The sequence below is a fragment of the Argiope bruennichi genome, chromosome 2 (assembly GCF_947563725.1).
Source record: "Argiope bruennichi chromosome 2, qqArgBrue1.1, whole genome shotgun sequence".
In the NCBI taxonomy this organism is placed as follows: domain Eukaryota; kingdom Metazoa; phylum Arthropoda; class Arachnida; order Araneae; family Araneidae; genus Argiope; species Argiope bruennichi.
Genome location: NC_079152.1, coordinates 9,017,750 through 9,140,773, shown reverse-complemented (window position 1 = coordinate 9,140,773; position 123,024 = coordinate 9,017,750). Strand labels below are relative to the sequence as shown.

The window sequence follows — 123,024 nt, the reverse complement described above, 5'->3', positions numbered from 1 at the left end:
CACTGGAATATTTGAATTTGGCTGATGGTATTGTTTTATAGTCTTCAAGTTTTATTTATGTGAGAAAAGGCACAGAAGACTTGGGAATGTTGCTAAAAAGTGAATTTAAAAATAAAAAAACAAAAGCAAAGTGATAAAATAAATGGTAAAAGTAATGATTCATTTGTAAATTTTAAAAAATTGAAGTGATTGGCTTTTTTTTTATGGAGGAGTTATAATAGATAATGTAACAGACACTTGAGAAAAGAAAAGAAGAAGAAAAAGGGGAGAAAAAAAAAAACCCAACTAAAAATAGAAGGATCTATCACTTTGCATAGATTTACTGTGCATCAATTTTGAATATTGCATGGATTCTGCAAAGTTTAAATTATGAGCATGAAACTCAAATTACATGCATTTAATGCAATAGTATTAGCAGCCCTTCTTTATAGTAACAAAATTTAAAAACATCTAAGTCTCATGAACAGAAATTAAATGCCTTCCAAACTACACTTCTCTAAAAGATTCTTAAAATATATTGATCAAATAAAGTTTCAAAAATTGAATTGTACTGTAAAACTTTTGACAAATCTATTTCAGCCAAAATTTAAAAAAAAAAAAATGTAAATTGGACATGGAATGCTGTTTAATGATGATAATGAATTATGTTTACATGAATTCTGGATGAAAAGAGGAAAATTAAGGACCACATGTTGCCCAAATGGTTACCGATGAAATAAATAGGATGGCAGAGTTAGAGATGTATTCATATATATATATATACATAATTTCTTGTAAATTATTTAACATTTTTGGGAAAAATACTTAACATTTATTATAAACTTTATATATGTGTATTTTATTCTATTCGGAAGATTTTTGTTGAGTGGAAACCTTGTTAGTTTATAACTTTATAAATGTACACAATTTTTTTTTTAAAATAAAATTTAGTCTTGATGTTTATTTTTGTATGTTTGTGCATATGTTTTAAAACTATTTTTAACGCATATTTTTTGTACTTATATATATGCAAAATACAATGTGTTATCTTTCCCTGGCCATTATTTTTAAAATTAACGATTGTAGACGTAGACTTCCAGTAGTAAAATCTTTAGAATAGTACTTTAGAATATGTGTAAACTTTTACTAAATATAATCATAGGGGATAATAATAAAAGTTACATTTCATAATTTTCATTGAATTGATTTTTTTTATTGCCAAAAATGCTATAATATGTGTGATTAAGTCATTTGAAAGGTTTGGAAATTGAAAGTATGTGCTGCAATTTGTGTCTGCTTTACAAATGGTTGCCAAAATAAAGACCAGAACCAAATAAGATACTGTATATTGTATATGTTTCTATAATAATCTTTTCAATAATATATCAGTAATTATATTTCAGCACTATAGCAAATATTATTTAATAATTATTTCACTGGGCTTATATCTTCAAATACATGCTCTTTCCAAATGTACATCACAATGTATTATTATTTTCAACAATTCCGTTTTATTAAGTGTAAAACATCTTTGTCAGTAAAAACTTGTTTTTGATTTTTCACATCAAGTTAAAAAATAAATAATAATAAAACAATTTAATAATAAATAATAATTTTCCGGATGTTTAAAAAGCATTTGTATTTATTTTTACAATGAAAATAATGAACATTGACTAAAATAAACATTTTCTCACCAGAATTTTCATCTCTTTCGAAATAAGAATGGTAAGAATTGATTTTCTACTATATATATTCATAGAATGGATATTATAGTAGAAAATAAATATATTAGTTTTTATATTTTATTAGTTTTATATTTATATTATATTAGTTTTTCTATTAATGACTAATTTCAATATATCTTTACTTAAATTTTTGTTTATTTTTTTCAAATTTGATTTTCAAGCTCTTTAATATTAATCTTTGCTTTATTTAACTAGGCAAAAGAAAAAAATTGTTAATCAATACCAATAATAAATAATGCATAGAAATGTATAATTGATGGAAAACGTATTTATTTGCTGTCTTTCTATTCACAGATACCACCTGTATAACTTGTGGCAAATGGTTTACTTCAAAAATCACTTTGACGAAGCACAGGACATGGTATCATAAATCAGAATTTCCACCATTTAAATTCAATTGCAAAAAATGTGCATATGCTACTAATGTTAAATCGAGTCTTGAAACTCATAAAGAAGTTCACTTTGAAGATCGGCCTTATAAATGCAAAGATTGTGGGTGTGGATTTAAAGTTCTTAATACTTTGAATCATCATGCTGTAATTCACACGGGTGAAAAGTTTCTATATCATAAGTAGGAGTTTTTTCTCTTTTAAGAATTATTAATTACTTATTTGTAACTTGGATTTTTCCTTTTCTGTAAACACATAATATAGTAATTATTCTTTCAAATTAATTGTACATTTTTTTCCATGCATGCTGTAAGTAGTGAATTTCATTCTTTTATTGTAAATACAACTTTATTTATTTTATAAAATTACTAATTTTTCTTGATGTAATGCAGAATGAAAAATAGAAATAAAAAAAAAACTGCAATTTATAATAAATGATTGGAATGTTGTATTTAATATTCTTTTGTGTTCACTATGTATAATTCCTTTTTGGATAGTAAAAGCTGAACTCAGTAGCAATTCTGCTATTATATTCTTAATTTAGTTATTTTATTGCTGATAGATTCTTTATAATTTAAGGGAAAATTACTCTAATGTTGTAGTATTATAATATTTAGAATTAAAAAATTGTAAAAAAACTTTTTCAGATTAATAACATTCTTACAGTGACAGTCTTAAATTGAAACATAGGTTGAAAAGTTTATTAAAGCTTAACTTTGCCGTTTTGTTTGTCAGTACTTTGTTTTAGTTTTTTGCTATGGTTGCCTGTGACCCTTTAAAATATATTTTAGGACTGATTTTTTTATACATTATTTATATATTACGTGTTATACATACGATTAGTAAAACAAACAGAAAAAGCGCTATATGCAAATCTATAACTTTAAAAAGGATAGTTTTAGATTTAGTTTTCTCTATTAAGATCCCGATTATGTTTATTTGGGCTCACTATTTTTTATTAGAATTACCTTTTGTAAGAAAGTTTCGACTGACATTAACTAAAAGTGAACTTGATCCTTAATTTTGATTTCTCAAATTGTATAGCCATATAACTACAATATAATTTTGTAGCCAGAAACTGCAATTTTAAGATTTACGTTAGACACTTCTTATCTATGTAACATTTAATCTCATAAATTTAAATCTATTTTAACTAGTACATGCTATTATACAAAAAAAAGTTAATTATATTTTGGTGATCATTAGTATTTTAGAAAACTAAAACATTACAATAAACTATTTTATTTTTTCCTCAAAATTACTTAAAGTTTAATTATCTTGACCTTTATTTGCTCTAAGCTATACTTTTTAATTTTGAAAATTATCACCTTTAATAATAACAGAGTAAACTATATTTGTAAATGAATTTTTGTTATTTTTTTAATGTTTAATTTTATGAAATCATATTTGGAGATACAGTTTTCTCTGGAATTAATTCCAGAATGAATATTTTTTGAAATTGTGTGGAAATCTTATATAATTTGCTTGAATTAAAAAATATCTGATATTTATAATAATATTTAAATATCTAATTTTGTAAATGAATATTTCCATGTGTAGAGAAAGATTATATTCAAAATTAATTCTTAACCCTGCAATGCTTTATGCAACTATATAGGCATTTTTCTTAAAATTGTTTATTGATTTTTGTATATTATTAAGTATTATTTTTTATTTATCATTCAATAATTCTTATTTCACTTTCTTTTTGTATGCTTTCTACAAAATTCTGTGAGTTCAAAAATTTTAAAAGTCTTATTTCATTATATTGAAATTTGCATTTTATTTTGGGGGGAATTAACTTCTTAATGAAAGAAACAATATTTTTTTATTTATATATATTTTTAATAATTTAAGTTATTTGCAAAATATATTTTCTTCTGATATTTCAAATTCTATTAATTAATGAAAATCTAACATTATATGGCGTTTAATATAATATGAATATTATTTTCTGAAAAATGATTTTTTAGTAATTTTTTTATGTTTAATTTTTTTCCTATTTTAGGAAATGCATGTAAAACCTGTAACAAATGGTTTTCTTCATCTTCCCTTTTGTCTAAACACAAGTTGTGGCATCACAAATCAGAATGTCCTCGTTACAGATACAACTGTCAAATGTGTCCATATGCTTCAAATGTGAGCTCAAATTTACAAGCTCATGAACAAGTTCATTCACCTGATCGTCCCTACAAATGTAATTACTGTGGAAATCGATTTAAGGCTTTGAATAGCTTAAATCATCATTTACTGATTCACACGGGCGAAAATCCTCAGTCTATTTTTTATTATACTTGCAAATGAATATTATGGACATTTTTATGCATGTATGTATCTTCACTACATATTAATTAGCATATTTTATTCATCAAATAAGCAATAAAAAAATAATCTTCTAGAATGAGGTGTAGGTGTCTAAATAATAAATTTTTTATTTTAAGTGTCTTTTTTTTTTTTCATAATTTTTTTATGCATTAGTGTTTTTAATGTCTTTATTGGTCTATGTTCTTCATAATATAGTCTTTCAAATTTTTTCTAAGGAATAAATTTAATGTTTATATGATTGAAAATGTTGATTTTTTATTTTGATATGCTTTTGAGTGCTATTTCAAATTTATAATTGATTGCATGATGATCTTTTAATTTATGTAAATGCTCTTCTATATTATAGTTTCTGAATTTATAACTACTGTTTGTTATTTATGATGCCATTTGTCTAAAATATAATTTTCTCAATTATTTTTCATATTTGATTCTCACAAATAATAAAATTATAGTAAAAGAGGAAAATAAATCTTGGCATTTGCCTCAGGAAATTATGTAGATATTCTCCTCTTCGTTTATACACTTTCAAAAGCTTTCTTAGCTATTAATATTGAAAAAGGTATAATAATTAGTGAAGTTTTTGTTTTTATATTTTCATATTTTATTTGTACTATTTGAGGAGCTTTACACCGTTCTCTTTGTTTTGCTGTGAGAATCTTTAATATTCTATCAACTCATATGAAATCTTACTGTAATTTGTAAAAGAAAATGATTAGGCTTTATCTAATCCAATAACATGCTTGTTGAATTGAAGCTATTTGTTAAAAAAGTTAAGGAAAGAAAAGAAGCATTAATCTCTAGTTTTGTATGTTCTTCATAATATATTTCATTCTTTGTGTAATGAATAAAAGAATTATTCAATAAAACTTTTTCTGATTTAATAAAAAGAATCGGCATATTGCAATAAGAATGTAAAATGTCAAGCAGTAAGAGCATTACTTTAAAAATGTGCTTACAATTAAAAATATATATCCTTACTTACTTTTGAAATCAAGCATGAGCTGCAATCGCTACAGTGTTCCAAATTTTTATTATAAGCTTGCTCCATATTGTGACATTTTCAAAATGCAGAAATGAGCCAAATCTTCATATTTTGATCATTAATAATTAAAAAGAAAAGCTAGATAAAAATATTAGTAGCAATTATGACAACCATTTTTGAATGTCACTTGAAGAATGAAATATATTCTTGTAAAATATACTTAAAATATTTTTAAATATTAATTAAAAATAGAAAATGAATTATATGGCAAAACATTGATATTATTAAAAAGTTAATTTTTTGCAATTTCAGATGATTCAAAAATCATTTTTGTGCTATAATATTTTGTCGTTATAATTTTAAATGTATATTTTGATGAGACTTCATTTTTTTTTTTTCTAAACTACAGCTACAATAAATTATTACTATTATGTTTCACTTATATTTATTATGTTTTGAAGCTTCTAAGTACACTTTGCATTAAATAGTATTTTTTATGTTGTCTACTTCTTTTTAGATTTTGTTCACAATTTTTAAGATTTTGTTTTATTTATATTTTTAATCACATTTCATTGTTCCATATGGAAAAGATATTCATCATCATTAATTGCCTCAGAAATTTTTCCCCCACACTTTCAGATGGCTTATAATTTAAGTAGACAACATTATTAATAAACCGAAATTTTTTTGTTCTATTAGTAACTTCATTTTCATTTTTCTTTTATTATGCATAATTGGTTTCATGAAATTTTAATAATCTAGAAAATTTGTTATAAAAAGTGAAAAAGACAATAAAACAGGATAAATCACTTAGCTTCATATATACAAATCATTATCCTGTATAAAGTTGCAATGTATCAAAATTGCAAACATTTTATTTTTCTCTTTCTGTGTTCAATAAGCAATAAAAAAATAAATTTTCAAGCTGTAAAAAAAGCTTAACTATAAAAAATACTGATGAGAAAATTTTATTTGAAGCTTACAATTCTTAAAGGAATCAAATATTAAAACTTTTTTTTTCACTTGTTTAATTTTCTACGTATGCAATTTTTGCTTTGTTCTCATCTGTAACTTTATCTAAATATTAATATTTATAGACTTATTCTGTAAAACGTAAGTTCCATTGCATTTTTAAAAACATTAGTGAAAGTTAGAGAAAGATTACTCAAAATTGGTATATAAATAATTTCAAAATGATTAATTTTTGGAAACATTTTAAGTCTTATTTTAAGTTTAATTTTTAAAATATATTTTTATTAACACAAAATAAGAATTTATGCATTTTTTAATTGGTAGTTTACAAATTGTTTTAATTAGCAATTTTATATGTTATTTTTTTAGTTGACAGTCATATAAAATCCAAAATCATTTATGCCTGAAAAATGAGAGGAAAGTTCCAACTGATTTGATTTGATCAAAGTTTAAAACTACCAAGATTTATCACATGCAGTCTTTTTCACTTTCCCATTAACAAATAGAAAGTATTGTAGTTATCAAAAAATTTGAACTCGAGATTTTTACAAATCTCTCCTTTTCAAACTTCTGTGTTTGGAAAACACATTTAAATAAGTAAATCTATATATTTGTAATGAATACAGTAACTCTTAAACGTTTTCACCTAGATAATAAAATCTGAAGTGTAGTTTTTACATCCAGATTTGTAGATTTTTATCAAATTTTGAACAAATTCATTTGCAGAAAATTTGTCGTTTTTTTTATTACTACAAAATTTTAAGAGTTAAATGAATAAAATTTCGTTTAGATCTAAAGTGTGATTCAAAATGTAGATCAAATTTTGAATCAAATTCATCAACGAGTTGACCATCTGTCGGTCTGTGTATTTGCATGCATTTAAACTTGATAATTCAAAAATGCATTGACTGAAATAAGTGAAATTTCGCATGTGATCTTGTTAGTTTTGATTCAACTTTTTATTTCAATCGGTTGACAAAAAGATGTCAGAATTGCGTATTAGATTCTATTCACTATATTATGTTATATACAACTCTCACATGTTATACTCTGAAAATAAACATCGGAGCACTCATGGCAGGGTCGAAAACCCACAATTTTTCTAAGGGGGATGTTGGAATAAAACTTTTACTACAAAATATATGAGAAGTTTCGGAGAGACCACACCGGTAATGTGATTGACCGAGAGTAATCGAAAATTTACTATATTTGATTTTTAATCAGAAGAAATGATTTTTAGAATTGAATAATACTTTCTTGCCGTTTCATTGAAAAAAATTAATCTTAGAAAACAGAAATAAAAATGCCATATGAATGGAAAAGTTCGATTATCTAGTCTGAAACGTTGCAATATAATAGTGTTTTGGATTTAATTCGTTTATCTTTATTTTATATTTAAAATTTTAATTGTAAAGCAGTTATAATATGGACGCAAAAAGTGTATGTAATACCATGGTTACGAGAATGAATATTATGTTAAATTTAGAAGGAAAAAACTGTTCTGAAATAATGTAATTTCATTTTTTTTTTTTTTTTTTCAATTTAAGATGCGGCTAAAATATGTTTTGAAATTATTGAAAATAAATGTAAAAACTTGGATTAATTTAATTTCTGAAAAACTCTTTTTGTGTGAGCAGCTGTCACCAAAAAGTAAGAACGTGAAATTTGGTAACTCTTGCTCCATCGTTCTGTCCTTTTTAAGTAACTTTTAATCATGCTTGTCGCCATTTGCAGATACTATGCCAATCAATAAACACTAACATGTTGAATCAGTGGGAGTATTCACTTCTCGAATTTCTAATATACTTGCTTAATTTAATTTCTTTTCATAAAATTAATCATCCCTTGTACGTATACAGAAGTAGAGGTCAGAAAGGAGTAGCAAACCTTCCAAAGATATGGCAATCCCGCAATAGAAAGCACATTCTCCACACTTTACTTCCCCATGCTTGACTCGATGTTTTATGTTTCGTTATATAATGAAGTTATTCGGAATATAACTCTGGACAGCAACTTGTCGCCCGATTCAACTAAAATTTGACCGCGAATTATAATTTTATTTTCAGAATCATATGTAAAATTTCATTTATCTAAGTCACTAAGTTTTTAATGGATCTTACATGCATACACAGTATAGGCTGTCAATCCGTTGATGAATTTGGTTCACAATTTGATATATCTCTACACTTTAGATGTTAAAAACTTTGTACCAAATTTTATTCATGTAGCTCTTTATGGTTAGTGGTAACCGTATTCACTTGCATTCAAACTTTATGTGAATGAATTTCATTCAAATTTGGTATAAGTACAGATACCAAATTTCGCACCTCTAATTCAATGCCTTTTCGAGATCATATTCAAAGAGAGATGCAATACAAAAAATGTGTTTTTTGAACTTCGAGAGATTTGGAACTTGAAAATTCATCTGCGTTTGAATTTTATTACAATTACAATACTTTCTCTGTATGTTCTGTGTATATAACTGATTATATAAAGATATTTTTATTTTTTTAAGTTTCAGTTTTTTCTCTTAATATTAGAGGACGAGCTGATGGTCCCAAAACTTTTTCAAATATTCTCTAATAAAGATGCTACCCTCCTGCCAAAGCATAAAAATTGGGGATCTAGATCAAGATAATGACCCCCCCCCTTTACAATGCTCAGATTTTTATTTTCAGAATCCTGCATATGAGAGTTTCTTGGTTCGTAGTTATAATGAAGAAAGACACCAGCTTACGAAGATAATACTTCCTAATTATTTTACTATATTTGTTCTGTAAATGGGTGCTTTTTTCAGATGTTGTTGGATAAATAATAGAAATTTTAATTTATTACTAAGATTATTCCATTCAGTTTTATTATATATAAATAATATTTACCCTAAGAAACCTGTTCAGGATTTTTTACATCAAATCCTGAAATAAATAATAATAAAATGAATTTTCAGATGTTTAAATAACATTTGTATACATTTTTCAGTGACGATTTTAAATATTTGGCTAGGATAAATATTTTTTCTGTCAAACTTTTCAATCCTTTCAAAAACAGATGGATAAGATTTCGTTTATATTATCTATGCATATTCATATTATGAATATTATTGTATTAGTTTTCCAGTTATATTAATGACTATTTATCTTTACTTCATTTCTTTTGTTTATTTATTGTTTTCATATTTGTTTTTCAAATTTTTTAATATTAATTTTTCTTTCACTTATTTACTTTACTTTAGAAAACTAGCGGGAGTGGTCTTCCTAAAATTTTCTCGCATATTCTCTAATAAAGTTCTTATTCCAGAGAACGCTTCGCAGGACATTGGCGTGCAATAATTTGAAATACTAACTTTTTGCGTGAATTTAGCATTTTTACTGAATTTATTGTGCTATCCTTGGCGAGTTATATGGCGATTATACCCATGCATGCGATTATTAGCATTCGAAAATCGAATTTGTGTTGTAGACAAATTTTTTCCTACCGATTGGAACAAAACTTTTACACATAATTACACTTGTAGCTATTTAATCACATATGAAACTTCATATATTTAAATCATTGCGTTTTTAATTTGTCGCTTTTTCATGTTTCTGAAAGTACAGACTGAGAGACGTCCAACTCTTTGTTATTTTTGGCTCAAAATTTGTTAGATGTCTACACTATCGATGTTAAATCTATGTGCAAAATGTTGTCTTTCTAACTTTTTTCATTTTGTAGTTACCCTGTTAACTTTTATTCTGACACCCGGACAGACAGCCTTTCTCTGGACGGATTTTGCACAAAATTCGATAGACATCTGCAAATTTGGTGTAAACATCGTATACCAAATTTCAACCACCTAGCTCAAATTGTTTTTGAGTTATCTTTGTCACAGACAGACGGATGGACATTTTCCAGAAAAGCGTTTTTTCGAACTCAGAGATGACTAAAAATTGGAGAGTCGTCAAAATCTCTAATTTGAAATTTTTGACATTTATTATACCTCCGTTATTCTACATATACAAAAAAAGTAAAAACTGAGGATGTAACCAGCGATATATATACCTAGGGCCTATTCTCTAAACCAGCCCCAAGATGGCCCTGTAGTGAAAGCTTATATCACGTCCAGGTCACCAATGTGGCGAATGGGTATAAGCGAAGATAGAACCTGGGATGTTGTGGTTCGCAGCCCAGTAACATGACCACAATACAAAAGCAATTGCTCGTGCAGCGTAGCTGTTAACTGGCTTATAAGCTTTCACTACAGCACTTGAAACTATGTGATATTTTATTCTTCAATGTTAAGCATGTGTGTATAATTTGATGTTTTGTGTGTCTTGTGATGTGGAATCTAGAAGAATTCTCAACGAAATATGATTCTCAAAAGCCAGTGTTTTCATCTACACAACACCATGAGCCTCTCTTCACTACAAGGATTAATTCCAATGCTAAAGGAATGCATGGCGATGTATTAATTATTGGAAAACATATATTTATATGCTATCTTTCTGTTCACAGATATCATCTGTAAAACCTGTGGAAAATGGTTTACTTCTAAACCCACTTTGCTGAAGCACAGGATGTGGCATCATAAATCGGAGTTTCCACCCTTCAGACACAACTGCAACAGATGTCCTTATTCTTCTAACGTAAAGACCAGCCTTGTGAATCATGAGGTGGTTCACTTCGAAGATCGTCCTTTTAAATGCAAATTCTGTGGCTGTGGATTTAAAGCTCTTAACAGTTTGAATCATCATGTTATAATTCATACTGGAGAAAAAATCTTATACAGACAATAATAGAGGAAAATTGCTTTTTCCCCCTTTTAAAATATCTTTTATAAATTATTTATTAATTAATTATTTGTAACAGTGGTTTTCCCCTCTTTTCTCTGAATATATAAGTTTATTATTGTATATAAAATTAATGATTTTTTGGTGGGGATTTCTATACATGTTGTAAGTAGTATATTCTCTTATTGTAATTATAATTGTATCAAATTTATTACGTTATTTACTTTATATTAAATGATTGGACATGCTGTGTTTAATATGTAAATTCTTTTTTAAATGTGTTCAGTTTTAATTGTTAAAAAAAATCTAGCTCTTTATTGAGCTTGATAGCTCAATAAAAATAATAAGAGTTGAACTGAGTTCAGCAACTGTGTTATTATATTCTTAACTTAGCTTATTTTTATGAGTCGATAGATTTTTCATAAATTATGAAAGAATTACTTTCATTTCATGGCAATTTAAAATTAAGAAATCATATGGAAATTTCTCATGTTATTAGTATTTTTTTTTCAATGACAGTTTTTAAACTGATTCACAGACAAATGATTTATTAAAACTCACCTTCTTCTTCTTCTTTTTTTTTTTTTTTTTTTTTTGGCGATATTTTGTTTAATTTTTTGTAGTAGTTTCAAAAGTATGTTTTAAACAGAATTTGTTTATTTATTATTGAAATATTTCATTGTAACTTTTAGAAATCGTATAATCTTTGTTTTGATAACTTTATGTAGGCAGCGAATGGCAACATTTTAAAAAAGAGCATTCTTAGAATAATAATGTTTTAAAAAGGAAAGTAGAACGGGTGATTTGTAAAATGATCATTAGTCCAAGACTTCTTCACAGGTTCAATCTCTCAAACCACCCTTTTGCATTAAATGTAACGAAGACAACGAACAGCCTTTCCCACATCTTGCTAAAATGTTCAAAATGTACAGTCTACAGAGAAACGCTCTGGAAAAAACTCGACATCGAACAGCTGAACATTTCTTTTGCCTTTCTTTTATTTCAAGCGCACGCAAGCAAATATCATATAAGCATCTTTATTCAAGCCCTTAGTATTTTGATATCCATTAACTGTTAACTTTTTCCCTCCTATGAGATAACAGCCTTTATCGCTATATCTTTCACTGTCTATATTCAAGTTTAAAAAAAAAAAAAAAAAAGGAAAGTGTTTATTTTTTAAGAAGTTATTCTTAAGAAAAGAAACAGAAGAAAGTATTGTTTTGTGATGTTGCAACCGCTCTATCTCAAATGGACGGAAACATTGCGACCGGACGAAAAAATAACCTCATGCGCCGGACTCAAATTATGATGGCTAAGAATGATTCTTTATAAAAGAGGATGGAAAAACACATTTTATACGACTCAAGTCTTTCGCTACGCCAATACGAAAAGTGTAGTTTAATTTAGTGGGACTATTTTGGGACGGACCTCGTTATTTTGAACCGCGGTCGGATGACGAGGACGACACCTGAGCTGGCACGCCAATGCCGAAAGCATTATGTAAGATATTCGGACGTCATAAAAATTATATTGATAGTAGAGAGTTGATAATAAAACACTGTTTTTATACGTGAAACTTCAGTTGAATACATTTTACTCAGATCAAGATAATATATATTTCTTAGACTGTTTTTTCTTTTCTTTAAAATAATTATAGTTTTTAGATAATTTAAAAGTATTATTTCATTAAGTTATAATAATCTTGCTCTATATTTCTTTGTCCTTTCCGTTTTTAAGACTTTCTCGCAATCTAATATCGTAATTATAATTCAATAAGTGATTAAAACCTATAGATATTGAAATACTCTTAGTGATGTCCCACTACCTATCAGCAAATATTGTTCTGCAGATTCTTTCGTTTGCCAATCAATATGGACATACCAAAGATGCAGTACACTCCTGAGTATCCGGCCTAATATGGTGGAAGGGCAGGTCGGATAACAAAAAAGCCGGAGTTTTCTACGAATTAATTTCTTTGCCCACCAATACCAGAAGAAAAGTTTTTATATCAAAACTCACTGTTATAATACGTATTTTTTTACTAAGCCCTAAATTTGTCTCAAGCCACGTAGAATGCGGCCGTGCGAATCATAGATGCAGTTGCCGGTAACAAGTCAAATTAAAATAAAAGGCTCTACACTGCTAATTTATATATGTTTACATACTGCATTGCACGCTTCAAGAATTTATTAGAGTAAAAGTAAGTTAAAGTATATAAACTGCTCACATTTTAACATAAATTCTGTAATGCCTAACTTAAATGCAGGAAACATAAACAATGTTACCAATTCAACGCCTTGCCTTCCTCAATTATGATAAAAGAAAACTAGGCCGGATAGTACGGAAGTCGGATAATCGCGAACCGGATACTTGGGGGTGTATTGTATTTACATAATTATTGCATATGATATCATACTGACCATAGCATTTGGTGAATAATCGATGGATATCATGTGCAAATTTTTCAACAATAAATTTCATCTTCATATTGGTTTTAAAATTTTGCAGAAAAAATTCTCAATATCCAAACCTTTAAAAAAGCTGTCATTGAGTGCATTATGTAAGATAAGATTTGGCCATTGTCTAAATTTCATCCTTCTAGTTCAATCCGTTTTTGAATTTCGTTTAACGAGCACAATTCGTTCCCAATTTTTACTCGTAATGCAAAACGCTCATAAAGAGAAATAATTTTTCTTTTTCTTATTAACCCATGTAAAATAAAGCAATGCGTTGAATTCCGAAAACAAATTCTCAAACAAATTTATAATATTGTAATTTATTGTTAGTAATTCATCCTTCTTATTTAACAAGAAAATTATCTAAAAACATTTGTTTTGGGGAACTCTTCAACATTTAGTGAAATTGAGACACAATATTATCGTTAAGTGAATTTGTGAAACGTATAATTACTGATTTATCTAGGTGACACTTTTCAGCATACAATTCAATAATTTCCTATGTTTTTAGCATATCCCTTAATTTATGGAAGGTTTTTTTCTCTGTTGAATCTATTATTTCCACCTCTCTTGACCAAATCTCCTCCCCAGCCTTTTGCTGTGACATAATGCAATTACATAAATTTTTAGATAATTCTGGCTATGTTCTCACACCAATTCATCGATGTTCCTGGTATCCGTCTCCAGCCCATAATCTTGGCCAAAGACTCAATCTCATCTTTTGAAGTTCCACAAGCACTTGCTCAAACTCCTTAGAGTCACATTTGACAAAGTTATCCGACCAAAATTTCCATGTATATATAAGGATTCTTTTCAAACTATAATGATTAATACAAGCAATCCAGCATATGACGTCATGATATTTCTTCGCCGCTCATTCTACGAAACATCGCTTGCTAAGGGAGTCACTTTTCTATATTTTGTTTTACTCGTTAAGCGAATCACTCATTATGAGATGTGTTCGTTAAGCGAGGTTTGATGAATCGTGTTCATTGGTAGATTTATTGCCAAAAATGAGTTTTTTAAGATCTGGAGAAATTTAAAACTAGAAAATTCATCAAGACTCGAAGTCGAGTTTAGATATATATTTATTAAGAAAATGAAGCTGGTGACCGTGGTCTTCTCGAAATTTTCTCTCATATTCCCTAATAAAATTATCTTTCTACCAATGCGTAAAATTTGTAGACCATGAGTAAGGTCGTGAACGCCACGAGTGCTCAGATTTTTATTTTTAGAGTCCCACACATGAGTCTAATGATTAATAATATAGAGAAAAAAAACTGAGTACGCATTTTGGGTGTATTTTTATCGATCGATTGAAACTAAAATTTGATACAAAATTACGATTTTAGTAACAAGATCTTATGCAAAATTTCAGTTACCTAATTTAATGCATTTAATAGTTGTTACTATCAGGTCAAAAATTATACACGTACGATTTTTTGCATTCACTCAAATGAACTGAAAGTTCTACAAATAAATGAGACACACTAAAATCGTAAAAAAAATAATACAAGGAAAATCGTCTAGCTACCATGAGCACTACCAGCATTTATTTTTCTTGGTTTTCAGTTAGATTTCAAAAAACATTGCTATTCTTAGAAAACAAAAGTTTTACAGCTGAGTTAAGTTGTAAACTCTGCTCAGTTTACAGATAGTTATCGTTTTACATGTATACAGAGCGAGAGAGAAAGTCAATCAATCGGTAAATTTGATTCAAATTTTGAAACGGTTCTATTTTTTCGATACTAAAACTATGAATCGAAATTTTATTCATTTTTTCCTTTAATGGCCATTATGTTCTATTGCAGTCGGATAGATTGACTTTCGTTTAAATTCGATTGCTATCTGCAAATTTGATATAAAGACCACATACCAAATTTCACTGTCTAGTTTAAATCATTTTTAGCAATCGTATTCACATCCGATTTCTTTTCTTTTCTTTCTTTCTTTCTTTTTTTTTTTTTTTTTTTTTTTTTTTTTTTTGATTTCATAAGATCTGAAACAGAAAGTTTTTCCAAAATTGATCGGCTTTCCTGACGATTACAATAAATTCTCTTTGTTAGCGGGAGAATAAAAAAGAAAAAATATTTCCTGCTTTTGATTCTGTTGATTTGATTTTGACTTCAGTTTTCCTTTTAGCATTAGAAGAGAAGCCGACGACAGAACCGTGCAATTAAATAAATAAAGCCACGCGTCGCAACCCGTGCAGTAGCTCAAAGATCAGTTGAAAGCACTTATTAATTTATCTATTGATATGAAACAGATATATTTGATATTGTATATTTATTTCGTATCACAATGTTTTAGCATTTGTATTGAAGGTGAAAAGATCTCATTCTCAAAGCTAACTGATATACATTGGTTAGTTAATTTATCATAAGTAAGCGCTTCTCTTTTGAAATTTCATAGATATTTTTATTAATTATTATTTGATTGGTAAATTATCGATAATGTTTTTAAAAATTTTATAAATATAATATAGTGATTAAATTCGTTATCAGGTGTTGTATTTCACTCGTTAAATTAATACTAGCTATTATGGTTCGGAAAAATAATGGATACTTCGTATTTTCATATATGATTGTGAAAAAAGTCGCTTTGCCACTGAGGTTAATTTCCAAAACTGAGTCAGTTATGAAATTTTGAATACTTTTAATTTAAGAGATGCGCGATTTTAGAACACATTATTGACTCAGAGATCATGAGCCAGTCATCGCCCGAACTTTCCCTAAAGCTGATTACTCAAATATTATAAAATAACTGATTATCCTAAAATTGTGTTATTTGAAATCTTCATAACTCGATCAGATTTGGTCACAAAAGTTAGAAACACTGTTTTTTTTTTTTTAATTTAAATTTTGGAGCGTCAAGAATATTTATCTTAATATGATTCCTTAGGACCAAAAATCTATTTTAAATTCATGTTTTTTTAGAAGTACATTTATTGACTGAAACAAATTAAATTTTATTTTTGCTATTCAAATCCTTTTAAAAGTAAAATTTAAGATTGAATTTTATGATAACTCAAAGAAATTTTTATTAAATAATCCTTTGAGATTTTCATTAATTATAAAAAAATACATTCTGTAATACACCTAAGATTTCAATATTGAACGTTACTATTTTTTGTATTTATATTTTTAAAAAAAGGTTTGATTTCATCAAAAGTGTTTTTGCATTAGGAGAGTTCAATTGCTTCCGCTTCAAATTAAAGTTCAAATTTTAGGGGAGCTGCTGAAATAAGAAAAATGCATAGTAAAACTAATGAAATGGAGTAATGCTTCTAAAAAAAAAAGTGGTTAGTAATAATTAAAAGCTAGAAAAGTTCATACTTTTGAAATAAATAATCAATACACTATTACTACACTTAATTATATCTTTATTATCTATTGTATCTGATGCCAGTTTAAAATTAATTTCTGGGTAAATGAATATGCTGTAGAAATTTCATAAGTTAAACTACATATTTCTATGTAATTTAATAAATATTTCTTATTTTACTGAAAGCATAAAGAAAACAGTTATTGCAAAATACCTAAATATCAATTTACAAGTAATAGTGTAAAAATTACAATTTCTGTATCAATGAAATGCAATTTTCTTTTTATTACTTGATTTTATTTTATGATATTTTTTTTTTTTTTTTTTTTTTCAAATTTGTTTAGATACAAGGTACACCCCTATTCTGAGCTCTTTATACAGCGAACTCCTCAGGGTAAAATATGTTGAAAACAACTTGTTTTACTATGGATCATAATTGTCTATTAAGACGCTTCTCACATGCAGAGTGCTACTGTCTTTCAATTCTTCCAAGGCTACCAGACGTCCTCAACTAGAATTTTTAAGTATCCCTAAAGTCAAAAATGTGGTGATTAAGATGTGTAGAACGAGATGGTTAGGTTGCCGGAAACGCACGACTCATTATTCTATCATTAGTGCCAATGTGTGAAAGCGCTCCATCTTGCATAAAAGTGATTGAATCAAGGCATTGGCGCTGTTGCATTTGGGGCACAAGAAGCAGAAGCACCGACAGATGGCGCTATACAACAGAAAATATGCCGAAATTTTTTTAAAAAATGCCCATTTCTAACACATTTTATTCGAACGTATGAAACATTCAATCACAAGGGATTAAGATGTGTAGAACGAGATGTTTAGGTTGCTGGAAACGCACAACTAATTACTCTATCATTAGTAAAATGTTGCCAAAGAAACTGTGCGACGGAGTGTGTGAAGGCACTCCATCCTGCACAAAAGTAATTGAATCAAAGCATGAAGCTGTTGCATTTGAGGTACAACAAAATTTTCGAACATATTTTGGTACCTGCTGGTTCTTTGCGTAAATTCTCAAGTCGATGAAAGTCTCGAAGTGCAGCTGCAGCATTTCCTTTGTTTTCATAAAACAACTTCGCAAGCGAAGAGCGAAGCTATTGTTGATAAGAATGACATTTTCCTAGTTTTATCCCGTTTTATGCTTAGAATAGTAGCAGCAAAACAAGAGCTTATGCACATTTTTGGGCTTACAGTACGAAATTGCAGTTACAATGACAATTGAGGTTTCTTCACTTTATTTATTTTTTTATTCATATCTGCAATAGAAATTAGAAGTGAAAAATTTCCTTACGCATTTTTTTGTGTTTATTTGTGTCTTTTCAGCATATTTTCTGTTGTGCAGCGTCCTCTATACATGTTTCTGGAACTTTTTTTCGTGCAACCCGTTTCCCCGTTTCTTGAATAGTATGTTTAGCAGCCTTTACACTGAGTAGTTCGCTGTATTGAGAGCTCAGAATGGTGGTGTTTTAATTTTGACCTCCTTGTATATTATACTGAATTATTTTTCAACTTTTAGTAATATAGTTTAATATAGAGTGTCCATAATTAAATTTTCTATAGAACAATATGGATATAATGAAATTTTCTATAGGATATCATGAAGAAAAGAAAATTGGTTTATTTGAAATAAAGGTTCAAAATTTCACCGACGGAGGGCGAATTTAATACATTACACATTCACGATTGTTTCTTTTTTAATTTAGATTTCACCACCTTTTTATTCTAGCACAATCTTATATTTTAAACGAGTAGCTCTTGTATATATATTTATTTTATATATCTCGGAAACATTTCTAACAATTCGTTTTAAATTTTATATTTGGATAAGGTTTTGCTTTTAAAGTTTATCTATACAGGTGTTTTTTCTAAAAAAACGTGATTTTACATACGCATTTAAAAAAAATTATAACTAATTATTACAGTCCACGAAATGGCGCCACCAGTCCAGACCTAAACAAGCCGAGCACACATCCGAGCTTCAGTAAAAATCTTATAATTTTGAAAGAGCAATTTTTGTAAATAGATAAATTTATTTCGTGTGTCTCGGAAACAGCACCACTAACATTTTTTATAACTAACTATTAAAGTCTTTTTCTATCTGTTTTATATAATAAAAGCAAAGCTCTTATCAGCCACATCTATAAGGGGATAGTCCTACTCCAAGGACGGGTGCCCGAAAAGCTTATTATCGAGATCGAGTTCTCATTATGACAATGTCATATAGCGCCATCTCGGGTTTGATTTCATCATGGTTAAACCGAGTGTAAGTTAAAAAAAGTAAGTAACGGCAGATGAACTGTAAAATACACGCTGTAATACAGCACATTGTTTTGAATGGCAAGTTAAACAACGTAAATTTTTTTTATTTAACTTACCAAGTTCATTGTAGATAGGATTGAAAAATGTTCAGTATGTGATTCGTGTCTACATATTTTCTTGAAGAAAACGTTATTTTTCAGAAAAAATAAATAAATAATAATAATGCCGAACTAAGTTTTGTTTCCCTGGTACTAAGCTGTTAAATAACACAATAAAAATGAATTGTAAACTTCAATTTTTAAAGAAAAAAGTGGCCGGCGGCCTGGCATATGAGTAGCGCATCTTCCCCGTGATCTGGCGTCCCGGGTTCTAATCCCGGTTCGGGCATGGTTGTTCTTCATCTGTGTTCTATCTGTGAGGTGTGTGAATGTCCCCCCCCCCTGTTAAAAGGGGTTGTGCAAGCGAATGTGTGTGTGTCATCTTCATATGAGCTAGACGTCAGACTTCTGCCGTCGGGTGCTCAAGGGTCCTTACCAGGGCCGCCGCTTGGGGGTGGCAAAATTGTTCACCGCACAAGGGCGCCTGGACCAGAGGGGCGCTAAAATTTATAGTACTTATAGTTTTTTAATTTAATGTTACTTAAATAAAAGGTGTTAGTTATACGCTTGCAATTTTGCATGTTTGATATTTTCTAAGCAAAAAATGAGATTCTATTTTAATTTTAATTTAATTTTACTTTTGTTTTCGTTTCTGCGAGTTGTTTTCGTTTGTGTAAAACAAAATTTGATTGCCGATACGAACAATTACACGTTCCGTGTGGAATTCGCGCTATTACACGGAGCGTGTTAAAAAATCTAAGAATTTGTAACATGTAACAACAGGAATTGGGAAAGTTTTGTATTGGCATATATTTATTCTTTATGTGGCCAACCAATAAAGGAAGCTGTTGCGGCTCAACGTCGTTGTTTAGTTTGCTTTTTTTGGGAGGGAATGTTAGTGGAGGCGCCACCGTCCGTGTGTGCCTTTGAATTAACAGGGAATACACTTATTTTTAATCATATACGCAGTCGCTACTCACAAAATGCATACATTCTGTGAATTGCTTTGCAAGCAAAGTATTGTGATTTCAATTCGTTTTTTGTTTATAATTGCTCGAAAAAATAGAATTATTATTTAGAGGTAAGTGAACAATCTAGATATATTATTAGTATTATTTCCATAGCAGTAAAGCTTGATAATCAAACATTTTCCGAGAGATAATTCTGGCAGAAAGTTTTCAGAATCGTTCTATTATAGAACATTACCGAATGGAGAAAAAGTATTTAGAAATTATTTAGTATATTCAAATTCCCGAAAAGCAGTTTTTTGCTTCCCATGTAAACTATTCAGTGAGAAGCATTCACAGCTTATTAAGGATTGATGTAATGATTGGGCACATTTAACCCACATTTTGAAAACACATGAAAGCAGTGCATCTCACCTTAAACATAGTTCAAAATGCAGTGAACTCAAAATGTCTTTGCGTAATTTATGTGCTATTGATGCAGCTCAACAAAGACTTTATGATGCAGAAAAGGTTTACTGGCAATCGGTTATTCAACGGCTTATTTATTTAATTCAATATTTAACCCGACAATACCTTGCATTTAGAGGTTCTTCGAAAGAGTTGTATCATAGTGATAATGGAAATTTTTTTGAAATTGGTTGAAACTATAGCAAAATTTGATCCAATAATCGCCGAATATCTCACAAAATTCAAACATCTCAAAACAAGAACATTGCTCATTACTTAGGGGTTCAAATTCAGAATGAAATTATAAGCATTATTTCAGAAGGAATTAAAAAACATTTATTACAAATGATTAAATCGTCAAAATATTACTCACTAATTCTGGATACTACACCTGATGTCAGTCATACCGAACAGTTGACTGTTGTAATTCGATTTGTTTATAGGAACGAGGAAACCAATAAAGCACAAATTGAAGAGCATTTTTTAGGATTCCAATCTGTCGACGACACTACTGGACAGGGTCTGTTTGAACTCATAAATGGACATTTAAAATCTTTAGAACTAAATTTATCAGATTTAAGAGGCCAATCTTACGATAATGGTGCTAATAAGAGAGGAAAGCATAAAGGATTGCAACAAAAAATTATTGAAAATAATTCGGGAGCACTCTAGAGAATGGGCAAAGCAGGGGATATAAATTTAGTTGTAAATGATGCAACTAAAATTTCCTTCGAAACAATTAATTTCTTCGGAGTAGTGCAGGAACTTTACAACTACTTTTCTTCATCCGTTAAACGTTGGTCTATTTTGCAACAGTATGTTGAAAATCTAACTTTACAGCCACTCTCCAACACCAGATGGGAAAGTAGAATTCAAGCTTTAAGACCGTTGAAAAACGATTTTAAGGGAATTTTGAGAGCGTTAATAAATATTCAAAAAGATCAAACAAGAAACATGGAATCAAGGTCTCAAACAAAAAATTTGATTCAGAAGACTTCCTCGTTTAAATTCTTTTCTTCCATTAACATCTGGCACGACATTTTAAATTTAGTAAATAAAATAATGCAAAATTCTAAATGTGATTTACAAATCGTGACTGCCTAATTTACAAAATCTTATATCAGAACTAAATAATCGTAGATCAGATGAAGCGTATGAATATGCAATTGCCAATGCAAGTATGGTTGCTGATGATTTGGGGGCGGATACTGATTTTCCTCAAAGTCAAAACAGGCTTAAAAAGAAACTATTTCAAGATGAACAAACCGACGGACCAATCGGCAATCCAAGACAAAAATTTAAGGTTGAATTTTACAATATAATATTAGACACTGCTATTTCTTCAATTATTGAAAGATTCGGTCAATTAGAAGAACATTACAATTACTACAAGGTAAATACACTATATACCTAATTTAAAAAACTGGAGTGACAATGAAATTTTAAAACATTGTAAAGAATTAAAACAAAAATTAACGGATACAAAAATGTTAATGAAAAGGACATTAATGGATTAAATTTGTTCGAAGAAATAAAATCTTTGCGATGTTTTACCAAACAGGATATGTCACCTATTGATGACATATCCTGTTTGTCATCAATAGGTAAGATTGTTTTCATAAATTATATTTATGAAAACAATCTTACCGATACATTTCCAAATATTGCAATAGCTTTACGGATTTCTTTAACCCTATCAGTTTCGGTGGCTACTGGAAAATAAAGTTTTTGAAAACTTAAAATTATAAAAAACTACATGTGATCTACCATGGCGCAGGAGAGATGATCGGACATGTCAATTATATCCAAGAGAGCGAAATTTTTGATAAATTAAATATAAAGGAATTGATACGAGCGTTTGTAGGTAGGAGAGCTAAAGCTAGGAGAATCAATATTTGAATATATTTTCTAATTTTTATATTTTACTTAAAAAAAAGTTTTATTGTTTTGTTTTTAAAATTTATCTATACTTATAATAAAGCTCAATGTGTGTGTGTGTGTGTGTGTGTGTGTTGGCGCTCTACAGGCCAGACCGTTTGACATACAGCTATCAAATTTGGTACATATATACCTTAGAGGTCGGGAATGTGCACCTGGGGTCCCTTTTTTTGAAATTTTAATTAGAATTTTAATTATTAATTAAAAACTAACTTTCCCGCCAAAAAAATCTTTCATTTTCCCCACCGCCAACTTTTCCGCCAAAAAAATCTTCCATTTTCGCCATCGCCAAATGAGTAAGGCTTCCGGGGTTTTTTTCTCCCAACAGTAATGAGGCTAGGGTTAGTATTTTTCGGCGGATTATTTCAAACGATTCTGTTTATTTTCTTAATGTTTGATGCATTTAAAATTAAACATTGTTAATTAATCGATCCTTCAGATTCATTCTGAAGAACTTTTGAATAAAAATAAAACAGAATAAAGGAAATTAAAAATTTCTAATCCGCATAGCGTTACCCCAACTGGCGTAGAAAAAAAATCACGTATTTGCGTTACGTAACTGGCGTTGAAAATTCACGCATGCGCTTTGTGTTCTGAATTTCGCATTGTGTTGACGAATTATTATCAACCGATGCGGACTGGATTTAAATTTTTTTTAGGTTCGTTGCATGTTTTTGTAATTAAAATGTATTTATGTTAGTTATATATTTTTTGTATATGCTTATAGTTTTAAGTGCATCGTTTTTTAAGTAGTTTTTTTAAAACCTGTTTTACACCGTCTATTTTAAACGATTCGTTTCATTTTCTTAGTGTTTGATGCATTTAAAAGTAAACCTTGTTAATGAATCGATCTGCTCATGATGAATCTAAGAAAATTTTGTTGACAAATTCTTGAGATAATACGTAAATTGAAAAGGATATTCTTTAGTGCCCATAAAGTTTAAACGCTGAGTGACTCTATTTTCATTAATCAGATTATAAAAAAATTCTTTGTTTCAGTAAAAAATATTATTATATTAATTGCAGATTAATTCTTTCCACTTTAATTTAAAACATAAATTCTACGGGTGTTAACAGAAAATTAGAGAGATACATATTACGTTATGACTGAAGGCCTTTATAATATTATGAGTGAATTATATGACTATCAAAATTTGAAGTTTTAAAATATTTTGATGAAGAAGCTATTAAAGTAGGAATTGCATAAAATATTTAAATATAAAATTTTAACGAGCATTAAGATTGGCGAACCGGTTGGTCGACAAATTCTTGAGATATTACATAAATTAAGAAAGATATTTTTTAGTTCCCATAAGGTTTAAATGCTCAGTGACTCTGTTTTCGTTAATCATGTTATTAAAAAAATTAACATTTATTGACGAACACGAAAACACTGATATTCACCGTTACTCTGATTAGATATTATAAAATCTGAATAGATAAACATAAACGTGTAAACAGCTGTGCGCCGGTTTCTATGGCAACACAGCTGGAAAAGGAAAAGAAGTTTCCGAAGAAAATTCACGCATGCGCATTGTTCTGATTGTTGTCATGACAACCACTTGCAACAGACGATTTAAATTATTTTTAGGTGAGTTACATGCTTTTGTAAGTAAATTGTATTTATGTTAGTTATATATTTTTTGTATATGCTTATAGTTTTAAGTACATCGTTTTTAAGTAGTTTTTTTTAAACCTGTTTTCAATGATTTAAATTATTTTTAGGTTAGTTGCATGCTTTTGTAATTAAATTGTATTTATGTTAGTTATATATTTTTTTGTATATGCTTATAGTTTTAATTACATCGTTTTTTAAGTAGTTTTTTTAAACCTGTTTTAGACCGATTATTTTAAACGATTCATTTTATTTTCTTAGTGTTTGATGCATTTAAAAGTAAACATTGTTCATTAATCGATCTGTTCATGATGAATCTGCGAAAATTTTGTTGACAAATTCTTGAGATATTACATAAATTAAGAAAGATATTCTTTAGTGCCCATAAAGTTTAAACGCTCAGTGACTCTATTATCAGTAATCATATTATTAAAAAAAATGCTTTGTTTCAGTAAAAAATATTATTATATTAATTGCAGATGAATCATTTACACTTTAATTTAAAGCATAAATTCTACGAGGGGTAACAGAAAATTAGAGAGATACATATCACGTTATGACTGAAGGCCTTTATAATATTATGAGTGAATTATATGACTATCAAAATTTGAAGTTTTAAAATATTTTGCTGAAGAATCTATTAAAGTTGGAATTGCATAAAATATTTAATTATTAAAATTTTAACGAACATTAAGATTGGCGAACCGGCTGGTCGCCAAAGGCGGCTAGTGAAATAATAAAAAACAATAAGACAAACGTGTTTCAATATTATAATTTTAAAGCTTTTCAGTTCGAAAGTCAAATTTTGAATACTATAAAAGAGTATTCCACATATAATATGCAGTACTTTATAAGAGTGCAACAGAACCCCATAAAGGGGCCCCAAATTTCAATTTGAACAAAGGTGCCCAATACCCACGCGGCGGTCCTGGTCCTTACCCTCAAAAGCTTTCCGTAGTAACGCAGACACAACATCATCATCATCAAAAAAAAGTGAAAAACTGTCTTAGTTATACCTTCGAACAACAACTGCTATCCACTACATTCGAGCTTCCTTTTCTTAACTGAAATTTACCAAAATTGATCACTTTGACTGCTAATACGAGAAAGACATTCAAACGGTAAAATGTATTTCGATGCAGGTATAGCTTCCTCTATGTTTCTTCTTCATCTTATTTTTAATTTTTGTACGTTTTAATTTTTTGTAAGTTGACAACATAGATTATTGTTTTGATAAAAATAAACGAGTTGTGTTCTTTTTTCTAAATAAGTTATCGTGTCATCTGATTTTGTTCATTTAAAGTGTTAAAAAGTTTATTACGGGTAACAAAATATCCACTTCACAGCCACTTGAGTTCCCTTGCGAAATTTATCTTCGGATGGGGGAGCAACTACAAAGCACAAGGTTTCTTAATGAGGTTTCGTTCGGTAATTGCGCTCGATCGAAAACTTGTTTAATAATGAATTTTCGAACAAAACATTTAAAAGAATGAAGAAGATATAAAAATGCGAATTTTTGTCCACATCGCACAGTAGCTGTAATAAAATCTAGAGACTTTCGATGTGTTTTTATTTTCAGTGTGCTAATTAGAATGTCTTTAAGTCTATCCGATTGAGCTTTGCTAGGTAAATTGTTTTATCAAGATGATAATTTCGCAGTAGTTGCTTTACAGGAATGTCAGATTTTGAAGGGATTGCTGTTAAAACTCGATAAATTGTATCGAATATCGATGCATTTAATCGATATCGGTAGAGGATTGTTAAATATCTTCGATTAATGAATGATAGCCAAATTTAAAGAAACAGGTTCATTTAATACTCGTTCTGGAAGAGGAAGAAAAACCAATTTCCGTAAAAGTAATCGAGAAGGTTATGCTGTCCAGTTAATCTAGCTTCTAACTTTCGCGATGCTATAATTTTGAACTATCTTATTCTTATGTAAACTGAACATAATATCTTATTCCTCATGTAAATTGTACATATATTGAACAGAATCATTTTTACTTAATTGACAAATGTATTAAAAAATCACGAGATTAATTATTTGACTGAAAAATAAAAACAATTTGGATTTTAGTTTAATAATATAATTTATTGTTGAAAATTATGTAAAGAATATTTTTTTAAATTGCCACAGTTCAGGAAATATTTATGCAACTATTAAATTGGTACAATTAAAAAGCCTTTTTTTAATTTTAAAATTGTATGAAAGTCAATTTTTTGTGATAATGTAATAATGCACTAATCAATAATTATTGCTGAAAAATGTTAAAATCCTGTCTTAATTTTTAATTAATTAAAATTTGAAAACAAATTGGAACGATACTCACATTTTCACCTTCCTAAACATATTTGTACCATATATGGTATCACTAGGTCTAATGGTTTACTCTGTAGTGTGGCAACACGCATTCATACATTATTACATTCATTTATTAATGGGGATTATTTAAAATGCTGTCTACATAGCAATTGACTAAAAGTGAAAACTGCGCTGTGAAAAAAAAAAAAAAAGATTTTATTTAATGTCTCAATAACTCAGCAATGTAAATTTAAGCACAGAAAATGTTTCTAGAAAAGGTATTATAACTTAGATAAGAAAACTTTTATCAATCTTTTGAAGTACTGTTATAAATCTTATCATATTTAATCAGAAAATTTGCTCCTGCCTTTACTTTTCAGTTCCAAAATGTTATCTGAAAACTTTATATCTTCTTTCATCCCATTACCAACTTAATATAAAAATATTCCTCTCAGCAAGCTGGAAGGCAAAGGTAAATTTTTTTTTATCTAAGTTAATATTTTCATATTCCTTTCAGTTATTAGGCAAATTAAATAATGCATATCGAAGCAATCATAGATAATGGATTTGTTGATGTCCCATGCTTCAAAATAAATATTAACATGCAAAATAAATATTTAACATGAACCATATTGCCATATTTAAATAAACAAATAATTATATTCAAAAGAAATAAAGCAGGCGCAACTTCTGAAATTTTCTATAGCTGGTCATTTTTGCATAAGTTTAATAATAAATATTTCTGTTCCTCATTTATTAGTTTTCTTTAAGGCATTAAATTTTAGTCTACATGTTTCTAAGACATCTTCAAATTAATTAAAGAATTTTATTTGTTTATTTAAATATGGCAATATAGATCATGTTAAAAGTAGTCTCACCTATGGGTTGAAAATCATTTTCCAACAGTGGTTTTTGTCTTAGGAACCATGATCGGTAAAGACCTTAAGAAATTTCCCCAAAGTTGTGTTATGAGATTCATTGCAATAGGTGGTTTTCCTATTAGAAAAGTTTTATTTTGTATCTAAAATTATGGAATATATTGCCACATGAGCAGGATTGTAGTTATTAAATATAAAGTCTACGATAGTTATAGAGAAAAATTAATGACAAAATCAAAAATCATTGCTTGTATTTCATTTTCTACATTTTTTTCACATTTTCTTGCTACAAAACTTGTTATAATTTACAAAAATTGCTACTTTGAACATCTTAATAAGAAATACTTTCTTTTTATATTTCTTTATTCTTTTATGAACACTGACAAAATTTAACAAAGTCGAGCAGCATTTGGCGATTAACTCTTCGCCCAAAATATCAATAATTTTAATTTTGTCGTGGCACGCAGCTTTGATTCACTAGGAATTATCACAAAAAAGAAAGTACCATTTAAAATTAAAACTGCACAAAAAACATATAGCTTTCTTATTCATTAGCTCTGCTTGCAAAGTGGTGAAATTAATTAGCGAAATCAGCTCACTTGTTGAAGAAGGGCTATGTATCCATTTTATTTTATGATTTGCCTCATAAATGGAAGGTAGAGGGAATTATTGTCTTGCACTTGACTAAATATATTCATAATATATAATATATTTAGAGCCATTAACTTAAGCCTCTCTCTTGATTAACATTAAGGAATGTGCACCTGCTGTATAGGATAGACAGTTTGACTTAGAGCTATTAAATTCGGCATACATCTATATATATTTTGAAGGAACAAAAATGTGCAACTTCAGAATAGTGGGGTTCATTATAACTATAATTAATTAAAAAGTATGTAAAATTTTGGAATTTTTCCGCTATTAATTACCATTGCATAAGGCCGATTTTTAAACCCTTTTAAAATTTAAAAACTGTTTTTTCAATTATGCTAATTTTATTGTTGTGTAAATTTTCCTGAATTTTGACAATTTTTTTATAAAAAAAACATTCTTTGCATAATTTTCAGCAGCAGATTACTTTGTTGAGCGGAAATTCACGCCATTTTCATCATTTACCAAATATTTAAAGGAATAATTTGCCTCTTTTATTGAAAATTAAAGAAGAAAGGCTCTGTTTTTTTTATCCCAACATTTTGCATAATGAATATGAAAGTATAACGACAATAGCGCGAAAGATAATGTGCAGTTTTAAGATAGATTGCCTAGACAACTTTTAATGGCACCACGATATAATTAGACTGGATTCCGTCACGAGGGTTCATTTACAGTATAAACAGAATAGGTTTAAGGTTCTTAAAATAAGATGGCTTTGATGTCTGTCACAATTTGATGCTTAAAAATAGTTTTTTGACATCAAGTCGTTTGGAAGTGATTTAATTAAAATTAAATAAATTTAATATTTTTGGCGAACCAGCAAATAAAAATAAAAATTATAGAAAATTTGTGATTAAATTATAATTGTAAAATTATATTAAAAATTGTATAATTCACCATAGTGCTTGTTCCTGGTAACTCTATCAAGGATTTCCTCCATACGGGATGCACATTAAAGTAGTATTTTTGTGATTTACCTCGAAACTGATGGATGATGTGGCTGGTGACGACAAGCAACCATTGATGATGTTTCTAGAGACCATTAACGTTCATATGAAATAGAAATCAGTACAGTCGTTGGGAATAGGAAACTCTTTTGGGTTTTTTTCCCTTCGAGAATTATAAAAAAGCAGTGTTTTTGAGATCTCTCACAGAAAGAGCACTGATGGTGATGGAGGCATATGACCATTCATAATGTTTATTGAGGCCATTAGCTTTCATTTGAAAAACAAATGGAATAATGGAACCAGTGGTCGGGATTGGGAGATTGGTTTGTTGGTTTTCGTTATTATTTTAAATATATATAGTTATTAACCCATAAAACTTCAAATATTGTGCATTTATAAATCTGAGCACCTCTGTATATTTGAATTTGAAATGGCATTCATTAGATTACTTTTGAAGATTCTAATATTTTTCAGTAAAAGATGTCTCAGAACTTGACAACGCTTTGGATTGCTGCAGCAGTGGCAGTGAGTGTTATGGGAGTTTTGTTGTGGAAGAAAAAAAAGCACTCGTTTGTCAAAGTTGGAACCATATCCAAGCTGTATTTCTTCCCAGTTAAAAGTCTCAGAGGCATTGAGATAAAAGAAGGAAAATGTACAAAGCAAGGATTTGAAGTAAATGGGCTCCTGGATCGGTGAGAAATGATTTATTTCCCCTTCTTTATAGCTTATTTCTCCTTTTAGATTTGATGTATTTGTTAAGAATGTATGATTTAAAAATTCTTTTTATTAGAGTTAAATTATTTCGCATTTTGATAGTGAAATTATTATAGTACATCAATCAACTATCAGAATGTTATCAACTATCAGTTCGTTATTCAGAAGTTAATTATTGTACATTAAAATTAAAATGTCCTGTCGTCATATGATAGGGCCGAATTAAGGTTTGTAGAGGCTCTTTATCAATGCAAAATCCCGCGCTTTGCCTTCCACATTCTAATTTCAAAAATATTTAAAATATTTAAATTAATTTCTATCGAAATATTTTTTTTTTCTATTTCTTTTAATTAATACATCCTACGACGAACTGAACAAAATATTTAAGAGAGGATGCTTTCCAGCGAATGGATTTCACATTTTGCATATAAAAACAGTGAAATGCTTTAGGTTAAATTTTTTAAAGCAAAATTATATAAAACGTTTTAGGACACTTTTATGCATTCTAAATACTTAAATACAAAATTGACCGGAATTGTTTACTTGTAAATCAATCAGCCAACAGAAATTTTTTTTTTTTTTTTTACTTATAGAAGAATTAGGAAAAAAAAGGAAGAATATTGTGAGATTTAAACAATATTTGATTTTAATTCAAATAAGCTCTATTGCATGACCACAGCAAATCAAATGAAAACGCAAGATATGAAATTAATGCAAAATATATAAAGGTTTCAGATTCTTCCAAAGTTATTGGACTTTTATGTAATTGCTTACATTGATTTCAAATTTAATCATACAGCCGTGATTCTAGAAGTCACTAAAAAAATGAGTGATATTTATGTAAGCAGGATCTTCTATTTATATTAAAATTCGAGTTAAATCGATTTTTTTTGTATGCCAACACCTAATCTCCGTTAATAATAAAGATAATGTGCTTGTGTACGTTTTGCCACTTTACGGCATTGATCGTCAAACTTGCATCTACCAAATTTCGCATAAATATTCTGTGCACAGTGGAGAGGCTATTTTTTAAAATTACAGTTAATTACAAATTCAACGAAATTTTAATATTTTTCTCCATAACTTCTACAAATGTTACAACACAATAATTTTTAACATCATCTTAAAATTCAAAACAACATTTTTTCATTGATATCAATTGAGTATTTATGCATTTAGTTGAATTTTTTTTTCTTCTGAGTTTCGGTAATTATTTAAAAATTTTTTTAACCTAGTTTTCGACAATAATAAGATTGCTACTGTGAAATTCGTACTATTTTATTTGTTTCATCAAAAAATGATTGTTTGATTTTCTTTACACAGTAGAAAACTAAAAAAGAATGATTCTATTTAATATATATATAATTTACAAGATGAATAAACCAACGGGATTAGTCTCTTTGAAATTTTCTCGCATCCTCTCTAATAAAGATGTTACCCCAAAGGATGCCTTGCATACCATTAGCGAATAATAATTTTGAAATATTAACTTTTGGCGTGAATTTAGCTTTTTTGATAAATCCATCATGTCATGCTTGGCGTGTTTTTAAGCGATTAACCCCTGCCATGCCTTTAATAGTATCCAAAAATCGAATTTGTGTTTTAGATTAATATTTCACAACCGGTTGAAACTAAAGTTTCTCTTAAAAGTACAATTATATTCACAAAATGCCAGACCAAATTTGATATATTTAAATCACGGTGCTTTTGAGTTTTCGCGTTAACACATTTCAGATTGACAGACGACCAACCTCTAGTCGATTTTAGCTCAAACTTTGTTGTTGTAGTTTCTAATGGCAGTTGTCATAGACAAGCCCACTGACTTTAGAAGTCAGGGATTTTAAGCCAAGGGTGCGTCTCTTGTTTTTTCAGTAATTCCATCTAGAGCCAAGAGTACGACTTAGATACACACACGTCACAGCACTTTTTACGGGGCGGACTTCATTCATGCATTTCATTCACTCATTCACAGATCGTAATTTAGACCTGAATCAGGGAACAATCACCCCTGAACCAGTACCCTCAGTGGTATTACTCTCGACATGGAGGACTTTGTGACCACGGCAGATTTATACGTGCACCAGCCACCACACATACGGAGAGTCTTCGGCCGGCGTGTTTCCGACTCGCAACAGCTCAAACTTTGATAAATATTTATACTTAAATCATTACTAGACGTAAAATCACTGTACTGAATTTTATCTGTCTATCTCTTTTCGTTTTGTGGTTATCGTGTTGACTTAGAATAGCTCTGCAAACAGACTTCCTCTGAACTTCCTCTGTTCAAAAATTGATAGAAGTCTACAAATTTGGTATAAAGACCGTATGGTAAATTTCATCCGTCTAGCTCAAAGCGTTTTTCAGTAGTTTTTGTCACAGAAAGACAGACTAACATTTTTCAAAATATGTTTATCGAACTCAGGAAAATCTAAAATGTTGAGATTCGTCAAAATATCAATTTTGAATTTTTTGACGAATATCATAGTTTCTCTATACTACTATATAAGAAAGTAAAACAGAAGTTACTTTACCTCGAAAGTTAAGTTAAGTGAAAGTTAAAAAATAGATGAACTGGACAACTATGTTTATTATAATACTGTTATGCCATGGGATCGGTTTCGTTACAAAAGGCTCATGAACACTTTGAACAAAACGTGTATCAGATTATTAAGATAATATAGAATTAATGTCTGTGACAATTTGATGTTTAAAAATAGTTTGTTCGGGTAATCATTCACAGATTCCCAAACCCTCCGCTCTTTAGCTTACGCTTCAGGATACGTTTATTTAGTCAAAATAACGATCAGAAGAAAAATGAAAGAAAAAACTTAGTAGCCATTAAATAATTTATATGCCTTTCTAAAACCGATGGAATGGTTGTACAATTTGTTTAGGTTTTCGTGCTATGACTTCAGATCATATCACTACACAAAATTTATTTTTACACCATCTTAAAATTAAAAAAAAAAAAAAAAAATCGTTCTTTTAGCCTCATTTTCGTCTCCATACAGTTTTTCTTTGATTTTTAACGAATTTTTCAAGATTCATTTTGTCAAATTTTTTATCGGTTCCATTTTTTTGTCGAAATACTAACTTTATTTTACTTTTTATATCACATCCATCAGTCGATTATTAATCCAAAAGTTAAATTGCTTGTCGTGAAATAAAAGCAAACATTTTAATATGCACGTGCATTCATTTACATTAAACACTGCTTTTTAAATTTAATAATTTTTAAACGAAAAAAATAAATAACCTAATTTGTTCATATATTATTAGCACTTTTAAAATTTCAAAGTCCAGATGACATATCATAAGTCTTAAAACTTGTTAAGGGATTGAATAAAAAAAACTATATGATGTAAAAGATATATGTATCTGTTCATACTACCGCCGCGCCATCTGCAGGAAAAAAGAGTTTTGTTGAAAAATAGTGTGCATAGCGAAGAGATGTGTGCACCATTGGCTCTTGTCAAATTAATTATTGTGATTAAAGTGAATTACAGTCCTCTAAAGAGCTTTTATTTAATGAGTTTCAGTTCTTATGTCTCCCACCTTTATGTTTATCAAAGTACCATTTCGATATTTGATGCAAGGTTGTTAGATAGTCATGGCGCCCTTTTCCCCCTATATTGTGTCATCTGAGAAACTTTATTGCATTTTTGGTGCGTGGTTTAACACGCATTGCCAAATTTACTTTAAATTAAAGTATTAAAACATTTTACTTAATGAAAACTGCCAGCCATGTAAATAACAAAAATAAATTTTAATTACAAATTAAATTAACAAATATAAAACATGATACATTGGCCGTAATTCCATCGACCAGCACGAGACAGACGTTCTAAGCCATCTGGCGAAGGCAGGAAGTGAGTCACTCATATCCGTTGGAGAGCAAAGTTCATCTCCAAAGGTATGATTGATGCTTATCGCCAGTTGGCGAAACAAACAGTCATTTATCGCCTGTTTGGCCGCTGCACATTCATTGTGTAGTGAATTCGTATTAATGTTGATTGGTCAAAGAGTGCAATTTTGTTGAATGTTAAAACATTGCAACGCCTGGTGGTATGTATCTGAATACTACCGTCGCGCCATCTGTAGGAAAAAAGAGTTTTGTTGAAAAACTGTGTAGAGCGTTGAGCAGCCGGGAAGAAATGTGTGTACCATCGGCTCTTGTCAAATTAATTATGGTGATTAAAGTGAATTTCAGTTCGCTAAATGAGCCTTTATTTAATGAGTTTCGGTTCTTTTTATGAACAACGACGACGATATATATGTTTTGATTTCTTAATTATATTAGAAGAGAAAACGGCATGAGAATCTGTGGGAACAGCGGCTAATTACTTATATGAAATAACTTAAAATAGAATTAGTGTTCAAGTTATCAAGAATAAAAACTGTTCATCTGAGTAGGTATGAAATATTCTTATGAAAATTACATTAGAAGAAGGAAATAGTTTTCATATTTCTCTCAATAAAGCTACTATTTAAACTTAAACTTTATCATTATATGTATATTCAAGTTTATCAGCACTTTAAATAGTTTTTAAAAATGTATTTTTTTAGAAATGGCAAGTCAGTTATTTATTTCTTTATATTTTTCTTTCCTTTTTAGTTCATTCATGTTGGTAAACAGTGAAGGAAGCGTAATCACTCTAGAAAAATATCCAAGTTTGGCGCTTCTAACGTTACAGATTTATGATACAATTCTTACTATATCAACACCCTCTGGTAAAAAACTTAATGTGGATATTAAAGACTCTGTTTCTCCAGATGATAAAATTATTCGTTGTAGGTAAGAATTTCTGTGTGTTTTTAATAATGATAGTTTTTTTTTTTTTAGAATTAGAATTAGAATTTTACATTTAATTTGAATTTATTAAAATTTTCTTATAATAAAAAATATATATATTAATACTGTTGTAAGAATCATACGGTGAGAAGTCCAAATAATTCGATTATAAATATCGACGTTTTATTCCACAAGAAAAAACATGGATACTAGCGGAAAAATATAGCTGAAATCAATACAAAGACAACAATTCAAAAATCAACAACACACACGCAAGCAGCAGCTAGAGAGCATGCTCCTGGATCAGCATTTTAAAAAGAGAATTTACTCTATTCCATCACTTTGACTTTGTCGAGTTTATATGGATTTTTTTATTCTTCATGGAATTTTCTAGAAGAATTTATACATCTCAAGTCCTAATAGAGATATTTTCATAATTCTTCATTTTTATTGCCAAATTGGCTGGAGTAATTGACTAGGCATCCATACATCATCCATTAAAAGGTAATTTTTTTCCTCTTTTACCATGAAACTATCTGTGCAGGAAAATAATAAAACAGATTCGTAAAAATATATATAAAGAATTCAGGAAAAATATATTTTATTGGAAAAAGAATGTGACAAATTTTAGAATTGTTAGAAAATTCTTATTGGCAGCTTAAATATAACGATCATATTTCTACATCTTGTTAGGATCTAAAATTGAAAATTTCTGTAATAATCAATATTTGAATAGGAATGGCATAAATGTGGATGTTTAGAAGCACTTCCATAACTATTTTTTTATTTAATGCTCTTTATAGTAAAAAGAGATTAAATATGAAAAATCCTCCTAAAAATTATTTAAAGTATCGTTTAGTTGAATCATACAATTCAGCAGCATAATATTTTTAACATTTCAGTTATAAACGAGTATTTCAAAAAATAAGCATCTGACTTCTATTATTCAACTGTTTCAAGAACATTTAAGCTTATTTCATTAATATCAGTTGCTGAACTTTTCAAAATTTTTAATCATTTTAAACAATATACATCGAATATAGTATTTATGTATTATTCATTTTCAATCAAACTTATACATAAAAACATAGACTACAATTTTTTTTTCTCTTGTTTCATTGCCAATAATTTAGGAAAACGTTAATTTTTCTTTGGGCGATTTTATCATGTTAACAATTAAAATAAAAACTTGAATAACAAAGGAAAATACTGATGGAATGACCAATTTATATATTTACATATATTGAAATAGTTCCTAAATCCCCCCCCCCCATAAATCTACGGTTGCTTTGAACCTATTTGTCAATTTCATATGCAAGAATTTCTGTTTATGCAGAATGCTATTCTGTTTTGCAGAATGCTATTCTGTTATGCAGAATGTTATTCTATTTTTTCATATGTTAATTTCTATTTAGGAGAGAATTTCTGTTTCTTTTTTATAAACTGCAGAATGCAGTTTATAAAAAAGAAGAAGAAATGAAGGCTGCAATTGGGAAATTTGAAGGTTTTGGAAATATAAGTATATAAATGGCTCGTCATGTGATTGCTATTTATATATGTTTAAAAAGGACATTTTTTCGAAAAAAAGGGTAATTTTCCCTTGCATTTAACTTTTATAGGTTACAAGAAATATCATGTATCCCGATATTTTTTTGATACAAATTAATTAATGTCTGTTGACAGACTGTACCAAAGACATTAGCAATTCTGAAAACAGAGTATATTGCTGCTTTTGATGAATGGTCTGCAGAAAATCACAAGATTTAAAAATCGAATTGGAGGATATGCGTAGTGTTTTTGCAACGAAGTAGGATGTATCTAAAAGTAGGATGTAGCATATAGTCAAGAAAATCAGATTTGCATCATATGGTAGAAAAGTTTGGTAAATTGTATCCAAAGAGGTGAATTCAGCTGTATTAAATAATGTCATTAGGTATCACTATTAGCTGCTGTAAATATGTCATTATATATCACTATTGGCTGCTGTAAATAATGCCATTAGGTATCACTGTTAGTTGCATTAAATAATGTCGTTAGATATCACTGTTAGTTGCATTAAATAATGTCATTAGGTATCACTGTTAGTTGCATTAAATGTCATTAGGTATCACTGTTAGTTGCATTAAATAATGAATGCCATTAGGTATTAATATTAGCTTCGTTAAATAATGCTATAAGGCATCACTGTTAGCTGCATTAAATAATGCTATAAGGCATCACTGTTAGCTGCATTAAATAATGACATTAAGTATCAGTATTAGCTGCATTAAGTAATGGCATTAGGTATAAACATTAGATACATTAAGTCAGCGTTTCTCAACCTTTCAGTATTCGCTGCCCAGTTTTCAATCATAAGTTTCATCGCGCCACCCACACCCGCTTACAATAAAATGTATACAACAATAAAGTATATTGAGTATTTTGGATTCTGTTTTTAAATTATTTTTAATTAACTGCCAAAATAAGAGTAAAAGTGAGCCATGCGGGCGGTTAACAGATGAAATGAATGAAAGCGGGGAAAATTTAAATATTGTATTTGAAATGAAAGCCAAACGGGGGAATAACGTTAAAAGAATTGAAAGTAGAAAAATTCGTTCATGATTGTTAACCTAAATTTAGAAACTGGGAATAAATTTTTTTCGAATAATAAATAATAAAAAAAATAAACCAAAACATAATTAAACAAAAGAGAGAAAAAAAAGTAATATTTGTGTAAGGGAATCCACACGACCGACGCCGCCTCGAGCATGCGCAGTGCAAATATTTTCTCATATGAATAAAGAAAATGTTCGATAACGCAAGTTTCAATTCCAGCCAGTCTCATTTGAGTCTATCCTTCTATCGCTATCGAATCTATCGTGAATGTGTATGTTGTATATGTTTTCGTGTTAATTGCAATTCACAATATTAAATATTCACGGCAGCAGATTTATGCAGACTCATGGTCTGCATAAATCTGCGGAATTTAAGCGGAAGTGAGTGAACATTAGACGACAATCAGGCATCAACAAGTACACTTAATACTTAAATTTTGGATATACCAGTACTGAAGTAAATGAAGAAGAAAGGTCCCTGTGTATCATTTGCTCAAAAATGTTGGCCGCAGACAGCATGAAACCTAATAAACTTAAACGACATTTGGAAACGCTTCATAGTGAGTACGTCAACAAACTCGGAGAATTCTTCGAATTAAAATTAAAATCATATAAAAAGCAAAAATCATTTTTTAAAGAAACTTTGTCTGTGAATAAAAAAGCTTTAATTGTATCTTACAAAGTTTCATATAAAATAGCCAGATGTAAAAAAACCTCACACCATTGGTGAAGAGCTTATTTTGCTAGCAGCAATTGAGATGTAGAAACTATGTTTGGAGATCATTGCAGTCCATACCTCTTTCAAATGATACTGTTGCTCGTCGAATTGGTGATATAGCTGAAGATGTACAGATTCAACTTTCCTCGAAGATGCCTGACAAATTGTTTTCATTACAACTTGATGAAGCATTAGATAGTAATAAAGATGCTCATTTAATTGCCTATGTTAGATTTTGTGATAATATGTCAGTAGTAGAACTAAATTTATGCAAACCAATAGTAAAATAATGATTTAAATAATTATTTAAATAATGATTTAAATAATGATAATAAATAATTTCTGCAAACTAATAGTAAACAAAACTACATTTCTGCAACTCAAAACACCAGCGCTTGCATTATTTGTTATTTTAAATGATTTCATGAACGAGGCAAACATAGAATGGAAAAATTGCATCGGAATATGTACCGATGGTGCTCGTTCAATGTCCGGAAGATTCCAAGCTATACAAGCACTTGTAAAACAAAAATCGCCTCTGTGTGTTTGGACAAATTGCATGATCCACAGAGAAGCTTTGTCTTCGAAAGAAATGAGTCCTGGTCTTAATATTGTGTTAACTACGGTTGTAACCGTAGCAAATTATATAAAAATGAGACCACTGAAATCGAGAATCTTTTCCACACTTTGTAAAGACATGGGTTCAGTACATTCAGCGTTATTATTTTATAGCGAGGCAAGATGGTTATCATGTGGGAAATTTTTACAACGTGTTTATGAATTAAGAGAAGAAATCGGCATTTTCCTAGAAGAAGAAAACAGACCGCAGGCCGAGAATTTTCGCGATGGTTTATTTGTGATGAAATTGAGCTATTTGGTCGAAATTAAATAACTTGAATCTTGAAGTCCAAGGAGCAAATACATATATGATGGATACGAGTGATAAAGTTAATGCTTTTTGTAGAAAATTGAAATTGTGGAGCAGAAATTAAAAAAAAAAAAAAAAAAAAACTAACAATGTTTGCAAATGTGAATGATTGTACTGAAACTTACAAGGTTGAAGAAGAACATGTAAAAGTTGTTTTTGTAACCATTTAAAATCATTTAGCCTTTCTGACAAAGAATTTTAAAAAGTATTTTCTTGTTGACGACAAACTGATAGAAAGTTACGAGTGGGTTAGGGATCCATTTCATAAAACTCCCGAAAGACTCTCAATTGATGAGGAAGAAAAATTCATAGACTTCACGACAAGTGGCGGAACTAAAAGGCAATTTAGTAATAAATCACTATTTTAATTTTGGACAGGAGTAGAGGATGATATTTCTGCACTAAAAACAAGGTCATTTCGCATTCTATTACCATTTTCAACATCCTACCTTTGTGAAACTGGATTTTCTGCTGTGGTTTCTTTGAAGACAAAATATAGATCTCGGCTAAATATATAAATAGAACTGAGAGGGGCTATTTCTAATATCAAGCCTTCCTTCGAAAAACTTTGCTCTGCGAGACAGGCCCAAGGAAGTCACTAATAATTATTAAATTTGTTTTTAATTTAGTATGTTTTATTTAAGTAAGTTTTGATTTAGTAAGTTGTTTTACTTTAATAAGTTATTAAATATGTCAAAATGTATTTTGCTTTCTATGTGTATGTGTGCTTTCCTTTCAATCAGTTAATCAATATTTTTAAATAATATTTTCTCTTGGATATTCTCGCGCCCCCCTCTAGTGTGCTTGCGCCCCCCTAGGGGGGGCGCCCCACAGGTTGAGAATCGCTGCATTAAGTAATGGTATTAGATATCACTATTAGTTGCATTAAATAATGCCATTATAGTATATTAATATTAGCTGCATTAAAGAAAGTTATAGTATACTAGCTGACCGGCAAACGTTGTTCTGCCTTACAAATTATTTCTATTGAATATTTTGGTTGTTAACGAATGCATTGTAAGTGTGTGGGGATGGGATCTATGACAGAAAGAGGAATGAAGCACTGCAGATGATGATCGCCGATAAAAACAAAAAAACACCAACCATTCATTTTCTCAATACAATGTATTTCATTTGCATAATGAACATTTACATTGTTTAATCTCTTAATAGTTAAACATAAAGTGAAAAAAGTAATATATTTTTTGTCCTAAAATATAAAAATGAAATAAAGAAAATCAATATTCATTTCGTAGAGCAATTGAGTGTACGATATTTTTTCTCAGTCCGTCTTTAGCCAACACAAATAAGCTCGATAGTTTGCCCACGCGAGAACATGCCACGTATGAAAAATATGGTGTGCCCAATCTAAGTCTCAAACACACATCGTTTGGCCTTGCGACTTATTGATTGTCACTGCGAATGCAAATCTAATAGGATATTGAACGCGTTTGAATTCGATTGGCACGTCTGTGAAAATCATTGGAGTTCGTGGTAGCAAAACATTTTCAGCTCGGAATTTACCATTCAAAATGGTGGCTTCGATAACGTTTTTCATCCATTTTTTAATGACCAATCGCGTGTCATTGCACAGCCATGGTGGGTTCAAATTCCGAAGTAAAATAACCGGAGATCCAACTTTCAGTCGTAGAAGACATGCCTCGTAAATCCAGTGAGTTCAAAAACTCTGTGGGATAATTTAAAGCTTCGTTAGCATCGCAAACTGTATCGATCAATTTGTATGATACCAAGTCGCCTGGCAACGACTGCTGTATCTTGAAGTTTAAATCGTCAACGTTCACATTTTTGCTGCCAAAATGGCTCTTTCTGCCAGCCACGGAGGATTTATGTATTATGTGCGTACATCGGGAAATATGCGGTCAATGAGAGCATTTTGCGAATCAACGATAGTGCAGAAATTAGTGGGCAATTTTATGCATCCAGTATTTTATTAGACAGTAATTTTTACATCGCCGATATCTAACAATTGGTCCGAGAATGTGTCAGCATATGGATCTTGTACCTTTTGGACGCGCGTGTTTATTTTTAGCTGGACTCTTTCAACGTTACGTCACAGTGGCGATGATTTCAAGCAATCGTTGATCTCATCAGCGTACGGCGAACGTGGATAGGAATACCCTAATTACCTAGCGTTATGAAATATACTTTACGACCTATTCTCATACCTACCAAATACACACAGAAAATTTCATGAAAATCGATCGAGCCGTTTCGGAAGAGTTCGTGATTCGGAAACACCGTGACATGAATTTTTATATATTAGATTAATATTAGCTGCATTAAATAATGCCATTAGGTATCATATCTCATGGTGACATGTCTATCACCATGAGCTAGTTCATCAAAGACAACCTTATTGTGGGATGAGCGTATCCTATGTAATCATAGATATGCACTGGTGCTCCCCCAGAATTATCATCTAGTATGCATTCGATCGTTATTTCATCTTAATCTACAACATTATGTTTGAATGAAACAGAGGCAACGCGATGTTGTTATTTTATTAGTGGCAGACTGTATTGGATATCGAGAACTGCATCGTAAATGAACTCACTGTCATTCACTCCTGGGTAGAACTGGCATAATAGTTTTTGCATCCTTTTGCGCTATGACAATGCACAATTACTTGAACACTATGTTTAAAAAAGTTGACGAAGTTTTATTGAACAGTATTTGAACACCCATCATATTGCCCAGAATTTTCATCACATTTCTCTTTGATATGCTTGTTCTGCTGAAAATTCAGGGGGTAAAACATTGAGTTGAAACTGAAATATTGAAACAGCATTGAAATATTGTCTATAAAGTCATGGATAATGTTCGAAGGACAAGGTATCCACCCCTTAGTTAACCAGTGGGCAAATACTTGTCTAATCTTGGTGATTACATTTAAAAATAAACTTTTGTCATTTGATTCGTAATAATTGATAATTTTATAATCCAGGATAACTAAAATAAATTTAATATTTACTTTGGTTTGCTAATTATTTAATAGTATTATCTCCTCTCACTCCCTCTTTTTTTTTTTTTTTTTTTTTGTAGGGTGAGCAACGATTTCACTCAAGCGGTCGATTGTGGAGATGAGGCAGCATCTTTTTTCCAAGCATATCTCAACACACCAGATGCTCGCTTGGTTCGCCATTTTTCTGTTTTGTCCAAAAGGCAGTATCAACCAAAAGGAAAAGGGAAATCTTTTGAGCGGCAACTCAGAAAAGAAAATCCAGTAAGAATCATGTATCATGTTTGATTTATTGAAGATTAGCCGCTTTTGGCAACCAGCTAGGTCACCAGGAATATTGCTTGGATTTAATTTCCATCAAATCTATTATGCATAAATTGTTTCCATGATTCCCCTCCCCCACACCACCCTAATAAAGTTACATTAAAGAGTGTTATTTTAATTTCAAAATTCCAACATAGAAATTACCACTAAAAATAGATTTTCACCGATCGAAAATATATAAGAGCGCGAAACCGTAGCCACGCCCACTACAGTTCCACCCATAATGCTTAGGTACGCTAACAAATATCAAACTATGTTAGCTGATATTCAAAAAGTCTGTGGCCCTACAGAAAATAAATTTAATTATGGATTCATTAAAATTTTCCCGAATTCTATCGAACAATACCAAAAAATCCAATCTTACGCAACATCTCAGGGCTATGATTACTATATCATAAAACCAAAGAACAAACGCCCAGTCAAGGTTGTCATCAAAGGTCTCCCTATTGATCAAGAAGCAGAAGAAATATTTGCATACATTAAAAATGAACTTGGATGCCCAGTCATCAAAGTAGTTCAACTTACACAAACAAGATCAAAGAAGGCGCTGCCGCTTTTTCTAGTTGAACTAGAACGCAATGATGAAACAAATAGTATTTACAACTTCAATAGTATCAATTATCTTCGCGTTTCCATTGAGCCATATCGTGCTCGCAACATGACAAGGCAGTGTTTTAAATGTAATTATTTTCACCATAGTGCAGATATCTGCAACATCAAGCTACGTTGTCTTAAATGCGGTGATATTCACGAGACCAATGCTTACGAAATTAAGGAGCGCATTGAAATCCCGAAATGTATCAATTGTGGCAAAAGTGGACATGTTGCCTCATACAGAGGATGCGATGCGTTCCCCAAGATGAATATCCCCCAACAAAATCACAACATTTTTAATCAGCGCAAAGCTACCTTCAATAATAACCAGGCCAGTATCTGTGAAAATACATCTTTCGCTGATCTTTTTAAACCAGCTGAAGCACGGCAGATGGCGTCACGAGAAACGAAAAAAGTTGATAAGGATGTTTCTTCTACCCCCAATTTCATGAATTCTAATGAACTCATTGAGGGCATGGAGGAAATTAAAAAGCTTTTAAATGAATTTCTTAACCTAGTTATACAAATTAGAAAACTTAAAAATGCTAAAACATCAGTAGACAAAGTTTTAATTCTGTCAGAAATTTTTGCTAGTCTAGTAAATCCCTCTGAAAAATAACATTCAAGTGTAACAGCCTGAGTATTGTTTTCTGGAATGCAAATGGCATTTCAAACAAAATTAATGAGTTTCGATTCTTTGTAAATAAGTATAATCCGGATGTTATTCTTATTCAAGAAACTCACCTTAGACCACAAAGAAAGATTTTTCTGGCTAATTACCACTCATACTATAGTCACAGGATTGATAATACTTATGGTAGTACTGCAATTCTGATAAGAAATGGTATACCCCATCATGAGATCACTCCTCCTACGTTTTACTATGTTGAAGCCACGGTGATTGCCCTGGACATTAAAAATTATCCAATTAGTCTTACTTCTATCTACATCCTCCCTTAGTTCTGATTTTGCTCTCTTTACTTTTGACATTGAAAACTTGCTTCAAATCAGTTTGAATCAAGTTATTTGTGGCGATTTTAACGCCCATCATATCAGTTGGGGTTGTCTAAATAATAATGCACGTGGTAACACATTATATTCTTTTGCACTTCATGCAGGTTTAGAAATTTTAGCTCCTTGCTCCCCCACTAGATATGGTGTTTATTCTGTCAATACAATAGATATTGCAATTGTTAAAGACTTTCTTTTCCCATATGAAATAGTGTCTATCCCTGAACTTAACTCAGATCATAATCCAGTCCTTCTTAGCTTTTTTCTTAAACTTTCACTACCAGACAGCAATAGAAAAGTTGCCACTAATTGGACCAATTTTAAACAAATACTGTCTACTGCTAGCTTCGATCAAAATTTGGATCCACAAACTCCTGAGCAACTTGACGAAATTGTTGAATATTTTGAAAAAATAATTATTGATGCCAAAGTTGCTGCCTCGAAACCACTGAAATTTAATCAAAATTATATAGACCCAAAAATTCGGTTTCTCCGGAAGGAAAGAAATTTTGCCAGAAAGGTCACTAGAAACCCAGTCTTCAAGAGAATTATGAATAAACTCAATAAAACTATCCAAATTCTTAACGAAAAAACTGAGCAAAATGAATTCATTAATAAACTGGTTAATGCTAACACATATGATGGCACCTTCTGGAATTTTGTCTCATCCTTTAAAAAGAAAACGCAAAAAATTTCCGCCCTTAAAGGCCCGGCTAGTATTGTTAATTCTGACATTGATAAAGCAAACTGCTTGGCTAACAGCTTTGAGACCCAGTTTCAATTAAATAATTTTAAGCATGGTGATACAGAGACGCTTGTAAATAACACAGTCAAAGACTTTCAGAATACTCTTCCTAATTACTTTCATGATGTTACTCCACCATCTATCACTGAAATTTCTGACTGCATTAAGAATCTTAAAATCAATAAAGCCCCTGGCTTAGATGGTATTAATTACAAAGTTCTTCGTAATCTCCCCCCAAATTTAATTTCTATGCTTCAACTTACCATTTTTAAAATCATGGCCATTGGTCACTTTCCTACAAAATGGAAAACAGCTGTTGTTGCACCCATTCTCAAACCGGGCAAATATCCCACAGAACCGGCCAGTTATAGACCCATTTCGCTACTCCCCCCCCCCCCATCAGTAAAATTGATGAGCACATCATTTTAAACAGGCTAAAAAAATTTTTAGAAGACAATAACATCCTTTGTCCGGAACAATTTTAATTTAGGAATAACCTCTCGACGACTCATCAACTTGTCAGGGTAGTTGAATATGTCAAAGAAGGTTTTGCTAATAATCAAAATTCTGCCGATGTTTTCCTAGATATTCAGAAAGCCTTTGACAGAGTTTGGCAAGAGGACCTTATTTACAAGCTTATTACTTATAATATCCCTCATTATATTATCAAAATTATTATCTGCTATTTAAACAACAGATTCTTTTGTGTTCGCGTCAATAATTATCTTTCAGATTAAACATATTAAAGCAGGTGTTGCCCAAGGCTCCAAAATTGGTCCTATCCTTTTTTCAATCTACATTAACGACATTCCAAAACAATTTAATACCATGCTTTGCATGTATGCCGACGACACTGCAATACTAGCCAGAAATAAAAATCCAAAATTCATCTCAATTGCTCTTACAAGACATCTTAAAACCCTTGAAGACTGATTCACTAAATGGAAAATAGAAATCAATCCGAATAAAACTGAAGCAATTATGTTCACCAAAAATCAGGTTTACAAGGATTTCCGCCCAGTTAAAATTAAAAATCAAATTATCCCGTGATCTAAGGAATGTAAATATTTAAGTGTTATTTCAGATAATAAACTTACTTAGAAACCTCACTTTATTTATGTTAAAAAGAAGTTTCGAGACCTAACTCGTAAATTTTGTCCCCTAATTTCTCGAAACTCTAAAATGAATAGGGACAACAAAATACTTATTTACACCGCCTATCTGCGTCCAGTTCTAACGTATGCATGTCCGGTTTGGCGATGCGCTGCCAAATCAAACTTAAGAATTATTGAAATCCAACAAAATAATTTTATTAGAAGATTCTGTAATTGCCACTGGTACATGCCTAACACAAACATGTACAAAGCTCTTGACTACCCACCACTTAAGAAATTTATTAAAAAATTTGCCCCAAAATTTTTTCAGTATCTTGATTCTCAAGATAATGAAGCAGTACTTGCTATTCCTAAATACACTCCTAATTTACGTATTAAAAGACCCCGTAATATTCTGCTTTAACACCCGCCCTTCTTTTTTTTCTGTTTTATTTAATTCTACTGTAATTTTTTCATATCTTTAATAAATTGCTAGGCAGCGTTTTACCAATCCTTGTTGCACCTCCTATCGCATCCTGACAGTCAATAGAAACTTGAGCTTCATCAAGCACCTCCCACCTCATTTCCTAATAATACTACTTTAGCGACTTCATTGGACTTTTTTCGAAGACGATCACGTCGCCTATTCGCAGATGAAACTGCGATACTCAGTACAAATAACAACAGAGAAGAGTTAATGGGAGCCTTGAACGGCCATCTAGAGGAGCTAGGCAAGTGGCTGATCAAATGAAAGATTAAAATAAATATTGAAAAATGCCAAGCTGTGTTCTTTACAAGAAAAAAGAACCCCCCCCCCCACCTCAGCTATTCAGACGCCGCATTAAATGGGAAAGCAATACTAAATATCTTGGAGTCATCTTAGATAAAACCCTAACATTCGGACCCCACATCAGAAAAATCAGTGAAAAGTTTAAAAAGGCAAAAGGCGCATTGTACCCACTACTGGGCCGGAATTCCAAGCTATCGCTAAAAAATAAACTTCTCATGTACAAATCCCTACTAAGACCTCTCATTAGCTATGCCTCCCCAGTGTGGGGGACAGCAGCTAAAACCCATATTAAGAAGCTGGAAGCACTCCAAAACGGAACAGCCAGGCAAATTTCTAATATGCCTTGGTATATTAGGAATAATAATATTCTGAAGGATCTACGTCTACCAAAAATAGAAGAATTTCACAAAAATATTTCCCAAAAATACTACCAAAAACTCGACACAAGCTCGAACACAGCAATACAAGAAACCCCAACCTACGACCCAAAGAGCAACAGGAACCGAAGAAGGTCGAGAACCCTGCTTATCTAATTTCTTATGTCTCCCTACTCCTCAACCTGATAACTGAATATCGCCAATGGCCAATGAAACTTATCTGGACTAACAATATTCACCCTAGGTTAATTATTCCGTTTTTTTTCTTCTCTATGTTGTGTTGTCCCCGTATTTCATATATATTTAAAATTAAAATATCAGCTAATCCAACTAAATGATAATTACTTCTACCCTAATTATAATGCTCAGCATACCTTGCTTGTCACTTATCACCTTTTCAGCCGAGCGGAAGATGAAAGGCCGCCGAGCCTAGGCGCTTCCAAAGAACCCCCAACATCATCATTGGCATTGGATGATCACGTCAAATATTGAAAGCAAGGTCTACCACAAGTCTTTTCATTTACCGGAGATTAAGCCCCAACTCTAGGGGCTAGGCGCTCCATTAAACATATCATTAAAAAAATGAAAATAAAAAAGAGTGTTATTTTAATAACCTTACACCCGTTCTCTTCATTGTATACATAATATTATATATAGTATAGTATAGTACAGTATAATGTATACATTGTATACACAGACAAACTTGAGAAACTGAATATTTAAGATATTCAGAGAAGTGCTGAAATGCTAAGCAAGAAAATAAAATTATTTGCTCGTTCATGATTGCTTTCTTATAGAATGACGTATGCCAGTAACAAGAAACGTTTGGTATGTTGACGGTTTAAGCTGCATGTAAGCGTAATTCCGGCCTTGTTGCAGGAGAGTGTGAAAATCGTTTTCAGAATTCCCAGCATCTTTCTAGGAAATGTGTTTACAGAAAGATTTAGTGATTACAAATTGCATGATCCTTATTTTCCCGGAGTGGTAACGATGAGTGGAGAGGATGAGGTGTGATGCAGAAATTGTCATTTTGGCTTATTTTTCAAGTACCATTTTGCCACTGTACGAACAGTCAGTCCAGAACATATCATTTCAAAACTGACAGTATAGATGATATTTCAACGTGATTACAGACGTGATTACGCATCCACAGAGTATTTGTGGACCGATGGACTTATATAAAAATTATATAGACAATTACATTATTGACATCTAGGATTTTACAACCGAGACCCACCTGGGAAATGCAAGTTGGATGGGCGAATATTGCTTCAATCGAGAAAGAAATATTAATCTTTAAAACTATCATTTTTGGAATCGTAAAAATCCATTATCCGCATAAGCGATTCATCATCAGTGATTCTATAAATATGTGGTGTGGTCGTTTCAAAAACTCTTTGCTGATCTCCCTTTTGTACAGCAGTATGCTGGTATAATCAACTAATTTTAATCGAGATTGTATGAACTATGCGATGAATTTGATGACGATGGCTTTGACAGTATATAAACTGCAGACCTTTGTCGATAAATTCAAGAAGTTTATCTTTAAATCCCAAATGATGAACTCGACTCACAACCACAAGCATTGTTAAAATAATGCACCTTTGTGTAGGTAAAGTGTTCATTTTTAGCAAATTTTTAAGCGCTTTAGTTAATACAATATCTGATCATTTTTTAAAAAAATTAATGAAAATATTATTATTTTTAATGCTGCCTTGTAATAATCTTTCGTGATAAGTATCCTGAAATTTACAGCGAAAAATTGTCTAAGTCAATGAATTTGCCTTGTAATTTCAAATAAATTTACAAATAGAAATATGAAACTTTGTGTCCTTGGAGATGATTGCAAGAAAAATATTTTACTCATTCACTCTTTTTTGCTATGAAGGGTGTATAAAAATTTAACTTTTTAAACTTTTTATTATCTCTTTTTAAAAAAATTCAAACTTTTTTCATACATTTAAGTAATTTATTTGAGGAAGCTTTGCAATTAGAATTATATGACTGATTGCAATAGTTAAGGGAATTAACATGTGTTCCATTTTTTTTCTGTATACCTTGTATGTACATCTGAATGGGTCCCACACCAATGCATTTCGCCCCCCCCGTCGAATTTGGTTGTGAAAAGCAACAGATATGCTATAAAGTTTTGTCTCTATGGTGCCCTCCTAATAGTGAGGCCGAAGCATGTATGTCTTCCCCCTGCTCTACGCAATAACTACGCCACTATTTTGATTTGAATTATTTTATAATTAATTTGCCTTTTTTGTTTAATATAAATACAAAATTTACTATTAATATTGCTCTGCATTTGAGATCCAAGAAATATCTTAAATTTGATAAGTACATTTTTTGTTTCTTTCTTTTAGAATCTGGCATTTCAGAGTTTAGCAGCTTTTCATGTGGTATCAAAGCCTTCTGTTGATGATTTGAATTCAAAACTTCAAGGTCACAAGGTGTCAGAGGTTAATTTCAGACCGAACATTTTAATTGACGGTTGCAATGCTTTTGAAGAAGTGAGTGCATTTCATACTTTTTGCTGTTTTTAGATTTTTGATTTAATTATTATTTAAAAATAAAAAGAAGTAAAAAATTTTAAATGCCTTTTTTTTTTTTTTTTTTCATGATGACTTTCAGTTGTACAATAAAACATGTCTATAACAATACTGCAGAAGCCTACATAAAATGTTATAGACATATTATTGTTATAGATAGTTTGAACGTATAAAATTATATATTTTAAGTTTTAAATTATTTAAACTTTTATAAGAACTTTAAATTGAATATCTTACAATCAATAAATAAATAATATAAAAATGCATGAAAGAGAGATATAAGTGTAAATTCATTTCTTAAAAAAATTACAGAATGAAATTATTAAAAAAAATTGTTAATTTTTTCACTTGCTTTTTGATACAAATATATTTATATACACAAATATATCAACCATATAATGTATGAGTCATATATTGTAAATTTCTTGGAATACGAACTTTTCACGTTGGAAACATTTAGTACTGCTACAACTGAATTCTGAAGAGTATTTCTTGGGATGAAATGAGTGAACTATTTTTCCTCAAGTAAGAATATCTATGTGGTTACACTTCTGGTTTCGTTCCGGCGCTTTCCTACCGCGAACTGCTTAACATGATGCTGTGTGCTGTGCGTAACCATCAATACCTGTGTTCTTTTCTTTTCTATATCTAATAAATGTGCTATCTTCCAAAACCATGCTGAGATTTATTGAAAATTAACAACAGTATTAATTAAAGATATAGCATTATCATGAATTTTTTTTAAAGAATAGTCAGCAGCCTCTTCCTCATCTTACTGATAACTAAAATGAATTCTACTAAAATATCTTCATCGCTTGCACCGCTGAACGGAAAAGATAGGTTATATGAGCTTTGGAAAGTATTAATATCCCAGACACACTTCTTTTTTTGGCGATTTCAGTAAAATCCATATTAGTGCTTTAGCCTCTTTTCTCTTAAAAGCTTCAACTTTCTTCTTTGAAGCTTTCGATCTAAAATTTTAGATTTAAAATATTGTCACAGCGTTTCAACTCCTAGAAGCCTGATCGCATGCATATTTTTATTAACTTCAGCTGGATTTGGAAACTGGATTTGCGCCAATCTTCTAGAGCATCATCGAAACAAAAATATTAGTGCATTTATATCATTTTTCGAAATGAAGTATCATGAAGGGATGAAAAAATAATACCTTGCCCGAGGGACCATCTATATTTACTAAACAACTGATAATAAATGGGAGACGAAAAGATTCTATTATGTTCCGTACGCCTATTACTCTCGCTACGTTACTAGAAGTGTGGAAAAAGAGTATTTTAGAAAATAAAAATCTTATTTGTTTAAATATGTGTTTGATATCTGTATTCGCAATTTTTATAAAAGAATATTTTACAAAATAAACAATTTTTTTTGTTGTTACAATGTGTGTTTTAATATTTGTATTTGTAATTTTACTTTTTTTTTTTTTTTAATCTTAGGATTCCTGGAAGTATATTAAATTCAACAGCGGTGTTCTGCTATACAACTTCACTTTATTTCAAAGGTAAGTAAATGACTTTTGAATTCAAATGTTCTGATCAATCTATTCTGCACATTTATTCCTTTGTAATATTTTTTTTTATTTTCTAAAACAATATAAATTAATTTTTTTTGTATTACCTGGTGACGTAAATAAAGTGAGATTTCACATTTTTTTTGTAGATTTTTAATAGTTTCTTAAAATACGAAATTATCCTCTGTTCGAAAATATTCATTCTGAACTGCATGATTCGGATAACCGGTATAATTGGTATAGTAACTCAGTGATATCACTTACTAGCCGCCTATGGCGACCTGCTAGTTCACCGGAAAAAGTGATTGTGTTTGATTTCAATTAAATCTCTTATGAATCTTATAACTTTAAACGATCAATTTATATATATAATTTTTTTAATCAGAAAGCAGTTTCGAAGACAGTGAAGAGACTTTCGATTTCTTGATGTCGTTTTATTTCATCTCGGAGAAGCACGCATTGAGTACAAACAGGAGCGACGAGCACACACACAACACAGAAAGAAATGAGGGAAAAGCTGATAAACCTTTTATCCCTGGTCTTATATACTGTGATTAGGGATTGCAATACCGGTATACCGGGATACCGAATACCGGTATTTTGAGCCATTTGTACAATTTCGTAATACCGGTATTCACAAGTTTAAATACCGGTTTTTCGGTATTTACTAGAAATTTTTAAAATTGTTTCCAATATATATTCCGGTATCGCGACCATAGCAATATAGTATACCCTTTTGTTTTTATGTCTCCCTAACGGGCGAAATTAATTAGCTAATTAATGAATTAATTAATTGCTTAAATCTGAATTAGCGAAACATGGATTATCCCTGAAAGAAGATGTTGTATCCATAACGACTGATGGAGCAACAATTATGAAAAAAGTTGCAAAATGGATTGGTGCAAATCAGCAGTTGTGCTATGCACATGGAATTCAATTAGGAGAAATAGATGTATTATACCAAAAATATAAAGAACAGAAGAATCCAAATACTGTGGATATAGAAACTTCGGAACCCAACTTAGAAAAGAGTAAGAGTGAGAGTGATATTGACAATGAAGATAATGACAATGTAATTGTTGAAGAAGATATTGCTAATGAGGATGAAATATGAACCTATCAAGAATTGCTTCCTATAATTTATAAAGTTCGAAAAAATATTAAAATATTTAAACGTTCCCCTATAAAAAGGATATATTACTAAAATATATACAAACTGAAAATAAAACAGAATATATGTTAATATTAGATTCTAAAACAACAGTTTACTCCTAATGATGGAACGATTTTTGAAACTGAGAAATCCAATCCAAAAAGCAATAATCGACTTAAACCGGTAAGTTAATTTTTCAGATAGTGAATTCGACTTAATATTCAGAACTATATCAGCTCTATTTCCAATAAAACTGACTATTGAGGCATTATGTCGGAGAGATTCTAATTTATTAACAACTAATGCAACAATAAATTTCATGTTGCAGTCACTGAAAGAACAGCACACATCACTATTTAAAGAATTATATATTACATTGAAAAATCGCACAGAAGAAAGGCATACCGAAATAGAAAATGTCTTATGGTATTTAGATAATTCTAATGACTTTAAAAATGAAAATGAAAAGAAGAAAAGAAAATAACCAATTCAAATCTGATTAAGTTAGAGTAAAGTTTCTTAAAAATTTTTTCCCACAAACCTATCCACATTCAGAATTCGGTTCAATTATCAAAGATTATGATGTCACTACTGTCGATAGTGAAAAGGAATTGTCTCTTGAACAAAAATTAGAATTAGTGATAAATAAAATTTCAACGAACCAAAATACAATACAGAAATCAGCTATATCCAAAACCATCCTACGGGAAATGGATTAATTTGAAGATGAGGGATTTAGAGGTAAGTAAGTACTTGGAAAAAGTATATCGCGCATTGCTAACAGTACCACCAATTAACGTAGATGCCGAAAGAGCGTTTTCGGCAGCTGGTGATTTTTACACAAAATTACTTTTCAGACTTAATGATAGTAGAATTGATGCATTATGTTTTTTAAGATCACATTTCAAAAATTTGTAATAGTACCACAGACTGAATAGTGATATTTACACTTTTTTTGTGATTTAAATAAATAAGATGTTTCTATACTTTTTTGTGATTATATACTGTTATAATTTATAAGTTACAGATTATTTTTGTGATATTTACACTCTCTAACAAAACTGGCAAACAAAAAAAAAAAAAAAAAAAAAAAAACGAAACACTTGTGTTTTCTTCCTTTTTCTAAAATTTCTAATACCGGTATTAAAACCGGTATCCCGGTATTAAGATTAAAGAAATACCGAATACCGGTATTGAAATTTTGGTCCGGTATTGCAATCCCTAACTGTGATGTTTTAATAGGGATTTCTATCGCATGTCAATCAAAAGCAAGGGAAACACAGGGATCTTTTAGAAGAATTTGTCAAATCAGCGGTATTTTGTCCCTTCACTCGGAGTGTGGGAACGTTTAGGCGTTTAGCCGATTCAGCAATTTTACAAATCTTCTGTTGAATTAATTAGATGGAAAAAGTGGAATGGGACCAAGAAATAAGAGAATGTTCTAGAATGAAGTTAATATGGGCTAAATTGAGCTAAAAATTAAGAAATTAATTAAGTTTAAATTAAATATTTAAAATATCATTATATATATATATATATATATATATATATATATATATATATATATATATATTTCGTGTATAAGTAAGTATTTCTAAACATCATGTAATATTCCAGGTTTTCTATTTACTGTGCGTGTGATCTTTCTAAAAGAGTCGAATACCACGACATCATAATAATACCAGGAAAAGGTTAAGAGTCTTGGCAATCTATTTCTAACTACACGACATCTTTCGTAGTATTTTATCTTTACTTTTTCTCATATAAACTAGCACAGATAATAAAAGGAATCTTTAGCTTTCAAGAAATCCATGGGATTAAATATTTGATGAAAGAATGAAAATGGTTTGAATTTCTTTTGCATATAATTAAAAAAAATGCAAATGAAGCGTTTTTAAATAATTATTAAAATTTAGAAAAATTATACAATGTATATATATTGGTATCATTAAAAAGATAATTTTTAAATTTTTAAAATGGTATAAAAATTATATTTTAACAATAACACTTTTAGAAGTTATTGCAAAAAAATATGGAAATGTTACTTTAATTTTTTATTTGATAAGAATTTTTTTTAAAAATCACTGAATTATTCATTCCCATTTTTCAAAGTATATTTGTGCCGAATTTAATATCTCTAGGTCTAAAGGGCGTAACTTCAGAGTGCCAACATGCAGTCGTATCCTCTCTTATTATTAATAGATTTTTTTTTTTTTTGCTCGCATATGGCTCAAAGAAATTTTAAGCCTTTTAAATTTTTGAAAATTATGGAAGAATGCAAATTTATTCAAGGTATTCTAGAAACCTACCAAAAATTGATTCATAACTCTGCTGTGGAGCGCTACTTAGAGTATGGGATTTGCTGGGTAGAGCATTGTTCTTCCTCATTAAGAGACCCAAGTTCGGATCGTGCTTGAAATACGTTCAAATTAGCTAAACATCAAGCAATTCCTCTGTTACGGTGCGGGTTGCAGGGGCCTGGTGGTAAGGTCTTGGTTTAGGAACTGAAGAGTTTCAAGCTCGAGATCTGATTCTACTGAAGAACCGTCATGTAAGCGTTTCTGGTCCACATTAAATCCGTCGGGGCCAAACGTCCTCCTGCTGGTATGGTGTGAAAGTTTGGAGAGTGGGGTGCCAGCTCAAGTCGTCCTCCTCGTCGAACGTGATTCAAAATTATGAGGTCCGTCCTAAAGTAGCCTTAGTGTTGCTTTATAAGTGGTGTTAATATAACTGAAGGGAACCTATGTTATTAACCATGAGGTATTTAAAATATTATTTCAATGTCCACTTTTGGCAACCAGCAGATTTGCCGAGATTAATGTTTGCTAACATTTTCTCATAACATTGAATATTTTGTCTAGTCTGCTCTTAATGGCTTCCTCAGTAAAATTTATAACTTCAAATTTTAATTGACATGTCAAATATACTATTTTAAAAATTTAATACTGTTCTGTTCGTTGTGCAATGCATATTCCTAATTTTTTGCCATCTCACCTAAAATTTAAACTTTAATTTGAAGAACGGAAGTTTTTAAAAATGAACTAATACAAAAATGTTTTTGCAGAAATTAAAGATTTTCATTTAAAATATGACAGTATAATCATTCAACAATGAAGTTTTATGTGTGCTTCAGTTTTTTTTTAATAATTTATGAAATAATTCAGAAGTTTATTCAATATAAATTTCTCCGATTCAACAAAAAATTCAGCATTGCCCATTAAGAAATTTTTAAAAAAAACCGATAATAATATTTTTCATGCATCCAATTAATTACATCATCATTGCTAGGGATTGCAATACCGGGATACCGAATACCGGTATTTTGAGCCATTTGTACAATTTCGTAATACCGGTATTCACAAGTTTAAATACCGGTTTTTCGGTATGAACTGGAAATTTTTTTAATTGTCTCCAATATATGTTCAGGTATCACGAACATAGCAAAATAGTATACGTTTTTGTTTTTATGTCTCCATAACGGGCGAAATTAATTAGCTAATTAATGGCTTAATTAATTGCTTAAATCTAAATTAGCGAAACATGGATTATCCCTGAAAGAAAATATTGTATCCATAACGACTGATGGAGCAACAATTATGAAAAAAGTTGGAAAGTTGATTGGTGCAAATTAGCAGTTGTGCTATGCACATGGAATTCAATTAGGAGTAATAGATGTGTTATACCGAAAAAATAAAGAACAGAAGAAACCAAATACTGTGGATATAGAAATTTCGGATTCCAACTTTGAAAAGAGTAAGAGTGAGAGTGATATTGACAACGAAGATAATGACAATGTAATTGTTGAAGAAGATATTGCTAATGAGGATGAAATATTAACCTATCAAGAATTGCTTCCTATAATTTATAAAGTTCGAAAAATTATTAAGATATTTAAACGTTCCCCTATAAAAAGGATATATTACTAAAATATATACTAACTGAAAATAAAACAGAATATATGTTAATATTAGATTCTAAAACACGTTGGAACAGTTTACTCCTAATGATGGAACGATTTTTGAAACTTGGAAATCCAATCAAAAAAGCAATAATCGACTTAAACCTGTAAATTAATTTTTCAGATAGTGAATTCGGCTTAGTATCCAGAACTATATCAGCTCTACTTCCAATAAAACTGACTATTGAGGCATTATATCGGAGAGATTTTAATTTATTAACAGCTAATGCAACAATAAATTTCATGCTGCAGTCACTGAAAGAACAGCACACATCACTATCTGAAGAATTATATATTACATTGAAAATCTCACAGAAGAAAGGCATACCGAAATAGAAAATGTCTTATGGTATTTACATAATTATAATGATTTTAAAAATGAAAATGAAAATAGAAGAAAAGAAAATAACCAATTCAAATCTGATTAAGTTTAGATTAATTTTCTTAAAATTGTTTACCCACAAACCTATCCACATTCGGAAGAATTCGGTTCAATTATCGAAGATTATGATGTCACTACTGTCGATAGTGAAAGGGAATTGTCTCTTGAACAAAAATTAGAATTAGCGATAAATAAAATTTCAACGAACCAAAAATACGATACAGAAATCAGTTATATCCAAAACCATCCGATGGGAAATCGATTTATTTGAAGATGAGGGATTTAGAGGTAAATACTTGGAAAAAGTATATCGCGCATTGCTAACAGTACCCCCAACTACTGTAGATGCCGAAAGAGCGTTTTCGACAGCTGGTAATTTTTACACAAAATTACTTTTCAGGCTTAATGATAGTACAATTGATGCATTATGTTTTTTAAGATCACATTTCAAAAATTTGTAATAGTACCACAGACTGAATAGTGATATTTACACTTTTTTTGTGATTTAAATAAATAAGATGTTTCTTTACTTTTTTGTGATTATATACTGTTATAATTTATAAGTTACAAATTATTTTTGTGATATTTACACTCTCTAACAAAACTGGCAAATAAAACAAAGAAACACCTGTGTTTTCTTTCTTTTTCTGAAATTTCTAATACCGGTATTAAAACCGGTATCCCGGTATTAAGATTTAAAAAATACCGAATACCGGTATTGAAATTTTGGTCCGGTATTGCAATCCCTAATCATTGCTTATTTGTGAAATTAAATTTTAATTGTACATGCAACAAACCTTTAAAAATATATTAAAATCATATTTGAATAGAATATTTTAAATATTCAGTATGTAAAGATAAATTTCAAACTTCATACCTTCATCATCAACAATGGAAAAAAAAAAATTCAAGATGATTCGAATCTCTTTACAGCAACGAAATTCCTTTTTTTTTAATGAATGAAAAATATTCTTAAAAATTAAAATTAATTTCAAACAGACAAAAAGATGTACATCAATTATATTTTTATCACTAAGATAATATCCTGAATTTTAAAACGATACAAAAATACTCTCTTTTATCATTTTTGAAAAATATCACAGAAAATGTATTCATTGATTAAAATTTCACAAAAAATTGCTCGAAGATGATGCGGGTTTCAATTTTTCAATATATATCTGTGCCAAATTTGATAGTTCTAGATCTAACAGTCTGTTCTATTGAGCACACACGCACGCACTCACACAAGGAAAGTGAAAGTATGTAAAGATTGTTCTAAAAATGTGTAAATACTCTATGCATCAGTTATAAATTTGCACTTAACAAAAAGTTGTGATAAAAAGTATATCTGAAGTTATGATAAAATGTATCCAGTTTTATCAAAGATCACACACACACACACACACACACACACACACACACACACACACACACACACACACACACACACACACACACACACACACATACAGACACACACACACACACACACACACACACACACACACACACACACACACACACACACACACACACATTCATCTTTATTGTTAGTAGAAATTATAAGTCTTTCTCAGTTTTGCAGCGATAGTACATAATATATCCTTTCAGATGTTTATCGACTACTGTTGATCCGGATACAGGAGATATGAACATAAAAGAGCCATTAAAGACATTAAGAAAGTGAGTAAACAATTTTTTTTTTTTGTTAAACTTAACTACTTTAAAAAGAGGAAAGAATATAGCCAAGAAATTTAGTATTAATGTTAGTTATGAACATTACCGTAAATGTTGCTGAAGTTCTAATGGTAAGTATGAAAAATTAAATATTTGCTGCAGGGCATTTAAAGTAGAGTAAATGCAAAACCAAATGTCGTTTATTAATTACTACCCTTCATTGGCAACCAGCTTCGGGAATATTGGTAATTTTTAATTACAATTAAAACTTATAATTTGATATTCACAGCTCCCTCAATAAAATATTTTTAAGCATAAAATTTAAAATTTTTTTAAAAGATAAACTTTTTAATAGCCTCCGTGTAAATGATTTTTCCTAATGGAGTTGAGTTTCACGACATGATAGTACTACAAAAAACTAAAATGTTTGAGTAATCTATTTCAAATTGTATGCTGTCTTTTGCAATTTCATTTCCTTCTGTGAATTTCAACAATGGAAGAAAATCACGCTATTGAAAGTCTGAAGAAACAACGAAAATTATTTGAATTTAATTGCGGCAATTAAAACTTATGAAAGTTGAAAATCATGAAATTAATTTTTAACTGTCCAAATTCAAATAAAAACTACTCAACAACTAAATTAATATCATTAGAAAGGTCATTTTGTTTCAATTTTAAAATACTATAAAAATTATTTTTATGAATAACAATTTCGGAAATTATCTTTGAAAAATGCCAAAATTTAGTTCAATTTTTTTATTAATTAAAATTTCATAAAATCTCTCAGATTTGTTCATTTCCACCCTCCAATGTACATATGCGTCTAGTTTGTAGCTTTAGGCCAAATGGTCTGGCCAAATACATTCATACACAGATAAAGACTAGACTGACTAGAGATAGAATAAAAAACACCTTAATAGGGATAATAAGTATTGATTAATCTAATACAAAAGACTAAAATAAATTTTCTGAATGAATAAATTACATGCAGAAATATCTCCACCGAAGCGTAACATCTCGGATACGTAGAGAAATATCTCCACCGAAAGGTAACATCTCGGATACGTAGAGAAATATCTCCACCGAAAGGTAACATCTCGGATACGTAGAGAAATATTTCCAACGAAAGGGAACATTTCAGATATAAGGATGAGAAATTTCCAACATGGTGGTTGGTTCTCTGGTGGACGTAGTAATGGCGTGGGATTGAATTACTCTCGTTCTACGTACCTTTTATGAGACGGGTTGTATCGTGTTCGGTGATGGGCATTAAGACTCAACGTTAATTTCCGCTTCATTGCGGTCGCAACGCTGGTCATTCAATCAAATCAAAGTACCTTCAAGCAAGGCGTGCGTAATTCAAATGTGGTTATAAGGCAAACGTTAAATAGAAAGATTGTTCTATGGAATTTAAATTCCATTGTACGGTGTAGAATAGCAAGATACTTCATACAAATCTGTGAGATTTTTCTTACATATAAAATGACAAATTTAAAATAGATAAATAAATTTTAAGTTGCATCTGTTCATAAGGTCAGTTAAATTCAAACAATGGTATCTGATAATATTTTCTGTTATTACTATTATATTAAAAATTCATAATTTAAATTGAAATGAACTATCGTTTAAATGACTTATTTATAGAAGTAGAAAAATTACTTCAGTAAGTTAGTTAAATCAATAATAAGAATTATTAAATTTGAAACGTTTTGAATGAAAGCGTGAAAAAAACTACAATTATAACTTTCTAGAATTTTGTGTTTAATCAGTATTGAATAGTTTAATCTCTGAGCATTACTGATCAACAAACTTTTGTTGGAAGCAAATTTTAGCTTTATAACTGCGAGTGTTGATTTCATCGAAAAATTTTATGTGTATGAAGCCAGTGAATGTTTTTATAAGTTAATGGATTGCGAGATTGAAGTGTTTGCAAAGTTCTCTTTATTATTAGGCCTGCTTTTATTAGTATCTGCGTATATAGTTTTAAATTAAAATATTAATCAAATAAATCAATCCCTGTTTTAGTAAATCTGCCCTTTCTTCTTTGGATAAACGTTTGCACCACATTTTTTAGAGGTCCGGAACTAGAGACAGAGGTCCCTTTTTATTTTTCTTCCAACTTTAAAGAATTTCTTTTCTAGTTATGTTAATAGTTTAAGTAATAATATTAATCAAATAAAAATATTTCGTTATATATATCATTAATGTGTGTTACGTTTTTTTTTAATTCCTGTTTGATCCTAATAAATCAAAACTAATATAATATACGAAGCTATTTGATACCAAACAGAGTATGTATGAAGCATATGCTATATAATTAAGGTTAAATACTTAATAACAAATTAAACAAATTAAATTAAACTTAATAAACTTACTTATTTTTAAACTTGGATTGCAAAAAAAATCTGTTTTCTAAATATTAAGAAAGCAAACTCGTTAATTGTTTCGATAAGATCAGTTTTTCACCTCGATTATTCTCAGTTAAGAGTAAAGTTGAACAATCAGTTAACTGCAAATGCAACTAAAGTAAACAAATGTTAAGAAATGGCCATCTCCATAAAAGAGCCAGGGAAAAAAAAAGAATGAAAGAAAGAAAAAAAGAAAAGGAGAAATATTTTTTAACGATAACATTAGACAGATTTGATGAAAACTGTAATTATTTAAATGTGTTTATTTCATATTGGATGACTTTTGTAGGATAGAATATATAACTTTTGTAGTAGTACCTGTGCTTCTTGGAATTTTTATTTAAAAAATAAAAAAATATTGCGTTTAAATCTGTCCAATACGGCTCCTATACGCTAATAGCCTGTATTCAATTGAGCCTCCATTTTTTTTTAATTGCAAGGTCCATAAATATTTTTTACACATCCATGATATAATAACTCAATATGCTCATTTCCAAATGTGTGAAGAAAATGTTGTAGAAAGTTGCCAATTTACGCCGAAATTAGTCATCGAAGACTACAAAGTCCTGGGGACTTTTTCACGTTTTCTTCACGTTTCTTTGTCATATGGAAACTTGCGTTATAAACTTCCAATAAGCTCAACATAAAACTTTCGGGTGCACTGCTAAATAAATTCGTGATAAATGATTTTTCATTTTTAAAAATGTTGAAAAAAATCAAACAGTGGGAGAGGTCCACCCAAAACTTTCCCGTCTACTCTTTAATAAAGGCGAATTTGTCTTTTAAATGCCCCTAATTGATCCAATTAGGGGCATTTAAAAGCCAATTTGCCAACCTTTGAAGCCAAGTTTGATGAGAGTGACAATTGCAGTCACAAGATCACATGCTAGACTTCATACATTTAAGTCATTGCCGTTAGTTAACTCATTCAGTTGTTTTTAATTATAGCGTTTACATATTTCTGAAAGGACGAGTCGATGGATGTTCAACGTCTTGTTGGATTATGCTCAAAATTTGAAAGGTATCGTCTACAATACAGATGTTAAATCTGTGTACCGAATCTTTTCTACCTAGCTCTCTTCGTTTCGTAACTATCGTGTAAACTTATATTCGAACAGTCAGACAGGCAGATTTCTTTTGAATAGATTTTGCTCAACATTTGATAAAAATCTATAAATTTGGTGTAAAGACCCCATACTAAATTACATCTGTTTTACTTTTTAAGTGAACTTTGTTACAGACAGTTAATTTCCAAAAATGTGTTTTTTGAATTTTTGATGATTACAATTTTTTCTGCATACTTCGTTACGAGAAAGTAAAATAAAAAGTGAGCGTTTAGTTCTAGCTCTTGATGGCCATGCAAATCTCTTCAGGTCGTGGACATGGGTGTATTCCGCTTTCTGTCCTCGAACACCCCCAGATGGCCGACACTGTAATGTAATATTATTGATATCATTTTATCAGCAAAAAATCAAGAAAAACCTAATTCAAATAAGGTAATTAGACTTATCTTATATTCCAGGACAGTCACTATAGATGAGTAATAATATCACTTTTGCAGAAATAATCCACATTCTTTGAAAAGAAAAACATTTATTCACACTTCACGCACTTAAAATAAACACAAATAACACTTAGAATAAAAGACATCTTGAATTTCAGTTTACAATCTAACCCGAAGACCATGTGCTGGTGTTTTTAGTAGGAGGTCTCGGTATTAACTAACTGGAATGCAGCTACGCTGCTGTCGGATTCCAAAATCCATGATGGGAGGAGTTTGCGACAATTGTCATAATTGAAGAACAGTAGTTATTGAAAACGGCTAGTAATTTGCCGCTTAAATTTCGGAACATTATTCTTAGGAATTTACCTAGATATATAAGCCAGTACATATTCTAAAATAGAACATGATAAAAGTGGTGATATTTCTCTGACGTAAATTTATTACACAATTTTACTTTTGTTTTAAAGGTATAGGATACCCACAGAGCCAGAAATTTTGGAAAAAACTGGGCCGCTTCCTTGCCTTGGAATAGGATGTGAAGTGCTGAGAACTGGGGATATTGCTGTTGGCGATGATGTACTTGCTGCTGTCGGTCCTCAACCAAAAATGCGAGAAAAATAATGTGTTTTACATGTTCTAACAGAATTCCCATGGGAATATTTTCATAATTTAATTAATCAAAAGAAAATATTATGCTTTTAATTACACAATGTATGAATTTGTAACCATATTTTAAATTTTAGAAAATTGTTAAAATATCCTTGTAATAAATAAGTAATAAGATAAAGTGTTCTAGTTTCTCAGTTATGATATAATTAGAATCTTGGAATTTGATATCTTTTTAACTTCATTGAATTTTGATTGATTCTATGAAGACAGAGTGAATATAAAATTCTTCTACATTTGCAGTGTAAATAGATTTATTTCCATATCTAGCGACCTTCAGCGACAAGCTGATGCTTTGAGAATATTGGATGTCATTAATATCAATTATGTACCTTCTTCATAACTTGACTAACGTTCATAATTCTCTCAAGCATCAATTGTGATAGGCATAAATGATGTGTTATTTTAATAGCCTTACACCTGTTCTCTTTGTTGTATAAATGAACCTTAATCATATTCCATGACATCATAGTGCCATTTAAAACGAGACTGTTTATGTAATTTATTTCCTAACTGTATGTTGTTTTTCTCGATATTGTAATCCACCCCTCTTTTTTTTTGTCCCTCCTGCAAACTACTCAGATATTAAAATGAGTCTTTTTTCTTTTGCTTTTAACAATGGAAGTATTTCATAAAATACTGAAAATTGTTTGAATATTTCGTTGCAATACTGGAAATTATTGTTGAAAATATACAAAAAAATATTTTCCTTACCACTAAATTGATAGTATTGAAAAATGAATTTCTTTTTATTTTAAGATAGCTGACAAATAACTTGCAAATAATTTTTCTGCTTTAATTGTAATGATAAAATGATGAAATTTCGCTTAATTCTGAATGAATTTGAATTTTAAAAAATTCGCTCTGAGATACAATTGTACTCTTTCAAAACATATTTGTTAGAAATTTATTAGCTCTAAATCGAGTAATCTACCTTATAGGGCGTCAACGCTCATACTCGCATATTTGGTTTTATTATAATTAGAGACATTAGAAAATGTTCGAGCGTTGTTCTTTTCTCAGAACCGTTGGTTACAGATTAACAAACGAAAGTTGCAGAACAAAATATCCTGAACTTGATCAGAAAAGATAAGGAATAATAATTAAAAAAATTATTATCTGCAATAAACTTTAGATGCAAATCTCTGCTGATAATAAAGATGAATGCTTGTATGTATATGTGTTGGTGATCTACAAGCCAGAGCTTTTGATTTAGGGCTGCCGAACGAGGCAGATGTAAACATTGAAGGGTGAGAATGTGCACCATAGAGGATTTTTTTTTTTTTTGAAAATTTTAAGTAGAAATTTGATTACTTAAAAATAACTTTTAACGTTTTAATTTGATGTTGATTATAGTGTATATAGTGTTGATTATAGTGTATACAATCGACAAATTTTCAGTCAAATCCAACCACAAGTTTACTATCTGTTGCTGTATACTTTCAGAAACATACAAACTCAATAATTCAAAAACGTAGTGACTTAAATATATGAAATTTGAAGTGAAATTTTGTATTTACAAATGCAGTTTTGTGTCAAATTTTGTTTCATTTGATTAAGAAATACGTGTCTACTTTATATTAAAACCTATTCAATACAAAAAATTGAACCGAATTTTCATATCTTGATCATTAACAGTGGAAAAAAAAAAAAAGAAGAAGAAGAAAAAGAAGAGAAAAATTGAAACGTTTGTAGTAATATTGAAAACGTGTTTCAACTCAGCAATAAAAATAGGATGATCGGTAAAGCACTTTTAAGCCCTCTAAATTTAAAACGGCCAGGGAAGTAGCAGTGTACCTGTAGTAAAAGGACTATCCTGAATTTATTGACAAGTTTAATCCTGAATTTATTGACAGCGCCTTTGGCGACGGATAAGAAAGTTACAAAAAAAAAAAAAAAAACTATCTAAAAGATAAAGTATATCTGTCAAAAGACCAATTAGGAAAATGTGAGCTGCACTATAATAAAAACACAGGAAAAAGTTTCACTCAGTTATCTGTAAATTTGCAGGAAATATTTGCGATTAAAATTAGGAACTTTCCGTGACGTGGAAAAGGATGTGTCATCCCGATTTTATCATATAGTTTTTCCGAGTGAAGCAACGGGAGGGGGGGGGGGAGGAAATTTAAACAACAAAGAAATTAAACACAAGTAATAATAATAAAAGTATGAAAAATGCAGTCGGAGGGGATGAAGACACATATTTCATGATCAAGATACAACTTCTTTTATGAGAGAGATTTTATGGAATTTTTACTTTAAAACAAATTTCCAATTAACAGTTACTTCATGCCCATTTATTTATAATATCTCAAATATCAGATCTCTCATTACATCTTTTAAAAGGAAAAAAAAGCAGTATTAATTAGTCAAAACTTTTATCACTTATGCTCATTTGAATATAGTTGAAAATCAGTTTCAGAGCACTAAATTATTTTTTATATGATTTGGAAGAAACGGGGTAGTTAAAATTTTGAAACTTGTACATTTCGTAATATTACTTCTAACATGTCTATAATATTTAAGGATCTTTTTTTAAATGGCTTCAGAAGCATTTTTTATTCAATATAAAAACATTCTTATTCTTCTAAAAAAATTTGAAATGGGATTCAAAAATGATATTACTGATTCAGTAAAACAATTATTTTTGTTTGAAATGATTAAATTTTTTTTAAAGGGCCCGAACATTGAAAATCTAGAATAAATTTATTCTAATCTTAATATGTTTTCTAATTATTCTACCAAAGATATATATATATATATATATATATATATATATATGTGTGTGTGTGTGTGTGTGTGTGTGTGTGTGTGTGTGTGTGTGTGTGTGTGTGTGTGTGTGTGTGTGTGTGTGTGTGTGTGTGTGTGTGTGTGTGTGTGTGTATAAATATATTCCAATTGAAGATATATTTATATTTCTATCTTATCTCAATGAATTCTGTGTAATGAGGCAAATAAAATTTTTACATGACTATCATTATGCATAATAATTCTAAAGTGCAAGAAAATACTTTACAAATCCTTTTTTAATGCAGTTACAGTTAACAAGATATTTTACGAATTAACGTGCAATTTTCTACACTTATTTAAACACATTATAATTAATAGAATAAACATTTAAAATAACCTTTATTCGAGAAAGTTTAGCCAGGTTCTCTGTTAATTGTCAAAAACTATAGGCCTCATAAAATAAAGAAAATAATCTCTACTAATAATAAAGGAGATTATGTGTGTGTATTGGAGCTATATAGGACAGACTTTGATCTAGAGTAACCAATTTTGCCATATACATAATTTGAATGTGTAAAAAATTGCTGAATACTGATTTCAGCATAGCTTTTTGAATTAATTAGTTTATTTATTTTAATTTGATTTTAATTAATTTAATTAGAATCGAAAATGTGATTTTAATTAGTATTTTCTTAATTAAAAATTAAGCATCATTTTAGCGTTTTGTCCGCGTTAATTTCCAAAAATATAATAGCACAAAACTAATTTTTACATCATTTAAATTTTCTAATTCTCTTTTTAATTAGATTAGTTTCTTTATCATGCAAAAATTTCCAGAATTGTTGGGACTTAAAAAACAAAAAATATTTTCATTAATTCTCATTTACAAATTCCATTTTTGTCCTGAAATTTAAACCATTTCCATTGTTTCGCCAAATATCGCGTAATTCTTTACCATTGCCTTACTATCTGCGCCGTTCAAGTGATAAATCAAAAAATGATGTGACATTTCCACAAAAGACCACGTGCAAGTTCAAGCATGACACATAAGTTTTTAATAACACAATGAGATCAATTTTAGTAGACTTCATTAGGAAGGTCCACATACTCAATAAACGGAACAAATCTAAGATTCTTAAAACAGCACAGCTTTAATTTCTGTAACAATTTAATGCTTAAAAAGAGTCTGTTGCAGTATTATGGACACCACTCTATTCATAAGAGATTCAACTGAACTTAAAAACACCCAATATTAACATGTAAAGTAACTGATAGCTAAAGGCGGTTAGTATAACAATCAACAGATTAAATCGAAAGTGACTGATACAGATATTATCTTTTCAAGTGGCAACTTTTTTGGTATGTACTGTGATTACAAAATTCATTATCTCGTTGTGGAGTTCCGCCTGATAATTTTAAATATCTAGTATAATGTAAAAACCCGGATCAAGTATGGAGAAATATCTTTTGCTCAATCCTTTTTTGTTTTTGACGTTAAGTTCAGAGTCAGAGTAGTCCTAGTAACATAGTGTGTAACCTTTTGCCGTTCATTCCAGGATTAACGCATTCATTGTATCCATATGTTGTATCGAATCAGTGCAAACTGGTAATTCTCATTATTTTCGGATAACTAATTAACTGATTTTTCTTATTTTGATGCAACACGCTGCATATGTATACAATTCGAAAAATTGTCATAGTCTAAAGACAATGACTAAATTTTTCAATCAGCATTTATTTCCTCTTTAAGATAACCAATTTCTATTCAGAGTTTGTCTTTATGCCCATTATCATTTGTTGACTAACCGCATTGGTTATATGATCTGATATATGCTGACTCGATAGAATCAATAGATATTAAAAACAATAATCTATTCATAAAACAGATTCCATGAAATAGATATCATAAATTTAAAAGTAACCTATTTTTGAATCTATGAATAAAAAGTCTATTTTTCGAGAAGAAAACGCGATTTTGCGTACTTTGTATAGGTAACAAATTTTTTCTTACAATAAATGATTATTTAAATATTTGATCAGCTAAACATTAGTAAATAGTTCGCACAAATATCGTGTGCGTGAAGAGACTTGTACCTTCTTCACAATTGCACTGATTCCAAGATCTTCGGACTCACTAACTGATAAGTTCACCAGTTTGTTCTAAAAATATCAAGCTAAAAAATTTCGAGTATATTGACCGATTTTATAATAATACGAATAGACATGAAAAATTACATACTTTATTGGAGCACATAAAAAGCAAGAAATCGATTTGGTTCAAGTATATAAAACACTTTTTAATTATTCAGGAAATTATCAATCATACGAAGAAAAAAAGGGCTAAAATTGGAAGAAATTGAGGATTCATTATAACCTGCTGTCATAGGACCCTCATATCTTCGTCTCCTTTCCAATTAATTCTACTAAATAAAATCATACTAATATAGAAACAATTTCAAACAAAGAAGTTCCTCTCTTTGCATTTAATATTGGCGGAGTAATAGAGGCTTAAATTTAGTTCAAGCATATTTTTTGCTGTGTAGCAACGATGAGAATTTATTTCAGGAAATAATTATTAGCTTTTAAAAGAATAAAATGATCGACCCAAAATGAGATGTCATTGTAAACGTTTTGAAGTACGGCTGCTCCATTAGTGCAGTCCAGATCGTCGCACCAACATTCATATAAAAAAGATTATCAGACTATATTAATAAAAAAAAAAACTCTCCTGTTTTATTTGTTTAAAACTTGAACAAAAAAAGCGTGAAACAGATGATGTACTACATTTTATAATCCTTAATGCATTTTGTAGAGATTCTTCAGTCAAAAACAATAATGCTGAAAAAATTCTTCTGATGTAAACAATGATGATGAATCAGTGTAAACCGAAGAGATTTCAAAATTCTATTTCTATAGATAATAGAATTTAACGTTTGTTGACACAGCTTCCACAGAAGTGGGTACCATAAATGTAGTCTTAAATAGGAAATATCTTTCAATGCAATTTTGTTTTGGCCCTGAAATGAATGTTATGATTTGTAACTTTGGAAGTGTGTTTTAAAGGAAATTTCTTTTCTTAATAAATGCACGAAAAGTTTTTAGATCGTTACTCAGCAGATTGTTTAGTTACACATGACAAATGGGCATTTAAATATTGTTTTCTGTAGAATTTAACGTCACATAAGTTGCACGTGTAATTTATTTTACATTAGATACATACAAGACAAGGAGAGAAATGGTCAATGGTTACCCTTTTTTTTTAAGCCAGTACGGATAGCTTGCCAACCTTCTATGATTGCCATCTATAGTGACGTCATATGACCATCCAATCAGCGTTAGGATGCACTACTTCCGAGATTCTGATATAGGCGCTTCGAAACTGTCGTAGAAGCGTTACGTAAATAAACAAACTTGTTTCTGCAGCGCGCACCATGTGCTCATTCAAAGATGGGGAGAATAAAATACCCTTTGTTGCGACTTATCCCGTACCTGTTTACATTCAGGTTAAGTTCAAAGATGAGGTGAAAACTCTCGAGAGTTTATCGGATGGAATGAAACAAATATATCTGATATTATATCAGGTATATTTGTTTCATTCCGCATTGCTTTCTTTCACTTTTTGTCTGCTGGGTAAAAGATCAAATTTTATCATCTTAATATTGTACATGCATTGATATTTAAATGGTGAGCTATCTTTTTTTGAAGTATTTTAAAAATATGTAATAATTATAAAATACTTGATAATAAATGTTTTCAATGCTGTAATTATATATCTTTTTGTATAAAATAAGAAAGCTCCAAGGATAAGTTGAACCAAAAAGTTAATTTTCAAATTAAAAGTTCCCATTCCTTTGATATTAACTCATATGGTGAAATATTATTCATATATATTGTTAAAATTTTTAAGTTTTAATATTGTCAATTGTTGTCATATAAAGAAATAGAATATTCCATTTTCCAATTTTAATTTTTAACAGTTAATTTAAATAAATAATTTGTTTGCTTTAAGTTTATTTTAGGACATATGTATATATACAAACAAAGAAGGTAGAGAATATTCTATCTTCATATTATGTCTGAATAATGAAAATTAAAATAAATCTTAAAAAATTTTAAAAATTATATTGCATTAAGGATATATAATTTTGACAGATTAAATTAAATTAATTTTGTTTTGATCTTTTTAAGATATTAAGTAATTAGTAGTAATCTCAAATTTTATATTTCATTATAGATACTCAGATATTTATTTTGCTTTTTAAGAAAATCAATCTATATATCTGTAATTTCATTGCCAAATGAACGAATCATTGCTTTATATTTTATATGAGTTTTGTTTAATTTCTTATTATATTTATCAATGATATCAGTAGATTGGTCTATTCTTTACTTCTTGTAGGAATATGTAATTATAACACTTTCCTCTCTATCAGTAATTTTTTTAAGTAATTCATATATTAATATATTTCTTTCACAGATTGCTTAGCTCTAATTATTTTATATTCTTGTTTCTGATATTGAATAATTTTTTTTAAAAAATATATTCTAATAAATTGAATAAACAATTAATTTTTCTTTTGCATTTATTGCAACTAATTTTGATTCCACCTTCTGTCCATAATCTGTTAGCATAGTTATCTGTATCAACCAGATAACTATGTATTCCAAGTAATAGGTAAATCTATTAATTGTGGATTAAAAAAAAAAGTAGCAAACTGCCTGAATATGAAGACATAGCCTTTTTAGATTCAATGCGCAAGTAAGCATTAAACATTCTTTTTCTATAATAGCCTAAATATTTTAATAATAAGTATTTATAACATGATTATTTGAAAGATATTATGAATTTCTAAAAGTTATTTATAATGACTTCAGGACTTGAAAATGTTTTACACCAAAATTAGAAACAATTTTGATGAATTAAAAAAAATGTCATTGAGATAGATGAAATGATATTAAAAAAATCATGTTTTGAAAGAGATGATCAAAATTAACCATGAAAATCTATAAATATTATAACTATTTACATTTTAAAAGAACAATAATCTGTATTAAACAGAATATTTAAATTCTCTATTATTGGCATAAGTGATTAATGTATTAATTTTTTAAATAATCGGTGTACATTTATAATTTGTGAACACACAACATTTTTGTGAATTCTAAGAGTCCTTAACCCACTCTTGCTTCCTATTAATATCTACAGTAATTTTTTTCTCCAAACATGACTATTTTTTAATTTTTATTCTTATTAAATATATTTCACCTATCTAAATAATAGAGTATTGAAGGAAATTAAGTATTTTTAATGCCCCTTTTATTGTTTAGAATTATTGGTCTAAAATATATTGTTTCATTGACAATAAATAAATAAAATGAATTCTTAATGATGCAGAAACTTATCAGTTTTTCATGATGATGTTTCAATATTAGATTAATAAAAATATTTCACTTATCTTATTTTCAAAAACATACACTTCATATTATAAAAATTCCCAACATCATGTAATAATTTTCATTAGAAGATAATAAAATTTTTCCTGATAAATTGGAGTACACTTATTTCTCCAATGTAAGAAAGTTTCTTTAAAAACAAAAACTGTTATTAAATATACCTTGTTAATATTAAGTACAAGCATTTCTAAATTATTAGAATATTGACTGTTTTGCTTTTTCCTTTCATTAGTATCAATTTTCCACATTCTAAAACTTTCAACTACAATTATTATTAAATTTTCTTTTTATGTTAATAAGAATTGAATTTTTTAAATATATTAAATTAGTGAAAATTATAAAATTAATTAGAACAATTTTAGTTCTGTCATTTTTATTCATTGAATTAGTTCTTTCTATTTTAATTTAAAATAATATTTATCACCTTTATATTAAATCCAATTTCTTATAGATAAACATGTCTCAGAGCTGGAGAACTCTTTGGATTGCAGCAGCTGTGGCAGTTAGTACTGTGAGTGTAGTAAGTGCTGTTGGTTTAATGTGGAAGAAAAAGAAGCGTTCATTTGTAAGAGTTGGAACTGTATCCAAACTATATTTCTTCCCAGTTAAAGGGCTTAAAGGTATTGAAGTGAACACAGGAAAATGTACAGAACTAGGATTTGAAGTCAATGGACTTCTGGATCGGTATGAGATTTTTACTTTTTCTTAAAGGTTATTCCTATATATGGTTTCAATGGAATATATTTAAAAGAATAGATTTAAAAAAAAACTCTTATGTTATTTTTTTAAAAATTTACTTTTTTAATTACTTTTATAAATTTTTTTTTTGTAAACTTACTTAAATTATTTTACATGTGAATAGCAATTTGAGCAATAACTGCTCTAATCTTATTAATTTCAAGCATTTTATATTTCTAAATACATTTTGAGAATAATAAATGATTTCTTTCTTTTTATTAATTAAAAAAATATATTGCCATGACTTACTGCTTTGTGCTAATTTTTAAATTTTCTGTGATGAAGAGAATTGCCATCTTTCATTCTGCTTTTATTCAGATACATTTTAATGCATTTAATTGAAGGTATGGGTGTAATTTTATGTGTATATTATTTAACAACCTGCTTTATTCAATACAATTATTTAACTCTTTCAAAGGCTATAGGAAGCACACTTACAATCTAATTCATCTTTAAATATCATAATTTAATATTAGCTATTTCACTACTTCTAATGAGATTTTCCCCTCAGGGGCTCACCTTCTTTAGGTGGGTACGGGAGTCCCAATCCCGAGGTACCCAGGGATCTTTTAATCTTTTTCTCTCCCCTTCTCCCCTTTTCTCTCTTCCTATTCCCCCTTCCCCTTCTCTATACTTCATCCTTCCATCCCTCGACGGTAAGCGAGGGAACTCTCCATGAGAAGCTGACGCCACTCTGTTTGCTTCTTGCTTCTCATGGACAGTCAAAACCCCCATGTGTTTGCCGTGCGTGGCGACCCTTTTGACGGGTGGTACATTTCGGTCCCTGATGTATCAATCGGCTGGTATCCCAGACATTTGACTGGGCTGCTCAAGGGGATTAAGCGAAGGGGTCACTTCTTGGGCTTGGCGTTAAGGGTGGTCACTGTCCCCGGGGGTGACTCTCAGCGTATAGGTTCCGGCTAGCACCATGGTAAGCGCCGAGGCTGGGAATGTCTGGAGCCGGTGGCTGCCTTCCCTTGTTGGGCTCCGTCGTGGGCGGTGCCGTCGAGACCCGAACTTATATCTGACTCTTATGGGGTTTTTTTTACTTCTGACACTGAACCGTTATCTGAAACTGCTCGTTTTATTATTCTCTCCATTTCTGATGGAAAACTTTCTCAATTATCTCCTTTTGCCGTTGAAAAAGCTTTGAAAGGTATTGGCGGTAGTCCAAAATCAGTCAAGAAACTTCGGTCGGGCGACTTATTGATTGAAACAACTTCTGCTCTTCAAACCAAATCCTTTTTGCAAGCCAAATCATTTTTAAATCATTCCGTTTCTGTAACACTTCACCGGACACTTAATTCCTGCCGTGGTGTTATATCTGAAAAGGAACTCTTGAATTCTTCTGAAAGGGAAATTCTTGATGGCCTTGCCAGCCAAGGTGTAATTGCAGTGAAACGCCTTTTTATGAAAAAAGGAAATGCTCTGGTTGCCACTAATAGTATTATCTTAACTTTTAATACAACAAAATTACCATCCAGCATTAAAGCAGGCTACTTAAACTGCAAAGTACGCCCTTATATACCTAATCCTATCAGGTGCTATAACTGCCAACGTTTCGGTCATTCCAAGACGGCTTGTAGAGGGACACAGACCTGTTCTAAATGTCCAACTGCTGGCCATCAAGCTAATGATTGCACTGCAGACCCGCAATGTGTAAATTGTAAACAACCACATCAATCGGACTCCCGAGATTGTCCACAATGGAAATTAGAAAAGAAAATCCAAGAACTTAAAGAAAAACATACCATACTTTGAAGCTAAAAAGCTGTTAACACCTGAACAAAGACCACTTTCTTATAGCAATGCACTGAAATCTGTAACTTCCTCAAGTACACTAACTGACGAAAGCATTACAAAAATAATTTGCCCCCCATTATCTAAATTAAAATACCACTCAAAAATACTTCTGCATCCATTGAAACTGGGAAATCTAAACCAAACACCAAGCAGAAAGTTGAGACTAAGAAAGCAAACAAAAAATCTGACCATATTAAACAAACTAAAGAAACAAAAGCCGATAAACGTGCTAGAATTTTAACAGAGCGTAGAACCCAAACGAAGTCTTCAACAAAACATTCCTTAACACAGGAAGACTTCTTAAAAGAACAGAAAAAAATTAAAGACAAAGACTCGGACAGTGATCCTCTCTTCAGTGTTCACTTGTCTGACGAAGAAATGTCCTTTAGTGACTCGAACGAATGGGTATCCTCTAAGAAACTATAAAGCAGTTTTTCTCCTTTTCCCCCCCATTTAATGGCAGACTTTCTTTCCTGGAATTGTCGTGGGCTAAAAAATAAATTTTCAGACTTAAAAGATCTCATCAATACCTATGCACCAGTTTGTGTCGCTTTACAGGAGACCCATCTGAAACCGAGTGATAATATCCATGTTTCAAACTACACTGCATCTTGCAAAAATCATATAAATGATAGAGCTACAGGTGGAGTTGCACTGCCTGTTGCAAGCTACCACCCGTCCACTCCGTTGAATTTAAACACAAATTTACAGGCTATTGCTGTTCGAATACATATAAAATCCCTGATAACCATATATAATTTATATTTACCTCCTAATGAATACATCCATCAAACCGATTTAAATTCTTTAATTCAACAACTTTCAACAACGTTTCTTATCATCGGAGATTTTAATGGCCATAGCCTCATTTGGGGAAATTCTGACACCAATGCAAGAGGTTTACAGATTGAAAAGCTTTTACAGGATCACAATCTATGCCTTCTAAATACAGATGAACTAACCTATTTCCACCAGCCTACAAAATCCTTCCATGCAATCGACCTTGCCATTTGTTCTCCATCAATCTTACCGTTTCTTAATCTGACTATAGACAAGTATCTCCACAACAGTGACCATTTTCCTCTGATTATAACTGACAATAGACATAACCATCATAATTATTATCAACCATCTAAATATATATTCACAGCAGCTGATTGGAATACATTCTCTGTTCTTTCAAAAATAAGTAAAAATATGGTAAAAAATTATTCTATTGATCAAGCATTAGACTTAATTACCCAAACTATAATCCACGCTGCAAATGCGTCCATCCCGCAGACTAAATGCACTCGGAAGAAGCAAAGTAAACCATGGTGGAATAGTGACTGTCAACAAGCTCGTAAGAAACAGAGGAAAGCATGGAACAACTTTCGAAGATATCCCACAACCGAAAATTTAATTGCATACAAAAGAGCCAAAGCAGAGTCTCGACGTATTCAACGATATAGTCGTAGAATGTCGTGGCAAAAATTTGTTTCAGCCTTAAAAGTTCCTATTTCAAGCCGATAACTTTGGCAAAAAGTTAAAAAAGCTACAGGCACTCCTTTTTCTAATACTGTGTCAATATTAAACGTTAATAATCAGACTATATCAAATTTAAAAGACATAGCCAATACAATAGCTTCTACTTTAGCAAGCATATCCCCCAGTGAAAATTATAATCCACAATTTTTAAATTTCAAAAAACTTTCTGAGAACAAAAAATTGAATTTTGCGTCCCAATCTGATTTACCTTACAATAGTAATTTTACATTTCAAGAACTTCAGTTTGCTTTATCAAATGTTCATAAATCTTCTCCTGGCCCAGATAACATCAGCTATGCAATGATCCAGCATCTAACTTACGAATCGCAGAAAAACTTGTTATATCTCTTTAATCGAATTTGGAAGGAACAATATTTTCCGTCTTCTTGGCAACAGGCAATAATTATTCCTATCTTAAAGCCCAATAAAGATCCCACGAATCCTTTGAACTATCACCCAATAGCTTTAACAAACTGTCTGTGCAAACTCTTAGAAAAAATGATTAACCGACGACTTATATACTTTTTGGAAACAAACAAAATTCTTAGTCAATTCCAAAGTGGCTTTAGAAAGGGAAGATCAACTTTAGACAATATTTTAAGTTTAGAAAACGATATTCGTTCTGCTTTTTTACAGAGGAAACACTTGGCGGCCATCTTTTTCGATATCGAAAAAGCCTACGATCGCACATGGAGATATGGAATCCTGAAAGATCTCTACGACTTTAATTTACGAGGAAACTTACCAATTTTTATTCAAAAATTTTTACGATTGAGACAATTTAAAGTTAAACTAGGACATGAATTTTCTGATATTTTTACCCAAGAAGAAGGTGTCCCACAAGGGAGTGTTTTAAATGTCACACTTTTCATTATAAAAATCAATAGCATTTTAAACCAGCTTCCACCATATGTCAAAGGATACCTTTATGTAGACGATCTATACATTTCTTGCATGGGAAATCATATGTGTTTTATAGAGAGACAACTGCAAACGGCTGTGAACAAAATTAAACAATGGTCAGATTTAAATGGTTTCACTTTCTCAATGGCAAAAACATCGGGAGTACATTTTTGTCGGAAAAGAAATCTTCATCCAGACCCTGAAATTATTCTATATGGTCAAAAAATTCCTTTTCTAAATGAAATTCGTTTCTTAGGAATCACTTTCGACAAAAAGCTGACGTTTCAATCCCACCTAACTTTTTTACGAAAAAAATGTGAGAGGGCTTTAAATATCTTGAAAGTTCTTTCTAATACTTGGGGAGCTGACAGAACTTCATTGCTGAGAATTTATAGAGCTACCATCCTTTCAAAAATAGATTATGGGTGCGCAATCTATGGCTCAGCTAGAAAAAGCATACTGAAAAAAATTGACCCTGTTCACCATGCAGCTCTTAGAATGTGTTCTGGAGCTTTCCGCACTTCTCCTGTTAAAAGTTTATATGTTGAGTGTTACGAACCAGATTTACAACTTAGAAGACAAATGCTTTCTTTACATTATTATTTTAGAATTCAGTCTCATCCTTGCCATCCATATTACGATTTTAAACTTCGACCTTTTCTCCTTCGTTTACAAGAAGCTAGAAAGAATTTTGAACCTATATTTTTAACCAGGGTGCACACTATTTTATCAGAACTCAATATGAACCATCTAGAATTATCCCCACATCCATTTAACAGTATCCCCCCATGGAGAACCCATACCTTTTATTTTCTTACTCCTTTTGAAAGCTTTAACAAATCGGACACAGCAGATATTGTTTATCAAAAATTATTCCTCGAACACAGGTCTCATTATCAGTCTTTCATTCCTGTTTACACTGACGGATCTAAGACATCTACCCATGCCTCATTTGCTGTGGTTTTTCCAGATAAAATGTCATGTTTTCAACTTCCTTCATGTTGCTCCATTTTTACTGCTGAGACTACTGCAGTTTTGCATGCTTTATTAGAAATTTTAAATAGACCTAGTGGAAGCTATATTATTTACATTGATTCTTTAAGTGTTTTACAGTCTTTAAAGTCGCTCCAAAATCATGCTCATCCAAATATTTTAAAGATTTTAGACCTATTTTATAAAACTATCTCTCGTGGCTTTAAAGTCTTATTCTGTTGGATACCATCCCATGTGGGAATATGTGGGAATGAGCAGGCTGATAAGAGTGCCAAATCCGCAACTCGTTTTTTAGAAACACCCATACCTGCATGCGATTTGAAGAAACAGGCAAAAATCTGTTTTTACAAAAACTGGCAAACTCAGTGGGATTCAGAAACTCTAAACAAACTTCATACTTGCAAGCCTATCATAGAAAACTGGCCTTCTTTGAATTATCGAAAACATGGCACAGTTTTAACTCGTCTGAGAATCGGTCACACTAGATTCACACATAGACATCTGTTATTAAATGATCAATTGCCAACATGCCCATATTGTGACTGTGGAATAACAGTTTATCATATCCTTGTTCAATGCCCTTATTTTAATGCTCAGCGCTTATTTTACTTCAAAACAACAGCGGTGACTTTGCCCTTGTTGCTTGGTAGAGACCAACATGAGAACCTTTTTGTCTTTTTAAAATCTATAGGTTTTTATTCCTTAATTTGAACTGACCATTTTGGCTTCGTTTTGACTTTTTGTAATTTATCATCGTTTTACCAATGTTTTTTTATATCACTTTTATAGAAACTGATTTTATTTAACTTTGAAATAGAAATAAGTTTGTTTGGCGCAGTATAACCTTCATATTGGTTCTTGTGCCATAAAACATCAAATCAAATCAAATCAAATCTAATGAGATTTGCTATCTCTTCATTAACCTAAAAATATTAATAACAATGTTAACTATTTTTATGCTAACAATTTTTTTGCGGTAGTAATGCACCAACTGAAAAAAAAAAAAAAAAAAAAATGATGTAAGTTCTTACCAGTCCTTTGATTAATAAAAACTAGGCATTTCTTATTTCAAGCTTTAATGAGTGAATAAAATAAATTCTATTTGATAAGCTAAATTAATTTTTTTTATTTAAATCATTTTGGATTCTCAAATTATTTTAATATACTATTACTAGAAAAAAAACCCCATTAAAGGTTAAAAAAAAACAACTAGAGCCCTTTATTATTTTTGAAATAAAAATTGAATGGTATATCTAGATGATATTCATAATTCTTAAAGCTTACTTCTTTTTTTAAATGGAGGTGAATTTTTTTTCATTGTAATTTGATAAAAATGCTTTAAAAATATTTTTTTTTCTCTATATCACTGTGATATCAATGAAATTAAAATTATTATTTATTTTTACATCCAATAGCTCATTTATGTTGATTGATAATGAAGGAGTCCTGATGTCTCAGAAAAAAGGTCCAACTTTAGCACTCTTAGATGTACAGATTGATGGCAAAACTCTTACTATAACAACACCCTCTGGTGAAAAACTGAATGTAGAAATCAAAGATTCACCTGGTGCTAATGATAAAATTGTTCCCTGTAGGTAAGTTTTTAATATTAGCAGTTTTGTGATGGGATTTTATTTGAAACTTAAATTTGTTTATATTTTTGAAACATATATTAAAGCACAAAAAGTGTAAAAAGGAAGCTGAAAATATATACAATAAGTTTACAAATAATCACTTATGTAGTACAAAGAAGACTGTTATATATGAATTTACTTGACTAAATTATTAAGACAAATACCAAATAGTTATAGAAAATAGCAATCATAATCTGATTTTTTTTATGTCTCTTCATATGTACATGTGTTTAAATAATAATAATAAAAAATATGTATTTATATTTACTTTAGGATGAAGACAAATTATACCATTTAGAAATTTGTTCTTTCATCTGAAGAAATAAAATAAATAAGATCTCTACAACAAATTGCGATTATGAATATCTTATAATAATTGTGCACATTTAGTGCAATGATTGTAAGTTAAAGATACAGCAAAAATGAATCTGCACCAAAAAAAGTTATTTGTTATGCATATTTGTCAAAGGATTTTTAAGGCTGTGTATATAGAAGGAAATAGAAGGCATTATTATTTACTTTGATATTTTATTCTAAAAGTTCATCTTTTTAAAGCCATTTTTATTTTTGTTGAGTGTTTGCTTATCATTCTGTATATCTCATTTTTTTAAAAAGATTATATTGAAAAACTATGCTTCTTTACTAATAGTAATCAATTTCAAGTAGTTTGATTCATTTTCAATGACTGAAATGATATAAGAAACATCAACTCTCATACAGTTTTATTAGTCTGTTAAAGCATCAGAACAAATTTAGCGTAGCTTTTTGTCTTCCTAAAATCTTCATTTACGATGCTTCGAATGTTTTCTTTGATGATGTTTAAAAGAATCTTGCATCATTCTCAATGACACACAACAATATTTTGCAATAGAATCATGTACCTCTAAAAAAAAGTTTGTTCCACAGGAAAATATCTGAAACTCACTATAGACTTCTTTATCAACTTATATGCTACCATGGCTAGTTTACGAAGCTTTGTGTTCAAGTTTGTTTTAGCAGCTTGTTCCATCTTAATTATACAGTATGAAAAAAAAATCTTCTTGATGAAGACTGTATTATTTGAGTTTGTTAAATGCAGAGGGAAATTGCAATATCTCAGCAGGCCCTATATTGCAGTGAATTTTCTTTCATTCACAGGTGAAAAACATATCTTCTGTGGACATTTTCATTTTTTATTCATATTTATTCAGCATGAAATTGTAGTGAATGAACTTAATAAGTAGTTGAATTGATAAATAATTGGTAATAATGAATTTTATCAATCTGTTGGGAATTATTCATACCATAATAAATTCCTGAATTCAAGTTGAATATTTACCAAGCAATAAAAAAAAGATCTAACATTTATCAACTAATTGTTGCATGTGAAAAGAAATAGGAAGTTGTCATCTATTAACAAGATGTCAGTTTTGGAATATCACCTTGAATTTTATTTGTATTTAGATTTTCAGTTTCACAACTTTATTGCTGAATCATTTATGTCATATGTTATTATAGAATATTAAGTGCTAGTTCAGGTTTTGCCTTCCTAATCTAATTATTGCTGAAAATTATTATGTTCATCACAAACCATGCTGCTTCAGAACAGAACATATCAAACAGAACAGAACATATGTATCAAACAAATAAATGAAAATTATTATATCTCCTTTGAGGAAGGATCATGTGAAATATTTATACATATTTTTAATATATATTTAAATATATTTTTTTGAAAATGCCGATTTTTTTTTTTCAACCCATGTTAATTTTATGAATGAATGATTTTTTTAAAAAGAATGCTTCTTTAATCTCCTAATATTTTCGGAAGAATTTCTTATAGCTTATTTCGCACATACATAAGTGCATTTTTCTTAAAACACAGTAAATTTTTTTTGTCTTGAAAACAAAGAATGTCTAAATTATGTTGCATTTCCAGTATACAATAATCAATTTCTCCTAATAAAAAATGTTCCTTGATTGATGTATATTATCATATACAAGTGTTATATTATTTTGATTAAGGAATTAATGCATTGTTGACAAAGAACAAATATTATGATATTAAAGTAAAATTATTCCTTTTAAGAATCTTATTTTTGAATTTCGGTTCTAAGCATTCTTATTTCCAACTGTTTTGATATTTTAATTTGCATAAAAAATGGAAAATACACAACTTGCATACATTTTACAAAAATAGTTGTATCTTTCACTTCTATCATATGTTAATTAATTTATTCTGACTATTTAAAGCATAATACCAGCATGTTAAAAATAGAATATTTAACTGTGTTTTTGTTAGATGTTCATTAGATTTAAAGTTATTTTTTAAACTAAATGGAATAAATGACTTTTATTTTGCTACTGATTGAAAGTTAACTAAATTATTGAAAAAAGTTTCATTTTGATAAAAAAAAATATCATTTTTGTAAATTCTGGAAATTATTAGATGGGTTTGAATTAAACAGTAAAAAAATACATAACTAAAATATAAAATCACCAGATATTGCATGATCATATTTTGTGATAATTTGAAATGATATAATTTTATTGTCTTTTTTTTCCTTATAGAATAGTTCATGATATCACTAAAGCAGTTGACTGTGGAAATGAAGCAGCATCCTTTTTCCAGTCATACCTCAACACACCAGGTGTTCGTCTGGTTCGTTATTTTCCTAAGCTGATTAAAAGGGAATATAAACCAAAAGGAACTGGTAAACCCTTTGAGCTGGAACTCAGAAAAGATAATCCGGTATGTATGATATGTCATATTTGATTAATGAGCCTTCTTGGATTTTACGATATATTAATTTTTTTTTGTATATGAAATAATGTACATATTTTAACAAATAATGATAAAGTTTATTTATTTAATTGCAAATCAAATTCAGTTAACTTAAATTTTAGTTAATCCCTAAGAGATACACTCTAAAAATGAAGATGAGAAGCTTCCAGAATGTTGGTTGGTTCTCATTTTATATATACTTTGATGATGGGATATACCTCCTTTAGGAACACCGTCCTGTCATGGCTGTGAGGACACAATTATAGTTTCCACTAGTATGCTGTCATGATAATGATGATCATCTAGTATATTCCAGATGCTATGTCAAAGCACAAGCAATTCTTTTGTGGTTAACTTTTAACTGCATGCAATGTAATATATTTATTTTGATTACAATTTATATTTAATTCCAATAAATATGTATTACCAATAAAATATCTAAACTGCCAATAAATGTGTTCAGTTATAATAAACTAACCTATCATTTTTAGCATAAGGTAATTTACCAGGTCACAAAAAAATACATAAAATCTTTTTTCATTTGATATCTTAACATGTTTTCTTGACGAATCAACTGGAGTCAAATATATGTTATGGTCCAGTATATTTGCCAATCTTGAAGATGTGCTGAAACTCAAATTGTTTTCCAAGCCTTTTTAACATTTAGTATTTTTTCTTCTATTTTTTTAGCATTTGTCATTTCAGAATTATACAGCTTTTCATTTGGTATCAAAGCCTTCTGTTGAAGATTTGAATTCTAAACTTCAGAACAAGACAGTATCAGAACAGAATTTCAGACCAAATATTTTAGTTGATGATTGTAAACCTTATGCTGAAGTAAGTTATTTCACATCTTTTCGAGTTATTGCTATAGTATGTGAGCTTGAAATTATCAATATGTATGAGAGAAAAATATTTTAAAGTAGTATTCTTTCAATCTAGGTAACACCCCTGTGCAATGATTTGTATATAAATGCTGTAAAATTAAACTAGTATTTAAACTATGTTATATTATACTATGAAGTAAATTTTTGTATTAATTGAAATATTGAATCAATCATGAATATTCTCAAATTAAAGAAAAATGCATAAGTATAACTCTGCGCCATTTGTTGACATATTTTTTTTTTATCTAAGAAATAACGACCTGCAATTTTGATACAGAATTTTCTGATATACATAAAAATTTACTGCTATCTTAAAATTGTCTAAATTTAAATGTTCAAATATAGTAGTATTGTCACGTAGATGAAGTGAATGTAGTAAGTCCAATAGAAATGAACACACTCAAGATCAACTGAAGAGTTTAATGACAATCTAATCAATAGTGAAACTACTTATATACAGTTCAAGAACCTTCTAGAATTTGAATGCCCGCAGAAAATTAAGAATTTACATAAAAAACATATTAGAATAATTAACATAAATTTGCATAAGTCTGACATAAAGCAAATTGAAATTAAAAATCAATTTTTGGCAGTTCGCCTCGCTGTATTCGAACCCACAATCTTCCGCTCCACGATGAGATGCGTCGTTCAGCCGACTGAGCCATCGGCGCTTGGTCGGAAGGAGCAATTTTTGCTACAATATTATTTAGATTTTTTTAAGTGTTTGATACTTAATTGTTAAACATTTTAGTCTTAATTCTTTCATTTGAGATCATTCCTGCTGTTATGAAAAGGACAATACTCTTCACAAAAGGAATTTTTTAAAAAAAGTCTATTTTGAGAAATATTTATGTGAGTTTTGAATAATTGCATCACTATACCCCCCCAGTCTACTTGCTTGTAAGCTCTCTTTGCAATCTTAGTAAAGAAATTCAAGTATAATAATTTTGAACATTTATATTTAGTACTGACTAAAGATAAATAATATTGATTTTAGAAAAGTTTTTTTTGTAAGAAAATGGTACAAATATTTCTATTTGAAGTACAGACACATTTTTTAAAATAAAAAATAAAGTTATTAGTAGAAAAATATTCTTTATAATCAAATTTTTGGAACGTTTTCTTCTTAGGATTCTTGGAATTATATTAAATTCAGCAGTGGTTCCATCATATGTAATTTGACTTTGTTTAAGAGGTAAGAATGTTATCTGCAAATGTGGATTTTCTATAATTTTTTTAATTGTATATAAACTATTTAAAACTACAAATATTGTATTGAAAATGAATGGTTAAAATTTTGCATTTTATATATAACCTTCTGCAGATTTCTATGTTTTGTAGTGTCCCCCTTTGTAACTTTTCCTGGAAACATGTCTTAACCCTCTCGCTACTAATCCAACCATGCAAATTCTATATTAATGAACCATTTTTACTTTCAAAAGTGGAATTCATAATATATAGTTAGGGTGTTCATAGTGATAGCTTGTTTTTGCATCCTGCACCCCTCATTTGAAATAGAAAGTGCTCAAAGAGCATTAACACAGAGCGAATACTGAAAACTTTAACATGGTAACTCACTTTCTGCCTGAGATGAGTCATTACCTGTTGCACCTTATTTTTATTATACAGACATTCTAATTTTCAATTAAAAACTTAATTATATATTTTGGTTTCTTATATTTCCCTCTGTGCAAAATTATATTTATTCCTTACATATTTATTTTCTTTTATCATTAAATAATTATTTGATAAATGCTCAAGATTTTCTATAGAGAATATTCTGAATCGTTTTAATTCAAAAAATCCCATTTGAAAGTAGTAATATCATTTAAAAAATGAAATTAATTATTTTATAGTTGCTTTAAAATGAATTTAACAAATTTAAATATATTTGATTTTTTAAAAATTAAAGTTAACAAACCAATCTGTAAACTAGTAATAGCCACTTCTTGATTTCAGAGTACTAAAACAAATGTAACAGATTTATCCTGATGCTGGAAACTATAGATTTGCAATGTATCATGTTACGAAGTCTCAACCTGGTTGTAAGTTGTGTTATTTTTCCCTATCTGTATGTGTGATATATTTTACATCACTTTCCTTCCATTTACATTGAAATGATATATTTTTTAAATGTCATGTTTAGTTACAACCTTCGTTTATATTGTTTTATCCTTTGTAAAAATGTTTTATCAGTATTCAACCTTTTTTTTTTTTGTCTTTATTTAGTAATAATATTTGTTGAATTTTGTGGAAATGTTACTATTGCTTTAAATGTATTTCATTATTTAAAATTAGTAAATGTATATTTTCTACTACCATGCAGGATGCTACAAGAAATTTTTTTAACATTAAGCAATTTATTGGAGATATAAATGATACACTTAAGTATTAAAAGAATAATTCATAATAGCAAACTAACAAAATATGCTTACCCTCTTAGAATTGTTGGAAGATGTTTGAAATAACATTTTAAAAATCTTGTTAATAGAATTGGGGGGGGGGGGCGGACCGTGAAACAGTTTATTGAATTTTTATACTTGTTTTTACAGCTGCTGTATTCAAAAGAAATACAGAATTAAAAAAATATTTTTACAAAATCTTTTCAAATTATTATGCTTTGTTTTATATGAAAAGAACTATTTACAGTTTAATTTCCCGATATCTGGTTGATTGTATATATCTATAAATATTGATAAATTCTTAATTTTTGTAAAAAAATGTATACATATTCCTTTTTTTGTTGTAATTTTAATCAATGTTTATTATTTTTTTTGATAAATAAAGCATTCAGCAGGTTTGTTATTTTTTGCTGAATACTTAAATCTGAAAATAATAATATTCTTTAATCATTATAAATAATTTTTATTTTTAGATGTTTAATAACCACGAATGATCCAAATACAGGAGTTCTGCATGTAAAAGAGCCATTGGCAACTTTAAAGAAGTGAGTTAACAAATTGTTTTTATAATTCTTTAAACAAGTTTTTAAAAAATTGTCTTGTTTTGCTTATTATGCTGTATTAAAATATTATTTCTCCATGTCCACCCAACTGTTTGAATAATCGTAAAGATTATAGCCGCAGGGACATGGAGAGGTGTTATGTATTAAAATATTTATGCTTAAACAATGCATCATCATTTAAATTCAGATGGCTAATTAAATTTTAATATATAGTATTTTTTTAATATTAGTGTGTAGATTCACTAAACGGAAGTACTCAATATCTATTTATTTTCTCATAAAGATGAGAAAGAGACCTCAATAATAGATTTACTATAAACAGGAATTCAGTAACAAATGAAAACACAATTCCGCCTGTTCATGTCTTGAAGCAGGAGAAAATTTTATGAAGCAATAAATGAATTAGAAATAGACACTAATTTGTCATTTTTCTTTAATGCTAGTACTTCTGGAAAGCAAGAACTATTTCTTGGTCTTTTAATTATATCAAACTTTAACATTTAAAATATCTTTGTAGTGTTTGAGTTGTAAAATAACTTCAATTACATAAAATTTATTTCTTTTGCTTTAAAGGTATAGAATACCCTCAGAGCCAGAAGTTTTGAGAAAAACAGGAGGAAATCCTTGCCTTGGAATAGGATGTGGAGTATACAAAATTGGAGACATTACAGTTGGTGATGATGTATTTGCAGATGTTGGTCCTCAACCAAAGATGACAGGAAAATAATGTGAAATGCTAATTTGTAAAAGAAAATATTTACATAATGCATTTTTACCTGTTATGCTACACTACTATACCAAGTTAAGAAAGTGTAATAAGTGCTTGGAAATGAAAACAAAATACTTAGAAGTTAAATTTTTGTTTATTGCCATATATGTTTGAAAGATTCCTAGAATATAAAAATCTGAGTATTTTCAATATTTGCAGTATAAATTACAATTTAAACATTTGCATAGCTATTCATATTTCAAAACAAGTGCAGCAGAGATATATTTTTAAAAAACATGAAATATCACATAGCAATAAAAGATACTTAATGCATTATTAACAAGACATCTAATTTAGTAAACAAATTTGTAAGAAAATTCTGACTGTATGATTTTTATTTGATCGTTAATAAAATCAGAAATGAATATTCATTGTGAAAAGTTCTGCACTTCTTAATAATAAGTTTTTAAGAGGTCTCAGATATTATATTGAGTGCTTTTCTTTTTTTCTCTTCAATGCTAAAATTTTCCTACTCACTTTACTATTAAAGAAGATACAAGAACATTTAAAAACAATTGATTCCTGATTATTGAAAAACAGCATGACCCGTTTGTGAATAAATTTACTGTGATCTTTTATAGATCAAATTCTGATGTTGTGTAAAAATTTAATTTGTTACAATGACAATACTTGGATAATTTATTTTATACTAGAATTTACCAATTAGTATCAGGACAAAATTAATAACCTATTTTGAGAAAAGGAAATCTTAAAGAACCAGTTTAAGTAATTTAATAATTAAAAAAACCATTATTGGAATTGAAAATTTATAATTTAAATGTGATAACATGAGAAATACATTTTTAAACATGAAATATGAGATTTTTAAAGTTTGATTTTATGAACTTCAAAAGTTGAAAACTAAATTCTAAAATATATTAGTAACTTTAAATTGAAAAATATAATTGAAGAATAATTATATTTTTCTGGTTTTATTTAAAAAATAAATTTTTCTAACATTATGGATAAAATAAACTATATTTTGATTTTATTATATACAAAATATGTGGCTACAACCATACAAGTGAAAGCAATTAAATCACAGACACCTATTTACAATTATACAATGGCAATCCATGTGTCTAACCCCAAAATCTTACATATTTGTCAAAAAATCAACTTAATGTACATACATAAAATTCATTTTTAAAAAAATACTACCACAATCTTTTTCAAAGAAAAAAAAAATTATACTAAAATATCAAAATAATCTAAGAAAATGACGAAAAAAAATGAAAATTATTTTCTGAATACATTAATATTTAATCAGTTAGATAAAAACAAAGTCCCAAATTGTATAAAATAAATCACAAATATTTTCATTTTATTTGGAAAACCAGTTTTGAATAAATATTTGAATTTCATAAAAATGAGAGTAGAAAGTTGACATGCTCATATTTGCCCAGCAATAAGCTTATAATACTTTACCAACTTTCTGAATCATTATGCTCTTTTTAGTGACTTCATAAAGCAAATGAAAAAAACCTTTCTTTGTATTCTGAACCCATGTTGGTGAAAATGTGTTCAAAAAGGTTGAGAATAGTGAAAAGCCACACCCAAAACCATAGCTTGATCTTTGATGATGCATGAAATTTCTCTTAACAGAGAAGTGCTTGAAAGACTTTGCAGCTTTCCTAGAAAATTAAATAATGTTTTAGATATCAAATTTTATACACATAATGGTCTTTTAAAACTGTATATTCATTCAGAGATGGCCAGCATTTTTGCTGTTTAATTTCCTTCTAATTACTAGATTAAAAAAAAAAAAAAAAAAAAAAAAAAATCCTTGATTTTTTTCTGGAAAAATTAAAAATTTCCAGAAAAATTTCTTTGTAAGTGTTACTTGTTTAGTACTGTTATTTAATTAATATTCTACTATTTAATTAATTAAAATCAATATAGAAAAAAAATAATGCTCAGGAACTGAACAAAAAAATATTTTCATCATTAGATTCCAGTCAAGCATTTTTATAAATATTTTCAAATTTTTGCATACATTTTAATCAACATGTATTAGAGGATTAGTGCTGCTCTAGACAGTTTTCTTTAGAAATGACTGTCACAAACTTACATATGAAAGATGTAATATAAAATCACTCATACATAGAGTACTTAAGAATAAAATACTCCATTTCTTTCAATGAGATCTCTTATGATACGATATTGTATTAAAATAAAGTAACAGTAAAGTTATATTAACTTTTAGCCCATCAATCATAGTAAAAAATTATCTGCATGTTGACAGAATACTTAACCCATTTTTACCATACAAAGAAAAGTGAAAATTTAATTTTTATCGCTAAATTTTTCTTTTTATAGTATAAAAAAATATTTACATAAACATTTTAAAAAAGATGAAATGAATAAATTCTTAACTTTTCATCAGTTTTGTTTAATCTCTATTTTCAGATACAAAAACTCTCTGGCCTGTTGCATACACACCAGGAGGTATGGAGTTTACCAAAATAAATATGAAACGATAGACAAACTAGATATTTACATTTTATTTAACAGTACAGTACCTAATGGAATTGGCACGCATAACAACATAGTATAAATCATGAAATTAAACTAGCTAAAGAAACAAACACACAAATTTTGAATGAAAATAATACACATCAAAATTATATATAAAGCAAAAAATCATCCGGTAGAACAAAAGACAAAGCTTAATAAGGAACTATGGAAATATACTTGTAACTGCATATTATCGCTGTAGAGTAAAATAACCAAAACATGATAGTATCAGGTTCAAACAATCAGCACATTAAATTATATAAGAAAAATGTTATATTTTTTATTCAGTTTTTTTTTTGAGAAAAAATGAGAAATATGTAATTGTATAATATATCGGATAACAAATTTTAATTTGATGTGTTGTAGTATTTCAATTTTATAAATATTTTGCTTAATATAATAATAATTTTTAAGATATCCAGAATAAAAAAGATAGGAAAAAATATTTCCATAAATGTTTATATAGTACTTCAAAGATCTCGCACTTAAGCAAAATATTTATTATTTCTGAATATTTGGAGAAAAATTATACATTAAGAAAAAGTAATTGATCACAAAAAAATAAGCACTAATATCCTACTTTCCAATTCAATAAAAATAAATCAAAGTGAAAAACAAATCTTGTGCCAAACTTATTACTTATAATAAATTATAATGCTGGTTAATATTTCACTTCTAGATTACTGTAACTAAATATTATTACCCCCCCCCCTCCATGCTTTCATTTTAGTAATACTTGGTACAATCAAAGAAGAAACCAGCAAGATAGGTCTCCAGAAATCTTGCACACTTCTTAAAAAATATGCAATTCCTTCTCCCATGAATGCCCTAAGTGTTCAGGTTTTTATTTTTAGAATCTCAAACACAAGCATTCTGTGCATTATAGAATAGTAAACAAGACTGAGTAAGCACTTTGGATGCCTTTTTTTAACTGAATAAAATTAAAATTTTATATATAATTACGCCAAATTTTATTTATCTAAATCGTTGCATTTTTTAGTTATTGTAATTTCCATGCAAAAGAATGTACAAACTGACTGACAGCCAATCCTTTGATAGAACTGATTCAAAATCCGATATGGATACTAAAACACTGCACCAAATTTCATTCTCCTAAGTCATTCCCTGATGGATTTGGTTAAAATGAGATATCTATCTTTTCAATGCTAAATTAATTCACCACATTTTATCACACTAACTCTTTACATTTTGTATTTATCACATTTACCTGTACTCAAGACTTTCTGATAACATGTTTGCGTTCAAAATTTAATTGAAATCTACTAATTTAGTATAAAAATCACAGCCCAAATGTCATATGTCAAGTACAAAGGCATAATTCCAAAAACATGTTTTTTGGATTTGGGAGGTTTATGAGAAAGTAAAAATAAACAGTTCATTTTTCATATTTTAAATAAAAGAGGCCCATTAAAACTTAAAAATACAATAAAGCGAGTAAGGTCTTAATTTACCTTATAAACAAATAATGTTATAGTGAAAGAGAATTGTAATAAAAGGGCTCTGAAATTTCTCTGTTTTTTTTTGTTTTCGTTTTTTTATTGTTCTTTATTTAATAAAATTGTATTGTCTGAACCTTTTATTCTTGAATTATTTTGGTTTTCTGGAATTTACAATGTTGATGACATATATATCCAAGACAAAATAATTAAAGTACAAAAGTGAGTTACAACAAATATTTATTTAGAGATTTACCTATTAAATATGATATCACAATTCATCTCTTAGAAGAGTATATCGATTTCTTGATGGAGCAAGTTTCTTGAATGTTGATTCAGGAGGATTTGTGGAAATGACATTCTGAAATAAAATAAATTTTCACTTTAAAAAGTATTAAATGTAATATTTAATAAAATAGAAAAATGAATAAGATTAAAACTAATTAATAAAACACTTGGGTAGCAATATTTCCAAGTGAAACATTAACAACTAGATTTTCAAAGCAATGAACAGTAATATAAGGAAGAGGGGAAAAAAAAAAAAAAACAGACAAGAAGCCGATTTAATATATTTTATTAAGAATGAATTTCAAAAGATAAATTCTTTCGCAAATTATACTAATTAAGTAAATCAAATAACCTATGAACATTTTAGTCTAGTAACTTCAAAACTAAAAAAATCAACAAGACAGTGAAGTATTAAATAAATTTATATGAAATTAATCTTTGAAAAATTATGCAGAAAAATTTTAAGAATGCATTATCAAGATGTCTCTCTCTCGTTTGAGAAATTTAAGAATTAGGAAGACAGCAATTGTATGAAACTTTTCAGAACCTCATTAATGTTGTTAACTACAGTATTTGGAATCTCACTTCACAATTCAAGAAGCCGATCTCAGCATTAATTTCAGATTTAACAAATGCTTTTGAATACTACAATGTGATTTTCAAAGTTGAATTGATGAAAGATAGTTGTATACAACTACTAGCTTTACGGCTAACATCTCTCAATCATTAATAATTTAGAAATTGGAATGATTAATTTTTATAAATGTTTAGGAAATTAAAATATATTAACTACTAAATAAAATTCCAAAAATTCAGATTCAGAAATAATCAAAAATATTAACTTACATTTGTTACAGGATCAGGGCCATAATGGAACTCCCTATGTAGTTTTCCTGAGAATAGATCTAATACGAATTCTTTCAATTTACCAGGTGTGCTGAAAAGCAAAATTATTATTTACATTTCAATTCCATATTATCAAAATAAATTAGAATAATCCAGTAATATATTATAAAAGATAAATCAAAAACTTCTGCAGAAAACAAGTAGGTTAAAGGGGTGAGGGCACAGAAATTTTTAAAGACTATAAAAAAATTATATGCATCAATATTCAAAATACAATTCTATCTACTCCATAAAACTCTAAAATTTCAAGCACAAATTTATATTGCAAAAATTCTTTTTGCATTAATTTTTAAAACAGAGAGGAGGAGTTATGCGTGGAGTTTTTTAGGAGTTATGCATGAATTATTAATGATTCTATCCACAAGGAATTAATGTTCCACTCTTTATTACTCTTACAGCAAAATCGTATATTTCATGCTAATTTTTTTGTAAAAATATGTATTAACAAATTATATTACAACTCTAAATACAACTTAAACTATGTATAATGAACAAAAACTTAATACAGATGGCAAAATGAATTTTTAAAACATCAAATTCTAAATAATTTTTAACGGACTTTGGCAGGAAATACAGAATATTAATAAATTTTGAAACATCTTTCAGCTTAGTTTAATATAAATTGTAAGGATGTATTAGAAGTCATGTTTGCTTACTTTAAAAAAAAATTATTTCTATTCTATTTACGCAAAACAAGTAATTTTAAGATACTCAGAGTCTATGCTACTTATATAACAGCTTATAATTGTGTACTAGGAAAGTACTAAACATCTTGTGCATGCACATTATGATCCCTCTTTCATAATGGCAAAGATTGATTGCAAGATGCATATACACCAAATAACCAAGGTTCACAAACACTAATTAGTAAACTTCATTTATGGTAGTTTAAATTGTGTACTTGAACAGGGGTGTTTGTGGGACCCCAAAAAATCCCCTGAAACTTTTACGGACTTACTACCGACATTTTGGAGTTTCGAGAAGGGGGGGGGGAAGAAATGAAAAATTACGATTATGAAGTATTGAATGACCTAATTATAAAAGTTCAATTAATTATTTTTTTGCAAAATTAATAACCATTAATTTTGCAAAATTAAGACCTTTGAACCCAGGTCACGTGATCGCACATCTGGTCGAACGAAGTCTCTCCTTTTTTTCTACCGCGCCTACTTGCCGAAAAGAATCCAGAAGAGAATGTCCGAGAACCGGGGGAATGAGTCATAACTCGGAATAAGGAAAGAACAAAAAAGAAGTTTTTTCCCCCTTTTCACGCATTATCACTGCCTTTGGAGAAAGAAAGGAAAAGTTTTCACCACACACACTGACCTTGCGTTTTCTGCTTTCAAAGCAAACAAAATTACCCAGATCAAAATAAATAATTCATTATTATTCCTACTTCCTTTTGAACGACGATCCCCGGAATTTCCGGATATCGAAGTTCAAAATCCCCGGAATTCCGGGGTTTCCCCGGAGCACAAACACCCCTGACTTGAATTGAACAAAAGTTACAGGTTAGTATTATGAGGTGGATGCAATAGAGTAGCAAACTTTTAGCACCTGATCACAACTATAGAAGACTGACAACAGAAATGGAACATACTTCAAGAGAGCTTTTTTAATGGTCATGAAATAAAATCATTGATTTTCTCTTTCAAAGGCAATTTCGTATTTAATAGTGTTTAATGGTAAAATGACATTTTAAAATCAAATTACTTTTGAAATACTTTGTTCAAAATTAAACCTCTGCAGAAATACATATGAAAAAGATTATTATTTGGAAAGATATATACATACTTTATATCATTATAATTAGGAAACAGGTACATGTGACGGAAACTGTCTATTGCTATCAGAGGTAAATCAGCTGCCGTTTTTCCCAAGTGATGCAGAGGATGAGCAAACTTCAAACCATCAGCAATTAGAAAATTGACAAGAGCTAAAAAAAAAAAAAAAAAGCATAAACAGACAACTAATAACATTAATTCACTAATAAAACTAATTTTTCACAGAAATACATGAAAAATTCAAACATTACAAATTTATATTTCTACTAACAAAACTCAAAATTTTTCCTGCTGCACTTTTATATTGTGATAAACATTAGTGTAAATTTTACTGCTATATTCATTCAGGCAAAGAATAAATGCTTTTCCCTAAATTTAGATTAAATACGAGAATTATTTTTCAAATTACAATAATTGAAGGAAGATTGTGTTAACCAAATAGAAAATATATGTTTTAGGCAAAATACAAAAATGTACAGTAGCAAATTATGCCGTTTTTATAGATTATTTATTTTTTAACTTATTTATTATTGTAACTAAAGCAATACTATAGAAAAACATGCAAACAACAATTTAAAAGAAAAGATATAGACAGACATTTCATCTGCTTTCTATCAAAATAGATCTTACTTATGCCTATAAAATCTAAAGAATTAAGTTACAGTTGAAGAAAAAGATTTTATTTAGAGTTAATCAAGCATAATTATATTATCTAAATATTATTATCAACATATGTCTTTATAATAACTTGGATGTGGAAGTAGGTATTCTGTAATAGTTTTAGGATTTTGAAAAATTTAATTTATATTCAAAATTACATTACATTTTGTATTATAATTTTGTTAATAGAATTTGCATTATACAAATGTTATTAATAAAATACTCAGAGAACAGAGATAATTTTCAATAGTTTTTAAATAATAATAAATGGTTTTATAGTTTGATTTTCCAACTGAACAAATATTCCAGAGGGGAATATGACATAGCAAGTACTCCATTCATTTTATATTTTATTTTAATAATGGCGAATAAAGATTCAAACATTTAAAGAATTAAAAAAAACTTATAAAATCAAACAGAAAGCAAAATTCTTTTCTCTTAAAATAGAATAACCTTAATTAAGTAGAAGAGTTATTTCAATTTTATTGCATATATTTTTGAAAGTTATTTTATTGTTAATTTTTTTAAAGGACCACTAATCATTTTTTCATAAAAAAATTAATATAAATAGGGTTTGCTTCATCTATTTTCAAGTACAACTGACTTTTTAACATATAATTTCATAACATATTGCATGCATATCTAAAATTTATTAAATGCTTTACAACAATGAAATTACCCCCCCCATCCCTCAAATAGAAATTTTACTACTCTTCTGCATAACAAGTAAGCAAAGATGAGAGAAAAAAAAAATGAATTAAAAAAAATTGCAAGCACCGAGTTTATTTTCACTCCTCAATGTATTTTGGTTTTAACTTAAAAAATTATCACAGGCCTTGCATTGAGATCAATATTATATTGAAAAATTAAGATTCTATATATTGTGAATACTTCTTGGAAAATTTTTGTTAGTGCATTACTTTTTACAAATCTTCAAATCATTTTTAATGTGAAAGTCTTAAATAAATAACATAATTCTTACTTCTGTCATCAAGTAATTGGGTTTGAACAGCATTTGTAAATATTTTTGGACTTTCAGTATCATCAGGATGATGAAATAGAATCAAAAATGGCAATCCTTCTTCTGTAAGTTCCTATGAATATAATAATAATTTTAACTAATATACATTAACTTTGGATCTTATTATTATGCACACATTAGGAGATTTTAGCCACAATATTGGACTGGAAATTTCATAGAATGAATGCTTTTCCCTCTTCTTTATGTTTTGATTTTTTTTTTTTTAAATAATGGTTGATTTTCATAATTAACTTACAACTACAAGCCATACATGTAAAATAGATTATTGTATATTTGCTGCAGATAACTGAATTCTTAACATGGGAATATATTAGAAAAAAAAATGAAAGAAAGGAATTTGAAATTATTACAAAATATGCTCCATACTTGTAGTTCCAACTTATAATCAGCTAATATAATTCATCCTAGGTTACTATTTAAATTTATTATAAATCTGATTCTAATGAATAAAGTTCACAAAATCTGTCGGCTATTTCAGCTACCAGACATGGTCTCATTAACTTGACTTTGCCGATAATTTAAATTATGCAAACTATCTAAATTACTTTGCTTTATATTTTCCTCACTCTCTCTCTTTTTTCAGTTAACATGATTACTCTTTATGCGCACTCATAATTTTTTAGACTTCCTACTTTCCTTCTGTTACTTAATTGTAATGCAGCTATCTCCAAAAAAATAGTGTTCAGAGATTTAAAAGCCCTTGAAGTCAAGAATTCTGCCAACCCTACCACACATCAGCAGAGAAAAGATATTATGTAACAGGGAGGGAATATTAAATTTAATAAGGGGGTATACACTCTGCTTGCTCTGCTCACCAACCTCCAGAAATCTTGTTATGATTCATTTGAGATCAATACACGATTCCAATTTGCTTCGCTCACTCATCATATAATTATGCAGTTCTGCTAATAATAAGAAAATATAAACAGATTCATTACTAATATTATTTTTCCATCAATTACTTAAAGTAAATTCGATATCTAAAATTAAATTTTTAGTAGCTGAAAGATATAGGTAAATATTACAAATTCTATATATAGAAAACTATAGAAACAGTTTTCTATATCTATTATATAGAAAACTATGTAATTCTATATTTTAAAAAAGAATTAAATTTACTTTTCCCCCCTGTTTTAATAAGATGTATTTCATCAAAATTGTTTGATATAATGTTTATTAAATTAAAGATAGAGTATTTATAAGATTATTTAAGTCACATCAATCAACACTTATGAACTAATATCACAAAAAAGATACCATATTATTTTTATGTTAAATTATACTTGATCAAAAATGATAGAGCATTTTTGTTAGGTTAATTGGCAATATTCCTGTATAAAAATTTCTCTGTTCAAAAAAATATGTCATTCCCTTATTTTGTTCATTCTGACTGGATCTTCTAATGAATTATTTAAACTTTCGGTTACATTAACTTTTAATTTATAATAAAAACTGCTCAGCTTAAATTGATTTTTTTTTTTTTTTTTTGCACAATCCAACTCCAAAAAAATGCTATTGTCTTAGACTTAGTAAACAATCCAATGTGTGAGCTGTTGCCAATTGATGATTAACAAGTGTTTTACATAGAAAGATAGCTACATGGTTCTGTTTCTTCACAGAACTTTTCAAAACAAATCCTAAAAAGAAAACAATTCCCCCCCCCCAACTTCTTAATGAATATCTATTTATTCTGCTTGTAAATGTATTAAAAGTATGATTTAAAAAAAAAAAAAACTTACCTCAGCATTTTCAAAAGTTATTTCTCTCACCAGTGGAATGCAACGGTTGGTTGTCCATGCACTTAATTCATCATAGCTCAGCAATGCTCCGATATATTCTTCATCATTTATTCCAATCTGCATTTGATAATGCATACTGAATTAGATAGTTATGCAAACTCAAAACTCTAACTTATTGTATTAAAAGATTGCAAATAAGTATAAATATGCTGTATATATTTATATTAGAATTAAAGACTTTAAATATTGAAAGATTGTAATATTTAAAAAACGCAATCAATTAATGAAAAATTAGTTATAAATTAATTTTTTAAAATATAGTTATGCAACTCACCTTAGATTTTGATGGATTAAATATTATTTTTGCTTTCTGCTCAGGAAGTAATGATGATTCACCTAGTGGTCTGATAAATAATTGAATAAATGAATATTATTTGTTAAGTACCATTAAATAATCAAGTACCATTAAGAAGAAATGGATAATTTCAAACTTTTCTTTCAATATACTTAATACAAATAATATAAAAAATAATTATGGTTTATAGAAGGGCCAGCTGAATAAAAAATTTCATAATTGAGGTGGTAAAAAATGGCCTTTTTTGTTATTAACATTTAGGTTCAAAACAACAGTAGCATTTGAAAATACATGCGTAAAGAACAATTTCCTAAAATTCCGAGAAAGTTGTAAAAGAAAAGCAGAATGGCCTATCAAGAGGAAGGTAAGTTTAGATAAAACTGATGCCAAAAGAAGGGGGAGGAATTAAGACAAAAATTTAAAAGAAAATTTGAGGAAAAAGTGCACATTTTACACTATAGTAAATCAATATATGTTGGAGGATTTGAGTAATGATTGTATTGAATTAATTTAGACTGAAATAGAATACAATTTTCTGTTGCTAGTTGTATTCTTATTGAATATGCATATTTTTCAATATGGGAAAACAGAAAATTCTTTTACAAAAACTTGGTCCAACTGTAATGACATCCAGTTAAACCCAGAATAAAAAAAGTTTCCTTAAAATTATTCAGATAAAATATTTTTCAAAATCAGGTTTTGATTACAAAAGTTCATATACTTTAAGAGATCATTTTCTCCAGACAGAAAGATGTTTAATATTCGGATAGTTCAACATTAACGAAACAAAATATAATCAAGTAATAACCACATTTATACTATGATACAAAATTAAAATTAGAAAAATAATTCCAACTTAAAAGAAACTCTGTAAAAAAGAAATTGCTGAAAATTATACCTCATTAAAGAGGAGTAAAAATGTAATCAACAATAAAATTTTGAACAGTTAATATTAAATGATTATAACATGAATTTTCACACTATTTCTATGATTGAGAAATTTTTGTTAAATGAATGATTAAGGACATCATAAACCTGATAGCAATGATTAACATTATGTGCTTGATAATAGCAAAATTACACTTTCCTGTCCACTCATCCAAATCCTACAAATAAATTATTAATCAATAAAATTGGTAATTTTGTATGCACTTAGGTATGGAAGATTCATTTCATGCTATTTTGATCAATTTATAAATGTATTGATTAAAATAGTATGTAATCTGTAAAAATTACATATTATTTTGTAACAATCATTACTGATTATTATAAAACATTTGTAACTATTAGTATTGATTGTTATAAATGTATTACATATAAAATAGATAATTATCAATTATTTATAAAGATTTTAATATTTCAACATAAACACATCTTTACCCTAATATTTTATAATTTATAAAATTAGCTTACATATTTATTTATTTGACAATTAGGCTAATGAAATTTCTGAATCAACTTGCCTGCCCTCCCCCCTTTTCTTTCAACTTAATTACCCTAGGCAGTTGTCTTATTAGAAATTTGCCACTGTATACATATTCTGCATTATATGACTGCTTACTTACACCAAGATTTTTTTTTTTAAATATGAAATTTAGTGAAAAAATATTATGCTGATAGATCTTGTCTAGAAAATTGCATGTATATTAATTCTCGTACATACAAAATTGTAAGTCATGGAGTATCAAGATATTTCCTTAAAATTTCAAAATAACTACTTAATGAATATTTTTGATGCCAGAGAAATTATTTTAAAAAGTTAAGAAAATCAATTCTTAAACCTACTTTTCAAAAATACTGTTAGTGGCAGCAATTCTTCAGGCATTAGGGTAAAAGCAAGAATCCAACTGCCTATAATTAGTATAATACATTTGATAGCCTAAATCATGTAAGTAAAATGAGCTAAAATGCTTTTTTTAACCACTAAACAATTCTTTCTGTTATTTAATTCTATATTTCTGCTTTATATATAGTTTCAATTTGAAAATACCCACAGGACATTTGAGACACTTTTGGATACTTTAAGAAAAACTTTTCCTTAAAAAGTGGTAGTTTTTAAGAATGACTAAAATTTATCTTATAAGCTTAAAACATCTTAATTCAATACATGTATAAAGTACAAGCTAACCAATTCAGTAGTTAATGATGCAATAATTAATGGCAACATTATTTATATTAGTTTCCATACTTTTAATATGGTATGGCACAATATATTTTGTAATACAAAAATATTTTAATTAAATTTTCATAATTTAGAATCATGATTACTAGTTTTAATATGCGATCATAATTTAAAAAGTGTTTTCTTTAAACAAATTTATTTCATCAAAAATACAGGAGATGGCTGTAGCAAAGAATCCATGGAAAAAAAATGCAGAAATTTTGACAATCAAACATACCCTTTAACAATAAAGAACTGACAATCATCTCTTAAATCCATAGCTACTTTCAAGAAAACTTCATATACTGGGGAGGTTTTATCAGGAGTGTATATAACAACTTTTCTTTTATTTACCTGAAAAATAAAATATGCTTTAAATTGTAGGAAATAAAATCCAATATGGAATTTAAGAATAATGTTTCAAATATGATCAAAAATATTCTAAAATTGTAGCATCTACAGGTGAATTGATTAATACATAAATAAATTTTTTTTTTTAAAAAAATTGTTAACTACAAAAATTTTAATTATTGACAGATTTTTATACCAAGTTTACTCAAAAATCCTATGATACTATTTTAAGGTTTTGTATTCATTGCTATTAATACAACTGGATGAGATTATAAACACATTTAATTGCCACTTAAAATTTTTAATTATATTCTGTATCATTCTTTAAAAATTATTAATAATTTTTAAAGGAATAGTCTTAATCATATAAATCAGTTGACAGAAATGAGTTTTTCTAGGTATTAGATAATATAAATTTTTCAATACCATCAAATGTTGCAGGCAATGATAGGATTTTGTATATTATAATATATGTCCATATTATATATGTTTTTATTTATAAAAGTTTCACATTTAAATACATATTATTGTATTTTAAGAATATATTCACATGCATGCTGGTAGTTCATTGAATGCTAATATTAAACACCTTTAGTTTTTTACATCTGCGGTCCACAAAATATCTTTGTTTGTAAGTAATTAAAAACAATGAATCATTTGATCAAAAACAATGAAGCATAAAGAAGGTCTTAGGAATTTTTCATGAAAAATAATTTCTTGTGAGTAAAGGAAATATTTTCATCTGATGCACCAACAGGTATATCAGTTAGTATGATATATTTATGACAGATTGTAAACAACAAGCAACTAAATGTAAACCAGTAACTATTTTTGGCCCTCTTCACCAACTTTTCTGATTTAAAGAAATATTTGTTGACAATTTTTCAAAATAATCAAATCATTTATAAATTTTATCCATGTGATCCTTTACACACGCTGAAAACCTCCAATGGGTTTTTTCAAACTCTAGAGCATATCTAGTTAGTACTAAATTTATACATACCATGCATATTTTTATTGCCATCAAAAAATGGAATGCAAGAAGAATTATATGAAAATTTCCTAATATTATGACTTAAATCCGAAGAAATACTTAAATACAAGATTGGTATTACAATATTTCTGCTTCTAAAAAAATATATATAGTACTTACATCAATTTTTTGTATATCTTCATCTGTTATTAATTCCTTCACTGGATCTTTCATCAAGTCCCTCACATGATCTACTAAAGCTTCTAATGACCTCTGTCCTCTGTATTCTCTTTTCATAAGCTTTCCATTCCTAATCAATTTTAAAGTTGGATACTTGTTGATTTTAAACCTTTGAGCTAAATTTGCTGTTGAATAAAAAACATAAAACAGTCTATAAAAACTATTTTATATCTTTTTTAGATACTATAGTTAAAAAGTATTTTTTTATTAATAATTTTCAGAAAAATTTGCTTTTTTATTTAATGGATTTTTTTCTACTGACTACTTTTTAATATATCTCTCATTTTTATTAATGATTAAAAGCAGTATTTTATTTAACAGTCTATGCAATAAAAATATTCAACTTTTTAATTATATATATATATATATATATATATATATATATATATATATATATATATATATATAGTAAAATTTAAATACAAAACAAATCACAAAAGTTCCCAATAAGAAATAAAAACAGTTTTCAATGAAATTTTGCAATATAAATAATTTATTCGTTGAATAAACTTTGAAAGGAAAATTGAACTAAAAAGAAATTGATAAATTTACTTACTTTCTGCTACTGAATCAATTTTGCCAAACAAAACTTTTCCACTTGGCTAGGGCATATATAAAAAAAAGAAACATAATTAAAGTTGCATTTGAACAGCGCTAATGTTCAACAAAATAACACATTTACAACAAACATTTTTCTCATATCATTAAAAAAATATAAAATTAAGTATTTAGCCAAATTACTAAAATGAGAAATAATTGTTCTTTGTATTTTTTTTTATTTACTTCAAGCAAACACTGTCAATTTCTTTGTGTTAACTGTTAAAAATATTCTTCCAAGATAACTTGCTAGAATGTACTCATTTAAAGTCATTATTTAACAAACTACAAATTTACTATTTTTTGATCATTTTAAGATCTTTATCAGACAAATTAAAGTGCCAATACATTATCATTGTAGTCTAGAAATGGAAAATATGAAAAGTTTATTGCACATTTTGTATTTAAAGTATTAGAGAAAAATACCAGGCAAGACAACAACTACACAAATAACAAAATTCATTTTTCTTGTTCAAGATGCTAGTCTATTTGATTAAATAGTCCATATAAGCCAAAATGTTTTATCAGCACAATGAAATTTAATTTATTAATCAGACCTTCAGAACTTGTTAAAATTCTATAAATGAAAAGGTTAAAAATATCCAAAACTTATTAACAAAAATTTGAATCAAAACAAAACTACAAAAGTAATTTGAAATATCATACTCACATATTCTTTAGCAATTGTTTCTGCAGCTTCATCAAAAATTGGACCTAATATTTGACTAAATCTACACCAGTCAGCATAAAAATTAAGGAACACTAAGTCATTATTTGCTGAAAAATAAAAGCCCTTCAGAAATTAGAGAATCAAAATGAATAAAAAAAGTATTAAAAGCTGCACAACAATGAAATAATGCAGGGAAATTAATAGTATTAATATCAGTAATACAATCTAATCAGTAATCCTAATCTAATTATATAATAAATAATTTTTAATGTAAGTAAATTGAATTATGAGCAACCAATATAATGACAGAGAAAAATGCTGAAATAAAAATTTACTTCCAGAATTCCATTTCTTTATAATTTCTTAAATGTATACTTCAAGAGACAGACTTTATAAGAGACTTCTTTATTTTTATTTATTTAGAGTAAAATTTATTTAAACAATTTCGTTACCTCCAAAGTATTATAAATCGAGTCCTATTTATTAGGAAATCATTTTCCAATTTATTAAGAAATCTCTCTATTCTATTCATATTTTTTTTTTATGAAAGATTTGTTTTCCATAAAAGGATTAAAGTAAGAATGTTCCAGGTGTCCTGATCTTAAATGTATTAATCAAATGAAAAGATGTATATGTACACACACATGTATATAGAAAATTTATAATATATATATGTAATGAATTTCGATTGCAGTAGAATGCAAGTTCAAAACAGTGAAGAGACTTGGTATTTTTAATTACGTTTTATTCTATTCCGAGTGGCAGGCATGGTTATATACAAAATGCAGCGCGGCACACACAGAATTAAGAAAAGGGAAAAAAGGGGCCAAACAGATGATCACTAGCCTTATATAACATTGGATTTTTGGCCAGGCGCCAATTCAATACACGTGTGGCCTTTGACACCTTTTGAAGGGTAAAAGTATCACTTTCATTTGATACGTAGTACTGATGGCGCATTATTTTTACAAAGGGATTAATTAAACCGAAAGAGGAATTGGATCACAAAATAAGAGAATATTTTAGAATGAAGTTACTATCGGGTAAATTAAGATAAAATCTTGGAAATTAATTTGGATTAAATTAAGAGTTTAAAATATCATTACATATATATATTGAATATAGTTGCCATATAATTATGGCGCATATCTCACTGTCTGCTTAACATACGTTTTACATATAGTAGACTAAAAGTATAAATTAGGTTAAGATATTTTCTGAAAGTCTTAAATAAATATAGTTAACTGGAGATATAAATTAACCATGCAACATATCAAAGCATGCAAGTTGTGTAAAAAGTAAAATGGCACATAACTTAATCGCAAACATTTGTAGAAAATACATTCAATGACAACTGATATTTACAGATTTTAAATTAGTCAATATTAAATTATTACTCATTGTCATTTTAATAACTCATTATGTTGAATATACTAATGCATAAGCTGGAAATTCTTAACTAATAGATCAATATAAATACAATAAGAAATTTAAGTTAAATGATTATTAAGATATACTGCAGTTTTAATAAAATTAAATATATAAAATCCATATATGTTTTAATATCCATATAAAATCTATATATAAAATCCATATATGTTTTAAATGAAAATATTTTTTCAACTAAAGATAAACACTATCCTTGATAGGTAAATAAGTTGCAATCAAAACTTACCAACATGCTGGTCAAAATTACTTTCTGTTAAAGCGACTGCTTTAGCATCCGACACTTGAAAATATGATATCTGCAATAAGCATTAATAAATTTTATTTACATCTGTTATTTTTTTTTTTTTTTTTTTTTTTTTGTAATTTTATGAAGTTATATCTGAAAGGCACTGATAATATCACAGAAGAAAATAGTTTCAAAATGCTTAAAATTATACACTGACAGAAAAAAAAAAAAAAAAAAAGAGTGAATGAATATTTTTTGTACTAAAACTGAAATTAATCAATTATAGAAACACAATTTACTTTCTTAATTAGACTATGGAATACTTTTTTATGGAGCTTTAAGTTCTCAAGTATAAAAAAATAATTAGGACAAGGGATTAACAGTTCTATTATGAAAAAGGTAGCATAATAGTTCTATTACAACACATCAGAATCAAAGATTATTCACATGAAAATCATAAACAGTATTCAGATGATATTATCATAATAACTAATCATAATTTTATAAGCCTTAAATGAATAACCAATAACAAATAAATTCCCATAAAGCTTATTAGAATTAAAAATATTAATACAGATCAGATATTAATCTCAATTACCACTATATAAAAATAATTTTTATTTGTCCGTAATTATCTCTTTTTTAATAATCTGAAGCAATTAAATTATAAAATATAATTGTTTTAAATCTGAAGCATATTATAAAATATGAAGCACACAATGTAATCAAATGAATACAGAAAAATAAACTTAATATGAATAAAGTAATCAAATCCTGTACAAAATAAAATGACACAATTGTAGATTTTTAGCAAAATAAACATTGATTCGTTTAAGATTTTATCGTGGAATGATAAGGAATAATAATTATGGAAATTTTAATGATTTAAAAATTAAATCACACGAAATAAAAAGTTTTGTAAAAAAATGAAATTGAAGTAACTTGAACATATTTTTAATAAAATCGGATTTTAAAAGAATTCAAAATCTTGAAAAATGCCGGTAAAATAAAGAAAAAAATTGTATATGGCAATAATGGAATAATCAAGATAAAGAAAAATTATTTTTCTATTTCAACTGAATTCTCCAAAAAGTTTTGAAATACATCCCTCATATGTTATGAGTTTCTTTTTTTTAGCTGTCATTTCGATGTACTAATGAGAGGCCTACTTACCAAATACAGTAAACTTTTCACTAAAACAAAAGGAGTAATAGAATTCATTTCTAAGAGCATGATATTTAAATTTTAAACAAGTTATAAAAGTTTAGAACGCAATTCCGACATATTAACTCAAAAGTAACTCAGAAACGTGTAAGCGGCAGAAACCGACTCTTCCTTAGACTCCAAAACCACACGTAAATTTTAGTCTACAACTTGTAGCCAAAATTTTTTCTTAAAAATGAAAACAAAACAAATATAAAACTTTTGATTTATAAAAGAAAGTTTTGGAAACTGTGAAAATATAACTTAAAAATGTTCTTCTTTGGTACAAAACGAAAAAGAAATTAAATTGATTGAATATGTCAAATAAAAAAAAATATTTCTAAATTCTTTTTTTTTCCCCCTTGCTATGTTAGTTTTGATGTAAAAAAATTGATAAAAAATATGAATAAAGGCTTTGCTTAAAAATTTATGTCCATTTTTTCATAACATAAGAAAAATATGTTCTGAAATTGGGGGGAAAAGTTTATTTTATTATTATTTTTTGACAAACTTCAGCGCAATTCATCGATAACATAAAATATATCGTTTTAATCTTTATTGATAAATATTTTGTGTGTATTTCAACTTAGTAAAATGTGTTAAGTTCATTCCCGAGTGATTCCTTTGAAATAAGGTTTCTTGAATGCGATGCCTAATTGTTTGTATAATTTTTTTGTGTTAGGTTTTTTAAACGACTTATTTACGGATTAATTTTCTCTTTGTGCTTCATTCGTGACACTTTTCCCAAAGTATTTCGATATGCCGCCAAAGGCTAAGCCTAGTAAAAAAGCTGAAATTAAGAAACAAGAAAAGATTATTGAAGTAAGTATTTTAGGTAACCGATTCCCATGCGTTTGCTTTATGTTTTTCTGAAATTTTCTTGCAATTTTATTTTGTATTGGAAAATGTGATAGATGTATGTGTATAGACACGTTGACAAAACATAGGTCAGTGTTTATTTTCTTGAATTTTTCATATAAATCTGATGTATCGTACAGAGTCAGAAAATAGTTTAATATCCATTTGATCAAAACAGTTATTTGATCAAAGCAATAATTTTGTGAAGTGATTATTTCTTGAAAAACATTGTGGCTGCAATTATTTTGTTTATCATTTATATGATCCAAACATTGTGGCTGCAATTATTTTGTTTATCATTTATATGATCCAAACATTTTGAGTACATTTATTTTAAGATTTATTTTCTAACAGTTTTTGAGACTTTGATGTATTATTTACCTATTATTCAATATTTAATTTATGAATTTAGTAATTAAAAAAATTAAAACATTTAAAAGCATTGAATTTTATTCTGTTGTCATAAAATTCTTAAATCCATAACATTTTGCCTTGTGAATTCACAATAATTCTGGAATAATGTTTTACTCATATTGCTATAAATGTTTTTCAATTCTACGTGTAATTTTTTTTTAGTTCAAGAAATGCAAAATCCTTAATTTCATTCTAAAGTAATAATTCATACAATAGCAAAATTCATTCAAAAACTAAATAATTAAATCCAAATATTTTCATTAAATTGTATTTATTACTGTTATTAATTTTGCTTTTGTATTGAATCACTTATGTTTTTTCAACAGGATAAAACTTTTGGTTTGAAAAATAAAAAAGGTGCAAAGAATCAGAAATTCATTCAACAAGTGCAGAACCAAGTTAAACATGGAAATCAAAAAGCTAGCAAGGTAATGGCTTTTCTTAAATTTAGTCTTATAGAATTTTTTTTATTTTAATGTTAATATTTACAAATATTTATTTACATAATCATAATTGGTTGTTTTCATTTTCATCTTTATTAAATTGTATTTAAATTTTGAATATATTTCTGAATGTATATAATAATTTATTAGATTTGATTTTCAAAAATTTATAAACTATTAATTTTTAAATATTGATTGTGTTTATTTATCTTTCATTTTCTGATTGTGTTTATTTATCATTCACAGAATAAATAGGTAATTGTTATTTGACTTTGACAAATTTTAATTTTTGAATGATTTTATTTTTTCTTTGTGCCATTCTTATCTTGGAAATTAATGAATGTAAATCTTTATTGTTGTTTATACATTTCGTTCAGAATATCTCGTATCTTATTATGGAACGCAAAAGTCTTAAGATTTTAGTTTTCATTCATTTGTATTTTTATATGAATTTGCTCAGTTCAAGGGAAGTACAGTAGACACCCGATTATCCGCGGGTGGGTTATCCGCGCCTGCCGCACAAAGTTTTTTTTTTTTTGACTGATTTTTTCAAAAAGGTGCAGTTTTACAGTTATGCTTTTGTAATTACATAATACATTACAGTATTAAAACAGTACATATGTATTAATTTTTCTGTGTATCCTTGACGTCTCTCGCAAGTACAAAGCACTTTTCTGTTTTCATGAACAAAATGCATTTTAGGTTAGTTTTGAGTGATATACTAAAATATTAAGCATTAGTTAAACATTTCCTGCTGTTTATTTTACATTTTTTTGTACATAAAATGATTTTTCAAAGTTGGAATGACTGTTTTCTTTTTTGCTATACCCGTTTTTAGATTTTTTCGGATTATCCGCGATTTTTGTTATCTGCGGCGGCCGCGCCACCCAATTCCGCGGATAATCGGGAGTGTACTGTATACTGTAATGCTATGTATTATTTCAGAATCTAAACATTACTCAATGGTTAAAACTAAAGCTTGATCACATGTGTAATCAAGCTTGATTATACATGTGTTTATTGAATTTGTAAGGGGCTTATGTACTGATTTTCTTGAAGAGCTTAAAGCAGTTTAATGTGATAAGTAATGAGAATAAAAAGTTATTTTTATCATTAAATGCATTTGCATATTTCATGTTAAACAGGGTCTTGCAATTTTACTAAGAATATCATACCTATAATTAATATAAATGTCATTATCTTGTTATAGATCCTTGAAATTTGTTATTATCACACAATATATCATAAAACAGATATTAAAATTTTGAATTTGATTGAATAATTTAATTACTATCTTATAATTGAGATATTATAGAAGACAGAACATTGTATTTTCCTTTTTTTTTTTCCCCATACTATTCAATCCCCTCCTCTGCCTTTTAGCTACCCTTAGTTATTTTTTCTTTAGTCATCCATCACTCATTATAGAATGAGAAAAGCAAGTAAAATTATTTGCTAGATAATGAAAGGCCCTCTTCCCAGATTAGTTAAGGGGGTAATTGGTATATGTTAAATTTGATGCAATCATACTACTATTATGGTTGGAAAGTTAGAGCATGGTGTACTGGCTCAGACCCATCATCTTCCTGCAATTCAAAATTTTGAGTCTCATTCTAAAATAGATCTTTTGTGTTTCCACAGTGGTATGATATTATAATCAAATAGGTGCATATTAGTTGTTCAATGAAAGCAATCATATGATTCCTTAATAATAGAATTAATGTACCAAGCTGTACCAAAGAAAAAATGCATACAAACACAGCAAGAAAAAGAAAACTTTGGTCAGTTTATTAAATATATTTTTTCTTTTGCTTTGAAAGAAAAATTGTTTAATTTTATATTTTAATCTGGAACAGTAAAACTTACACTTGATTATTAATTTTTTTATTGTAATTACTGATCTTTTGTTGAAGAGTTACATTAAATTAAATTTAACTCTTAAATAGTATTATTACTAAAAGTCTAAATTTTTTTGTCCCATCCATATTAGATAAAATAAATTCAGAATTTTTCCCCCCTTTTACTTATTTTAGCTGCAATTAATATGTGTTCTATATCAGCTTACAGAGAAAGAAAATATTTAGAAGTTGATCATTGATTTTAAAAAAAAAGATCTTACTAGGAACTAAAGTTTTTTTTTTTTTTTCATTAGTTTTTATCCAGTTTTTGAAGTATATAAAAATTTTTTTGTGTGTGTCAAAATATAAAAATGTGTTTAAAGGTTTTAAGTTTTGTATTTTATGTTGTAAAATTTTTAAGTTTTGCTTGTAATATCCCCACTCTTTAACTTTTTTATAATTCAGGTACAAGATATTAATAGTTAAATTTTTAATCAACTAAAATAAAATAGATATACATATGATTATATAGTTGTCATATTGATAGGACAGAAAATCTCTTAATAAGTTAACGACTTGAAATTCATTAATTAATGTCAGAAAATAATTTCAAATGTTACAAAGAAATTTTCGAAAATATAACTAGTTAATATAATGTAGCTATTGTTTTGGTTTCATACTTCTAGGCTGCTGAATTAGCAAAGCCTGGTGATAAGAAAAAAGATGACAAGAAAAAGGAAATTGACGAATTGGCATTGTTTCGACCAGTTACTGTGCAGAAAGTTGAAAAAGGTAAGTTTTATTTTGAAGCTTTTCTTGTTTCTGTATCATTCTTTAATGAAAGCTACATTTTGAGATTAAAAAAATACTTTCTGATGAATAGTTATGTACATCTTCTAAAAATATAGATTATTGCTTTTTGTTTATTAATTTTTAATTATATTTATAAAATTTATTAGCAAAACATTTTGTGTTCAAAAGCAGACATTAGTTGTAATTACATTCTATAAAATTTTGATGTCATCCCTTGCAGCATTAGAAGTTTTATACTTATTCATTTATTTGGGATTAATTAATGAAATTTTATGAGAGATTATTTTAAGTCGAGCCTACTTAAATTATGTTAGCCTTGTTTGAGTTTGTGAACTAACTAGGCTTTCTCTTTTCCTACATTAATATTTGGCTTTGTGTTTTAGATAAATAATTTTAAAAATATTTAGGTATAAGATTTACAATTTTCTTGATAATCAGTGTGAGCTGAATTTCATTTTTAGTTATGCCATAAATTCTTACTGAGTTTTCTTATGTATTTTTAAATTTATGGATCATTACAATTTTCCTTTAGGGATATAAAGGGCCACAATGAGGAAAACTTAAGAATCTTCTCTTGCTTGAAATTGTTATTAATTGTTTAAGAATGTAAAATAATAGTTGCAGATTTTAAATCTTTATTTGTATGAAATTTTTCAAAAATTTATTTAAAATTTCATAGTTTTTATGACAGATTAATTCTTGCTAATAAAATATATGAATGCAAATACAGATTTTTTTTCATTCTTGAAAATCAATAAAATGTTCATTTTATTTTTTAAAAAATGCTTGTTTTCATCAACATAGTATGGATACATTTAGAAAAATATTATTATTCATATCTTTTCATTTATTAATTTCTGTTAGGTGCGGATCCCAAATCAGTCTTATGTGCATTTTATAAACAAGGAACTTGTACGAAGGGGGACAAGTGTAAATTTTCTCATGATCTTACTATAGAAAGAAAAAGCGAGAAAAGAAATGTGTATGTGGATATGAGGGACCAGGAAGAGGGTAAGATTTTTGCCTTGAATTTTATTCGTTGACAACCTAAGAAAGTTTCTCAACCATTTTACTGATTCGTAGTCATTATCTGTTTTGTTAAAATTGATTAAATTATTATGTTTTGGTCGATTGTGTTAGTTTAATCCACATAACTGTGTCATAATTTTAAAAACTTATTTTGTAATTTGTCCATTTTGTAGTTTAAATAAGACAGTAATTGATACATTTAAGCATAGCATTTAATATGTGTTTGTAAAAGAAAAGAAATTGTTTGAAATCTTTATAGCATAATTTGTACTTAGATGAATAAAAGCTATGACAAAAATTTAAATGAATCTAGTAGATGAAACTTTCCACATTTGAAAGAAATAATCAATGTGTAGCACCATGAAAAGTCTTTAAAAATTGCTTAAATTTGAAAACCATTTTTGAGCACCTTAAAAGTGCTTAATTTTGGAAAAAAGATCCTTAAAAGTGCTTAATTTTCTTGAGAAGTGCTAAGAAGATATTCCTTTTTGTTTCTGCTAACGTAGACAATAAATTGAAAACAATTATAAAACTTTATTTACTGAATATATCGAAAAAGAAAACCAACTAATGGGAAGTGTTTGGTGAAGAGATACCGGAGTTTCAACCCATGATAAAAAAAAAAAAAATGTATAATGAACTTTTTTTTTGTTTTGTTTTTTTTGTTTTGCTGATTCTTTTTTCAACAATGGGCACCAGCATATATTGAAATGGTTATTCTAAAAGAGGGAAATAAGAAATACACCAAACTCGTTGCAATTCAAAAAATGTTTGAACTTTTATTACATTTTGTGTTCTAAATAGCGAATGATTTATTTTAGTTATATCTAGTAACTTCATATTCAACTCTTTATGTATTCATAAAGACTACACTGATTATCTCCAATCGACGAAAAATAAGAATTCAGTATAGTGCATAAAAGAAATATACATCAAAGATGGGAGAAGAGTTATTCTAAAAGCATACATGAAAGATATTTATGATATTTAACAGTTTTTATTCTGATTGCCATGAAGTCTCATTACACATTCAATCATCATTCTCATTAATATGTTGTTTTGAGCGATCTATAAAAGGGATTTTGCTGTACGATTATTTGTTGCAATAGTAATTACTTCAGTCGACTGCGTAAAATCCAGTGAGATGAAATTTTAATTTGAAGATGTAAGTCAATAGTTTGTTTAGCGGTGTGCTTTTTTAAATGTCCTCATTCTTTTGAAAATTATGATTTGTTGGACCAATTTTATTAAATGTTAGTTTTTATTTTTTTGTAAAATTCTGCTAGGTCTGATATTTAAAATTTCAAAGAAATAACAAAAAAAAAAAGTTTTAAGGAACCTTTATGATTCAGATTATATTTTTTAAAACTTTTTTTTTCTCTTGTAACTTTTATACGATTTTTTGGTTTCACAGCGAAATTTTTCTTTCTTGGTATATAAAGATTTGCCTGACTAATACAGAGCTCACTGAAATAAGGGACATGAAATTTAGTGGGCAATTACTTTTTGGATGTTAGACGCTCACTAAAAATGGATTTTGCAAAATTTTAATTAGAAATTCGATTAAAAAATTAAAATTTTAATGTACTTCCCACATAACATAAGGAATGTTATGGCACAAAATTTATTTTTACATCTTCTTAAAGATATTTATACAATATTTTCCGACACTTTTCTGTGAATTTAGTTGCCACTTGTTACTTCTCATTTACTTTGATGGCCTTGGAAGGCTTGCATTAACTGTGATAGTAATAGAAGGATTTTCCCATTAACAGGTTTCAAATCTGACCTTCTCTTATAGTATTTTGATTCATCTTAAAGCTTCAGAAAAATACTAGCCACTTACATTCCATCAATAAACTCTTACCCCTCTCCTTAGTAAACCCATTTTTTATAACAAAATAAGAAAATTCATAATACATATGTTTGGAATTCAGTTCTGATAAAGAAACCTGATGCAAAAGTCCGTTAGTGAACACAAAGCAGAAAGTATCGTGTACAACAGTTGCAAGTTATCCTCTATAAGAAAGTAATACTACCGAGTTTCCCTTGAATGTATTCTGTAACCCACATATATGTAGAAATTAAAAAAATGTCACAAATAGCTAATGAAACAATGGATTTTTTTCACTCGTAGTGAAATGCAACAACATTTAAAGACGGATGGGGGGGGGGACTTTTATAAGACATAGAATCCAAAATTTTCAAAGATAATTTTATTTTTTAATTTAAAAATAGTTGTAATAATGTTTCTCTACTTACCACATAATTATCTGTAACTATGAATAGAAAATGTCTTATATAATAAATTTTTTTTATAAAAATAACATAACCCTAATGTGTGTTGGTTAATTAATCAATAAAAAATAACTGTCAGATTTTTGTCATTTTGATGTTAAAATTTGAGTTGAGTGTTTTAAAAAATAGGGGAAGGAAACAGTCAGTTACTTTTAATATGTAATTTTTTTTTAATTGTTCACATAAAAATTGAAAATTATTAAGACAAAGTTATTTAAATATATTTTTCTAATTTTTTTAAAAAATTAAAATTTAAATTTAAAATTCTGATTTAAAAAATCCATCAGCATTATCTAGTATTAATAAATTAAATTTTCTGAACTAATACATGATTGATTATAGGTGTTTTTTTGTATAATTAGCATAATTTGTTTTAGTCTGATATTTTGTGAAGATAATTTTGTAAACCCATTTTTGTTGAATTTACCATTTATTTAAATCTTTAATGTTTGTAAAATATATAGATTCTATTCAATTTGCATTTAATTCAAATTTCCAAAGTTTCATTGTATTAATTATTGCTGAAGATAATGTTGCTAATTTAAATAAAAGGCGAGGCTGATTTGATTTAACATTTAAACATCGATTAAAATTTGAAAAGTTGTTTTTTAATCTAAGATTAAAAATTTTAAAAATAGATATTTTTCAAAAATTTTCTATAAATATAATTTATTATAAAACAAAAAAAATTTTGAGCTTATGTATTCATGCGTATACTAAAGTGCTCAATTTCTTTTGTTAAGGTACTTAAAAAGTGCTTAATTTTTGCATCCATTTCACACTACGCAGCCTGATAATGCAAAAACTAATTGTGAACACTTTTAACATTTTTCATAGCAATTTATAACATACCGAACTTTTTCATTTTGATATAATTAACTAATTGAGTTATCTGAATTTTTTTCAAAGCATCAATGAAATATTTTGCTTATTATGTCTTAATTTTTAAATTTAACCCTCCTAGCAGCCAATTACTATGATGCAATAGCTTTCAGAATCATTTTGCTTTGGATTTTGGTATTTTTTAAACTTTAATAATTTAGATGTTGTCCTCATCTTCTGACTAGAATTTTGAGAAAACTGTTTTATCTAATATTCATAAAGCAGATTTGTACATTATAAAAACTGCTTTAAATAAAGTTTGAATTTTTGATTTGCACAGATGGAATGGAAAATTGGGATGAAGCTAAGTTAATGGAAGTTGTTGAAAAGAAACATGGAGAAAGTGATCGTAAAATGCCCAAAACTGATATAGTAAGACTATAAAAAATTTTGATGTTATCATGTAAAGATTTTTTATAATATTTCTAATTTTTTATTAGATGAATGTGCAAATTTCCTTTATTGTAGCTGTAAATTTAAGAGAATGAAATTATACAAATTTAATACCCATTTATGTGAATGAAATATCAGATTTTAGTATCTTAAAAACATTAATTTCTAGCAGCAATTTGTCTCTGTTAGTTTCTAATGTGTAAATCATCCTTGATTTGTTATGTCAATATATAAAAGTTTAGAGCATGTTTAATTCTGATGTAATATTTCTGTCTATATCTATGCTTATAATAAAGCTCAATGTGTGTGTGTGTGTGTGTGTGTGTGTTGGCGCTCTGCAGGCCAGACCATTCAACCTACAGCTACCAAATTTGGCACATGTATACCTTGGAGGCCGGGAATGTGCACCTGGGGGTTATTTTTTCGAATTTTTAATTAGAATTTTATTTATTTAAAAATTAAGCGAAATCTTGGTGTGTTTCTGCTATAACTTCTGAAAATATTACTGCACAAAAAAGATTTTTACATGAAGTTAAAGATCAAAAATTTATCTTTTAAATGATACCAATGTTTTAACCTTAAAATTAAGTTTCTATTTTTAATTAATTTTTAAATAAATATTTTAACTATATTTTTCAACAATTTTTTTCTTACAAAATGAAAAAATTTAAGCTGCACGAGCACGTCTCGCATTCATGGGAAAAAATTAGCTCTTTTCGAAGTGTTGCCATCACATTGATTAAAGCTCCAATTAAAAATAAATTAAATCTTTTTGGAAATGAAATCTGTAAAAATATAATTTTCCGCACGTGTCTGTAGAAAATGAAACAAATATGAAATATTTTTTCTAAAAAATAAATTCAAGAAAAATTATTTTATGATAATATAAATGCTAATAAAACAAAGTAATTTATAATAATAAAATGATAATAAATGCTCTAATAAATAATGAATATTTGATTTTACATAAAGCTTCTGCTGTGGAAATCACGTTTAACAAAATGTTCTTGAAATACTAATATTTTAAATAAAAAGAGTTAAATTCCAATCAACTAAATCAATTACTTAAACTGACTGATTTATTAAAATTTGAATATCACTATTCAATAAAAAAAGGATAATTTTAATTTTCCATCGATCGTTTCAAAGAAAATACGTGAATCAGCGCGCAGGTTTCTCAAGATTAATTGACCTAAGATTATGAAAATGTTGTTTTTCTAAATTTTCATTCAAAACTTCATAAATCAATCTTAGTTGATCGTGGAAAATAGAAACATTCATTCATTTATTTAAAATTTGTGTGTCCAGAATATTACTCGAAATATGATACCTTACTGCATTAAATTTAGACTTCATAATTTTTGAAATATATTTATAGGCCGGAACAAATTATTATTATTGATTTCATTTCAATCCTTTTGAAAGCAAAACTAAAAACTGAATTTTAAGCTGAATCTGAGAAATTTTTGTTGAATTATTCTTTAGATATTACATAAATTATGAAAAATATTTTGTAGTTCACATAAGACTTAAATATCGAGCGATTCTGTTTGCAATATTCATATTCAATAATAATAATAATAATAAATAAATAACAATAAAAATGATAAATAAAATAAAACGCTTTGTTTTATTAAAAAATATCTTTATATTAATTGCAATTTCAGCATTTCCACTTTAAATTGAAGTTTTACCGTAAATGACAACAAATTAGGAATATATATATAGTAAATATATATAGTATACGAAACGATCTAAACCACAGTATAAGTTTGGTATGACTATCAAAATTTGAAGATTAAAAATGTTTTGTTTGAGAATCTATTAAGCGACCAGTTACTTAAAATATTTAATTGAAAATAGAGAGCGGTAATATTGGCGAACCGGCTGGTCGCCAAAGGCAGCTAGTAATTTCATAATTGTTGTTGTTCCAGCTGTAATCTAATTCTAATAATTTATTGGAAATAGATTATATAATTATTTTATATGTAATTAATATAGAACTTAGAATTTCTTAATAAAAAAAATTATATTAAAATAACTATAAAAGCCTTTGAAAAAATTAAATTTTGAAAATTCTTTATTAGAAAAATTAATTTCCAAAAGCTTTTACTGGAATTTTTCTTCATGTAACAATATCATTTTACTCACTAAGCACTTCAAATGTGATTCACCTGTAATCAACTTAAATATAGTCCCAAGCTATTAGGATAGAGGCCAGTGGTATACACATAAATGGTACGCCTTTAATTTTAAATATAAAATTCTTTATTTCTCATTCTTCATACTTTAAATTTTCAAGTCTTGCATAAAAAATAATCAGATAGTAGATTTATTTTTAATTCCATTTTAGTTTTAAACAAAAGTTAATTTTAATGAAATAATTTATTTGTGAAATCAATGTCTTATACTTCCAGATCTTTTATGATCAACTTCTAGGTAGATTTTTTTTTTTTTTTTTTTTGCATTAACTTTTAGGTAATTGAATAAAACTGTATCTTTTAGATTTGCAAGTATTTCTTAGATGCTTTAGAAAATAACAAGTATGGTTGGTTCTGGGAATGTCCAAATGGAGCTAACAAATGCCATTACAGGCATGCCTTACCTCCAGGTTTTGTATTAAAAAAAGACAAAAAGAAAGAAGAAAAAACTGAACAGATTTCTATAGAAGACTTAGTAGAAAGACAAGTATGTATATTCTCCTTTTCCTGTCTTAAAGTTTTATATTTATTATTGAAAGCAATAAAATTCTCATTTATTTAGTATTGATTATAACAAACATTTTTATGTTATTATATTGTTTTTCTCTAGATCATTATGTCAATCTATAAATTTATTCATGTGACATTCCAAATTTAATTAAATGTTCCAATCCCTTACCAATAAATTAATAGTTCATAACATAAAAAGGATCTTCATTTAAATAAAAAAAAAAGCTTTTAATGAATTCTCTTTCTTTAATTTATGTTACGAATATTGGCCTTTTTTTTTTCATGGAAAAAATGGTTAAATTGTTCTTTTCTGTCACATATTTAATTGTCGTGAAATGAAAAAGAAAGAAGAAAAAAATATTTTCATGTGCATATACATTAATTAAAAAGTACAATGGAAGAAAATCATTAATCTTTGGTTTCTTAACTATTATCTATATTCAGAGATATTTTACTAGAACAAACTGTGTATTATTGGTTACATATAGTTTCATAGGATTAACCTGTCTATTAATCCTGCTGTTTAAAATGTGATCAACTTAGGTTATGAACAACTTGATTTAATTTATATTAGTATAAAAAGTCATTTGAGTATTGATTTCTATTGCGTATATGTTTGTGCTGTTGTTGCCATCAGTAAAGAATGACTAGTTATAAATCTTTTCATATCTTGAAAATTCCATTTGAAACTCTTTCATGCTTTCGGAGTTTACATCATATAATTAATTATATTTACAAAAAGAGCAGATAAAATTTCTACTTTTTATATTTTTTTATGTGAAAAAACTTGTATATTTATTATTTGGTTGATTTAATTGTTTTATGAATCGTATTTGTATTATATTATATTTATTCTTATTAGAGTATTGATATTTCAGAGAGCACAATTAGGAAACAATTTAACACGTATTACTTATGAAAGTTTTCAACTTTGGAAAAAGAAAAAGGTGAGTAAGAGTGAGGTAAACTGTAAGCTTAAATGTGCTGAAATAACTTATATTTTCTTAATTAATATTGTTTTATCTTATAGTTACAAGAAAAGCAAGAAAAAAATAGGAAGGAAGAAGACAGAAAAAGAGCAGAATTTAGAGCTGGCCGACATGTTGGAGTAAGTGTTTTCTGATTTGTGGATTTGGATTGTTAAATAATTAAATATTAAGATGCTCAGTAAGAAATGCTAAGATGCTATTAATTGCTCATTAAGAAATTAAAATTAAATTGAAAATTAAAAATTTTAAGATAAAAGCATTTGTCTTAATTTTTATGGCATTTATTAGTTGCAGTGGTCAGATCTAAGAATGCAATTTCTGCATTATTGTTATTCCACATATATCTTTTTGATTTCATTTGTTTATCTAAACACTAATAGTTTCAATATCTACTTTACTATTATTTTGCAACATGGTAGTATTGAATACATGATAAAATGTTTAAAAATAAAAGATCAGAGTTAATATTTTTTCAAGTTTTGGAACAAATTTTTTTATTTTCAGATTAAAGTGTGAGAACATATGAAATTAATCTCTCAGCTTTGTTGTATGCATAAAAAGAAATATTTCAGTTGATTTTCTTCAAAATCTCTGTAAATAATTATTGAAAGAAACTTTTGATATTATTGTTTAATATAATGTTGCACGGAACATTTTTCTTTTCCAGCTTAGTGGACGTGATATGTTTACGTTCAATCCTGAGATGGCTACAGATGATCAGACTGAAGAAGGTGAAGCAGCATTTGATGTGATATCTAGAGAACAGGATGAAGAGGTATTCTTTTTTTCAGTTATATAGATATGTGTTTATTCTTTGTTTTCTTCTTGCTAATTTCATGACATAATTCTCACTCTCCATTTATAAGTTTTAAGACCTAAACTGTGAGCCCATAATGTTAGCATACACTGATATGTGTCTAAATATAAGGGATATTTGAAATTTTACCTGGTAAATATATTTAGTAAGTAGAGTTGAAATGGAAATCATCTCTTTTTGGATTGTAAAAGGAGAAAAGTGGCTACCAGTAGTAGTACGTGAGCACCATTGTCCTTGTTTATATCACTAGTTGTTTAAGCTGAAATATACCAATTAACAAATATTGATTTAATGTCGTGAAAAAACTTAGCGTGAAAAATGTAAATTAGGTCCAAATATTCAAACCTTGGTGATTTTATTTATAATAAATATTTTTGGCATATACCTATGCTGTTTGGTTAGCATGACATCTGACAGAAACCTGCCAAATCCTAGTAATAACTTGCCAAATATTAACATTAAACTTACATTTATTTTTATTTTTTTTTTATTTATTAGAACAACTAAAAAAAGTCACCAATATTCCAGTTTGGGGATAACTGGAGAGTTTCTAACAGAATAGTTTTCTTCAGAATCAGAATGCATACTGTTGAATTTGTTTTGTACTTTCTTAATATCCAATTTTTATACCTATAAACATTTTTTTTTTTTTTTTACAATTGCTACCAATTGTCTACTGAAGCTAACAGATATATCTTGGAAAATAATTTGTGGGTGGTATCTAGTTTCTTGTATGTATGAATTATTTGATTTTATACATATGTAGATGAGAATAAAATTTTATATTAAGAACCGTAATGAAAAAATTTATTTTGAATTGGATATGTATTTCTATAAATGAAAATAAGTTATACCTGCAAAGAAATGAATACAAGTCTTTTGCCATAATTAAATTCAAGCATTAGCTTTTTTAGTATGTAGGAAAATTCGATGTTATCACTATTTCATATATGTTGTTTGCCAAACATATCAATCAGCTGTCATTTAATTCAACATTCTTATAGAAAATTCTTTTAATTTTGGCTTGCCTCATATTATTTAGGTTGACTTGTATCGTTTTCTTTTCTTTCCTTAAATATATATAAAAAAAATTGTAATTGGTATTGCTAATTAAAATACCTGTTCCTCTGTAGATAATTTTTTGTTTGGAAATATTTTAATTCCTATTCATTTTTAAATTATAAATTGAGATTAATTTCTTCTTTTCTTTTCTTCTTTTTTTTAGACCGGCCCTTGCTTAGATATATCAACAGAATTTTTAACTGCTAATGTCACTGATGTTACTGGTGCTACAGTTGCAACGAAGAGACACTGGGAGGTTAATCAAGGTAAGAGTTTGTTGTATTAATTTCCATTTTCTTTTGTATATTGTAAAAGTAGTTATAATGGTTTTTGCTATAATGCGTTATTCTCTGATTTCCTATTTTTATGGTAAATGGTCAAGTTTCTTTGTAGTTACCTGCTGGTTTTGAAAATTATAAAGACATCAGAAATATAAGAATTGAGAATTTAATTGATAGAATTCTCTTAATTTTGAACAAAAACTTATGTATTGCTGCATATTAGCTTTATCAATATAATCTTTGTTTTTAAATAAATAATGTAACTAATTCTGAATCTTAATTCTCAGCTTAATTTAAAAGACATTGCCAAAACTTGCAAAGGTTTAGAAAATCAAAATTTTAACTAACTAACAAAGGATTTATATGAATTTTTTTACATATTGTTTTTTATATGGATTGTTTTTATTTTAATATATTTGTTTCTTAAAAAATTGGATTCTGTATTTGTCCCATGTATCTGCACTACCTGTCTTTGCCTGAATTAAAAGGGTAATGAAATTACCAACGTGTAATGGAATAATATTTGTACATACAAAAAAAAAAAAGTGCTCTAAACAATTTTTATTAGTCTAAAAATATTGAGTTGTAATGTAAAATAATGTGTTAAGATGATTTGTTAATCCATCCACATTGTTTCTTGGAATATCAAGGAATTAATTGTTATTTGTTTCCTCATTAATTTGATGTATGCAATTTTTTATTTTGTAGCGATAATGAGTAATTGTAATTGTGATTTATTTAAAATAATTCTGAGTTTTCTTTTATTATACTTTCTATTGACATTTCTATTCAAATATATAATTTTAATTCCACCAAAAGGAGATTACAAAATATTGATAGTTGTTTCGTCTGCTTCCTTTCTTTTCTCTAAATGTTTGACCATCTGCCTCATTAACTCTGCTTTCATTTAATGTTTGTTCAGTTGCTTTTCACCACTTCCTCTTTCTCATTTGAAAAGTATGTATTATTAAGCAAGTGTTGTATTTGCTTTACTGAGTTTTGCTTCCTTGCAATGCAAGTCATAATTAACTTTTATAATTTTTTTTATTTATAAAAGTTATGCATTAACAAGAAAGAATAAATATGTTTGTATCAGAATGATATGTTATAGCGGACAAAACTGTCAGTCTTATTTCTGATTAAGTCGGTCGAAAAAATGGATTAATGTTAAAAGTTAGTTGCCTAGTATGGTATTAAATTTTACCTACAATTGTAAAGTTTAATTACCAGATAATATTATGGATATTAAATTTTTTGTTAGATGTTAATGAACAAATTTTCCTTTTCCTCTCTCCAATTTCTTCCGTCTCTGTAATTGATATTGAGTGTATGTTAAGCATGACTCACGAACTTGTTTCATTATTACATAATTCTCGATATCTAGTTCCATCGTTACTACTGTGTATTGAGAGATGTCAATTTTCTTCTCTTTTGGAATGGCATATCATATGACATATCATATTTTGTAAGCTTTCATATGACTAATCATTGTGTTGTGCATGGTTTCATGATAAAGGGAAATGAGCAGCTCCCATAGGTCCAAGGACCTGGGGCACCGAAGTTGGAAGACTGACTTAGCCCCGAATGCCTGCAGACCTTAATGGGAAAATGGAACAGCCTTCATGCCTTGGGTGACCCTGTCAGGAGAATACTCTCTTGACGTGCTTTGTTTATTCTGCCCAAGAACAGCCCTTTGCTGGCTACTAGAGCAGACTAATCATTGTGATAAATGTTTTCATTATGAATTTTTCTGCATTATTGATACAGCAACCTCGCTTTTATTAGTGATTTTCTTCATTTATGGTGTGAAAGAATAGAATGACTTACTTCCTGCATTTATTACTCAATGCTTAAACATTGTAATATATAAATAATTTAACAGCTTTTTCAAAACTGAAGCCCTCGTGATTTATATATGATTGAAAAGTTTCATAGACATCACTTATATAGAATATATATATATTAAATAACAGACTGAAATAGAAAGATATCAATGATTGAACCTTTGGTGAATAGTGTTATATGGATTTACAAGTCTTGTGATTGTGCAAAAATCATCATGAAATGTGCTTTAATTTTTAATTCAGTGGTTTTTTTTTTACATAGAACATTAATTGTGTATTAAAATCTAAATTATTTTCAAACATATTAATTATTACTAAACGAAATTAATTTGTTACTTACTGTAATAAGAATTTAGAAGTGAATGCACGTTGATATCTTATAATTGAATATTTTTATCATATAGCTAGAACTAAATTAGTTTAATTTTTCTTTTTTTTTTTCTAGAAGAACAAGCTGTTGGAGGATCAGAATCAGTAGAAGAACCAAAAGATGCTGTCCCCATTGATGAAAATTTGTTTGATGAAGATCTTGATGAATTGGAAGATGAACTTGAAAATCTAAGTGTTAGTGACTAGTAATTAATGAAATCGCTTTAATTTGTACAGAATAATATATAAAATCTGCAGTATATATATTTCTCTCAAAACAGCTCGTTATGAAGACAAAAGTATTTATTTTGCATGGGATGTAAATCAATTTGCATGGTTTGAAAAGAAAAAGAAATTGCTCAGACTACAATAATTTCAATGTGCTTATATTTGTTTCACACAACTTCAATAAACATTTTTTTAAACTATTTAGTTGATTGTATTGTGTATTCTTATGTGTCTTCTGCAAGTCCTACAAGTGAAGATAAGCTTCTGAATTTCAAAAGTTGGAATCATCTACATGTTTTGTAATATCTGGAATTGTCCTGTTGTTTTTTCTTTGAAATACAATTTTTAGGGGATTTAATGAGGAATGTGTCTCCATGCTTTCAGTAAAGATTCTTAAATTTATAAGTTTTTGTAATAGTGGCTATTTTTTTCTCCTATATGTATTTCTTAATTTTTCCATAAAAAATTTGATAAATGTATATAATTTATTTGTACAAAAATTAAAAAAATTATTTTATTTGAAATGAAAAATAACTCCTCCCATAAGAAAATAACTTAATACTGGAAAAACTCATTATTTCCAAATTTGCTTTCTACTCCTTAGCTAAAAATAAAAATGATGCAATATCTAAAAAGCAATAACAAGATTCTATTTTTTTATTAGAGATCTCTCATATTATTTTAAATTTACATTGGATAAAACAACGAACAGTTTAAAAAAAAATTGAAAGTAGAAAAACATTTATGAAAATTTTTTGTATGTTTAAAAAAAATTGATTTAATCAGTTTTGCTCTATAATTTATCAGTGAAAATAAAATCAGGATGGAATATTTAGATGTTAATAAAGAATAACTATTTTTTCAGTTCTGTTTATAAGATCATTAGTGAAGTTTTAAATTGACATGATATTTAGTATTGTGTAATAATTCTTTATATTAAAGAGTTATGATCTGTCCATATTTAAATTGTTATGCTTGAAATGTTACGCCATCATTTGCTATAATGCATGAAATAAACATGTTTTAATGTGTGATTATTGCAATTTTATGTATGTTTGAATGAAAGTTTTTAATTGTATAAAGAAGAAAAGAAATCTTGCGTCTTTATTGTATTTCTAGATTGCATTTAAACATGTACTTAAAATAATGTGTGTTTTTCTAACAATTTTCAACAAGTCAGGGGGAGATATTATTTGAAATCGGGCATTTCTAATAAAAACATATTTATTGGCATTTCTTACATATTCCAGACAATATTCATTATGAAATTTCCACAAATAAATGAATCGCCTTTCATTGATTCAGTTCTTATGTTTGTAGACTTTTTGATATCTTGTAAAATTGTAAAGCTTATCACCTTTTCTCTGACTGACTTTTAAAACTGAGTATGAAAGTATTTTGTTGAAAGTTGAAATATAATAA

The 123,024-nt window shown here is 28.5% G+C and overlaps 4 protein-coding genes across 8 annotated transcripts; 3 read left to right on the top strand and 1 right to left on the bottom strand.

Moving 5' to 3' along the window:
• The first annotated feature begins 15,925 nt into the window (after positions 1–15,925).
• LOC129990406 (mitochondrial amidoxime reducing component 2-like) lies at positions 15,926–62,673 on the top strand. 2 transcript variants are annotated; one of them, XM_056098154.1, is made up of 8 exons: positions 15,926–15,997; positions 29,531–29,748; positions 34,386–34,565; positions 41,866–42,046; positions 49,087–49,233; positions 50,727–50,791; positions 57,905–57,976; positions 62,350–62,673. In XM_056098154.1, the coding sequence occupies exons 2-8, from the start codon at positions 29,537–29,539 to the stop codon at positions 62,501–62,503; spliced, it is 1,011 nt and encodes a 336-aa protein (XP_055954129.1). In that variant the 5' UTR covers positions 15,926–15,997; positions 29,531–29,536; the 3' UTR covers positions 62,504–62,673. The 2 variants fall into 2 exon arrangements, with proteins under 2 accessions (XP_055954129.1, XP_055954128.1); XM_056098153.1 differs by lacking the exon at positions 15,926–15,997 and adding an exon at positions 26,958–27,049.
• A 4,099-nt stretch (positions 62,674–66,772) lies between these two features.
• LOC129990364 (mitochondrial amidoxime reducing component 2-like) lies at positions 66,773–86,086 on the top strand. 4 transcript variants are annotated; one of them, XR_008785827.1, is made up of 9 exons: positions 68,716–68,962; positions 71,184–71,416; positions 78,112–78,291; positions 80,881–81,061; positions 81,785–81,931; positions 83,112–83,176; positions 83,941–84,026; positions 84,857–84,928; positions 85,520–85,584. XR_008785827.1 is itself a non-coding variant. In XM_056098152.1 (8 exons), exons 2-8 carry the CDS (start codon positions 71,190–71,192, stop codon positions 85,671–85,673), a joined length of 1,026 nt encoding a protein of 341 aa, XP_055954127.1. In that variant the 5' UTR covers positions 66,773–66,884; positions 71,184–71,189; the 3' UTR covers positions 85,674–86,086. The 4 variants fall into 4 exon arrangements, 3 of the variants coding, with proteins under 3 accessions (XP_055954127.1, XP_055954124.1, XP_055954126.1); XM_056098152.1 differs by lacking the exons at positions 68,716–68,962; positions 83,941–84,026 and adding an exon at positions 66,773–66,884 and having other exon boundaries at positions 85,520–86,086; XM_056098149.1 differs by lacking the exon at positions 83,941–84,026 and having other exon boundaries at positions 68,718–68,962; positions 85,520–86,086.
• Positions 86,087–86,219: 133 nt separating this feature from the next.
• Positions 86,220–104,516, bottom strand: LOC129990348 (endoplasmic reticulum resident protein 44-like). The gene is made up of 13 exons (XM_056098148.1): positions 104,304–104,516; positions 103,131–103,200; positions 101,456–101,562; positions 100,745–100,790; positions 100,129–100,313; positions 98,863–98,978; positions 96,443–96,512; positions 96,109–96,225; positions 94,310–94,421; positions 92,678–92,819; positions 90,824–90,914; positions 89,946–90,050; positions 86,220–87,349 (listed from the first exon to the last, which is right to left on the bottom strand). Exons 1-12 carry the CDS (start codon positions 104,361–104,363, stop codon positions 89,961–89,963), a joined length of 1,206 nt encoding a protein of 401 aa, XP_055954123.1. The 5' UTR covers positions 104,364–104,516; the 3' UTR covers positions 86,220–87,349; positions 89,946–89,960.
• Positions 104,517–104,894: 378 nt separating this feature from the next.
• On the top strand, positions 104,895–121,806 carry LOC129961654 (zinc finger CCCH domain-containing protein 15-like). Its single transcript, XM_056075180.1, has 11 exons — positions 104,895–105,155; positions 105,932–106,033; positions 108,573–108,678; positions 109,564–109,710; positions 113,189–113,280; positions 115,807–115,989; positions 116,891–116,959; positions 117,043–117,120; positions 117,669–117,776; positions 119,044–119,146; positions 121,451–121,806. The coding sequence occupies exons 1-11, from the start codon at positions 105,093–105,095 to the stop codon at positions 121,579–121,581; spliced, it is 1,182 nt and encodes a 393-aa protein (XP_055931155.1). The 5' UTR covers positions 104,895–105,092; the 3' UTR covers positions 121,582–121,806.
• Positions 121,807–123,024: the final 1,218 nt, after the last annotated feature.

Excerpts from the sequence above, each read along its gene's own strand:
- LOC129990406 (XM_056098154.1), top strand. The coding sequence starts at position 29,537 with ATGTCTCAGAACTTGACAACGCTTTGGATTGCTGCAGCAGTGGCAGTG. Across the intron at positions 42,047-49,086 it reads AACTCAGAAAAGAAAATCCA|AATCTGGCATTTCAGAGTTT; the intron begins GTAAGAATCATG and ends TCTTTCTTTTAG. Across the intron at positions 57,977-62,349 it reads CCATTAAAGACATTAAGAAA|GTATAGGATACCCACAGAGC; the intron begins GTGAGTAAACAA and ends TTTGTTTTAAAG.
- LOC129990364 (XM_056098149.1), top strand. Across the intron at positions 81,062-81,784 it reads AACTCAGAAAAGATAATCCG|CATTTGTCATTTCAGAATTA; the intron begins GTATGTATGATA and ends CTATTTTTTTAG. Across the intron at positions 81,932-83,111 it reads ATTGTAAACCTTATGCTGAA|GATTCTTGGAATTATATTAA; the intron begins GTAAGTTATTTC and ends TTTTCTTCTTAG.
- LOC129961654 (XM_056075180.1), top strand. The coding sequence starts at position 105,093 with ATGCCGCCAAAGGCTAAGCCTAGTAAAAAAGCTGAAATTAAGAAACAA. Across the intron at positions 113,281-115,806 it reads AAATGCCCAAAACTGATATA|ATTTGCAAGTATTTCTTAGA; the intron begins GTAAGACTATAA and ends TGTATCTTTTAG. Across the intron at positions 117,777-119,043 it reads CTAGAGAACAGGATGAAGAG|ACCGGCCCTTGCTTAGATAT; the intron begins GTATTCTTTTTT and ends TCTTTTTTTTAG.
- LOC129990348 (XM_056098148.1), bottom strand. The coding sequence starts at position 104,363 with ATGCTCTTAGAAATGAATTCTATTACTCCTTTTGTTTTAGTGAAAAGT. Across the intron at positions 94,422-96,108 it reads TAACTTTTGAAAATGCTGAG|GAACTTACAGAAGAAGGATT; the intron begins GTAAGTTTTTTT and ends TTATATTCATAG. Across the intron at positions 92,820-94,309 it reads CCAATTACTTGATGACAGAA|CTCTTGTCAATTTTCTAATT; the intron begins GTAAGAATTATG and ends TTTTTTTTTTAG.